Source organism: Mytilus edulis, chromosome 9, assembly GCF_963676685.1.
Source record: "Mytilus edulis chromosome 9, xbMytEdul2.2, whole genome shotgun sequence".
Classification (NCBI taxonomy): Eukaryota; Metazoa; Mollusca; class Bivalvia; order Mytilida; family Mytilidae; genus Mytilus; species Mytilus edulis.
In genome coordinates, this window is record NC_092352.1 from 15,617,661 (window position 1) to 15,761,839 (window position 144,179).

The 144,179-nt window shown below is 31.6% G+C and overlaps 3 protein-coding genes across 3 annotated transcripts; 1 reads left to right on the top strand and 2 right to left on the bottom strand.

The window, feature by feature from the left end:
- The first annotated feature begins 2,520 nt into the window (after positions 1–2,520).
- LOC139489840 (KRAB-A domain-containing protein 2-like) lies at positions 2,521–4,009 on the top strand. The gene is made up of 2 exons (XM_071276686.1): positions 2,521–2,696; positions 3,205–4,009. The coding sequence occupies exons 1-2, from the start codon at positions 2,521–2,523 to the stop codon at positions 4,007–4,009; spliced, it is 981 nt and encodes a 326-aa protein (XP_071132787.1).
- A 4,895-nt stretch (positions 4,010–8,904) lies between these two features.
- On the bottom strand, positions 8,905–51,563 carry LOC139487696 (glutamate receptor ionotropic, NMDA 2B-like). Its single transcript, XM_071272683.1, has 17 exons — positions 51,298–51,563; positions 28,016–28,485; positions 25,035–25,243; positions 23,170–23,301; positions 22,023–22,162; positions 20,017–20,197; positions 18,806–18,947; positions 18,220–18,458; positions 16,883–17,030; positions 14,449–14,635; positions 13,894–14,019; positions 12,701–12,921; positions 12,357–12,520; positions 11,718–11,905; positions 10,478–10,713; positions 9,841–10,004; positions 8,905–9,428 (listed from the first exon to the last, which is right to left on the bottom strand). The coding sequence occupies exons 2-17, from the start codon at positions 28,424–28,426 to the stop codon at positions 9,116–9,118; spliced, it is 3,201 nt and encodes a 1,066-aa protein (XP_071128784.1). The 5' UTR covers positions 28,427–28,485; positions 51,298–51,563; the 3' UTR covers positions 8,905–9,115.
- A 33,734-nt stretch (positions 51,564–85,297) lies between these two features.
- Positions 85,298–140,738, bottom strand: LOC139487697 (glutamate receptor ionotropic, NMDA 2B-like). The gene is made up of 17 exons (XM_071272684.1): positions 140,320–140,738; positions 124,220–124,776; positions 122,401–122,603; positions 114,530–114,658; positions 114,003–114,151; positions 113,219–113,411; positions 111,747–111,900; positions 110,957–111,192; positions 96,960–97,107; positions 95,576–95,762; positions 94,543–94,668; positions 91,753–91,973; positions 90,769–90,929; positions 89,759–89,940; positions 89,093–89,328; positions 87,479–87,642; positions 85,298–86,768 (listed from the first exon to the last, which is right to left on the bottom strand). Exons 2-17 carry the CDS (start codon positions 124,631–124,633, stop codon positions 86,393–86,395), a joined length of 3,279 nt encoding a protein of 1,092 aa, XP_071128785.1. The 5' UTR covers positions 124,634–124,776; positions 140,320–140,738; the 3' UTR covers positions 85,298–86,392.
- Between the last annotated feature and the right edge of the window lie 3,441 nt (positions 140,739–144,179).

Sequence of the window (144,179 nt, forward strand, 5' to 3'; positions counted from 1 at the left end):
CTATATATTTCACAAGTGTATAACACGGAGAAGCTCTGAAGGTTCATTACTCCCATTTTGTTTGGGTGTGAACCATCGATGTTTACAGCAATATCAAAGAATAAGGTGAAGATGGTAGAAAGAACTATGGGCGTCATGTGGCAAATATTACATGCATATCGGACAATGAGTTGTCAATCTGTATGAAAAGATTTCCAATACAACTATATTATTGAGAAGGAATGTTTACATGCTATACTCTCGTACTAGTATTACAGGGTTCTTGTGGCGTTCACCAATAGACACACATCGTTTTAACGATGTTTAAAAAAAGACAGAACCAATTTAATGTCATATTTCCCTATTTTTTAAATATAACTAAATTCTTATATCTGACAAGAATACCCCTATTCAGCGAACAAGTAATTTATTCTTTTTTCTGTTATTGAATACCAAGAAAGAAAATAAATCCCGAAATTAATTTGAAACTTTGATACTCAAAAGTTTCCCAGCAAAATATTCACATCCCCTGGGGATAATTAGTGTTCGTCCAGTGGCATATATAACAATTGTGATGACGAACTCCTTCCTTTGTTTGAGAACAATCTTATTGAAATATAAATCTGTGATTTTCCTAGGTCCACAGCTTCAATGAACATGATGAACCAAAGCAAAAGTTATACATCGACCTGTATTTAAATCAAATTGGTTCTCTTCTTCTTTTGGTATACAACTGTAGTCTATCGACATTCGATGATTACATACTGTTGGCATACGTGGACTAGTCTATTTTCAACACTTTTACCCCTATTTATTCAAAATATATGTTTTTTTTCTTATGTTCAATGTATACACGTATATATTTTAAATTGCGCTATAGTTCCGTAACTTTCTATCCAGTCGTATAAACGAATCGTCGGCAAGTGCGTACATTTTTTTAAATCAATATTTCTGGTCTGTTCCAATCTGTCCTTCACTATTGACAATGACTATATATTACATTTTCCCAAATTCACTCTTGGAAAAAATATTTAAATAGATTTTAATTTCATCAAATCTTATTTTTTGGGTATTATTTATATTTTTATGAATTATATTCTTTACACTAGAAATGTTATTTATAAACAAGCGTTTGAGTTTAGTAATGACAAGTAAGACAGAGTTGTATATTATACATCTGATAGTTCAAAATGGAAAGTTATAAGTTATCAGCCGTGTACACTGATCAATACCTGCAGAAGTGAAACGATGCATGAACTTGCAAGCCCGACAGGAAATCGCTTGAATACCTGGACGTGTCACCTCACACCCCTCACAATACCTTTGGAAGTAATACCTTTAGCCATGCTGGTGATCAGATGAGGGAAGATCAAAATATATTTGAAAAAAGTTTATTACTTTAAAGAATTATGAACAAATTTGATTTTCGAAAACAATTTTCACGGAACACTTAATAATGATTTCAACTTTGACTTTTCACCTAATTCCAATATCAACAGTTTAAAAACAACAGACCATGGTATTTAAAAAAAAAGTAAGAATATTTTCCGTATCAAGTTAGTTAGTCGGATTAAACAACCGTACGATTGACAAGATATCGACACGCAATTACGACTACATCGGTTACTGTAGTTTTGTTTCTTTGTGGTTTATAGACATATCGTTTTTATTCATCGGGAAAGAAGACAAGATGGCGGATCTCGGAGAATTGATACTCTAAATTTAAAATCGATGGTGATCGCTTATCTAGCGGAATAAAACTTTAATATCTATGAATTTGAGCATTTTTATACAGAATGAACATAATATCAATTTTTGATTTTTTTGCGAAGTTTCCCTTTAATCTTCATTTCCTAATTCGATAAAGGATAAAAAAAAAATAAAAAAATTAATAGGCATGCAACATTAATAAATCCGTTGTAATTTGTTTGAAGGTCTCATTTGCACCTAAATTCGGTACACCATTAAAAGATTTGCTTCGTCGTTAAAATAATTATCGACGAACGAATAAAATAATTTAAACAAATGAAGTTACATCATAGTATACCGTTGGGAATAGTTCATGTGAGTCAATATCCATAAATCAAATTGCCATTTAAAATGTTCTTCAATATAAAGGTATATTCCATTTTATCGAAGAAAAAGTTTCACCACTTTAACTGATGCAAACATTTTAAAAGAATCAATTATTGATATATATATATATATATATGTTACAGTAAATAGGTGAAATTAGGAATTACATGTATTTACTAAAATTCAGGAATTACATGTAATTCCTAATGCACTTAGTAAATACAAGTAATTCCTGAAACTGCCCAGTTATTACCAGTAATTCCTAATTTTTAAATGCATTTTTACAGCTATTTACTAACTGTTAAAACAATGTAGTAATATGGTCAGCTGGTCAAAAGTTTAGGTTATTCTGAATAAAAGGTCAGTGAGTACTATTTAAAAGTGATCATTCTATAATATATTTTGATGTTAAACTAAAACATATATGCAGATATATAGTGACAAGGTTAAACATATTTGTTGAAAATGGCTAATGAGAAAGAAAAAATATTTACAGAGGAGTTATTAAAAATGTACAATGAAAAATGTGATAGGGTTTTAATGCCAAAGGAGAAACTTAACATCATAATTAGCAGATTCAACATTTTATGTGAAAGTGAAACAATAAAAAGGACAAGAGATGATTACAATCTGCTCTCAAGGTAAGTGATTTTTTTTCATGACATTTCTGTGTAGCCCCTAAAACACTAAATACACATATCAATGTATTTTAATCCTTTAGAGAAGGACCATTTAATTTAAAGGGGGTGTATGTTTTCTTGCCAGGTTTTAATATAACTTATATCATTGTTTTATATTGGCATTTTTTCCTATTGAAGGTCGGTGGTTCAAATCAAATTTATAATCTACTGCATGGGTACTTCCCATTTAAATGTATGAAGTAGCTTGTAACTTGGCGTAAATGATCTCCGGATATTGGCGCAATTGATACAATTGGAAAACAAAATTTGGCGCAAATAATATCTCTGAAAAACAGGAATTGGCGCAAAATGACTGCTGCTGTGTTTTTTTGTCCTCATTGTCGAAGGCAACAACGGTTGATTATCATAATAATTACATCTACTTAATTTTAACTTTGATGCATAGGTGTTACATTAGCACTCATCCCACATCTCCTTACTTTTATACTTGTATTACAATTTCTTGCAGGTATGAAGTGCTGCAGATTGCAGGTCTGGAAAAACTGATAAGAAAGAGAAAAACAGAAGAAGATCCTATTCTGTACTTCGTCTCACTTGAAGAGACATTTGATGTTATTAAGAAATCCCACAGTGCACTCAACCATGCTGGTAGAGATAAGATGCAGAAGAAACTGAACAAAAAAAATGCAAACGTGACACTTAGCGCCATAAATCTATACAAATCTATGTGTGAAGAATGTCAGCTTCGACGGAAAAATCCAGCAAAAGGGGTCGTAGTGAAACCTATTTTGTCAAAAGAGTTTAACTCTCGAGGGCAAGTTGATCTCATTGATATGCAGAGTATGCCTGATGGAGACTTTAAATTTATTATGAACTATCAAGATCATTTAACAAAATTTGGTGTAATTGAAAGTCTGTCGTCAAAAAGAGCTGCTGAAGTTGCATATAAACTTCTTACAAATGTATTTCTTGTATTTGGAGCTCCTCACATTTTGCAGAGTGACAATGGCAGGGAATTTACAGCTAACATCATTCTCGAACTGAAGCAGTTATGGCCTGAATTGGTAATAGTACATGGAAAACCACGTCATCCTCAATCCCAAGGCAGTGTAGAAAGGTCCAATGGTGATGTACATGACATGCTAGTGAGTTGGATGAGAGACAACAAAACTACAAAATGGGCAACTGGAATTAAATTTGTGCAGTTTCAGAAAAATCGCCATAATCACTCTGGAATCAAACGTTCACCCTACGAGGCAATGTTTGGTTGTCCACCAAAGGTTGGCCTAGCATCTTCTCCAATACCAACTTAATTGCTACAGACTCTGCAGCAAGAAGAGGATTTGAATTTTGAGATGACAACCAGACATCATGGTCTAGTTTCTCAAAGCAGTAATGAGGATTTGGTTGCTCAAGATTATCAGCTTGTAACATCAGTTAATCAAATCAGTGCTATACCCGTGGTGAATAGTTCATTACCTGATAGTCAACCAACCTCTGAAATATCTGACACGTCTGATAGGCAACCAATCTTCGAAACACAGGATAGCCAACAGAGCTCCTATTTCGAAGCTGCACTACTTGACATCATAGTACCTCAAAGTAACTCTGTAGATGATGAAACTCTGAATGAGGTGCAATGTTTACAATATGAACGTGAATGCAACAAATGCTCTGCATTTTTTCAGACTGATTCAATATTACAGATCTGTTGCGACATATGTGTCCGTTCGGAATGCATTCAACGGGAACGTCATGCCAGTGGCTCAAACTTGTCAAAGCAAGCCGAAAAGATGGTTGCCCGAAGCAATCAAATTTTGAGACCTGTACAAGTTGGTGATAACGTTACTGTTCCCATTCCTAGTGTCGATAGGGGGCGTGGAGATCCGAGAAATCTTTTGTGCATAGTTTTGGAACATGATCAGACAAATGACCAATTCAAACTCGGCTCAAAGGATGGAATTTTAAATGGATCTTACTCGAGGAATCAATTTACTTTTTCACCAATTCATTCGTTAGCTTTGCAAGATGCAAATACCCTTGTAGAGTTAAGTGTAAGGGAAGCAGCACGGCAACAGTCAATCGGGGATGGACAGGGATTCCTAAAGTGTGCATGTAAGACAGGTTGTGTAAGAAAGACCTGCAAATGTGTCAAATCTAACGTTTTATGCAACTCTAGATGTCATAACAGTTTGTCATGCCATAACAAGTAACTTTCATTCATTATATAAATAGGTATTAGTTCTATATGTTCTATGTTAAATGATGAAATGTGTATTTTTGGTTCATATAATTTGTGTATAAAACATTGTCATGTCATGGGTTTCACCAATAATTTGCATGTTTCAAAATAAATTAAATATTATTATCAGCTAGTTTTCAAAATTATAACACAGCCATTCTCTTGTTACAATTCACAAACTATAAGTTAACACATGCAATATTAAATGACATTTGATTCATTTACCCTAAAGTAAGCCATAATCTCGCCTATCTTTTTTACTTTCGTATTTGATTTCTCGATTTATGTCTTAAATTTGACAGTCAGTAAATAGCTGAAAAAATAACAAAAAAAATCAGTGATTACCTGTAATACCTGAAACAATCAGTAAATACATGTAATAACTAAATTGGCTAGGAATTACAGGTATTTACTGAACTGTTCAGTGATTACTTGTAATTCCTAATTTCACCTATTTACTGTAACATATATATATATATATATAAGTATATTTGAAATAAAACTGCTAAATGTGATAACATCAGTTTTTCTCTTTCTGAGAGGCAAACTATCACATCGGATACGATTAGTATACACAATTGTATATATTACAATTGGGTGGCTTCTCAAGAGCGCATGCCCACTGTAGTCGACTTCCCTAAGAGACCACAATGACTGTGTCCATATTTTCGTTCAGACTAAACGTATATTCTCACTAAAACAATTTTACTGTTAACACAAATTACAGTGTCTTTGGTTGCATCATGGATTTGCATTTTACTTACTAAAATTCCTTTGTAAAACGAAGTTTTTATTGACAATCCGTTTCTATATATGCTTGCATAAGTAATTAGTAATTTGTAGTTCAGTGTTTCTGTTGTCCGTTGTTTTCCTCTCATAGTGATGTGTTTCCCTCGATTTTAGTTTGTTACCTGATTTGTTTTTGTTTCATATGACCTCTAACGGTATACTACTGTTGTCTTTATTTGCTATACTGAATATTTCTATCATTCTGTATTAGTTCATATCAGTCCAGGCTCAAATATGTGTTTTGCCTGATGTGATCACATTTAAAGTTTGATTTAGTGTTTAATGTAAAGTATGATTATGAGATATAAACAAATATACATGTGCTACGTATATTAACTTAAAAACTCGACAGTGAATTACACAAAAAATAGTTTTACATGCATGACTAACCATCAAAGTTCAGAAGGTTTCTGTCATACATGTATTTTAGTTGCCTATAACCACATACCTTTTTATAGAATACGTTTCTTCGTTTTGTCACAATGATAATTAAACATGCATTGCCATTAATGTTTCTCCTTGTGACTCACACTTTTTTAAAATTCTATATTAAAGCTTTCGGGTTTGTATTACCTTAGCCGTATTTGACACAATGTTTTGGAATTTCGGGTACTAAATGCTCTTCAACTTTGTACTTGTTTGGCTTTATAACTTTTTTGATATAAGAGCGTCACTGATGAGTCTTATGTAGACGAAACAAGCGTCTGGCGTACTAAATTATCATCTTCGTACCTTTGATAACTATTATTAGACAAAGTTAATTCAAATACTGTTTTGTGCAAGTCATTTCGTGGAAACACTAACAAGCTAATAGCTACTCCCCATTTCAGTGACATTATTGTGAATCATTTTTGATACTTTCATTACGAACACTTGCTTTTACCCTCCAGATTTATTTAATCACCTTTGTTCACAACATTAATGAAATAACAAAACAGTTTGTATAAGTAACAGTCTTACACAATTAATGAATAAATTTCAAGACATGAATGTAATATTTTGTATGAAAAACGAATGTATCAAAACAAATTCTTTTAACAGTGTAGCAAACTTATTTCTACTACTTGTTTGAGAGGAGATACTTGTGGTCTTTGTGATATCGACGACGAATTGATATCAGTTCGTCATGGAATACAATAGTTGACCTGGCTGTACTAAAATAAGTGCAGTAAAACTGTAGTTTTTCATAGCCATTGCATTTTTCACGTCTAAATTGAATGCAAAGTTGTGTTAACCACGTAGCCATGTATTCCCTAAAGGAATGGATTATACATAGCTAAAATTATTCTTAGAGTCCTGTGGGAAATTATTTAAATACAGCCTGTCAGGGAACGCGTTAGAATTTACATTTACGCTTGCTTTAAGAAAGATATGCTCTTAATAGGCAATTAGGAAGTGTTTGCCAACAAACATGCTGAATTTCCAATCAAATATGTAATTATAATCATTAAACTTAAAAGTCTGTGTATTATTAAATGAATTAAGAAAGTAAACATGTAATTCCCATTTGGGAAAACTAAATAATTTTGCTATAAATTTCGACCTTCATATGGTCGTATTTCATCTTTTTTTCTTTAATAGTTTCGTCATTCATTATTCAAGTTTTGTTTAATGTACTCAGAAACAGGAATCTTTAGCAATTTGTAGTTCTATAGAATATTCTACAGGTATATTCATTATACTCTATTAAGTTGTGTATTTTATTGAACTTTGACAGCCTAAATTCAATCTGAAGAATATCTTTTATTCGTTTTGATTTCATTTGACCTCCGATGAAGATAAACGAGGTGAAGGGGTAAAAACGTTCAGCTTCCTAATTGTTTACTTTCCATGTTTTTATCTCAACATTCAAGCAGCGCCTGTATATGAGGTATATATTTCACAGTTGATACGATTCCAGAGATTGCATTTCCTATCATGATGTTTTATAGAGGTTGTCGCTACCTACACGGATGATGTTAACCCAATAGTTCAAAGTGATGAAGTTGAAATCATCCCTTATATTTTTTGCCGATGCCGTCATGAGTTTGTTGATCGTTATGTGATATCCGTTTTAAAGATGACGACACGTTTTTATTTTCGTAACCATGATCACGTCCTAAATCCGAAACATGACCAACGGAATTTATCTACCGGTTTGTACTTTTTACACGAGCAACACGGTGTGTGTCACATATGAAGCATTATCTGCTCAGCCTTCCGGAGCACCTGGTATCCTGATATCAACCCGTTTTTTTGTAGGGTTCGTGTTCCTAAGTTTCTTGTTTTCTATGTAGTGTTTGTATACTGTTTTTTATGTTGTTGTTTTTTTTGCTTTCATTATTCAATTTATTTGTATATCAATTATCTTTCATCAGTATGATTGCAATAATCGTTAGTCTTTTATCATTCTATCTGTGTGTGTAGTACCGTGATTCTTGACGATCCCCTACCTATTACACTTGCGTTATTAATGATTTCTATAGACTTTTATTTACCTATAACATATTGAAATATCTCCGATTTCATCTCCACGTTTATCTAAAAACCAGCGATAATTACATTTCAATCATATAAACCAACGATGCAATCTGGTATGTACACAGTGAATAAAAGGAGAAAGGGGACAACAACATATATCATGTTTATCAAATCAAATGTCTAGAGGGTACATACTGTCTTCCAGTCTTCAACGATAAAACCGTATGTAGAGCTGAACATTGTTCCCATGTCCACATCAGTAAAATTAATTCAGGATTAAATTTAAAAACAACAGCATACATACATACATGATACAGGAACTGTTTATCATGATATTACTGATAGGCTCGCAAACATGTTCAAATATATTTACGGTAGATAATGTTGAATGCAGGGCATGGTATAATTTTCTTTTCTGGTTTTGGCACACGTACAATGTTTGTTCGTTTTATGTTGAATTGTCTTGTTTTTAGTTTCTCTGAGAATTTAATAGTATGCTGTTGGTATGGTCTGTTGTACTGTTTAATATATTTGGTAATTAGCATTTTCATCACATGTTAATCAAACTAAACGAAACCTATTTGAATTGATATTTTGTCTATACTCACACTTTATGAGTTCGCTTTTCACTTAGTTATTGATGGTTCCTCTGAATACTTTAAACACAAATGCCTATGAAATTGATTCTCAGAAAAATCGAGAATAAGAAGAACGCAAGACATTTCATTATTTTATTTTTGTGAAAATGTTAAAAAATAGATGATATGTTTTATACACTTATTTACAAATGATATTGCATCAATTAACACAGATCAATAAAATAAAGGCACAGCTTCATCAACAATAGTCATGTGACATCAAATTATAAACAAAACAGACATTTGCATAATGAAATTTATACATCGTTGTTGCATATATCACAAAATACTTATACTTCTCCTTCACCAAAAGTATATGCTCCATTCCTTGACGATGGAGATTCTTTAGTTAAATTATCTCCTTCAGATGCATTAGTTTTTGTACTATGATTTTCCTGAGTCAACTTACTGTCGTCACCACCTATTGCATTATTATAACTAGGTGATCGCCTTAAGGTAGAATCCCGTCTTCTTTGACGCATGTCGCCATTAGATGTCTCCGCTACCTTTGGTTTGTTTTCTATAGTTTCGTCTTCGACTTTAGAATCCTGATGACCAATACTTTCAAGTTTATATTTCAATGCTGGCGCTTGTTTGATTGCCCTTCATGAAATTAAAATAAAAACACTATGTCAGATTAATATTTTACATGTGCCTGTAGAAAATGTACGTTTTATAATTTTCTTTTCAAGGTGTACTTGTTTCTCTATTCACGAAAATTGCAATCGAGCGAAGACAGTAACAAAGACTTGTTATATCTTATATATCGCTTCAATATCGAATTAGTTTGACACATTACTTTCAGTTTTTTTCTAAAACTCATTTGCGCTTTTGAATTATGCTTTTATCATCCTTATTCAAAAGCTCGATATTTTGTTCCCAAAAATATTAGAATAATTAAACAGCTGAAAAAATTGAAATCAGTGAAAAAAAATTACAGATATGGTACTACTTTTAAAATCCGTCTTTTAGCTATTGAAAATTATTATCACCTACAACTGTACAGTTTACTCACCCGATTTCTCTACTTAATTTCTGTATCTTTAATAAAGCAAGATCTAATTCGTGCTTTGCTTTCCATAGCTGTGTCTCACACAGAGGATCTTTACATTTATGTTTCTTGTGTAAGTCTATAGCTTCCATTATTGTCTGTTCGAACGTCAATGATTTGCCCAAACTCTGAAGAAAAATAAGGCGTTTTTGATATTTCAAATCAAACATTCATATCAACTGGTTCTGAAACTTCCTGTTTAATGAACTCCTGCCAGTAGAATTCTTATACTTTCACAATAATCACCCCAATATTCTTATCAATTTGTGATATCTTATCTAAAAAAAAAAAAAAAATCACTTATGTGACCAAAATGGTTAAACTTCCACTTTTTTTAAAAAATAAAAAATGAATTCAAAACTATTAAAAGAAGAAGGAGGTAAGTATAAGAAGAAGATGATGTGGTATAATTGCTTACTCCAGAGTTTGTTTTGTTGATATTACAAATCTGTTACCTGTTTGTAAAATATAAAAAAAAAACCGTTCAAACCGGCAATCATTGTTCAAATCAATGCCGGAATTTCCTACTTCAATGTGACTCATAATCCAAACATTTCACAATAGCCTTTTATGGCGCTATCTTTATAAATGAAATACTCACTAGACTCACTAAGGCACAGCATCCACATTTGTCATACTCCTTCAAACATTTACGCCCAAACCGGAAGTACAAGTGTTCTAATATTAGGAGCAAACCTCCTAGAACGATACCAGCAGCTAACAGTATGAAAGCACTTGTAAAGTTGAGTATCCCTAACTCATCACTAGATCTTTTCTGATTCAATTTGGAATGACATGCTCCTGCAAGCCAAAACTTCCGAAGTCTTTCTAGTTCTCCTGAATATACAAAAGATAGGAAACAATGATATAAAATGCGATTGAATGACCAAAGACTATAAACATGTTCGCCAAAAATGTCGTCATCACGATTACAATAAAAAGTGAAGCTATTTCTTAAAACCATAGAAAATCTTTTATTTAGATATAAACTGGATTAATTTTTAAAATACAATATTTATTATTTTTGAACTGTATCTCCGATTCTAAATATTACGTCTAGTGGAATAAAAAAGAATTATCTCCCTATTTGTAACACATCCTAAATCGATATTCAAATTAACAAAATGTTAGAAATTTTGAAAGGAGGCAAATTTTTTCCTAAAACTCTGATCAGATTACTGTAATTTCCCCCCTGCTTACCTTTGTAAGTAATTGTTCTTAAATTTATTGTTTTGCAGGTAATAGACCAGTGTTTTAGTTTGATAACGATCTATCATTACGACTTATACTCCTGATTGACTTCATATTATCATTTTTAAACAATTTGCACATGATTATTCACAATATATATATATAGTATGATTAAGCATACAAATTTAGAGTGGGGAAGCGAAAATGAATTTTAAACTAAAAAAAAAAGACTTCAAGGGGAGAAGTGATGATTGTCCATTTCGCCCTTTTAGACGCACACCCGTAACTTAATCGATTTATGAATTTCGAACAGCGGTATACTACTGTTGTTTTTATTTAGTATGTCATTCTAGCTTCATGCACGATATGTTTCTATAGTCGTAACTTCTTATTTGTATTCTGGTTGTATATTTTGTTACAGGTTTGATCAAAGTAAGCCAGAACGAATGGAAAACATTATCACCCTTTTAACCCATCTATTATGTAAGGTTATCAAACTATTTACTTTTTTATATTTGTTAAATAAAAAGATAGTTTTTTGCATATATGTGTATTTCTGTTATTTTGTTGTAGAACATGTAAGTGTCTCTACGAAATTAAAACAGTGAACAAGAAATTATATATTTCGAAGACTTATATATGACCCTTACCGTCTTCTTGTAGGTCAAGTATAATGTTGTTAACTTCAGTTACTAGATCAGTGTCAGTCTCTAGTGGAAATCCTATTCCGTAACCTGTCATAGCGTAGGACTGTCCTACTGTTCTTAAGTCACAATCCGGATCAATACCTACTTGATATTCCAATGGGGTTGCATCATAAATAAAAGCGTTGATGTCCCTATTAAATGAGAAACCAGCCTTTGATAAAGGTTAATCAAGCAAATATGGACATGTAACTGATAGAGAATTTCATTCTTTTTCTTTTATGCAAAATTAAACATTGTTCTATATAGCTGTACACTAGAATAAAGCATAAACATTATGTATTTGTATTTACATTTATTTGATTGTGAAATTACAGATACAATTAATAAGTCAATCATTAAACGAAATCAACAAATATTTTCGTCTAGTACACGATGAAATAAAGATATACGGTATTGTCCATGATATTTGGTTTGACTATGTGGAAGAGGTTGTTTGCCAATATACTTATGTGCATATATTGAGTTGACAGTACTTAATCGATCCTATTTTATATGATTGTATCTTAGTTTTGCTAAAGCGATGGCATAATAAATCCAAAAATAGTAATATACGCAACAAGTTATATAACTGTAGCAACTTACTGTCTTTTCAGTGCTGCTATAGCCTCGGGAACTGATGGCTGCATGTATTGGTACATATATTTGTACATTCCTGGTCTTGTTTCACGTAGATTTTCTTCTGTGCTTCCATTTGGAACAGTAGCAAATTTAAATGGACGAGGTTTATGCTTATACGGATTTGTTAGCTGTTAAAAAATGAAATAAAATAAAAAAAATGGTTTTATTACTACCCTTCATAGATAACTCTTCTCTTTTTATAATTAATGATAATCTTGTATTAAATATTATATTTCAAACTGACTAAAGTACACAAGAGATAACATGTCCTAAATTAAGTATTAGAAGCTATCATAAAGGCCACTTACTCGCCAGTCTTGTATCCCTGATAAATCATAGTAGCTTTCTTTTGTTATCATGAAGGCTGCAAGGTTAGCTGTATAGCTGGCAAGGAAAACCAATGCAAACAATGCCCATACATTTCCAAGAAAACGGCTTGATACACCACGTGGGTTATCAGCTGAAACGGCTGCACCAAACAACATAGCCCAAATCAACCAGAAAGAACGGAAAAGAGAAAACTTGTGTTCTATACAAAAAAAAAGAAAGTTTAATTTATAGAATATAAATGACATTTTACTGTAAGTTTATTTTGGTAAACCATATTTTTTTTGTATTTGTGGTGTATGAGCTCTTTTTAATTGATAAATAATTAAATGCACATGGAATCACACTTTAATAGAAAATCTCGATATTTCTGATAAAAGTATAACATGTGACCAACTAGGACAGCTATGTACATGTTGTATCATAATTTTAGTAATTGAAATAATGTTTTCATTGAACTACCAGACTTTGATGCATATACGCGCATATCAAACAATCAGATCACCACCATGATGTAACGAAAATAAACAATAGGAAAGGAAATGTCACGGACACATTAATTTTGGTATGGATATTGCCATGTACATATGTGTATGTATGTCTTATTTGTGCACTTTTTTGTGAAGTGCATCGTAGATCGAGTGGTTAAAGTAGTTCATGTTATCATGTTCATCGACAATTTGCCTGTCATGCTTTATGTCGTACGTTCGAACCCCAATCACAGCAATGCGTGTTAGAATCCGATCTTAATTAACTAGGAATACCAGTTTTCCTGCAAAGTTTCGACGATTCTCTCTGTGTTCTCCGGCTTCCACTACCAATAAAAATAAAGCCACCTTGATGGAGCCATTTGTGTTGAAAGTATGACGAATGTAACAGATATAGTTACAACAGGTCAATCATAATAATAATAATTCATCTTTCATAAGATTTCGGCGGTGTGTGATATAAAGGATTATCAATCGAGGACAAATGACATTCAATGGTTCATTCCCTGACCTAACAATGACAAGAAAAAATGTGGTCGTTTACTTTATCTTTGTGTAGCTTGTATAAATACATTTATATTTATTCACACAAAAAATACATGACATTATATGAGGGTTTCAGTTAAAAGTCATTTAAAGAGTTTATTGAAAGTTGACCTTTAACCTCAAATTTACCTCGTAGTTACCTCGCATTGGTGTTTTGCCTTGATCCAAACCAGCTGGACTTAACCATTCAAATATAAAGATAGAAGCACCAATAGAATGAACACTGAATACTAAAATAAGACACCAAGCTGGATAATCGTATGGCTCTGAAATTATTTAAAAAAAACTGTTCTCAATATAATTATGAAATACTATTATAATTCATTTTACAAATCAGTTCGTGCATTTCCACTGTTATTTAAAGCAAAATACTTATCTAAGATACCTGGGACGTTTAAGGTTTCAATTTTCTCACAATGAAAATACTAAATCGTTGTGCAATGCAGAAGTTGATGATGGACTAAAATATGATTATGACATAACGAGCAAAATTTTGGAAAAATTTTCTATGAGGTGAATATGCCTATATCACAGAGGTTGAATAATACGAGTCCTTCATAATAGGCGTCATATTATTGCAAAAAGTGTTTTGTTTTACTTTTGTAATTTCTTTTGGTATTTGAAAGTTAAACTTGTGATCATCGCGAGGATTTTAATCTCATTTTATAATCATGAATGTTAATCAATACAAGTACCTAACACAGCAGTGGCAGATATCGCTCCTTTAGTTAATGATACAATGATTGTGGTTCCAGTTTCCAGGAAAGGCATGGAAAACATGGCGGCTTCACTTCGTCTTGGTGTAATTTGCATCGAAGTGACAACCATATCTGCGTCTCCGTTCATCAATAGTTCGATTAGACCATTCCATTCTCCTGTTACCTTGAATAAACAGAAAGTGAAAGCATTTTAGAATTTTGAATGTCATTACTGCGTTACTACTGTTATCTAATATTAACAGTTTAAACAAGAAAAGTATGGTACGCTTTTTTTTTTTATATGTTTTAGATTTTGATTTTGCCATTTGATTTTTGACTTACCGTTTTGAATTTTACTCGAAGTTTAGTATTTTCGTTCCTTTTTAAGAGTAAAACACAAATCATTTCAATTGAGATCTGCTCTCAGTAATGAGTACCAGTATAACAAATGTACACAGAGAGTAAGTTTAAAAGGTGGTTTAAAGATAAAACTTTATAAAAGTAAGGAGCCTTCCTCTTTTGTGCAATTTTGTCAGATTTTACGAACTTCCCCTTTTTAGATTTCCCTTGAACTTCGGTATTTTCAAATGTTTTTTTTGTCATTAGATAATGAACTATTGACACCTGGACTGGAGTAAACAAAGTCAGCTTACCAAAAAAACAGACGATGGTAAAACGTAAGCTTCTACAATATTACGTACGTAAACTTTAATAAAAGAGGGATGACAGATACCAGAGGGACAGTCAAACTCATAAAGGGTTACTGCTCACAAGGAAGCTATTAAACCAAGAGTTCCAAATGGTGAAGTTGAAATCATCCCTTCGTAAATTTGACGGACGCCATCACGAGTTGGTTGACCGTTATGGAATAACCGTTTCACAAATGATATCGGATATGTTCCTTACGTCGTAACTACAATTCCCTTCCCTTTCATGAATGTGACCTACCGAATTAGACTATTTACCAGATTTGTAATCACATAAGCAACACGACGAGTGCCACATGTGGAGCAGGATCTGCTTACCCTTCCGGAGCACCTGAGATCACCCCTAGTTTTTGGTGGGGTTCGTGTTGTTTATTCTTTAGTTTTCTATGTTGTGTCATGTGTACTATTGTTTTTCTGTTTGTCTTTTTCATTTTTAGCCATGGCGTTGTCAGTTTGTTTTAGATTTATGAGTTTGACTGTCCCTTTGGTATCTTTCGTCCCTCTCTCATAAATGTTTCGCATAGAAAGGACGGAAGCCCCGAAATATGTCGAAATAATTATTTTCGTTCATGACATAGTATTATGTTTTACTAAAACAAGAAATAATGCATGAAAAAGGATAACAACAATTACTGGCCTAAAGAGCAGACCACAGCAGTCACCAACAACCCACTCTTCCTTAAAAGATATGCTGACAGGTAATGTGGTATGCTTGTCAATAAGAAAAACTATCCACTATAGCAATGAGCAACACCCCGTACTAGTAAGTTGTTAAAGGTCCATGGAAGATGAGATTTGAAATATTCAAAGAGAAAATCAACGGCTTAATATGTGCTTAACGCGAAATAGACAAAAAAAAACAACCCCAATTATTGTAGACAGTAAATAATGACCAACAATGGATAACAAACAGAAAAATGATGTGCCTGTTTAAAATAAATTAAAGTATTGAAAGAGGCATTATATCATAAGTTACAGGTGTGTTGATAACCCCCTACGGACGCAAAGAGGGTTAGTAAAATTTATAAGGGGTGAGTACAGAACGGTCTGTAGTGAACCGTATATACCACACAATTTTCTTGTCAAGTTTTGTAAATAAAATAATCAATGAAATACAATACTATTTATACATTACGTTACTATTAATAGTGAATCGTGAAGTCATGATACACATATGAATTTTGCCTATCCCCACGTATCCATAGGGGTCACATCTTGACGGCGTTCAACCAATTACAACGTCACTAATTAAACCGAAGTGCGATCTTATCATTTACTTATCAAGTGCATCAGTAAAATAAAATAAAATATATTAAAATAACTAATAAAATCCAGAATCATACTCACTGCTGTATAAATAAAATCCTGGATTCTGCTAAAAATTTAAAACAATTTGGATGCCCGCTTATATTAATCTTCATATGTAATGTCTACTAGAAGATATTGGAACACCAATTTGTACTAGACGGACGATGAGATTATTAAATTCTAATGTTTTGCATTGACTATTTACTTGAAAACATTTACACAAATATTCACACATTGTTGTCAATAATGGAATTCGATGCGACTGTCATACAAGTGCGCAGTTAAGCTAGTTATTGCTGAAAAAATATTGTACCAAATCATTCTTTGATGTACTCTAGCATTTGATTTTGCCATTTGAGAAGGGTCTTGTTTGGTTTTTTTTAACTTTATTCAAATATTGTATTAATATATTATACCATATCTTGAATTCCGAACGTCCTATCTGGAACTTCAAACAAGTTAAAATCGAATTTCATTTTGTCACTCAGAACCAGTAACAAATCTATGCTTAGACCTGTGCAACAGTTTACAACTGTCCCGTTCTCGTATGTTGTATCGTTTCCACTAAAAAAAACATTCAAGAACATTCATAAAAGTAGATAAATATTAAAGAAAAAGAAATGATATTTCCATAAATAAGTCACGTGTTTCTTGATATGTTCAGAAACCTTAAAATAAGAAACGTTGGAAGCTTAACACTAATTGTACTATTTTAAAACAGTCAGAATTGGACTAGGATAAACTTTGTCAACTTTAGTTTTAGTAACTTTACTATTTGATAAAACAGTTAACACACATACTTGACAGTATTATAAAAAAACAGGTGATTTTATTTATTATGCATTACATAATTTTGTTCTTTGCTACAATAGGCTATGAGCTAGCTATGAATAATATTGAGTACTCTTAGATATGTTCTTTATGTCTTTAGCCATATTGAAAATTGTGTTTTGTGCTTTGTGTCAGTGTGACGAATCCTTCATTTTGCAACTTATTTTAACAGTGTTTGCCTGTGTTCTGATGTTATACTACAGGATAGTGGTGAATTGAGCCATTTGGAATAAATTAACTCACCAAATTATGTTTGTAGCAAACTGAGGAAGGAGACCCTTTGATTCAGTTTTTTTCACTGTCGAGCATGTCTGCGTGTTTGTTGTTTTGTACATGAGAGATAGGCAAAAGTTAACAAAGTTTTAAGGTTTTGGTTCATTATTGTGTAAATAAATTAGGCCGCAAGTTGTCTGGTTTGAATTGTTTTACATTTATCATTTCGAAGACATTTATAACTGACAATGCGGTATGGTATGACAAACAGACAAACAATAGTACAGAAGACACAACATAGAAAACTAAAGACAAAGCAACACGAACCATATCAAAAATTGGGGGTGATCTTAGGTGCTCCGGAAGGGAAAGCAGATCCTGCTCCACATGTGGCACCCGTCGTGTTGCTTATATTATTACAAATCCGGTAAATGGTCTAATTCGGTAGGTCACATTCGTGAAAACGGAAGGGTATTGTAGTTACGACATAAGGAACATATCCGATATCATCTGAGTAAGTTATATTTACATTAGTATATCGAAAATCAGATCAAATTCTACAGGAATAACAACTGTTGAATAAGACACATATATTAAATGTTCAGACTGGTTTATATAATGAAAATTATCTGATCAGTTATTTGATTTGAAATATCTGTCAGATAGGATCATCCGAAATGATACTGAATAGAAATCACCTATAACTCACTGTTCAGTAGCGTTGTAAACCACTCTACATTTTGTAGCAGGATAATTACATTTCCCCGTAAGAGCATCTGTTGGTCTGTACATCACATATGGTGCTTCATTCAAAGTTGCAATATTGAAAAACCGGCGAGCTGGTCGGCCGAGTGGAGGAAACGGTTGATTTCCAGGCCATGTGATACTGTTCAATTCTATTGACGGCTTTATTTCTGATCCGACTCTTTTCGGAAACCAATCACCGACCTAAAATTATCAACGAAGGACGTTGTTTATTGATTATCAATCACAATTTGAAAACATTAAAATGTCAAATCAAAAGTTTTTGATTTTTTTTAGTGGAAATGCCAAAATGCTAGAAAATTAAATTGACTGACTATCCCCTTAATAATATTTGATAGTAAATAAAAGGAACAATGAAAATAACTCTCATTTATTTATGTGTGGTTGAAGATACACGTTGGGTTTTTTTCTCGATAAAAAAGAAAGTTGGAAGAGGGGATGATCTGTTTACTATATATTTTTGTTGTACATTTTAAGGTCATGTAGTGATTTTAACTAGTTAAAAGTAGTGAATTTATCAGTTTTCTTACCTTTATCCATTTTTTTGTTACTCTCGTTCTTTCCGTTTTCTTCTGTGTGTTGAGTATATTTAAGGATGTGTATTGATTCAATCCATTTTCGGTGAACTCAACAGAGGAACGTAAATCCTTCAGTCTTATTTTAAGCATTTCACTGAAATGAAGCAGTAATAGAGCAATATAAATATGTATCTATCTGAATTTGTTAGACGTGTTGATCAAATACAAAGTCTGTCATTATGAAGAAATGCAGTAATATCTATCATTTATATGTCAATAATAAATTTAGGAGATAAATGTATTGTGTTTTAAGCTTGACCTTCGTAAAACATGATTTTACTGTCGCTAAAATCAGTTTACCTAGTTACGCGTCTAATGCAGCATATTAAAATAAATACCATTTAATAAATATCAGGCTTGAAATGAAATAAATGAAAAAGTCCGCGAAACTGTAGCATTGTCCTCAGCTTCTAAACAATGTGACGTCATATGTATACTCACAATGTCAAACATAAACATAGACGTATTTATACCTTTCGTACGCTTCAGAATGGTTCCAACGTTGACAAATAAAAAAAATTTGAGGCTCAGAATGTGACTCTCATGTTTATTTTGAGAGAAATTACATACAAAAAATGGGGTTTCTAAATGGTGGCTTTCTTAGGTAAGTACTGGTAAAACGTTTAATTTACCCCTTCAAAATATTTGTCAACGTCCAATGAAAATTATCGTTACAAACGAATTGCATTTGAATACTTATCGAACAATTCATTTGTGATGATGACCGCAAAACTTATATAGTGCCAGTTTCCGTGTTTCTTACTTATAACAATACTGGAGCTGTTTATGTGAACACACCCCTGTTTATGTAAACTATGACAATACACTCACGTAACGAATTAATTGAGATATGAAAACGCAATATGTTGAGTCAGAGTAGTATGCTACAGCTGAGAAAGTCGTGACGTCACGATTGTCATATATTCTAATTAAAAGTCCATTTAGAAACAACAGATCGAGATATGAGACAGACTTTATAGTTTTGGTAGCATATTTGTGCTCACTTGTGTATCATATATGCTAGCACTCAAAGTTTCATGGATTCAAAACAGTTGTTAAAAACATAATTATTCGCCATTGCACTTTTGTGCTCTAGATGAATAACTTTTTATGTTTCTCAGATATTTTAAAAATTTCTAATCAATTTTTTGAAATATAAATACTCATAAATTTCTTGTCCATCCTGCCAACTAGATGAATTATTTAAATCTGGAAACAAGTCCAAAGAATTTTGACGAGACAACTTTGCCATTGCCATAGTCCACACTCTTACAGAATCATATATTGCATCTTTGATGACTTTAACTACTCTAGGAGGTGGATATTCCTCTTCATCTGATAATCCTGAAATTGAGACAAATTGTATAGTACTGCCATACATATATATGTATTTGTATAACACATTATCTAAAGGCAACAGTAGTATACAGCTTTTAGAAAGTCATAAATCGATTAAGAGAAAATAAATCCGGATCACAAAATGAAACTGTGGGAAACACATCCACTGTACGAGGAAATCAACGAAATAAAAGAATTGCTGAAGTGCAACAACAAACAAGCGACAATGCAACATACACGAAGTGACAGTCTTAAAAACTCAGAAAAAAACCCAAAGGGACAGCTAAACTCATAGATAGAAAATAAACTGACAACGCCATGGCTAAAAAAGAAAAGGACAAACAGACAAAAAATAGTACACAAGACACAACATAAAAAACTAAAGACTAAGCAACACGAACCCAACCTTAACCTGGGGGTGATCTCAGGTGATCCGGAAAGGTAAGCACCACATGGTGCACCTGGCGTGTTGCTCATTATAAATTAAGGTTTTGCTCTTCTTTTTACCTCAGGAATAGATAATCTTAGCTGTATTTGGTAAAACGTTTAGGAATTTTGGTCCTCAGTGCTCTTCAACTTCGTACTTTATTTGGCCTTTTTATTTTTTTTGGGATTCGAGCGTCACTGATGAGGCTTTTGAAGACGAAACACGCGTCTGGCGTAAATACTAAGTTTAATCCTGGTATCTATGATGAGTTTATCTACTGGTCTCGCAATACCATTGCAAACAAAGTATAAATCAACAGTGGCATCACGAGTGGCTGTTAATAAAACTCATACAAGATGCCGGGATTGCAATTTAGTGTGTTACTATTTTTTTTACGTAAGACTCATCTGTGGCAGTAAAATAAAAAATAAAAAATTCTGAAACCAAAATAACGATTAACGAAGTTGGAGAATAATATTGTGTATTATTGTTTATTTTAGTTTTGCTTTTTTGTGTATTGTCAGTTAGTTTTCTATTTATGAGTTTGAATATCCCTTCGGTATCTTTCTTTTCCCTTTTATAAATACTAGTAGTTCAAAGGTTACACGTGTTAAAAAGATAGCTCATTTTTACTGACCGACCCCATGTTTGACGGTAAATATTCATATGAAGTTAACCGAGTTAGCTGAACATGTCGCTAAATGGTAACCAATTGCTGACAGTTACTGGTTCTTGACCAGAAACTTCAATAAAATATTACGCAGTTTTCGTTTATCAAGCAGAAATTCTCAAACTCTTAAATAAATAGTAAATGATATTATAAATATGCAGATGGATTACACTACTATAAACAATTTTACTTCAAAAGAAAAGCAAAACTATTAGTTATAACATTAACGGTACCATTATTTGCACCAGATGCACATTTTTTAAATGATGCTCATAGCCAAAATATCTGAAAATCCAAAACTTTTAAAAGAAATGAAGAGCCAATATACCAAAGGACAAAAAGTATCGCCAAACCGGGAAAGGCATCAGACATTTGCACGAGGGTTTCTTGAATATTGTCTTATTGTAACAGTATCAACCAGAAGTTTGTAAGAGATAATGCTATAAACACAATATTTGTATTTTCATGCCAGTACTATGAACTATGAACAAGTACTGGTTTCTGTGCTGGTGATACTTTAGGGGACAAACAGTTCACCAGCCATATGTATTGGCCGAATGTTAGTAATAACATTAACGGTATTAATCTTTTACAAATGTTATGTTATTAATCTCAAGAAAATCTATAATCGTATATCCAATGATAACGAAACTTTAGTTCCTTTGGATGTGTTATGTGCGCAACATTTCCGCTACCATATAGGGTACATACTGTTTGTTAAAAAAATATCCTACCAAGTACTCCTAAAGGATAAGCATTGTCTGCCAAATATGTCACCAGTCCCATCGCAGATGTTGTTAAAATCCACTGGTAGTCTTTTGTCGTCAAACCAATACTGGTTGCAGCTTCCATTAATGCTTTTGCATATTTAGTTCTAGAAATATAACAAAACCGTAAGAAACGTTGGAAAAAAATAGCCTAGAATTTTAGTCCATCTTAGTTATGTATTTGTACAAAGCATATCCACGTTAAAAACTAAAAAAGTTAAATAGTTAACTGTTATTTTCTAATGGTAACGAGGCCGGTATAAGGTACTGGTACATGATGTTTTTAAACTAACAAATGTACAGATTTCAATAAAATATGATAAATTAGAAATAAAAAAAAATTAACTGAATATTTAATATAAAGACTGTGAGTTATTTATATGTAAGAATTTGAATGTCTTATGATTTTCAACAACAACAAAAAAACTCATCTGAGAATAAAGCTTAATTTGAATATAAAAAAATGTAAAATAACGATGCAAAGATGTTTTGACAGATAACAATTATCACAGTTGACGGTTCTTGTGTTAGGTCCGTTTGCACACTTTAAAAGGTAGGCAGAAAAATGGAGATGGCTTTTTAGCTTACTTTATAGTATAACTGTTAGTGATGGTGTCTATAAATATCTACCCAGTTAAACATACTGAATTTTATCATCCTACTACAGGGGATGTCATAAAAGGAATATGACTAAAGATGGGTTAGCGTAATTAAGATTTATCTTGGTGAAACATATAAAAAAAAATGAAAAGGTAAATAAATTCTTTATTTAACTGCAATATCGTTTGCAGCTACTATGACCCATTAATTAAAATAGGAGCATCTAAAAAATGAGCTTGGAAGGAAATTATGAAAAATGCATTACAACTCTTCAGATAAATATATGATATCATTGCATTTTGTAACATTTTGTATAAAAATTTGAATGAATTTTCTTTTCGTAAATGATTTGTCTTACATTTTTCATCTATTGCTATTGTATTTTTCTCAGTTTGTACAATTTTCTTGTCATATCGTATAATTACATTAAACATTTATCTAATGGTTATTAAGAGTTGAGCCTATCAATTATGGTGGTAAAATCATGCAAGTGTTTACCATTTAATTTACTCACTCTGTGTGCATTAAAAATATTCTGTTTTCCCTTGGAACTTTCTGTTGCAAACATCTTTTCAATAATGGCTGGTATATATCTGAATCTTTTCCCTCTCCTATATCGCATACAATAGTCTCTAAAAGTTTAAATCTGAAAATAGATAAAACTGTTGTTGCTTGTATGCTTAACAACTCTAAAAAGTCACAAGCCTACCAAATATTTTTGATTTTCAAAAAATTACCTTTCATCGTTACATCATATCCATAGGTTATTCATTAAACATTGGTAAAGAGACAATTGGTGGAACAATGGTGTCGATAACATGCTGACTGCAGAAGTTGAAGATACAAATTGGCCAATCAAAACTCGTTATAGCAGACAACGCAATAGCAAAACACAAAAAGGACAGTCAACCTACTCGTGATAGCACCTGTTTAACATTCAAAGGGATATCTTCATTTTTACCAGTTGGAACCTTTTATTCGATTGAGATATATTCACTTTTGCAGGCGCGTCCGTAATGTTTCTAAATAGAAATTCGGGAGCTAATATCATCTCTTTAGTCGTAAAGTTTTGTTTTACGCCTAATTTCGTTGTCTTTTGTAGACGAAACGCGCGTCTGGCGTATAAACAAAATTTAGTCCTGGTATCTATGATGAGTTTATTTAGTATGTATTTCTATCCATGCTGCATACTTAACTGTATATGTGCTTTCTATTATTTCAAGTTCAATGGTTGATGTGAATTTGATGACCTAGTTTATATAGCGGAACGTGTAGATACAAAAACCCTAGATTCTCCTTATGACGACTACAGCTAGCTGCTTCATAGGAAGTTGACTAAAATAGTACTACAGCTGGTTCCCGTAGGAATACCAATTGTTTGTTGAAAACACGGCCTCCTAACGTAACAAATATGTTGTTAATAAAGATTAATCATCTTGAGAATGTCAGTTTCAGAGATTGTTTTTGTTAGAATCAAAATATATTTTGCAAAGTACGATTCATACCTTTATAAACCAAGGTATTTGGATCTACGTTGGCCTTTTGTTTTAATGAAATAAAGTTTGACTAATTATTACAAGTTTAGAGTAAGGGATACTGGTGTAAAGGATATAGACATCATACAATGTTAGACTAGCAATCTCCTTATCCTTACGGAGCACCTGAGATCAACCCAGCTTTTGGTGTGATTGGTGTTGCTCAAACTTTAGTTTTCTATGTTGTGTTTTGTGTATTATGTCTGTGCATTTTTTTTTCTTATTTAGCCATGACGTTGTCAGTTTGTTTTTGACTGTAGAGTTTGAATGTCCCGTTGGTATTTTTCGTCTCTTTTTGAAAGACGAAGGAGAATAGGTTTGCATGTAATCTTACATCTTTTCTACACTAGACTGAAAACAATACGTTATCAATTGCACGCGTTCTATCCATATAATATCTACATTCGTGAAAAACCTCCCTGAGAGCAGACGATATAAAGTAACTCGGTTTTGTTTCGTGATAAAATTATTTTTGATATTTTCAAAGAAGTTTTATTGAATTATTCGGCAGACCAAGCAGTATTTCGCTGTTTGTGAGGAAACTAATGTAATCGTAGTATGCCTTTTAAAAGTGTTTAAGTTGATATTCCAAATGAACATAATTTAAAAGTATGACTGTTCGTTTTCTCAGCTTTTGTAAGTATCGTTGCGTTTTCTTTTGGGCCTGATTTGCAAAGGATATAAAACTAAACCATATTTTCGTATTAATCAAAAGATGTTTAAATTTGAAGATGTTTGGTTGAATATCAAAATACCATAATAATGTTATAAGTGTCCATAACAATGCACCTTCTCATTGACTTATAATTCACGCCTCTTTCTATTCACATAACAATATACGTACTCTGGTTTAATGGGTATGTGTTTTTTGGCCTGTTCGTTCTTCTCAGTCACCAAGTCATTCACGGCACTAATAAAATCAAAGTGATTTGTATGTGTACTGGAAACAACCGTGAAGTGCGTCCAATTAAAAAACTCCATCAACTGTAGCATAGCCTTTGCTTGGTGATACACTGTCGGTGCAAACTGTAAAATTCTCTGATCTTTGATTTTCTGTAATAATTTTATTCAAATATAATAGGGATTAAGAACACTGCTTATGATTTCATTGAATGACATAATTTTCGTTATATACAATCTTTTTCTGTGGTGTTTTTTGTTAAAATTTATTTCTGAGTAATAGAAAAATCTGTGCAATATTATCTACGGCGCAAGAGTAGTTTACCAATAAATATACACATTGAGCGAGTTAAATCAACTTCAATATGCAAGAATATGGTGTACGACATGGTAAGCATTCCAATTCATACACCAGCAAAACATTGGTGACTAGTAACTTTTGAAATTATTATTCTACCATACAAGAGAGGATATTACAACTATGTGACATATAACGATTTTCAGTGATATGCCCATTTACGTTTTTTTGTACATTTAATGTTTGCATAAACTATTTTATATCTAATGGTAAGATCCAATCGAGTACAAATAATCTGCTAAAAGGAATATTCGGCTTTGTATAGGCATTGCATTTTTATTTTTTGCAAAATGAATTAAAGACGAAAACTAATTAATTACGTTTCTGTTGTTGAACAACCATTGTTTATCTAACCTATAACATCGTAGATTCGATTCGATAACTTTATGATTATCAATCAAAACTGTCATAGATACTCAACTATTGTTCAACACTACATTAATTAAATTCTACAAATTAAAAATAGTTTGAAAATCTTAATAATATCCAAGAACACTGTTTAGTTTTGTAATTGAATTTTTACATTACATTTAAGTCTTTTTCACTTATTTTTGCTGCTGTAGAATCAGATGTGCCACTAAGTGGTGGTTCCTGACGCTTGTTGTAAGAGATTAACCTTTCATTTTTGTGAAACCTGGATATGTAACTTTCAACATATGAAGTTGGAACTATAAACAATGCATACTTCTTTCGAATTAACGTTTGAATTAGGTATAAGAATTTTCTTATTTGGCTTCGTGCTTCACTGACGCGTCATTAATTGTATAAATGTGGTTCTGATCAATACGATTGATGACGTTAATATTATTAACGTATCTTTTATTTAACCTTTCAGCACAAGTCTGATTTTTTTTTAAAGAAATTGAAACATATTCGTAACAATTCCCTTTAGATATACTCAAACCACTGTTAAATTTCAATTTTTTAAAAGGTAAAAATTGACAAAAGTTCAGTTAGCAAAGCTTCTAATTTTTCACTTGGATTTTCAATTAAAAAAAATCTTTCTTTTAACTTAAACATCTTCTGAATACAATATACTTATGTCTGTTATATGCCATAAATTATAACATTTTATGATAATGAGCTTTTGTGGAAGGACGTGCACAGAACATTACTTAATATATATATATATATATATAGCAAAAGTAAATAAACACGGTGTACAGAATGTATATAATAATATTTTTAAATTTGCAAACTACATTTCACATCAAATAATAACAGTTCGTTAAAATATTGTCACTAGCGCTTTCATGCCTTCTGGCAATCTTCAGGCGACGTTTTAACAATGTCCTTGACGACACTGCCGTTGGTAACGTTTATTACGTTACAATAACGATAAGGGGAGATAAATCAAACGTGTTTAAGTAGATCCGTTTAATTTTGGCTGAAAGTCCTTTATAAAGTGTGCTTCCTGTTATTATTTGATGTGAAATGTAGTTTGCAAATTTAAAAATATTATTATATATATATATATATATATTACATCTTCATGCCTTATATATCATGTACTGTAGTACGCCGCTAGATTAAAACTGACGTGGAAAGGTAACACATGGCCAGCGAAAGCTCTTTTTTTGAGAGCCCAGGTGGTCGTGTGGTCTAGCGGGAGGGACGGCTGCAGTGCAGGCGATTTGGTGTCACGATATAACAGTAGCATGGGTTTGAAACCCGGCGAGGGAAGAACAAAAATTTGCAAAAGCAAATTTACAGATCTAACATTGTTGGGTTGATGTTTAGACGAGTTGTATATATATAGCAAATTTACAGATCTAACATTGTTGGGTTGATGTTTAGACGAGTTGTATATATATATATATATACAACTCGTCTAAACATCAACCCAACAATGTTAGATCTGTAAATTTGCTTTCGCAAATTTTTGGTTCTTCCCTCGCCGGGATTCGAACCCATGCTACTGTGATATCGTGACACCAAATCGCCTGCACTGCAGCCGTCCCGCTAGACCACACGACCACCTGGGCTTTACAAAAATAAAGCTTTCAGTGGCCGTGTGTTACCTTTCCTCGTCAGTTTTAATCTAGCGGCGTACTACAGTACATGATATATAAGGCATGGAAATGTTATTGTTACAGATCAGCTCAATTATCTATAGTAAAGGATCCTACAAATTAATGTAAGATACAGTCACAGAAAATAATTATATTTATAAGTACGTCTGAGTCAGTGACAACTCTACACCAGATTAATCCATCGGATCGCCATCAATGATGGTGATACATGGCTGTGTACATTATGTATATACAACTCGTCTAAACATCAACCCAACAATGTTAGATCTGTAAATTTGCTTTCGCTTTTTTTCTTGCTTTTGCCGGGATTCGAACCCATGCTACTGTGATATCGTGACACCAAATCGCCTGCACTGCAGCCGTCCCACTAGACCACTATATATATCCTCAATTGCAGTAAGCAGGGACAAGTAAACTTTAAAGTATCTGGGGGTGGGGGATCACAAAAATACTGATCTACGAGGAAAATTCAAAAAGGAAAGTCCCAAATCAATAGTGTATAAATAATTACTAATATAAATAAAAAATAATTACCTCTAGCGCTCCCGAATATTTGGGGTCCCATGATAAAACTGGCAATCCTAAATCCTCCAAGACAGTTGTAACATAATCAGTTGACGATACAGAGGTTTCTCCGCCTATCTGGAGGTATATTACGGAATTGATACCTCCTTGCAAAAGGGTATCATTAAACAGTTGCAAAATTTCAGATGGTGACTCATTATTCAAAGGCAAGTACACTATTTTAATGTCGTATTGTCTTAGTAACATAAAAGTTGTTCTGGTTCTCATCAATGTAGAAATTTCAGTTGTTATTGTTCTTTCATATTTACTTAGTTTTTTCGCCAATATAGGTATGGTTACTTTAGGCCGTTGGCCATGTGCTGTATAGTGTAAACAAAAAGTCCATATGAATCCCCAAACAGTCGTGGTTGGAATAAACATATTGATGCATAGAAGGCGAAAAGGTTACAATTAACTCTCTCGTCAACAGCTATCTTTATCTATAAATAAAAAAATATGACATTATTGTTCTTAAGGAATCATAACGACAATGTCATTATAAAATCACCAATGGTCAGAAAGCTGATAATGAAGGGAGATCGTGTAAATGACAGCTGCCAATACTGGTACTTCATTGTTACGTATACAGTAAGTTAGATTCGCCTGAAATTATGAAGAATGTCCTTTTCATTTCAGAATACAAATTCTCAAACTCTCTATTTACAAGCGTGTGAAATATAATAATTACTCATTTTTCTTGCATCTGTTATTCTATATCTGCGCATATCCTTGAAGCTGATTATGATTGAATGATACGTCACATTCAATATCATGAAAAAACTCAAAACTTTTGTAACTATTGAAATACAATCCAAACATAGAGTAATGGATACTCATCAATGAAGAATGCTTTTTCGATCAAAACTGTAATTCTACATGATAATCAAATTATTAAACGACGATCATCGTCTCTTTTAATTGGTTTTAAGTAAGGTATTTATGAAACCGCAATATCAAAGGTAACGATTTATGGTGAGCATATGGTTAAAAAGTTAACAAAAAATTCGAACCCCAATGCAATTCAAAATGGGTGAAGTCCGTACAAACTGCCCCAAACAAATGGAAAACCCTGGTCATATACCTTAGTTTTCAAACATTTGGAATGTTTACTATAGTAAATAAATCAGCTTTTTTTAGCATGTGTTTACTTGTTTCTTTTTGTGTGACGACCAATTGAAAAGCAAATGTCTGCAAATATATATATGTTATCTCTACATTTTATTGAAGCACACTATCGTTATCAAAACCTGTCCAAATATTAGTTTCCTTTCGTGAAATCAGGGGTTAACAGAAATTTAATCCGTTGTTGAAAATGCATACACCATGAGGAGCAACCGAAGAATGTATGAATCTTCAACACCGATGTAAAGTTGCGTACACCCCTGATTGCACCAACTCGATTTTATACCGGGATAAAATTGAAAATTTCTAATGAAGAACTTCCGCTATAAATTTTTAAATATTATTATTATTATATTATTAAATAATTTTGCACCTTGTGTGAGAAGTTTTCATTTAAATACTAGAAACTATCAAGTATACTTCAAAGGAACAGATAAAACTAACCAAAAGGTACCAAACTTTCATGCCTCATCAATACTCATATGTTTCTGCAATGTTTAAATCTAACAATCGTACTAAACTCTAGTAAAGTTGTAAATGAACTATAAAAAAATGCATTTTAAATTTGTCATCAACACCCAATTCTCCAAATGACAAAAACAAAACTTGCAAGGCTTTTAAGACATAAGGTTATTAAACATTTCGATGCATCGGGATGTTTGAAATCTTTCCCTTTTTTCAATACAAAGTATGCAGGTATTATGATAATTTTACGGTTTAAAATTTTTTATATGATTACCAATGATCCATAACGATGAACATTTTATTATGTAGTTAGTCTGTCAACAAGCAGTCAAATCATATTTCGGTTTTAATATTCCTTGTAAGGTCAATCCCAAGTCAAGAGCCTGTAATTCAGTGGTTGTCGTTTGTTTATGTATTACATATTTGTTTTTCGTTCATTTTTTTGCATAAATAGGGCCGTTCGTTTTTTCGTTTGAATTGTTTTACATTGTCTTATCGGGGCCTATTATAGCTGACTATGCGGTATGGGCTTTGCTCATTGTTGAAGGCCGTACGGTGACCTATAGTTGTTAATGTCTGTGTAATTTTGGTCTTTTGTGGATAGTTGTCTCATTGGCAATCATACCACATCTTCTTTTTTATATTATCAACAATATAACCTGTAGTTTGTTCAAGATATTTATAATAACTTATGTAGCTTGGTTGTGAAACTAAATTTACTAGTACACAACAGAGTTTTAAACTCATATCGAATAGAATTTCCCCAAAACACTACTTTTTCTTTTCATTTTTTAGTTCTCTTTAAAAATGTTAATTGTAATTTATATGCATGTTTAGTGTCAGATTTTGAAAAATAGTGGAATAATAAGTGTAACTTACTGTTCCGACTTTTCTATCTCATCGTTCAAATCACAAAACAGTACACTGTAATTCAATGCTCGTTTTAAGCGTCGAGCTGAACTATATAAATTTTTACATTAATATTTTGAAATGTTGGGTTAATTTCCCCTAAAATCAAATTTGAATATCACTTTCCAATCAATATATTCGTAATTTTCACTTTATCATATTTCGATTTATTCATTTTGATGATGTTTTATTTTCTTTATATTTAGACCTTCTGAAAATTTGGGAAATCAAATACTGTCAAGACATTGCGACTGAAACCAGAGCAAATATTCAATCGTCTCACTTTGTACCTTGGGATCTTGTCACAGGAATCTTTCCGTAGAGTATCTATATTAGGGACGACGGGAATCTAATCCATTGTGTATATTATATTGTGTGTCCTAACTTTTCTACCTATTTATACATCAAAAGTTACAAATGTTTAGGTTTTAATATTCCTGGTAAGGTCAATCAAGGGCTTCGAACGCGCGAAAATTATTAAGACTAGTGTTATTTTTATTTAAATTGCCTGACCGGTTTGTCTTTATTGATTCTTTATTGCAATTTGACTGTCATAAAAGTTACGGTTTAGCTAGCTATAAAACATCTTTAATCCACCATATTCTACATAAGTAAATGCATTTACCAAGTTAGGAATTTGACAGTTGTTTTACGTTCGTTTGATGTGTTTTGCTTTTGCTTTTGCTTTTTTTCCTGTAATGAATTGGAAGCACGTTGAAAACAACGCAAAGCAATAAATATCTGTGCACAACATTTCGGATTTTGGGATATATAAACTTGCGTTTTTTCATACGACATACTTTATTGTTTATAGAATGGTTGAAACGAACACCCCTTAGCCTTACTTGATATATATTTTTTTTTCGAATTTTACGTTTTTAAAGCACTTCGACCAAAATTTTTCTACGAACGTCAGTGATGAGTCGGTATAGACGAAACGGGCGTCAGGTGAACAAAATTATAAGCCTGGTATTTTTCATTAGGTTTATTTAATGAATGAAAGATGACATGAAACATTCTGATAACAAAGCATGGCATAAACAAAACATAACTTTAAGGGATCAATTTGTTCAACCTTGAAAAACCGCCTACACTATATAAAATCAATTGAAAATGATTTGCCTGTCTCACAATAATGTTGCAATTACAATAATATTCAAAGTTTTATTAATAGTCAGATTTTTCTCCGCGCGCTATATTTAATCTAAAATGGCAGTATAACTAGCAGTTTAATACATTTAAACTAATAACACCAGTCTAGTTTTTAGTTGCAGCTGTATAATTCTTTTTTTATTCTTTTTTCGATAAGGCATATTCCTATACATTACAAGAATGTCTTTATTTCAATTAAAATCTATTAATTTTTGTTTCCTTGTCGTGACTCTTCTTAATAAAATTCAACAATTCTAATCACGTGTTCGAACTAAAATTGATTCTTTAAAACCATCAGTACCAGTATTCGTTGTCTATAAAATGATGATGCAGAGCTTTAATGCATGTAAATCTCTCATTATGGAGTCTGTTGTAATCGTGTTAAATGTAACTAAAATAAGTGCATATTAAGTATACATTGGTTTTGGGCATTCTGTTTGCACGTGTTATCATGTAATATCATGATAATAAATCGCGAATTAATGTCAATAAATATCTGCATAATGGATAAAAGATCTTCAACGACAAGTTCAAATCAATACATTTGTCAAATATAAAAAATAATAACGAAATAATTGAATAATAGCATAACTATAATGCATGTCTTGATTGATAGACACATCATCATAATCAATAAACAAAGTATAAACTCAAATTCGGAGAATGATTTTCAATTCCATTAGGAAGGAAGGGTTGGTATATATTTTTATTGTTACATTTCTTTCGTGACAGTTTGACGTTTTGTGTATATAGTTAAAAAAAATAATACATAAAACCAGTCATTATACAAATGTCTAACCCAGCTGTCTATGACTACATTCAGACAAATCCTAGACTTCATTATATTCATCATTCAAAATGGCATTTGCGTTGTCAGATTAAACGACAGGTCCTACCATTTATTTATGAGTCGTTTTAAACTGAATTTACTTAAATTAGATATAACCGATGTCTATACAAGACATTACACAAAATAGTCTAAAAGCATAACTGTTTTGGACGAACAGAGACATTTACAAATATGCTTATATTTACATTGAATTAGGTAAAGTAGTATGACCAATTTTCTCTGTATGTTTTTAGATTTTTTTTACAATTTTCCATTTATTAATTAAAATCAAACTGCTATCAAGAGCTACACATTTCTGTTGTCGACAATTTGGACACATTATTTCAAATATACCGTGCCTTATTAAATGTTTTATTAGAGTTCATCGGGTATCAATAAAAAATAATATGTACTTTATATTTGATATGTACGTTTTTACCATTTATTATTTTATTTAGGTTTGGATATGTACAAATATATTTCTGCTTAATAAATTATTTGTTGATCAAATTTGTTTAACTATAATCTATCAAAATTGCTGTTTGAGTCATCTTCAAGCATTTCCAACTACAAGTAACAAATGCAATGTTACTTAAAAGTGTATGAATATATGAGTTTAGAATGTAAGGGTAATCATAGAATATACTTACAATGTAATGGTGTCCATAAAATTTACTTATGACTTGTTGTTACATGCATCTTTATTTTATTTATATGTTGTTTTAATATTATCATTGTCTGTATTTGGATCACGCCTCTATTTGCTCTTTCCAATAAATATTGAATTGAATTGAATTAAAAGTACGCATATGCAATTGTGATATTGTACTTTTATTTGTTAGTGAAAGTCGTTTAAAGCAAAATAGCAAAATAACTACAATGAAAATTCTAAACGGAAAGTCCAACTGTGCAATAACTATAAAGTGGCTGTTACTGTTTTATCTATAAGAAACATTATAGTCGTATAGCAACTGTCTCAGAATAGCTATTAAACTATTTATGTTTTCTTCTTTTCGGCTATTTTTTTGGGGGGGAGGGGGGAGGTAAATGATATACGTTTCTAATTAAATACTCAATTAACTTAAACATGGTTACATGGAAGATATCGTAAAATTCAGTAATAGGATATTTAAGAGATGTCATTCAATTTTAAACAATTGTATCTATCTTTATACAACGCGTGTAAGCAACAAAGTTATATCTATTTAAGTATGCAATTTTGCCAATTTGCATTTGTGTGATGCTATGTGATGCTATTATCGAATCTTTAGACCTATGGATAAACAAACCAGGAATAAAACTTAAAACTTAGATTTGGGTATTTAAATGCACCATTCTGTGTATACTTATATATTTATGTTCTGGAATTTAAACAAATGAAGAAGAAAAAACGTTAGATGAAAAGAGGGGATGCTTTAAGGGTCACATTTGGTCTTAAAATTGATGTATTACAAAATCAGTTCATTTTTGAAGATATTCAATTAAGAAATCATTTTGGACATTGCTGCTTCAGAATAACTTAGAACAACATGTACACTTAAGGTTCATGTGGACCCTTTGGCTAAAATCGCTGCATTTTCTCCTCAAAATTTACTCAGAATACAGACAAACATGTACATCTGGAAAAGTTTAAAGGCATAGCATGCCTTAGATGAATAGATTTCAAATATGTTTCATGATTTAGAAAAATAAAATCTTAACAGGATTTTGCAGTTCATTTCTTTTTTATTCCTCCAGAAGGTGCCAAAATAAACTAAGTTGGGAAAGAGGTTTGAGAACTTCCCCACAGGTAATAATTGAAGTGAGCTGTATTAATTGACATGGACAATAGATGGACAATAGATACCTGACAATAATTGGTGATTTAAACTGTGTACCTGAGTGAATCAAATCAAGCGAAACTCAACTGTTTGTTTATTTTATCATCTTCTGCAGGAACGAAAAAAAGTGCACTGCAAAATCCAGTTAACTTTTCAATTTTCTAAAACATACAATGCATTGAATTTTATTTATTTAGGGCATGCCATACCTAAACAAAATTCCAGATGCGCATGTTTGTCTGTACTCAGAGTAAATTTTGAGCTGAAAATGCCGCCATTTTAGCCATAGGGTCCACGTGAACCTTAAACGAAATGAAACAGTACATAATGGTGCTTTGAACGAAGTTTCCCCTTGGTATATGTACAAATTAGCCCATCTGTATTATGAACCTGGTGCCTTTTGTTAGCTATTATTCGTGTGTTTCTTTGTCAATTGTGTTCTCCTATTTATTTGTATTGTAGTCCTGTAATGTTGTGTTGTCATTCTAATGTTATATTTAACATGGCCATAAAAGAGGGAGGTTTGGCATGCCACAAAACCAGGTTCAACCCAACATTTTTTTCTTTTAAAAATGTCCTGTACCAAGTCAGGAATATGGTCATTGTTATATTATAGTTCGTTTCTGTGTGTGTTACATTTTAACGTTGTGTTTCTTTTGTGTCGTTTGTTTCCTCTTATATTTGAGTGTGAATTCATATTATTATAAGACGTGTCACGGTACTTTTCTATCCCAAATTCATGTATTTTGTTTTGATGTTATATTTGTTATTCTCATCGGATTTTGTCTAATGCTTATTTCGTTTCTGTGTGTGTTACATTTTAATGTTGTGTCGTCATTCTCTTATATTTAATGCGTTTCCCTCGGTTTTGGTTTGTGACCCGGATTTGGTTTTTTTTCTATCGATTTATGAGTTTTGAACATCGGTATACTACTGTTGCCTTTATTTATGCATTGCATTTGTTGTTTTGATACTATTGCAGTTTGAAAAGTTCGTACTTAAGGAAGGGTATCATAACCCACAAGGAGTGAATTTAACTCATCAAATCGGTACAAATACAACAATGTTTAACAAAACATCAAAACAGACATAGTCCACAAACTCCACATCTAAAAGTACGCACAATTATAAAAAGCAAGTCAAATTTCATTTAACTGTCGACAATAAGTTGTAATTTCAAATCTTTATTTTTTAGAAAATATCAATCATCGTATGTGGTTTTCCCATTATACAATGTTTGCTGTAGGTTTCCATTTACTATTTTATTTTATGATAATAAAAGACGATGTTGAATTCGTTTCACTAGAACAATTCTTGCCAAAAATAGCACTTAAAATTCCAAGGACTTGCAAAAAGGTATGCTTTTGAATTCCTTGTAATACTATTATTTATATTGGGAGACAGTTAAATGGTATAGAAATAAGCAATGATGTAACGTGTCGACAATTAGTGATAATTTACGTCATTTGCCAGATATTCGTTAAAACACCCAAGTTTTCACTTCTATAATTATAACAATTCAGGATAGATACGCATTCAAGATATTTATACGGAATGTTATCCCAAATGTCAACTAATAAATACATATTTGAATAACAAGAAAAACCTTTTAAATATAAGATCAATGCAGTTACGAGATTACCTTTGTCAGAGAATGTTTTTATGTACTGGCACAGACAAAGTTCAATCTACCATCAAGCTGTTTGTGATATGAAAACAACAAACAGAACATATTTCGAAAACCAATCCGGTTTCTTTTGCCTCAATATGGCCTTAAATTTTAACTCCATAAAATAATAGCAACAAATCCATATATTGGTTCTTTAACTTATTCTTATCAAAAGACCCAATTCAATGTAAAACAGATGTCTTCATTATAACATTAACAGTATGCTAATTTTCCTGTGCCATATGCTCATTTCGATAATTGATACCACTTCAGTGATGCTCGTGGCCAATATTTTTAAAATTCCAAGACCTTTAACAAACCAAAAAGGACCAACATTATATCAAACGGACAAGAAATCAGAGCCATGCATGAGTAAGATCTATTACTTAATCAAGAATATTTTTTGAATGCTTTTTATAAAGATTATATGATGGGCTGAAAAGTCAGCCCATGTTAGCAATTTTGTCAAACTCGACAATTTTAAGAATATTTCTGATTTTTTTAAAGAAAAGACATTCAAACGATTATTTTTATCAAACATATCGACACATGACTACTGTTTTTCAATGTAAAATACTGAAATGAATCATGCTTATAAACAAGCTTAGTGAAAATGGTAAACTTAAATTAAGACTGTCTCACAATTTTGAAAAAAAGTTGTCATTGACGAAGATCATCTTGACGAAGGTCATCTGCTGTGCCGAAATATTTGTCAAAACTATTTCATTTCATCTTGTTCGTATATTATTATCTTTTATCAGTATTGTTGCACAAATCGTAAGACTTTTATTTATATGAAAGGACTAGACCCTTAAAGACATGTTAACTAAATTACTATTGGTTTTTCTATTGAGATATATTGTATAGTTATATTGTTTTTTTATGCATAATGTTAGCGGCTTGTACAAGCTTCAGCTTCATATCTATTTGTTATTTGATGATTATCTGGTAATCATTTAGATAATATAAATAGACAGCATATTAACTAACACAGCAACCAAGAACTGGTGTTGCAGTAAACGGACGATTAATCCTAATTAAATAACACTGTACTGGAACTTATTGAACTCCCCGTTAACCATCTATTAAAGAATACTCCAAACACTCATTTCCTTATTAAGCTGTCAAAATTAACTTGAAGAATAGTATTTGTTACAAAAATACAATAGATCATAATGTTACTTCAATAAAACAGATACAAGGATAGTTTTTTAAACAAAACAAATTTGAATGCAATGATTACTAAGTAGTTCAAAAGTATTATATTATAAGTGGAATTTACAATAGTTCTAAACATGCTATTTGATGACTCTCTGTGATAGGGTTCGAACATGCTAAATTTTGTTCGAGACTCTTGTTGAGAAAGTCTGTATTCAGTAAATGGGGGATATACTTTAAAAGCAATTTCGTAATTGTTGCATATTATTGTTCTTAAATGATGACAATCTACTAAATGTATATTTAAACTTAATAGCAGGATATTTTATTGAAACCGATTAACTGAATTATTCGAGCTGTGTTTCATCAAATAAACCTTTGAAAACAATATTTGTTAGGAAGCGACATTTACTCTTCAACTTGAATTAAGAAACAAAAGTACTATGCATTTCTCTATAATTCTACATTGATTTCTGTTATGTGATTGCTATTATAACAAAGACAAAAACTACTATAAATTATGCGTTTTTTGAAAAAAAATGATCTAACAACATTTCTAGAGGAAACGCTTTGTAGGAAGTCCATATATCTTAAAGAATCGTTATAGAGAAATGAATTTTACTACACATCTCATGGGAAATATTCATTTATCAATATTGAAAAATATTTTTTAAAACAGTTTTCATTGTATGAATATATATATATATATATATCATTAATAAATTGCCGAACCGATATATCACTCCTGGAAGAAAGTTCCCATATAAATCCTGGAATAAAACCAGAAACAAATACAGAAATAAACAAACAAACAAGTGTTGTGACAATCAAAGTCTTAAAAATATCCCCTAACGAACATAATTATTTTATGTAACACTAATGGCTAATTATTTAAGGTTTAATAAAATCAAGAACTACTAAAAAGGTTCGTTCATGATACTAAGTATCGGTTGCAAAATTGGTCTATAAAAATCCTTCGAATATCAAAACTTGAAGAACAGCAAGATGTTTACACACAATAAAAAAAAAACCCGTTGTCAGATGTTATCTGTTGTTGAAATTCTATATTTTCTTGTCCTCATTAGTAATTTGGTGTTGATGAAAGATAATTAATAGTCTCTGTTAATTTTATTTAAAACTTGTTTTGAAATCTAGGCAAAAGAGGCGGAAGATAACAGAGGAACATTCAAACTCATAAGTCGAAAATTAACTGACAACGTCATGTCTAAAAAAGAAAACGCAAACAGACAAACAATAGTACATAAAACACAACATAGGAAACTTAAAACTGAGCAACACGAACCCCACCAAAATTTGGAGGGTTCTCATGTGCACCGGAAGGGTAAGCAGAACCTGCTTCACATGTGGCACCCGTCGTGTTGCTCATTTTAGTACATACCCGTTAATAATTCTAATTCGGAAGGTCACTTTCGGAAAAGGGGACGAGATTATAGTTACTACATTAGGAATATATTTGTTATCTTTAAAAAAGATATTCTATAACGGTCAACCAACTCGTGATGGCGTACGTAAAACTTACGAAGGGATATCTTCAACTTCACAGGGTGGAATTTTGGTTTAATAGTTTCCTTTTGAGCATCAACCCTCTATCAAGGAAATCATGATCGCACCAACAAGACATAGACTATTTAATCAACTGGAATATAGCTATTCCGTATGCAGGCGCTGCTGTAATGTTGCTACATGTACATAGAAATGGAAAGTTCACAATTGAGAAGCTGAAATCCTCTCTTTTGTCGTAAAGTTTGTTTTCAACCGACACGCACTGTCAATTTGTAGACTTAAGTCAAGATATGAGGCAGACTGTGAGAGAACATCATCTGTATAGTGGAAAGTAAAGTTAATGGATACTTCCAACTTCTTTTTGGTTTTCCTAAGAAGTTCCTGTGTGATGTTAGTCTAATGTGAATAAAGAAACAAGTCGGCAAGGTGTGAGGCGCAATTTGTTTCCATGGGAATGCAGATTTAGTGTTGAAAAACACGTCCTTCAAACGTAGCAAATATGTTGTCAATAAAAAAAATCAAGCATCTTGATAATCAGAATGATTTTTTACAAAGAAGGATTTTCTTCTCCCTAAGACAATATACTTATATCAACGTTTAACATTCTTTTTTATGAAACAATCAAACAATTTAGAACTAGACATACAATGTTGAAGGTTGTATATAGATATGTAATGTGTTTTAAGTGGAAGGGGAGGGGAGGGGAGTGGTCTGGGTTACTGTCGTAATAACGTTTACCCAACTACTTCTTTTATTTATTTAAGTATCAAACTTAAACTTCTGACTATTTTGAATTGATTTTGGTTTTGTAAAAAAAGCCTAATGGTCTTACCAACTTTTTTTTGTGATATTATTTGATTTTCCTTTTACAACTTTAGATCTTTAGATCTCAATATTGGGATGGTTATAAATTACGACCAACGTTTTCCAAATAGTTCGGACCAATATAAGTACTTGTATATTGACATTTATAGCTTTAAGAAAGCTTGGTTCACTGAATACGAGAATATTTCAATACCGTTACTTGAAACTTCATTTCCTTTTTCTTGATTGTGTAATAATTCTGATGTTTACTTTTATTGTACTTTGATAGTGTACATTGTCTAGCAAGAACATTCGTGAAACGTTTACATTTACGTTTGGTCAAAACTGCACATCCAAATGTGTTAAACACAAAATTGCATTATGATTCACAAAATGTGAATGTAAGTTTCATATAATCATGTCGTTTTAGTCCATAATATCACATACGATGTCATTATGGTGTTATTTGCAAGTGAATATAATAATGTCACATAAAAAATTACGCATTTTGCATATCTTTTTTGAAACAACCATTATTCACGAAATTAAGCAACGTTTAAGTTGCTAAAACGCACAAACTGTATTTGTATATGAAATAGTGTGTCAAAATAAGTTTTAAATAAGGCTCTTTGCAACAATATGTATTGGCAAATCGCAGTTTTTTTTAATTAGTTTTAATTTATAACCTGATGAAAATAGAATACAACATCAATTACCCGTTTATGCCCGCGTCACACTGTCCCGATTTTTACGCCGATGGCAACACGATAATGGAAATTTTCAAAATCGGGGCTGATCGTATCCAGATCGGGCTATTCGTAGTGCCATCTTTAACCATCTTTAACCATCGGCCACTTTTTCTAGCCTTCGGGGACAACTTCGGGAAGGGTTCTAAATTTTTTAACATGTTAAAAAATCCCCGAAGGTGCGCCCGATGTTGAGGGTTCGTATTGAGTTCGTATCACCATCCTCAATATCGTAATGTCACCGGGAATGCATCTTTGCACATCGTATTGCATTCGTGTTTCAATCGTTTCCATCGGGCAGTTTTGACATTACGATGTCTACACGAATGAATCACGAAGGTACCCGAAGGTCTTACGATGGCAACACGACTTCGTGAAGACCTCGTAATCCCGTCGTGTTGCCATCGAAAAAAGTACGAAGGCGACAAGATGGAACTACGACGGCAATAAATCCAGCTAAATGCAAGTTAATTTTCGCGCTAAAATACATTTAAAGTGCCATGCGTGATATGCACTGGTCAGTCCAATACGACAGTTAAGAAAGACGTTCACAAAACATGGAGCTCATATCATATGATTCTATGAGAACAAGAAAGGCGACAGCGTTGTTTCTATTAATTCAAATGGAACAAGAAGAGCAGCTATTACAGGCTCAGGATTTACGTTTACAAGTAAAATATTATTTTTTGTCAATTTTTTATATCAAGTAACATAATTAAAGGTGACAAAGAGTTTTTAATTTATATTAGATAATGTCGGAACATATTCAATTTCTTCTATTCACAACAACAACACGAAAAGACAAAAACGTTAGTTATGATAAGAGCGATATGTTCAGGCCTTTTCCATCTGGATTGTTTCATATCATTACATGCTGGGGTTCCTTTAAATAAACGCGCCTCGTACACCAACACTGCAGGTACACGTATATAGGGAAACCAACTTTTTATTCATTATTCTGATTTTTTATGTATCGTCTGTGTTGTTGTCACACAAATGTTTACTCCATAACCATTTTGTTTTCTATAGGTCATATTTTGCCGCCTTTGTTGCTTTCCCCACATCCTTCCTTTTGTCTATATTATTGTGATATTCTCCTGGAAAGAGCTCTTTTTGAATAAAAGGGATCAACGAACCCATTACCTTACCTTCAAGATAGATCAGTAAACATGGGCATACTTATGGGTGATTATTCAGACTAGTGCACACATTTTACAGTTCAAACAAGGCAATGCCGAGCGTGGTATCCCCTCGTATGTAACATATTGGGGACAAATATGGACACTATATTTGTATATGACACATGCAGAAAATGGTAAATTGAATATGCATATTTGATACATAAACTATTTTTTTAGAAATCAACCAAAACATTTAGTAACTGGAAATACCTTTAATATTGTCTTTAGAACCAGCAGGTAAAAAAATGAGCAACCAATTTCCTGTGTATTATGCTATTTCAAGGAGAAAAAACAAGTCCATCTGCATGACCTTGACCTTTGGCCTTGAACGTAAAAAATGTCAGATCATTACAAGGAGGAACAATATACCAAATGTGGTTAAAAATTTTTGAAGCATATTGGTTTTAGAGTGTCCACAAGGGTGATATTGCCTTGTATTACAACTGTCACTGTGACCTTGACCTTTGAACTTTAAAGTTAATAGCGCTTAAGATATTCTTAACGAGTAACACCAAACCAAGTTTTGAGCATTTTGGTTCTAGAGTGTCCATAACAATTTTATCTACACGCAACTTACATGTAGTAGGCGAGGGGATAATAAACTAAGTTTTATAAGAATTCGACAAAAAGATCGATTGCCCGCCATGCATGGCAGACTTGTACAGAAACGATATGTTGTCGAAATTCTGTTCGTATTTTTTAGACATCGTATGGCCATCGCGCCATCATCGTAATCCATCGTGTAGCCTTCGTAATCCATCGTGTAGCCTGCGTGATCCATCGTGTAGGCTACGGCTGAGATATGAAGCTTAAATACCCGTCTTCGGTTAACCTTCGTATGTCCATCTTTTGCTATCGTATACAATTTCGGCACCATCGTATAGACTTCGTTATTCATCGTACTTGCTTCGGTCACTTTTTGGTATTTTAACGAGATCGGGACAAACTTCGTACGAACTTACAATTTTAGCATTCGGTTGTCCATCGTATATACAAATCGGGACAGTGTGACGCGGGCATTACCATTTCACCCCTCTGAACGAGTTATATGTATTGGATAATGCGAAGAATCCTGATTTAGAAATTATACTCAATGAAAATGAAAAATAATAAATATACATAACCGATCTTGCAGACTTATTTTCAACAATGTAAACGTTCAGACAAGAATTAAAAAAGGCTACTTGTCCCGTATAACCGCATAGATTGCAAATTGACCTTATTATTACCAAACCAAAGTTTAGAAGGACTTTGATTTAAATATCAATATAAAACAAGAAGTGTTTTATAGCCTTACTGCTAATTCGCCTTGTCATGTTAGGGATTTGTTTGGTTATGTTTAGAGATTTAAACAAGTCATGCGAAGAGGGAAATCATGTTTAATTTCCTGTGGAACTTACAAATGAAATCGTATTGTCTGTCTTGCAAATTAAATGAAACCGATTACTTGAGAACTGTCAAAGCGTGTTCTTCCAGGGGACCTTCCTTGGCGATAAGATTTCCTATGTTCGATTGGATTTTTGAAGTATTTATTTAGACAGCTTTAGACGTAGAGTAAATTGTGGGTAACATCAAATGTCATGAAATATCGATACTAGAATGTATAACTTAATGTTATAAAAGGCGAATTCCCAATGGGTTCACAGTTTTGATGTTAGATTTTTTGTTGATTAAGATCAAGTTGAAGATAGTTCGTCCATATCATATTTAGGACAATCAACTTCATTGGGAAATTACAACCATTTCATTTAGATAAAATTATTTGGAAAACCCCGAGTTGAAAAAAGGAACCCAACAGTGAACAAAAGGAGATAGAGTATACGTTTATCGATTAGGTAGCCACCAAAACACACTATAGAAAAACAAGAAATGAAAGGTACAAAAGAGGTACCAAAGACAAAGGGACAGCCAAACATAAATAAAGTCGGAGAAACCCGTTAAACCATGGAAGAAACCCTTTGAAAAGACAACACACAAACGATCATTAATTTAGATAAGTGTATATTCATGGTCAAAATCTAAAACGTTAACAGAGAATCCAAGTCTTCTTGCTGAGTTAAAAAAAAAGCACCAAACATGTGTAAACATGTTTCTTATAGTCTCATATACATCATTGACATCTATCCTTTGGTCTTCCTTTCATTCGTGAAAGTGTAGATGTAAACAATCATCATGTTCTTTATAGTTGTTTTTTTTTATGTTGATGGTTGTAACTCACTGATGTGAATTATTTTTTTCTTCTTTTATTATTCTTAACATAACTGTAATTACTTACGTTAATAAGAATCTACATCAGTAGACATTAACAAATCAGGTAGGGTTTGTAGTGTTCGCTGATGGATATTATAATAAAATAGTTCCTGTGCATACGAGACTTTCAAAGATGATGATACATGATTATGACGATTTCATATATTTGGGTATAATGAAATGTATAAAAGAAATACAGTACCCTAAGGTCAGAACATTCCCTTAATATTAATTTATAAAAGATTGCTTCTTTGACCAATTAATCTGTAACAGTGGTTAATATTGAATAATACAATATTTCTTTTTTCTTTTAAGTTGAGTATCTTATTTGAAAAGAACAGTTTGTCTATGAACGCTACTTTGAATTTCACTTTTTTCATATTGTTCTAAAAATTAGTAGAACAATAAAGAAAAAAAGAATAAAAAAGAAGGATACTTCTATTTCTAAAAATACCATTTGTCCATCTCAGTGATATACCTTTATACAATCTTTGATAAGAAAAAGTCAATTCATTTATCAATCATGCATAAGTTAACATTGCTATCTGATCTGTTAGTTTAAACATCATTCTTTACATTGTACCAGTACATTAACCGACTGACTCTGACTTTCTCTAAGAAGCTAGGTCATACTGAATAGATAATTGGTTAAAACAGTATTTCATATCGCTAATGACCAACCCCTTAGAAATCCATGCATTAATAAAACTAGTGTATGATTTGATGAGACAAACAGATAAACGCAAGCAATGTCAATATACAAACTACTGTAACATCTTGTTTCTAGTTATAGGAAATCGTTTGAAGTATATAAAGATCTATAAACAAACTGATCCATTTTCATTTGTGTAGTTTTGCGTTATTCTATCATAAAGAAAATATCAATCTTCCCTCTTGTTATTTCATAAATATACCAATGCCCTCATATTAATGTAAATAGGAGTTGAGCTTGAAGGACTAACATAAATATATGCATATGGCCCGAGAACACAGTTATTTCGTAGTCAGTGCATTTCTTTTAGACAATAAATTTAAATTAAAAAAAAAACACCTGCTCTATCTCAAAAAGATTTTTATAGTGTAGTGTATTACAAGTAGGACAAATAATATCAAAATTATAGAAATTTCTACCATCTCTAACTCAAAATATTGACAATTATATGTTAAGGGGGTCAAAAATTCAGTTTGACAGCTTCAGACGTAATCAAACTTGAAATGTTTTAACTGGACCAAATCACTATTTAACACAAAGATTCAGCACCCAACTTTTTATAACATGTAATTTCATGCCCCTACTTAATATTTCATGCATTAGATACCAATAAATAAAAGTGTATCAAATAAAAAATGAAAGTTATACACTGTTCACAATAGGGAATAAATATTCAGACAACGAAAACCAAAGGACGATAACTGTGTCCTTAGACGATATTGTCGAAAAATAAATAATTATTTTTTTCAAGCTTTATAAAAGAAAGAAAAGATAACCTTATTTCTATGCACCTCCAAAATATTAAACAAAATGGAAAGGGTTTTATTTGCCTCTGTTTAGTAGTATTTCAGTATTAGAAATTGAAATGTGAAGCCTGTATCAACGAGACAGAAAACCAATACCGTAAGGATACGAGTTTCATTTTGGGTATGATATTTTTATTTGAATTAAGCTGCATATTAGACACGCTATCGAAGTAGTTTCCCGTTGTCTATAAACATTGCGGTTGAAAATTGTAAAATCAAATCAAATCATGTTATTGGTGTAAAATCCAAATATTGGATTGTTACCAAGACAAACATGACAATCATTACAAACATATAATATCTAAATTTAAACAACATTCATATTCTTATAAGACTATATATTCAAATGTTTTGGAGGAGGTGATACCTTTGCAAATTTGAAAGTACAAGTACAAACAATCATATTAATGCAATTGTTATAAAATATATCATTACCATTACTATAAGAAAATATAAAATAGTCACATATTTTTTTTTTACTTCCACTAGTTTTTCTTATCAGCTAGGCTTGTATGAGGTTGAGAATTATATTTAAGCAAGACAAAAGTATATCCGTTCATAAACATCCGTTTCTATTTAAGTTTCGAAGGCGCACATATCGTCAACAGAGCCTGAAATTATCTCAGCAATACCTACACCAAACCGTTCGTAAAGGTTAACACTTATATTAAGTTTCCCTCGATCTGCTGTTCTATACAATAATTACATTGCACTTTACATGCTATATTATCTCCTCAGATAAAAGAGTCACTTTATATTGGTGGAGTGGTATTTGCAACAGGTGAAATAGTTCGACTTAATTAGAATGTATGGAAGTCGTGAACAATGTAAATTTATAATGAATGCGGGAATTTCTCGCTACATTGAAGACCTGTTGGTGACCTTCTGCTGTTGTTTTTTTCTATGGTCGGGTTGTTGTCTCTTTGGCACATTCCCCATTTCCATTCTCAATTTTATATTTTAAGTGAAGTTATTTGCTCTAACTTATAATAATTTTGTGTAAAAATTATTAAACAATTATCTTGTTTCAAATAAACTAAATTGTAATGAGCTGTTTTCTAATGAAAAATCTAAAAGAGAGGCGGAGATACCAATAAACTGACAACGCTATGGCAAAGATAAATAAACAACGAAAAAAAGATCCACACAATAACGCAATATAGAAAAAACCCATAATATCTATCTAAATGGATTACACGACTTCTATTACAGTTTACGAGAACAATTTTTTTATCGGCGAATTGGGTTTGGGCGTTGGTGGCCATCTTCATGATCTTGCATAGACGATAGACACAAAAGTAATACATATGGTTCATGAACAATTGTACAGATAAATAATGAAGTTATCTCTCATTTCATCAAGAATTTTAAGGCGTAATCAAAAGAATATTTATAAATTTTTACAGCAAGACTTAATTTTTGATTTTTGGTTACCAAATGTATGCATGCCCAACTGGAACATTTGATGAATTCCATAAAATTGACCAAGCGTATTTTAGAATATTTCTTACAGATTTGTATTTATGCATGAACGATTCTCAAAAAATATATAAACAAACTGATTAGGTAAAGGTAATTCCACAAGATGTTGACGCTTTGCTTCCAAAAAGTTTGTTTTACATTTTAAGCACCACTAAATAGTTTAATATTTCATGCTAAGCGTGCTTACTTCTTAACAAGGAGATGGTTAAAATGTGAAACATGGAGTAGGTCATGTGGCAGCAAGCCAACAGATAATGAACCAAAATTAACCATTAAGTATATGCACAGAAGATATCTGTAACCTTTAAAATTTATAATGAATTTAAAAATTACGATAAACTTACTAATGGTAAAAAGGAAAAGGTCCTTTTGTAATTAAAAAGGAAACAAGGTAAAGACGTATAAATCGTATTAATCCTGATGTTCATTGAAATTGAATACTGCATATGTGATGTGTTATACTGCATGTCTTATTATGAGTTTATGAGTTTTCATTTGCTTATTTATTCAATACAGATGGTTTACACTAATTAGTACGATCACTTTGGATAATAAACTCATCAAGGCAGATTATACAAACCAGATTACAAATGATCAACATGCGTGTTTAATTCCGTACATCCTATGGTGAAATATTATTAAATTAATAGATAAATGATGAAATGTTTGTTAGTCCAGAAAAAGATATCTGAACAAAATTGATATTGGTTGCCTTAAACGATTTATGTACTCAATCAGTGCATATTAAAATAATTAAAATTAAAATACATGATTATTCATTAAAATGGCTTCGATCGCGAAATGTACAGTATTTCAAACAAAAAATAATTTAACTGCTAGTCGTAATTATGTGTCAGAGCAGTGGAATATAAAACGAAATCTGATGCTGTAAAAATATTTCATTTCGACGAGTGCACTTTTCCACAGAGTTCATACATAGATGGTATGTGCGTAAAGAGAATGATGTAAGTTAAAGTCATAAGAAACCTCAGATTAAAAAAAATAATGCATATGTTTTTTGATAACCCAATGGATAGTTTTCATTATAAAACTTATGTATATATACTTTTTTCGGAAGAAAATTCTTTAATTTATTCATATTAAGAAGAAGTTTACTTTATTTTAATTGCTTCCTTCCTTCCAGGAAGCAATTTCCCGACATATTTTCCGTATGCAAAGTAACCTCAGTGTGACCCATCTTGATCGCAATACGCATGGATGTCCTTAAAATAAACTATTATCTGAATTTACATGTTAAACACGTGCTCAATTTCCATGCTTTTTTGTTGATTTTTTGTTGATTGTTGACAGACAGGTGACAATCGTTAAACTTCGGCTTCAAAACACGAACTTTAATTGCCTGCCATATTTTCACAACAACACTTCAACCGATTGAAAAAACAACTGACGATTACACGAAATTAATGCGAAAAAAATGAAAAATTCTTGAACAGAAGACTAAGGTTATGATGTTTGTGTGCATTGCTTCAAGAATTGGAAGAACATTATTTTTAACCGGTCACTCGTTTCTTATGACTTTAATAAGTTAATATTAAATTGAAAAATCAGTCTGGTTCACCGGTAATTTCACATTTAGTGAAAAAAGGTTAACATTAATGTGATACTTTTACGATTTTCAATAGGACAAAAACCACAAATACCTTAGTAGAAGCAAGGATTTGTATAGTACTATACAAAGCCTTGGTAGAAGGTATCATAATCTCCGGAAATTGTGTTGACATGGTTATTTGCAATACTTTTTTTTTTTATAAAAGATAAATTTTTGAACATTTTTCATGCAGGCATAAATGTTTTGTATATTAAATCCATTATAATTTTGATTTGTACATGAAGAATTTTATTAAAATTTGAAATTAAAACAAAACAAATTTTGAAGGAACAGCAATTAAGATAGATTACAAGTGCTATTATATCTCTCTATATATATAAATATAAGCAGAGATGTTTTTTGATACTAGTAACAGTCATGGGTAACCTTATCTAAGAATATGTATACTTTTCAGCAGTCATACCTATAGCTATGGTTAATATTTTTTCAACTAAAAAAATCTTTTAAAGATTTAAAACTAACCGCCAGCCATCATTATATATACATTAAACAAACAAAAAAAAAATAAGATTTTGACACTCTTATCTGATGTAAACTGTTAACTTCACAAAGTGGAAAGACTTAACAAATCTGCCATGTAAATAAAATATGGTTATTGATATCAAATCAAATATAAGCGCGTGGTACCAAACTCCAAACGATTGATACGTGTTTCTGGTATATCCTTTATCAGTGACAGCATATATACCCGAATAAACAGTTGGTAAAGGCCAATGATGATTTATAATCACTAAGAGCACCACAACAACGAACGCATAAACCCTCTATGGTCAATTTGTTTCCGTGTGGTGAAATAAAATAAACGGTACCAACTTTTCTGCACCAGATGCACATTTCGACATCAAGCAAGCAATTACATACTTTACAAAATGATAATTTTAAAATGTATATATCAATTTAATTCAAAGTACTGGTTACCCTACGCAGCTAGCAAAATCTTAGCATACCATATAGACGGAATTAAAGAAGAAATCTCACAAATCATAGGCAACCAAAACCATAAAAGTGTGAAATATATCTTGTCTTCTTTGCTCTAAGAAGACAAAAGCGTCATAATCTATATACGATTCACATTTCTCCAGGTATAAATTATGTTCGACTTTTAGTCAATTCAAAAACAACTTAAAGCAGCAAGAGTCACATGTTTTGTTTATTTGTTGTTTTAAAGGATGATAAGATAAGAGAAGGGATGTGATATATAAATACAGAATGCTAAAAACTAGGTATAATGTATACATCAAATGGAAAGAATTATTGTTGCTTTTCTTCTTCCAGAGTTAAGTGTACTTGTGTGTCACTTTTTATAAATGGGTATTTTACTTTTTGTTTTCATTTTAAACAAATGAAATGCAGTTTTATTCACCGCTGCACATATTTTTTTTAGCTAATTATCACTTAGTTCGGGTTTTTTTTATGTGAAAACACTAATAGCATTGTCCGTAACGAACGTGTTGTAATTAGATTTGTAATGGTGGAAGATGAATGATGATGATGCTATCAAATATAAACGGTTAAGCAATATATCAGCTGATTTCAAAATAGATTGTCTGACATTGTTTTTTCATTCAGGTATGACCTGTTCGGCATAGCCAGCTGTTGTGAAGACAACATAAACTGACAGAAAATCTAATCATGTGTGTCACTTGTAATTAACTATGTCGTCTACTGTATCGTTATGCAATTCAACCTAACTCCTGCATCCTTCTGCCCCTTAATGTTATAGATTGAAATAAACAATTAATTTCCCCATAGGCGACAATGGTAGCCTTTTTCGAGATACAGACGTTAGAAAGTTGATTTTCTTAACGAAACCTTGCTAGAATCAAAGAAAAGTTATTATGACAGTATTTTTTGGTCCAAAAAATATAGGTTCGCGTTGCTTTTCTTAGCGTATTTTGTACTTATCTCCCATGCCTATCAATTTTGCCCTTAAAAATACGTGTCTTGTCCTAGCGTTGAAAAGTCATCTCAGTGCCTTTAGGGCTACGGAATAATTTTTATTTTGCCTTTTGTATAAAGCAGAGTGCACGAAGTCTCTAATAATAAAAAACAACGGGCGCACATATCGACCAATCAGGATAAGTCATACTCTTAATTCTGAATACCATGTTATGCTCATAAAATGGCTGCGCCCATAAAATCTAATGGTGTATTGTAACCTATATGCTTTTTTTATTATTATGTAAATACATTTTTGTTGCTGTATGTAAGTGATACTGTTGGATCGTCGAAACTGTTTTCTGAAGCATTAAGTTCCCCCGCACAGACACAGTGTTCGCAATCATCGAATTAATACTATGTTTGATACTTATTTCAAGTCATAAGCAACATTATGTGCTGACAAATAGCTTAGGAAGCAAACTATTTCTGTCAATTATCAGTCTCTATTGGCGCAACGTTTTCTTATCATTTACATTGTATACAATGATCAAAATCAATTAAGATAAACCAAGGCATAAACATGGCAGTTAATTATCAAATAAAATGCCTATCCTAAAATTGCGTGTGAAACTTTTGCACAACATACTAATAATAAAATAATTTGTAAAAAAAATCTATTTTATGTGTGTTTAGGAATTTTTATTTGAAAATATTATTTCAATAAAAAAAAACGAAAATTAAAAAAATAGCAAGTTTTTACTCGTGATCTCTTTCTTTTTTGAGAGTATTTCGAGAGATTACAATTGAAGTTATAACTTCCTTTAATTCTTCAGGATCAATTAAAATATCGAAAACATATTAGTTACTACTATAGACTGAAGAAACACAATTGATGTATAGGCATTTTATCGGTAATGTCTACTAATAAAAAAATAACGTATATGTTAGGTTTATCTCTTACATTTGAGTTATAAGCAAATAAAGAAAAAAAATGAAAGAGAAAAAAAAAAGAAATAATAAATTCAAATTAAATAAGTTCAATCAATTACTTAATTTTGTATATACTAGTATTCAAAGAAATATTGATTGTAATACCAAATTAAATTACTTACCTAAATTAAGAAATCATACTTCAACAGAAGTAGCTAGTTCCATTCGAGCTTCGCTATGTTGATCAATGCCTCAATAATTATGAATATCCAGGAAAATGTGTACTTAATTTTACCGGGGGTGTCTCCCTGCCAAGTTGTTAATCAGATGCATCCGTATACAATGCATAGTACAACATGCAGTAGTTCCATGTCTAATTATAACAGACACGTAGTTACGCATCGTTTACAAGAAAATTGCGCGAAAATATGCTAAACAATATAATAGTGTAATTTACGGTAAATGGTTCTGACCTTTACGATATTGGAATTTATAAACTATGTTATTTGGGAGTTTATTTCGTTGATTATTACATTTATAGATGGCCAGTTGTTTTTCAAATGATTTTCATACGATTCGACATGATACTAAATGGTACATTAGAAAATCGAACATTGACACTAGAAAGAATAGCCATGTGTCATCAAGAATTAGAATGTTATTAAGTTATTTAACAATAATGTGTTCTGTAAAATATATTTTCCATGAATACAGACATATTATATTTGTCATAACTGAGAAATGAACAATACAAAATACGCTCAGGTTTCAAAATATTGTCGGTGAATAAAATTGTTACTATACTAAAGTCAGTAGAAAAAAAATAAAAACTTGTAAATGTTTACATTAGAAACCTCGTTCCAAAACATTAATATTGAATGTTTATTTACAATATTAAATAAATGAATTAACTACTGATTGCAAATCTATGATAATTGGTTTATTATACAAACGAACGAACAAAATTTCCTTAAAAATAAGATGCCAATGATACTGGCAATTGACAAAATTCCATCATCATAAATGCTATAAACGTTCAGTAGCAACTATTACATGCATATAAATATATTCAGGAAGATAAGTTGTTTTACATAGGAGATTTATAAAATCTTATCCCATAATATGATATGGGTCATTTTAATGTAGAGCCGGTTCATCAAATCAGATTAACAACTTTTTGACTAAAACTATTTTGAATACTAGTATACAAAGTCAGTTCCGGTTTCTGAATCGTTACAGTAACGACACGATCAGTAACTATACAATTCTGTAAAGGAGGCTATAAAAGAACCAGTACCCCTCATTTTGTTATCATGCGAGTCTTTGATCTATAGATATATAAAGGGAACTTCTCTGCAGTTAACGAACACAATTTGAAAAGCAGGTACCTATATAGGGCAAAAAAAGATGTTATACCTTTAGTAATGATGGTCAGTACTGTCAGAAGCAATATTAGAAAAGATTTTGAAATTTATAGATAAAGCCAGCGCCATTTTGGAGTTATTCTGAAAGACGTATCTATGTAATGTCTGTTTTCTTTTAGTGTTAAAACATCTGACTTAGTGTGTGGATATTATATAAAGCAGGATTCACATTCACAGCACATTAGTATGTTCACGTCCTGATATGCATATACATTTAACATGTTCTACTTATCTATACACCAATTTAACCACTATCATTAGTTCTATCATGTACTTTATGCCTCTTCGCCATACTTTTCTTATAAATATGTTATATTTGAATTATATAAACGGTGTGCATAAAAAAAACAACTAAACAACTCTTTCGGGGGTCCATAGTTACATTGTAGTATATTGCTAAACTGAATTTCAACGCTATCCAAAATAACTATTCTTTCCGATGGCACTTACAAATCAACCCTTCACCCCTATCGTGCCAACTTGCAAAACCTAAACATACTGTTTGGTGGTTTTAATAGTTTCTCACCCTGCAATATGCTGGCAATAATTGTCACTGGACGTTAAGCAATCTCTTATAACCAAGTAATCTAAACCGCTTAACTTATGGAAGGGAAGTAACTCGTATCACTTGTAGAGTCAGATTGGTTTTATAGAATGTCTACTTTCCATTTACTTAACGATTTCAAATACCTTGTACCGCGGTTAACAATAATAACATTACAATACCAGCGGTTTCTCCATCATACGTGATTAAAACAACGTTGCAAACGAATAACGTTTAGTCATAATATATAATTGTGTTTTTGTTATTTTATTCGCCTTTGTCAGATAAGTGTAATAACGTATTCAGAGATAGGACAAATGACCACTAAATGACAAGTATAAAAGAAGTTTAACAACTATTTACCAATTATATGGTTCTGCTGAACCCAAAAGAAGGTTATTGATGGTTCCATAAAAATGGAAATTGTTTTTGTGTTGAAGCTTCCTATTGCTTATTTTTATAACTCATTTTTTTTGGAGGCAATTTACAAGAAAGTTGTAATTAAACTTGACGCATCCAGGAATATTGAACAGGATTATAACTCATATCTTCACGTACTATTCTTTAATTGGATTTTGGGGTTAGAGGTAAAATTGATATATACAACGCGTCAATGTGCCAAAAATCAATAAAACATGGTCAAGAGGGTCTATAAAATCCATAGAACACAGTAAGGAGGGTCTATAAAATAAGACGGTTTTCTAAGACGTTGTTTCTCCAGGGATCAGGGTTAAACTGTTTTCACATAAACACGAATACATCATTCCTATTGATAATGTAAAACTACAGGAGCCTATAATCATCTGCCAAAAAGAGAAATTCTTTGTCTTGTATCTAATTATCGGTCTTGGTAACTGTACATAATCATAATCATTACATTTGGTTATGCTTAGAGTAATAATAGGTAGGTACCCCATACTGAACAAAAATATTTCCTTGATTAAGATATTGAAACATCCCCACTAATTCTCAGATAATCAAATATGTCACATGGTTGTTGGTCATGGCACTATTTCATTTTAATGTTAAAACATAATATACACACCATACGAGACATTTGTAATATACATATATTTGAATGTAAATATAAAATTCAAACGTGTTTGCGAAAATAGGCAATACATGTATTCTTTTCAAAAATTCATCTAGAGATGATGATAATGCCCACAACTCCAAAATATGAAAATTTCCAATGCCATAACTGTTGTTTTTATTTATATTTTTAGTATACGACGGTCAGTTGTTTTCTCTTTTAATTGTTTCTAGTCTCTTCTGAACATTGTAAAGATTACTTTACGGTATGACATTCGATCATGGTAAAGCTTCACGACCTTGCCATATGGTCTGTTGTGGACAAAATTGTCTCATTGGCAAATTTGCAACATTTGTTTTATATTGACTTCGGAGGCTGTTAATGGAGTAACAGTTTTAGCACTGTTATTTTGTATCATATCAAGCATAGAAATTTAACCTTAATACTTAAACAGTAAAGGAAGGGAAATGTTTCTTTACACAACAGGATTTTTACATTTACTAAAACAAAACAAAAACGTATTTATCTACTTTAAATATGTATCTTTAGTTCCATTTTTTTTAAATAAACAAGTGCACACTCTCAACTGCCTTTATAACACGAACTTTAGCTTATAATCATTGGGTTTTTTTTTCTTCTTTCTGATGTTGCATATGTACTGCTAGAAAAAGGATGAAAGATAGATGTACTTTAGGCGTCACAGGTATTAGTAAGAGTCAATTTAGAATGATTTATATAAGAAATATTTCATTAAGTGTATCTTAACAAAGCCATTTTCTTCATCAAAGTAAAATTTTGATACACGGAATGTCACTTTAAATTCTCTTGATATAGATCATCAAAGTAAGAACTGCATGAATATTTTCCTTATAAATAAATCGCCTATATATTTCAAAAGAATCAATCAGTTGAGATATCCTTACGATTTCAGGAAATAAGAAACTGACTTTTAACGTACTCTCGAACTTAGGCAGTCTGCAAAGAAAATCATCCTAAAAGTAATTGTGATGCAATACGCGTGTCTGATGATAAAACCAAACGTCAATACACTGTTCGTGTAATTAGTTCTGTGTTTCTACTATTGTTGAAAGGTTGCTCATGAAATAGAATACTCTGAATGCATGAATTGTATTTGTCTGTTGTTTTTGTCTAACATGTTATATTCGTTTGCTATATAATTAGAACAACTATTTTATTTCCTCATATATTTTTATGACAGTTTACAAAAATACATATATTGCGTAAAAAAGTTAGTTTTACAAAAGTTAATTACTAAATAATTTTTCAAATAGATGGAGCTCTTGTTTTTTTTTGCGCTAAAAATAACACAACCAGGGAAGGAATCCATGCAGAGGTGAATAATTTGTCCCAGCTGACTTATCTATAAATAATGTTCTCACTTGGTTCATTGGTTGATTGTTTTTTGTTTAACCTTCAGTGGCAAATATTTCATACAAACTCAGGATGACTAATTAGCAATCAAAATGTAAATTCTGCAAAGATGAAGTGCAGGACATTTGGAATATCAATTGAAAAAAAAGCGTATGTTGTAATAGGACATTTATTTGACTAACTAAATACCAATCAAAAATTTGAAGCAAGAGAATTCGCACGTACAAAGAGTGCTGCATTTTCCCTACACCAGTATCGTATTGTATGTATCGTCCCCACGTCTGTGTTATACATCATATGTATACATGTGCAAAGAAAACGAACGACCCCTTAGCTTGGATTTGTAATATCCTATGGAAAAACTACATGCCACATATCTTTTTATACTCAATCCATCCCTTAGGTCGTAGACTGAAGTTAAAGGGAACACTTCATATCAAATAAGACCTGACCGTGACTATATCAAAATATGGTCGTTACGTCTAAATGAATAAAGTTTTTGGGTCGAATTCATTTATGTTCGTTTTGCCTATAAACTATATCGTCCTTTTATTCTTTTGGGACAAACAACAACCATGAATCCGTTTATTTCTTAACTGCTATCGAACGCAATTTTGAATAACATAGCTTCATATAAAGAACCCGACGTTGCATAATATAATAGATAATTTGTTTATTATCTTCAGATATCTATAGGTACCAGTCTTGTATTACAACTCCAGTTTCCGGTGCATGTCAAAACATGGAGGGAAACAAAATAGTCTATTTTTTTTCTGAATTTTTTCTGGACTCATTTTTTTTCTGTTTAATTATACTTTTGGTTTATGCTGTATTGAAACATATATATAGATTTAAAAAAAAATCTTGCATCTTTTTGGGAACATCAATCCAGGAAAGTGGAAGGATATCATGTTTACTGGAAGTGGTGCGGCCTAGTAAAAACAGCAAACAGAAAGTAGAAAAAAAATGTTTTGACTTCAGGATTACGTAACTTTTTATTCTTCGTGGCATGACCCACTTTTTTTTCGATTAATTCACAATTTCATATAAGTACATACATGATATGAACATGAAATTTTTTTTCTATGTAGCATTTTTTTTTCAAAGATCAGCTGTTTAACATGTAAGCCTATGCAGCAGTCAATTACAAGACTGCAACCTATATGATATATCTCGATGTTTCTTAATACTAGTATACTGTTGACATTTTATCTGACGGAAAGTAATCTTTTAAATCATACATATACACCAATTTTATGACGAATAAAACGATTTCCATTTCCAATTTTAATGTTCCTTTCTATTGATGACAATGATGAAATGAAGACATATTGGTGGCCTTCGGGTGTTGTCTGCTCTATGGTCGAGTTGTTGTCTCTTTGACACATTCCCCATTTCCATTCTCAATTTTATCCTATTCATTTCATTGCATTCCAAAGTTTTACTTTAATAAATGAACCGAAGATAATTTTTATAATAGATTGGTCTAAAACTTCCTACGTATCATAAGTTTTGCCATATATTTATGAACTAAAAATAGAAAAGAGTATCTCAGACCCATCTTTTATGTTGAAATGTCTGTAACAAAATTTGAGATGATACGTAAATGGGACAGCAAACAAACGATACAAACAAAGAAAAAGTTCTGAAAGTAAAGATATGCTTCAATGGTAGACAGGTCTCAATAAAATATGCCAAGATCTATATCGTCCGAGTCTAAAAATGATCATGTTTCAACATGATCATGTTTCAACAACCCAAGGACCCAAGGTATTCTTTCGATACGAAGGCATTCTTCTGATACGGTATTACATTGTCCGATTTCGATATGCGTTTTTACAATGTGTACGCTCCCTACCTAATCCAAATTATAGGTCGATGCACCTATATTTACTTCATCATGACAATTTTAATGTTTTTTTACGGCATGAAATTTAATGTAACCTTTTATAGCCACTTTTGTGTTCCTATCCACATAGACTAGTACATGTTTGAATATTATGCAACGATATGGTTCAACATGGTTTATTTTCAGATTGTCTCTAACTTATGATGGTTTGATTTACAATCCTCTCGAATCATAAAATATAATACAGCAAGAAGAAAAGTTAGCATGGCGCCATGTGTTGACATTTTTGCGCCTGTCCCAAGTCAGGAGCCTCTGGCCTTTGTTAGTCTTGTATTATTTTGATTTTAGTTTCTTGTGTACAATTTGGAAATTAGTAAGGCGTTCATTCTCACTGAACTAGTATATATTTGTTTAGGGGCCAGCTGAAGGACGCCTCCGGGTGCGGGAATTTCCCGCTACATTGAAGACCTGTTGGTGACCTTCTGCTGTTGTTTTTTTTCTATGGTCGGGTTGTTGTCTCTTTGGCACATTCCCATTTCCATTCTCAATTTTATTGCTAATTTGGTTTAAGATGATAAAACTAACGAACAATATATATTGATAAATATGTCAAAATATCAATTAATAAAGTAAACATAAACATCTCATCTAAGAAATATTGACATGTAAATATGAATTAAAATAACCAATCACGAACGCTGTTATTTCCTCTTAATACATCTTGTGGCAAGTACATGTTCATTAATTAACCTGATAGGTGCCAAACAAATCATTTTGAAAGCGAAAATAATTTGCACTGAAAATGCTTTTAAAACATTAAGTTTTCTTTTAGCTAGAAATAACATTCATGTGTTAATAATAATATGAGTATCTACATATTATACTTGTACTTTTATTATGAGTATCCACATATTATACTTGTACTTTTATTCTAAATACGTAAATACTATCAACATGATGGATTTATTTGCATCGAAGGGACATCATTATTCTGGTAAGATTTTGAGGTATTGTTTCATGAAATAAGTGCAAATATGATTTTGTACGTATTACAAGGTAATCTACAGTCGACCATTTTCAAGGTCGTTTGCCTTCCATCATTATACAAACGGCCCGTCGATTTTATTATGTTCAAATTTGAAGATATACTCAATCAATCAATAATTTAAAGATAAAAGGTACGATGACGCTACAAGAAGTCATACGATCGCTTTGGACCAAATGAACATTTAGCCTCCCAATAACCCAAATATTTTGCACCAGTTCCTTTATATCTATCTTACATTCAAGATGAGATAAGCGAACTAACAAAAAAAATTCAGCAGGACATTGTCATTTAACCATGACTTCAATTAGAAAGTTATGAACCAACTGAAGTATCTAAAATTACAAAACTGTAGGTGTTTACGGATAACCGCTTACTGTAAAATGAGGGAAAAACTCTCATAAGATGACAATTGATAGCTTGGGTCAAAACTTAAATCTAGTGAATTTTGCGAAAAAAATGGTAGATGAACAAAATGAATAAATAAGCAAAACAAAAACAAAATGTCTTTCAGCACAGACCTAATTATTTGATTTATATCATTTCAATACTTTTTCAAGATTGCAAGATCTAATCTCTTGACTTTTATCGACAAATATAAATTGATTTATCTTCACATAAAAAGGAGAGTATTTATTTATCTTTCATGGTCATTTCTAAGATACAATATCACATTTAAATGAAGCGTTGATTCTCTGATTCTCCTATAGCTTACACCTGTCTCCGCAACTTACAAAATACCAATAAATAGTGATACGGAAGTCTATAAAGATACAATTTTGTTTCAAAAAGATTAAAACATGACCATCAGATTTTATTATTTAAAACGTCCACCTCTAACTACACCTTAGCGATATAATTGTAAAAAAATATATAAATGCTGACTGTTGCCCTTAAAGTTGTCTATGAATGCTTACATACACATCATAGAAATCTGATGGATAGTTGTCTCATTAGCATTCATATCATATATTTATGTTTTCATTTGAAAAAGAAAACAAGCTCAATACTCGAGACGCGAGTTATGTTTACAAATAAGACTCCCCAGTGACGTTTGTATTAAAACATTTAGAAGGTCAAAAACAATTCCAGTGTTTATGAGCATTGACAACAAAACATTTTCGAAATAGTTGTGCCGATTCATGTTTACTTGTTGATCAATTGAATAAACTTGTGATAACAGAATATCATTTCAACATCTTTAATTATCGATATTTACACTGATTTTGATTTTGATGAATCAAAAACATATAATTGAATATGTATTGTTTTACAATTCAAAACATTTTGTTAAAAGTTTGAACTCATAAGTTGGCATTGCGAAATATCATGCTTTTAAAACTCATTCAGCATATTCATGACGTCCTTACACTCAGTCTGTTCAATCCATACTGATTGATACTTAAGTCTGGGAGAACTTGCTTTAAATATATATTAGTTGTTACTGGCTTTGGAATAGCTTTGAAATACTAAGGCTTTTCTACATCAGGAAAAGATTACATTAGCTGTATTTGGCAAAACTTTTAGGAATTTTTGGTCCTCAAGGCTCATCAAGTTTGTACTTTATTTGGCCTTTTTAACATTTTTTATTCGAGCGTCACTGATGAGGCTTTTGTAAACGAAACGCACGCGTCTGGCGTAGATATACAATTTCAATCCTGGTATCTATATATGATGAGTTTATTTACAACCACTGGGTCGATGCCACTACTGGTGGAGATTTATTTCCTCGAAGGTATCACAAGCCTAGTAGTCAGCACTTCTGTTTTGACATGAATTATCATTGATATGTTCATCATTATAAAATAACTGTGAACAAAATTTTGATTTTTTGAAATACTTAGGCTTTTCTATCTCAGGAATAGATTACCTTTGCTGTATTTGGCAAAGCTTTTACGAATTTTTGGTCCTCAATACTCTTCAACTTTGAACTTTATTTGGCCTTTTTAAAAAAATTTTATTCGAGCGTCACTGATGAGTCTTTAGTAGACGAAACGCGCGTCTGGCGTTAATATGAAATTTCAATCCAGGTATCTATGATGAGTTTATTTTCAGTAGTTGGGAGTACTCTTGAGTCGGTACTATGTTTCTTTCGTCTTTATGTTAGTTGTTTTGGGGCTTTGTTTTTATCTGATGATTCGATTCATTCCCCATTTATCCTTACAGTTTGTTCTTTGTGTGCTTTTACGCCATTACCAAAGGTTAGGGGTTGAGTGCCTCCAAAATATGCTGCATGTGCCTGTCACAAGTTTAAAACCTGTGATTCAATGGTTGTCGTTAGTTGCTGTTTGTTACATATAATTATCGTTTATTGGTTATAAAATAGACCTTTACTTTTTTCGTTTGAACTGTTAACTATTGGCAATTTTATCACATCTCTTTCTTTTTATTGAAATACATAGAGCCAACGAAGATACAAGCTGAGCTATTCAGTTCCAAAATGCTATATATAAATATATACCTCTTAAATTTTTTTAAAACAATGTTAAGATACTTATTTAAAATGAGGTGTTATATTATTTATTGGGAATGGTTGTATAATTATTCACGTTGCAAAGATTTGAACTTTGAAAATAAATAAATCATAGCCGAATTAACCATCAAGTACTCAATAGAGCAATTGTTATACGTAAACTGTTCGTTCTCACAAGTTGTTTATATAAAATGTTTATTCGTCAGACTTTTCTTATTTACTGTTCCTTTGAGAAGCCAGTAAAAACATCAAACATCTGCAACGAAAATCTCTTGGATAATTTAATAATTGGGCATCAGTTCATTTCTTAACTTTGAAGTTTAATTCTATTATCAAGTACTTGTCTTTTAATTCCTATCCTTAGTCAAATTGTTAAGCTTTATCGAGTAGTTCGAAATGTCGTATGTTCCATTCAATTAGTTAAAATGTTACCTTTGCATTTTTCTCTTGCTAATGTTTGCAATCAATTATTTATGATGTGCATATAAATAAGATCCATTATCACTGTATCTCAAAAGTTTCAATATGTTACATTCGTTTTTGAAGACTTAAATCGGTTAATGAACAGAATGTTCCTTATTATAAATATTTTCTAAAAGTCGTTCATACAGTGACTTGTACCGATACCTACACTAAACAAATAGATTGACCGTATCAAAATGTCGAGATCTGCCGAATTGATAACCTTGTAAAAGTTGGCTGAGGTAAAAAATGTAAATTCAGTAATTGGTTTTATAAATTTTCTATTCGGAATTTGCGGTGAAACCAACAAGTGTTCTATTAGTGTTGGAATTTTTTACGTGGTATTCCATTTTTTTTTTTAAAACAGTCGTTTGTAGCCTCCTCTCAAGCTGGCGAAGGTTAAAGAGTTACATTACCTCTGGTCATGTTCCTCTCCCCATTGGATAGATTATCGACGAACTCAAACCTTTTCTAATTATTTTAGCTGATAAAATACACTCTGGTTTCCTTGGACACCAAGGACACGGTAAAACGACTTTAATATAGGCCAGGTTGATTTAAAGTAGCGGAGACACAATTTTCAAATCGTTATCCTATAATATAAAAGCTATATACACGACAGGAAATCGCTCGAAAACCTGTAAATGTAAAGGAGAAAATACAGGAAATTCTAAATACCCTTAACGAAATACAGTGTTACGATCAAACATGCAATTGATGAATTGAAGTGGAAAAAAGCATTTTGAACACTTTGGAGTAACCCAAGGAAAAAACAACTTCAAACTGCCAGTAGTGATATCCGTGCAGGCTTAGGTGTTCGTGGCAGTTGTTCTTCTAAATAAAGTATCCAATCATCCATATTTTTAAACGTTACTGTTTCTGTGTAAAATACTGCAGAATTAAGACAAAATACCTCTCACAATTTGCAGATCGCTCAATTATCTGCCATGCGCCAAAATCTAGATAGATATTGTATAACAGCATGTGCTTATTAAGTAGAAGATGTAAACGCCGGTACCGTAGATTTTCGAAAATATCTATAAGTAGTAAAAACCCGACACCCGGTGTTTGATGCTCTGTAATTAGGATATGAGTTATCTGTTTTTAATTTAAAGGGATTTGTTGATCCAGTTCCATTTGTCCACTGAGATTTTTTATCATCAAGCTACTGACTTATATACAAAACTGAACCTCTCCTTTTACACAGATGAAAACATTTTTCATTCTGATCCCAAGCATGATCATCATAATTTTAATAAAGAAACGACAGCATTAAGGGAAAACGGTACTATTTATTTTGCCATAAGCGACAGTACTAACATTTTCTAAATTTACCACTTTTAATAATAAAAACCTGGATAAAACAGTAATGTGTGGTGTTAGTATACTTTATTTCTCTATTTTAAAAATTGAAGCCAAATAGTATCATGACCAATTTCCAACGGAGCTTGTTTATGTTATCCATGCCCACCGTCATTTTACACCAAATTTATGAAATTTTGGAAGCCTTTTCGAATAATTCTCTAGAGATATTTTAATAGGTTTTAAAAATTTAAAATTTTATATTGTAAATTTACACACTGCAGTTATTCATAGATAAATAAAAATAATATATTGTACCCTTATATCCAATCACAGCGCTCTTAAGTTGACTTCCTTCACCTGTCTTGGTACACAAAAAGCCAACTGGGAAAATGTAATAGTACCGTTTTCCCTTTAGATGTTAGCAGGATCAACACATCTCCGCTGATACAGGAAGGAAGCAAAATCAGATGTGTATATTTGTATATGCGCTTATAACTTTATAACTTTCTTTTTGAACTATAGGTAAACTACTGTTGCCTTTATATACAATGTATTTCAGATGTTCACTACTGTTAAAAAAACCCACATGAAATAGTGTTTATCAATTTTGAAGTCCGACACAACAAAAGATGTAGGGTCAAATATCCCGGAATTTGTTACTCATCAGGTTCATTTAAAAATAAGTCTTCCAATCTTTACTAAACAATTTGGAATGATACTTATATATCTCATCCACTGTTTCGGTTCATATACATTCTTGTCATTCAAATATTTGGCTTTGAGTGTTTATGATAAAGATAAATTCAGAAAAACGCTCCGAACACATGATATTTTTATAGTGTTGTTTTCAATTTTGTTTGTTATGTAATCCTCGTCTTAAGCATGTTTTACATAATCGATCTAGATCTGTTATTTTAAGTTTGAAAAAAATTATCCGTCGAATCTCCTGATATATCGTTAAAGACTTCTAGTATTGCTCATAAAGATTTGTTTGCCACATGGAAGCAGCTCGTTATAAGCATTACATTTGAATGGATTTCAATATAAAGTATGCTGTTTCAAGTTAAAAATGATTAAAATATTGCTGGATATATTATTTGAAGCGAACTGTATTTAAGTCTTTTGAAACCCCATTAAATAAAATAGTAGAAGTCTTAAAGTGTCCGTTATCCCACAACTGTTTGAGATGATTTTAAGAAATGTACGGAATATACTGATTCAGACGCGTTTAATTTAACTTCGTCGCTGAAAATTTACCAAAACCAGCGCTGCCTACGTAGAAATGAATATAACCGGACCAATTTTGCCAGACAACCGAACCACATGTATTTATTCCTCAAAAACAATTGGTTAAGTTAAAGGGTTTTAATATAATATTCAAAGAGTAGTTCACGTTGTCATTTAATTCAGATAACACTAAAAGCAACACATTCCTAGATACCTACTTGTACATTTTTCTGTTTTCCAAATAAAAGTAAGATTTCGTTGTGCTTTTATCAAACCAATATATAGTACCGTAAATGAAGACATACCAGCTATATTTTTGACCAGACATATTGGTAAAGATTGTAGATTAACAATGATTAACGATGATAGGATTCCTGACCGAATTGTCTGAAGTTTTACAAACTAATAAAGCTTCCTTAATTATCATTGCATGTCAAAAGGTAGTGAGGAATGACAGTAGAGAATTATCTTAAAGACAAACTTATCAGACTTCCTATTCAAATCATTAAGACGACATTATATACAAACGTTCCTATTTCCAACTTTGAAGTTTGATATGTAGATTCTTGTGAACGACTCCAGTGACATGTTATTGCAAAAAAAAAAACGACCAAGAGATAAACAATAGTTTTCAAAAACAATATATAGAAAACAAGCACAAACTCTTAACAAGCTACAAGGAAATCAGGATATGAAATGGAAGCTTTTAAATATAGAATCAACTGGGTATATAATTCATATGCTTCTTGAACTATGCTACACTTAAATGGAAAGTTTACAATATGTTCAAAAATTTTAGTGACACTCATAAATAATATTCCTAGAGGAAGTCAAGATATGCGGCACACTTAATTGCATCTGTTGAATCCTTTATTTCAAGTTCGATAGGATAAATGCGTTAAACCAAACCACTTCGCGAGGACACTATTTATATAGCAGAACGTGAAGTTAAAATATAATGCAAGCTTCATTTTGCTCTTCCGATGAAACACACGAACAAAACACACATAGCATGATAAATTGAATTCATGAGAATAAAAAAGTATTGTGAATGATAAAAAGTGTGGCAGACATTACTCGTTATTTTACCCAATGCTAAACTACAAAGCTTTTAGATAAATGCAAAAATCTTCTTTTCATATCTTATGTCCATTACGATAATTTAATTAGACTTGAGTAGAAAAGAATTAATAAAGCCTCCTAAGTGTCAAATAATGCACGAGTCCCTGTTTGTTTTGATATTTCTATGGTAATGGCCATGGTTTGTAATATACACAAAATCAACACTTGGAGACGATGATTTATCAATCAGTTAATATGCAGAATGGTATATGTGAAGAGATGAATAATAAAGATTTATATGGGATCTTTTATACCAGAGATTGTCTGACTTAGTGCATTGAGGACGTGTTTTTGTCAGTAAACCCTTCTAGCTAGAAAGATAGTACGTGGTTTTACTTATTTAATTCAAAACCGTGCAAAATTAACAAACACAAATACGATTATCATTGATGAAACTGATCACTATTCCAGATATTAAGAGCACCAATATACTAAGGAGCGAATCAAAATAATCAGCCAAAGACCAAAGAACAAATATGAAGAGATAAACAATATTGAGCAGTGAAAGAGTGTCGTTGGAAACACTGTGAACCTGTTTAGTGGTATTAACCATATATGGATTCAAAAAAACTCTGAGGAACTTCTTCATAGTGTAAAATTTCGATCTTTCTCTGAAATAAGTTATATCATAAATTTAGATTCTTCAACCCTGTATACCACCATTCCAAATGTGAAATTGAAAATTGTATAAAAGAAATAGTCCACAATGCTTTTCAACATAAAAAAGATTAACATACTCTATAATATTTTGGCATACCAAACGGCATATTTTGTTAATAGTGAAAAAAACCCATAAAACATATTACACAGAGGACCATATGCTGTAGTTTCTTATTGACAACATATTTGTTGAATTTTGAGGTACACTCAACAAATTTTCGGCATTCCTATGTGAACGTAATGTGCACTCCTTCTTCTCAACCTCTTCTAATTTTATATGAATCAATTGAAATTCTATAAATATTATGCTTTTCCACTAATAGATATAAAAAAAGGTACAGGTTGAGATCCAAAGAACATATTTTAACCACCGACATATTCACTCATATCATTGATAGTCTCGGTTGAATTGACATGTTGTAACATACCGCTTGTTGATTTCTTACTAGATGTATTTTTATGTCTTTGGTTTATCACACATTTGATGTGTACCATTTTTCATTGTTGATCTCTTACTGTATTTGTATATCTTTCAAGTGGGCTTGTCGTGCCCTTGATCCTTTAGGTTCTTTTATTTACGTCTACAATTGCATGGTATCATCTTTTTCAACCATGATTGACAGACTCATCACAAAAGAAGTATTCCATTTTATTTTGCACGGTATTTCATTTCTGTAGGGTTATGCAAGTGCGGAATAATTTTTTTTGCAATTTACCAGGATCTAATTTGGTTCTCAGAGTACCAATTACTAGTTTGTTAATTCTGGAAGAAATGAAATATGGAACACCACCTGTACTGTATGAAAAAAGCATTACAATTATTGCACTTTTGAAATCTGTAGAGAAGTGTTTATCGTGTTAACATCGACTTGCACTTTTTACAAAATATTTCTGAACTGGAAAATTGAACCTGTATAAGCAAGGTGTTTTAATATTCAAAGTCTAAGCTAAAGTTAAACATTAATTAGTCGAATGTATATAACCCGGCGCATTTTTACGCCTGTCCAAAGTTAGGGACGACATCAAAAGTTCAATGAAGGATAAAAAACTTAATTCACATAGTTTTTTTCACTGACCCTCATATGTTTTAGAGTGTCTATCTTCACTGAACTACATATTTTTATTCAAGGGCCAGCTGAGGCCCACCGTTGGGTGCAGAATTTTCTCGCTGCGTTGAAGACCCGTAAGTGGCTTCCTGTTGTAATCTGCTCTTTGGTCGGTCGGGTTATTGTCTCTTTCACATATTCCCCATTTCTAATCTCAATTTTATGCATTCTTTAAAAAAAAAACTTTTTAAAAATAATTGCATTCGATTGTTTTATAAATCTAAACTACTTGATTCATACAAGATGTCATCTATACTGAAACTTTTTTCTGTAACAATACAAAACATTTGAAGTATAATATGATAACAAAGATTATTTACATTGGCCTACGTTTATCTAAACATTTCTTTCTTTTTTTCTGACAAGTTCGTATTCGAATAATGTGTTTTGCAGCATATAGGTAATATAGTTCAAATGTATGAATGATCTTATTTCATTCTACAAGTTGTACAAACATACACTATTGAAAGCAGGTTAATTTCTTCTGTCAGACTGTGTCTTGTTATCACTGCAAATAAAATTGATAAATCAGACAATGCTTATTTATTGAAATTTATTTGACTTTCAGTATCATTTTGAAAAGGTGGACTGTTGTACATTGTAATAGTTAAGATAATAAAATAAGGCACATATATTGCCGTAATATATTTGGAAATATGAGTAGTAAGCTATACCTCAGGGTCCAAACTGAAGCACATTTGTTTGCTTATTTGGTTATTTTGCCAGGTTGTTATATAGCTATTGACAAAACTGACAATACGACTATTTTCATAAACAAATAACGATGCACATAGATGATTTGATTCAAATTATAAGAAGCCTGTTTTATGTTCAAAATTCTATAGGGAAATACCAAATAAAGAGAACGTTTAAACGCTCATGAACATTTTATGCACAAACAATTGTGATATGGCTATTGATTGTTCTTCATCAATTGCTGCTTAATTTGATAAATTTTATTTGATACATACAAACCCCTTAGATTGTGTAGTATCTCAAATATGGAATTAAACAAATCAGCATGTCATACTATCTCATTCCTAATGAAAAACAGATAATAAATCCAGAGAGGTTGCTTGTGTATAAAATAGATTTCGAAATGTTCCGGTGATGTAATTAAGATCCCCCTGGATTTCAAAACTTTCAATAATAATTTCATTCAAATGTTGAGATTCTCTTTATTTTGATTGCCGCTTGAATTGATAAATTAAAAACACTATTATGAATTAAGTTATATGATGAAAATATCTTCAAAATTTAATCCGTTTTAGAACCTTCTATCAGAAGGTCACGAGGATTTGGTGGAATGATCTTCCAATTTGATTCTAAAGATTGCTTTAGTAATTACTTTTTCATCTAACAGAATATAGCATGCAATGACAATGACCATGTGATCGAAAAAGGTATTAACCACACAATGAACACAACATATCGTTTTGTGCTCTTCTATCAATGTCCTTGCGGTTTGCTAGTTTGTTTTCTAGGTCTATGGATATTCTTGGACCTATATACACATTAAATCTTTATAACATCTGTTTTTATATTCTGATATAATATTGCAACTTTACATTTTGTACGTATTATAACATTCAAAAGAGATGATTTCAGCTTTCCAATTGTGAACTTTCCATTTCTAAGTAGCAACATTCCAGCAGCACCTGCATACGGGGTATATATCTCCCAATTGATACGATATTCCCGTGCTTGCATTTCCTATCATGATTTTCTTGATAGAGGTTTGCTGCTCACAAGGAAGCTATTAAACCAAGAGTTCCAAATGGTGAAGTTGAAATCATCCCTTCGTAAATTTTACGGACGCCATCACGAGATGGTTGACCGTTATGGAATAACCGTTTCACAAATGATATCGGATATGTTCCTTACGTCGTAACTACAATCCCCTTCCCTTTCATGAATATGACCTACCGAATTAGACTATTTACCGGATTTGTAATCACTTAAGCAACACGACGGGTGCCACATGTGGAGCAGGATCTGCTTACCCTTCCAGAGCACCTGAGATCACCCCTAGTTTTTGGTGGGGTTCGTGTTGTTTATTCTTTAGTTTTCTATGTTGTGTCGTGTGTACTATTGTTTTTCTGTTTGTCTTTTTTATTTTTAGCCATGGCGTTGTCAGTTTGTTTTAGATTTATGAGTTTGACTGTCCCTTTGGTATCTTTCGTCCCTCTTTTTAAAGAACTAAAGCCCGTGCTACTATGAATAATTCTCTGAAATAGTAAGGGTTGCTCTAATATCAGTTCAAATCTCTCAAATTCGTGGGAACCACATAAATCCCAAACCGAGTAAGACAAAACTATGATGCAACCACATAGTAAGTATTAAAAATGCGAAAGACATCAAACGGAAAAGTATAGCTCATTATATAATCGGAGAAAGGTCGATTTAAGTCATGAAAAAAGCACGAAAGAAACAAAAAGCAGTCTACAATAGTTATCAAAGGTACAAGGCTTATAATTTTGATATGCCAGACGCGCGTTTCGTCTACATATATGCATCCGCTCAATAAAATTAAAAAGCCAAACAGGTATAAGTTGAAGAGCATTGCGGATCCAAAATTCCCCAAAAAAGTTGTGCCAAATACGACTAAGGTAATCTATGCCTGGGATAAGAGAATCCTTAGTATTTCGAATAGTTTTAACTTTTGCAAACAGTTAATTTATTTAAAATGACCATATAATTGATATTCATGTCAACACCGAAGTGCTGGCTTCTGGACTCGTGATAACATCGGTGACGAAACGTCCACCAGCAGCGGCATCGACCCAGTGGTGTAAATAGTTATCAAAGGTACCAGGCTTATAACTTTGATAGACTACAGACAAAAGTGAAGACTGAACATTGAAAACAATCCAACAAACGGTGTGACATCATGTGCTCTGGCAGGTTAAGCATATCCATCTCCCCATATGACACCTGTCCTGTTGTTTATGGTAAGTACATATTTCAAGTGAGAGGTTTAGCTAGCTATAAATACCCTTTTTTCGATCCTCCATTTTCTACATGAGAAAATGCCTGTTCAAAGTCAATAATATGACGATTGTTATCCATTCTTTTAGTGTATTTTGAGCAGCTTTTGATTTTGCCATTTGCTTATCGTTTTTGATTTTTCTCAAAGTTCGGTATTTTTGTTATTTTGCTTTTTGGGATAAATGATTTTAACATAGTAACCGAATTTGGAATTATTTAAGCAAGAAGAAAGTGATTTATATCGTATGTTTTCTAGTACTGGGTGAAGCCATTTCCTACTTATTTGGTTTTTTTATACCCAAATATGCCCAAATTGATATCTTTGCATAACAAATTATAGAGAAAATAATAAATATTTTTCGGGTATGAAATGGCTAATACCTTGATTTCAATTACAGTATGAGGCAGTTATGTTAATAATTCAAAAAAATATAAATAGTTCTGCCTGACAGAGGAGTTATTTATAAACATATGACGGTAGTTATTTGATAGATTTATAATACCTTTTAATTACCAAATTATAATTCCGTTTGATTACCAAATTAATGGCCCTATAATAATTTTTCTAAATAATTCCTCTATAATTGATTGTTATTAAAAAACTAGCCAACCCCAAACTTATGCAATATATATATACGATCTTCAACTTCGAACTTTTTGACTTTCTTATTTGATAGTCACAGATGTAGAAGAAACGCCTGTCGGACGCACATAACTGTAATTCAGGTATCTATGATGAGTTTATTGCGTTGTTTCATTGGAAAGTATTTTCCAACAATACTCTCTTCTTTGCTTGTGTGCTTATTGTAACTGGAAATCTTAAACACATACATTGGCTCGCGCCAAAAATCATTGTATATGCTTTTTATTTTTGAAAAAAGACCAAGAATGATTATTGACTAAATCCTAAGATCTTAAAAATTGCCTACCCAAGAAAAACTCAGATGTTCAATGAAATAATGAATAGTTTTAAGCAAAATAGATGAATTGGAAGGCTTAAACAATTTGACAACTCCATATCATTATTAGATTATTTTTTGTGTGTAAGAATGATACGCCTGTCATGAGATAGTTGTTATGAAATATATTGAAATATCTTATTCTTATATCTCTGTCTTGATCAATGAATTTTTAATAAATGATCTGGCGATATAACATGAACCCTGACATTATGTGTCTGCAATCACAGAGAGTTAACAAGGTTATACAAGGTTTATTTACTTTAGATTAGACTTTTTGTACATCATGTCGATCTTTCTACTTGATAATATATATTTTTCATTTCCGGGGAAAATACTGTCTTTAATTAATTCATGTTTTAATTATCTAAATATCTGAACGTTTTCTATACTAGTTTGATTAATGATCACAAAACTTCTCGTATGTTATCACATTGCAAATGAATAAAATGAAATTTCATTATCTAAATAGACTGTGTTAGGAAGTTCTTATATAGATATTAAAAAAGCATAATAAGAACAGAATACGAAATAACCCAAAAACCAAGTGTATGAGACAATCATATAGACTAAGATGTCATACAAAAATCTTTGTAAGCGTTGCGACATAATAAAATTCTTTCTAAATAAAGGCAACAGTAGTATACCGCTGTTCAATATAAAATTGAGAATGGAAATGGGAAATGTGTCAAAGAGACAACAACCCGACCATAGAAAAAACAACAGCAGAAGGTCACTAACAGGTCTTCAATGTAGCGAGACATTCCCGCACTCAAACTCATAAATCCATGGACAAAAAACAAAATCGGGGAAACGAACTCAAACTGAGGGAAACGCAATAAATATAAGAGTAGAACAACGACACAACACTATAATGTAACACACACAGAAACGGACCAAGCATCAGACAAAATCCCACGAGAATAACAAATATAACATCAAAACCAAATACATGAATTTGGGATAGACAAGTACCGTGATACGTCTTATCGCAATGTGAATTTACACTCAAAAATGAGAGAAAACAAACGACGCAACGTTAAAATGTAACACACACAGAAACGAACTATAATATTACAATGGCCATATTCCTGACTTGGTACAGGACATTTTTAAAGGAAAAAATGGTGAGTTGAACCTGGTTTTGTGGCATGCCAAACCTCCCTCTCTTATAGCCATGTGAAATATAACATTAAAATGACAACTCAACACCACAGGACTACAATATAAATAAATTGGAGACCACAATTGACAAAGAAACACACGATCAACAGCCAACAAAAGGCAACAAGTTCAAAATTTTGTTACGCCAGAAGTGCATTTTGTCCGTACAAGATCTACTAGTGACGCAAAAATACAAAAGTTTGAAAGTCGAAACGCACAAAGTCGAACAGCATCGAAGACCAAAAGATCAAAAAAGTTGTGCCAAAAACGTCCAGGATTTTCTGTTAGTTACCAGAACATCCCTATTATTTAGAATAATATATACTTTTGCAAACAGTAAATTTATAAAATTACTATACAAAAGATGTACATGATAAAACTGATATATTAACTAATTACAGGAAACAACTGAAATACATTACAAAACCAGACATTTGCAACACAAAATGTAGACACATCCGAATAAGTTTAAACCTTAACGCCAAGTGACGTCATATTTGAAATTGTAAAAAAATGACAAAAAAATGACGTCATTTGAATTTGTAAAACAGATCATCAAAAAATGAAAAATGACGTCACATTAGAATGAATAAGAAAACACATTTTTTTGGAAACTACAAGGTCACTCAAATTAATTCTGGAATTAAAGGATATCCATCGACAGCAAATTAATATGGCGAAAATAACTTTTGATGTCTCTCTAAATATATATGTAGGTAAAAAACATTCTTCCCATATATTTTAAGTATGTTATCAAAGGTGAATTTGATTTTGCTGGTACATGAAAATGTAATTGCGATAGAAAAAATGAAACTCACTATATCGATGTAACTGTTCAGGTTAACTAAATAAATTTGAGTTACTGAATTCTTTAATCGTTACAAAACAAAATCATTTATTTCTATGATTTTCCCTTAAACATGTGAATTGTTGTTTTCATGCCACTACTAATGTGAAGACACCTAGCCTGGTAATACCTTTGAAACATAAAATACAACATTTAAGATATTGACATATAAACTATTGTACTGCAACATATATGAATTTCGATAATATCTCTTCAACGATGCCACAAGTCAAAACTTTGGAAAATTCAAAACCTATTATGAATGTTGAAATTCTGATATAAACACAAAGGGAGAAAATAATAACCTTGGAAAAAAAACCTTGAATAACATTGAAAAAAAACCTTGAATAACATTGAAAAAAATGTTCTTATGGACCCTTATTCTATCTGTAAACAATGTTAATGATAACTGTTTTAACTTCATAAAAACTCTCTATAGTATTCCAAGGAAAAATGACATATGGTGAAACCTGATGGAAAAATCATTAAAACTTTCCTAAATAAGATGTGTCCATCTTCATTTAATAAGCTATAATTGCACAAAGTATCTATATATAGAAGCTAAATAATAGAAGTTAAACACGCATGCCATAAACCAGATACCCTCTTAGTACAGCACTGCGTTTCACACGTGGGGAATATTTAAAATCTGTCGGAAATAGATGTATAGAAATGTGCATGATAGTTTAAATAATGTTGTATGACATAAACTAGTTACCCTCTATGAGTTTCAGACGGAGTGAAACGGTTGCAAGGTTCAGACGGAGTGAAATGGTTACAAGGTTCAGACGGAGTGAAACGGTTACAAGGTTCAGACGGAGTGAAACGGTTACAAGGTTGCTTAACAAGTTCGAACAAGTAGATCTTTAACCACAAACTGCAAACTGAAATGATATTAAACCACTAATTAAAACAAATTTAGCATATTAATAAAAATTAGAAAGACGACTAACGTTTGCAATGATTCTTTGGAATTAAACTCTCAAACGTGATACTTAAATCCAACAAAGCAAACTATTCTGCAGGTGTTATCGAACTTTCTACGACATTTCTAATCAACAAAAACAATATGGAACAAGCTCTGTCGTAATTGCAAATAACAGTATAGAAAAGCAAGGCTGGTGAAAAAATTTCGTCGTTTAAACAAGTTTACAAATCACTAATACTTAAATTTAGTTGTGGAAGAGATAAGATTAAAAGAGGGACGAAAGATACCAGAGGGACAGTCAAACTTATAGATAGAAAATAAACTGACAACGCCAAGGCTAAAAATAAAAAAAACAAATAGCCAAATAATAGTACAGAAGACACAACATAGAAAACTAAAGACTAAGCAAAACGAGCCCCACCAAAAACTTGGGGTGATCTCAGGTGCTCCGGAAGGGTAAGCAGCTCCTGCACCCGTCGTGTTGCTTATGTTATTACAAATACGGTAAATAGTATAGTTCGGTAGGTCACATTCGTCAAAAGGGGAAGGGTATTGAAGTTACGACATAAGGAACATATCCGATAGCATCTGTGAAACGGTTATTTCATAACGGTCAACCAACTCGTGATGGCGTCCGTAACATTAACGAAGGGATGGTTTCAACTTCACCATTTGGAACTCTTGATTTAATAACTTCCTTGTGAGTAGCAATCCTCTATCAAGGAAATCATGATAGGAAATACAAGCCGGGGAATACGGTTCTTTTTTTGTCGTAAAGTTTTGCTTTCAACTTACACTCATTGTCAATTTCTAGATGTAAGTCAAGATATGAGGCAGACTTAGCTGTATCTGAAGTATTCTTTATCTCCAGTTCGATGAGATAGATTTGTTCAACATAGTTACCAAATTTTGTATTATTTAGTGAGAGAACATCAGCTATATAGCGGAGCGTAAAGTTAAAGGATAATGCTAACTTCTTATCTTTCTTCCTAAGAAGTTCCTAAGTGAAATCAGCCTCATAATAATAAAGAAACCAGTCAGCAAGAAGAGAGAGTCTTAGATTGTATGTACTCTAAAAGATCTTTGGAATTTTTTAGTATTCACATCTGATTTACCCCACCTCTAGAAAATGCAGTTTCACAATAACTTTGGAGCCCGGCTATGATTGCTGATAAAATATATGTTAATAATTTAGAAATAGGTTTCGTGGAGCACTTGAAAGACCCAGCAATATACCGTTGTAAGTAGAGACACTTATGTAGTTTAGGTATCAAATACAGTGATGGAAGATGCAGTTCTTCATCTTTGGTTGAAATGCCAAAGGAACATAGAATGACTATCCAGGATTTCCTCTTTCGTAATCGTCTTGAGGGTAAATGTTGAGTTTCCAAGTAAACTGTCAATACCTAATTCATTTATCAAGCAGTTTACGTAATGATATTAACACACAAAAACGATATTGTTTGAGGCTTTATCTGCGGGGACAACAACATATTTGTCATGAAGGTAAGTGTTTTGCAACATTTGGGTCTTTAAAAATTGACGTAGCGTGGGTATTGATAGACCCATTTAGTTTCTTAATTCGAATTTGTATTTTTAATGGATGGATTTGGGCTCACGATATTTCAGACTTTTGGATAACAAATATCGTAGAGAAGTGTAATTAACAATGTTGAGGTTTCCAGTATCAACGTGGCCAGACGGATAATAAGTGAATTATAAACTAGCACAGGTGCAATCAGGAGGTTTAGACTTGAAGTCTTCAATGTTGAGATCCTGCAAAACGTGTTTGTAATTGAATATTTTAGTTGCAATTGGTTTGGTATAGGTGTAAGAAATTATTGGTATAGACTGATCTTTAAAATAAGGAGGTATTTTCGACTGAACTCATTTATGATGAAGGATATTGCCTAAATTAACGCCATCGAGACCTTTATTGGCAAAGGAAAGTTTAAGAAAAGATCTTTTCTATTTTTCATCTTTTCCAGTGCAAGCTTGTTAGAAAAGTCTGTGAATTGCAATATCCGAAATGATAGCTGTAAGTTTGTATTGGTTTGAATGAGGGTTTGTAACAGTGGTATCCAAACATTAATTTTCACAGTAAACGGCACAATTCTGATATAAAGTTTTCATATATATCAATAAAAAAATTGTATATTGTTTCAAATTATAACCATGCGTTCTTAAAAGGTTTATTCGTTTGGATTTCATGCTATGCGGGTTTGTTTCACTTCAGTTTTCTATAACTTATAGATTTGGTTTATACTGAACATGTAGTCTTAGATGTATGATCTTTTTTATAAGTTGTTTGTGCCTTTGATAAACAAACTAATCATAGATACCAGGATAAAATTTTGTATTTACGCCCGATGTGGGTTTCGTGTGCAAAAGACTTATCAGAGACGTTCGAATCCAAATAAAGTACGAAGTTGAAGAGCATTGAGGACCAAATTTTCCTGAAAGTTTTGCCAAATACAGCTAAGGTAACCTGTTCCTGAGGTAGAAAGCCATTGTATTTCAACAATTCAAAAGTTTTGAAAACAGTTAATTTATAAATATGAACATATCAATGATAATTCATGTCAGCACAAAAGTGCTGACTACTGGGCTGGTGATACCCTCGGGAAATTAAAACTCCACCAGCAGTGGCATCGACTCAGTGCCCAGAACTACCTGTCAGTAACTGCGATTACTCTCAGTTTTGTTGTTGGGATATATAACTTTCCGCCAACGCTTACGCTGTGTTTTTGTTAATGTATTTCTATTTGACTGTATCCATCTGATGAGTTGAGCCCTTTTCAACTGATAAATTATGTATGACGGTGTTTGACAAAAACTTAGTCAGAAATTAACCCGATAAAATTCAGTTGTTATATTTCGCTTATCTACGATCAGTTCATAACTCCTCACAAGAAGGAGAGATCGATTACGGGGGGACTGAATTATTCGGGTTAGTCAGGAATATGCCAGTTAAATCCCCTTGTTTCGTTGATTAAGAGCGATTGGTTTTGTCTGTTTTTGAATTTGCCTTGAAGTCCGATGTATATATTATACTTTTTCAAAATCAATCATCTCATACTCCTATTATGTTTGTAAAACTTGCAACAATGTCAATAAAGAAAGCACTCTAAGGTTCATGTGCTGGTATATCCAGATGGAAGTTAAAATATAACGTCATGATTAGGTTATTTCAAAATAATCTGTGAGCAAATTGTACACTGCGAGCTATATAGTCGAGAGAGGGTTTTTAAAAAAAAGTGAGTTTGGACGATATGTTCTAATAGTTATCAAAGGTACCAGGATTATAATTTAGTACGCCAGACGCGCGTTTCGTCTACATAAGACTCATCAGTGACGCTCATATCAAAATATTTATAAAGCCAAACAAGTACGAAGTTGAAGAGCATTGAGGATCCAAAATTCCAAAAAGTTGTGCCAAATACGGCTAAGGTAATCTATTCCTGGGATAAGAAAATCCTTAGTATTTCGAAAATTCAAAGTTTTATATTCAGGAAATTTATAAAAATGACCACATAATTGATATTCATGTCAACACCGAAGTGCTGACTACTGGGCTGGTGATACCCTCGGGGACGAAACGTCCACCAGCAGTGTCATCGACCCAGTGGTGTAAATAGTTATCAAAGGTACCAGGATTATAATTTAGTACGCCAGACGCGCGTTTAGTCTACATAAGACTCATCAGTGACGCTCATATCAAAATATTTATAAAGTTTGATTTACAGCAATTACAAAAATCAACTTAACTGTTAAATCAGAACTGTACGTATGAAACTATTGTTACTCCAAAATGTTTACAACCGTCACAGCCAGCGATTCGGGACTTAATTTATTTAAATGGTACATTTATGTTGTGAATATCTTTAGTAATGTAATGGATAAACAAAAGAAGAGAAGGAGTTATGGGTATGCGTTAATAAACGAACAACTTAGGATTAAAAAAAAAAATTAAGAAAAGGACACTTAGTTTGCAAAGTACGGTCTTTAACAATAGTAGACATGGATCTTTAAAAATTTCAAGTTGTAAATCATCCGAGTCGATGCAAGTTGCATGTATAAAGTTTAAAACCGAGCAAAGATCTGTCAACAACATTGATCATTTCCTTATATCAAAAAGCATGAAGATTGGACATAAGTCAAGTTGAATGTTATTGGTTTGTTGCTTTTATTTAAACCCAACTATGGTTTTGATGCTAACAATAGACGATAATGTTAATATTCAAACCTAATATAATTTTCGAGCTTGTAAGCTAGTGATAAAAGGATATTATGTATCACAAATTCAAAACGATTTAATATATCTGCAATTAGTGTACTCTTGCACCACACAATTTACCTTATATATATATATATTGATACCCTTCATTCATTTATTTCAGCTCTGGCCAAATGAGTTTAACATGTTTAAGTTCTGTAATTACATTAGCCGTAAATTCCCTTCCAATATCACTTTGCAGTATATGTGGAGATCCCATAAGTAGAAAAAAGTGGTCCTGGTAGAGCATGATCCACTTGTATTCTCCATCTGGAAATGACTGGTAGTCAACAAGGTCTACTTGACAACGGGAATTAAAGTCTGTAGAAGTAATAGGACGAACAACTAATTTTGTGGTTGCAGTACGACTTTTCCTCAAAATATACTGTTCACACATCTGAATGAAAATTCTGATAATTTCTCTGCTGATATTGGCAAATTGTTTTATTAACTCCTTGTATGTCTTGTGGATGCCTCCATGGCCAATTCCAGAATGTGCAGTTCTAATTAATGGATAAAGTTCATCTACTGTACAATAGTAAAAAAAAAATGTCGCCTTTGCGAATGAGTTTTTCAATGCCTGCTACACTCAAAATATCATATTGCCTTAAGAAATATCTTTGAAGAGCAGTCTTTTTGGAACTTAATTTTGCTTTCTTTACATTCCCAATAGTCTCTCTGTATCTTTCACGTGTAAATAATGAATTATTAGAAGATTTATTATTGTCATCACACAATTTAATTATTTCATCATTAAATTTCTTTTCTATACTGTTTTCCATCTCTGCACTTTAGTTTTGACTACTTAAATGAACAGTTTTGCTCATATACTTGATATGTTAAATGTACTCACATATTGAGAGTTTATAACTTTAGGCAAAGTAATGAATTATATGTTAAAAGGGAAACAATTTGTTGTGAACTTCAAATAGGCCAATGTAAAATAATGATTTGTACAAGTTATTATCTTTTTCTCCACAAAATTTGTACAGGTTATTACTTGTACAATTATATTTTTACAAGTAATAACCTGTATGATGGCATATGATAACCTGTACAAAATAATAACATGTACACGACATATATATGAATCATTCTATAGAACAAGTTTTGTAAAAACTTCATTTGAAACCGTCAATAAACTCAGTATATATACCAGGCCTAACATTCAGTACTCTAGATGCGTGTTGTCTACAATAGACTCATCAGTAGAGCTCGAATGAAAATATTGAAAGTTCACTCACATAAAGTACAAAGTTGAAGAGCAATGAGGACCACCAATTTCGAAATGTTTTAAAAGATACATCTATGTAAATATAATCCTGCGTTAGAAATTACTTAACTAGTGTTCGAAAAATTCTTTTTTAAACACTTGATTTATAATTATGACCATATCAATATTAATTCATCACATGCGTATTGAGTACTGGATTGCGTGATCCTCGCGCAGGAAACCTTAACCAACAATGGCATCGATACATAGGATGTAAATAAAGTCATCATAGATACCGAACATGCACAAAATGTTGTACACGACACGCGAATCGTCTACAAAAGACATATACGTGTCCAGGTCGGTTTAACAGAGGTTGATTTCGACAAGGAGGTAGTCTTTATAATAATAATAAAAGAAAAAAGGCTTAAATTTTCAGGATACACCGATAATCAAAGTGACAACTTAAACAATTAACTGTATTAAAAAAAACTTCAAGTTAAATAAAAATAAAATGGAAAGTCCACAAAACCTGAAAAGACCATACTATGTAAATCACTGGAATGCATGGAAAACGTAAGTAATTTTTTTGTCTTGGTTAAGATATTTTTCGATGAAAATTGTGGGTTAGACTTTGTTTTATAGCTATATGAACATCCTACTTGAATGCCAGTGGTTTGAAATTCAGTTATATTAACAAAATTATGTTAGCAACACAAACAGACATTATATTTTACTTGACAATAATTAACCCAACGGCCAAGATTGTGTAGACATACATCATAGTAACAAACACAACTGACTTATAAATCCAAAGAAACATACAAATACATCCGACAAAAACGCAAACAAAACAAGTAAGTTAAATAAAATAAAAATAAGATTATGCAAAAGCAAAACAAAGCTAAATAAAATCCCACAACTTTAGACCCAACCGCATTGAGAACCCACAAAGTCAACACCGCGAAATCTGGAGAATAAAAATCGATCCACGGCAAAAGCCCTATGACCCAAAGAAACAAACTGTACAAATACAAATAACGAAAAAACGGTAAATACAATGATACACAACGTCAACACCTATAATCTATCACTCAAGACCATCCTTTTTTGTTTGTGTCAAGTTGACACTGAATATTTATCTTTTACGTTTCGGTACTTTCCGATAAACTTTATTAGAAAAGGAGACGTTCTTTGACATTGATATTTCGCTCAGACGACAATGACCTTTTTCAAAGTCTGAGTAGCAGCTGCAATATCTTTTATATCGTACTATGATAGAAGAGTACACTTCACATGCGGGTTATGTTGGTATATTGTTAATAAGGTGAGGGAAGTTGAAATTGTCTCGTTTGTCATTGACACTGCTATTGAGATGACCGCTTGGGTCAACGTTAATGTAAGAATATGAGGCTGGGGAAGCTTAGTCAGTGGTTTCATTAATTTCTAGAACAGGAGGTCATATTAATGGAACTTTATATTGTTAATGGAGAGAACATCATCATTATGCTTAGATCTTGTGGATGGTTTATATGTTTCCAAAGAAACTGCGAATCATATTAAAATAAGATTTCTAGCTTGGCAAATATATTTCACTGAAGACTGTATGTTAACCTCTTTTTTTTCTTTTTTTGTTTTGTTTGTTATTGTCTATTGAAGTGTTTCTAGTTTCTTTGTGTTCATATTCGAATAACTTAATTTTGGATGTAACGCATCTTCTGATTGGCTTACGTTATTTTGTTATCAGCCCATTGACATAATTTAGTAATGTGACCGTGACGTCATCAACGTTTTTTCATGGGTTTTTACGGTTTCAAATGGAATTTAGAATTAAATTATAAGAAATTACTGTAATATTTTGTCTTTCTATTCGAAATAACAGAAAAAATGTGGTGCACACTGTTAAATAACCCGCTACGCGCGTTATTCAGTGTGCACCAACTTTTTTTTTATCTTATTTCTTCATAGACAGAAAAAATGTTACAGTCATTCCTTAAATTTTTGCTTGTTCATACCATTGTAAAAATGAAGTCTCTTCAAGTAACATTATGAAATTCAAAAGGCTATTTTTTAGGATGTGAATTATCTTCACTTTTGTAATTTCAAAATATAAATACCAACCTAAGTGATACATACATGTATGTAGTTCATTTTTGATCTTTTTCAAAATTTGGTAATATGTTTTTGATATTTTCGTAATAGAATTGGATAGTTAGATATCGTGTTTTAACAACACTGGCACTTTTGGTTAAAGCATGAAGAAAAATCAATAATAGTTACATCATATTGCATTATATAGTTCGTCTGGAAACCGTGTAATCTGTACTATTTCAAAATCGTTTTTCTTAAGTGAAAGGCGTCAACTTTGCTATCTGATATGCGCTGTCATATCTATATTCTGAGAGCTGTGTGATTCAAATAAATTTCTAAATAGACAATACTAAAACACATTAAAAACAAAAGAAATGCTTTCATCGTGGCAAGGAAGAAAAAACAAAAAAAAGTAATTATGTTATTATGTTTTAAAATAATGGTAACGAGTATTACTTTTTCAAGCATGTGACGCAACCGGCCTCACTAGCTTTTGAGTTTATGCGATTCCCTTAGTGTTTGTTTGTTTCCTTGATCTGTAATACGTTCATTTGCTCGAAAAATAATAGGAGAAAAATAGTGTCTAGTATAGCCAATATAGATTGCTATTTTGAAACGATTCAAACGAGAATTGCTATTGGAATTGCTACCAGAATTGCAAAAAGTCTTTAATTCAGTGTCATTATTGTTTGATCTGTTCTTTTGTTTGATATTTACTATATCGGTATTGTCTGTACTGATATTTTTATTGATAATTCTTGTATTTTCTTTTTGTATGTACACTGATCAAGACGAACCTGACCTCGCTCATATTTTGAGTCTAGTCTATTCTCTTAGTTTGTACATGCCTTGACAAAGGCGAATTACCGTCTGACTTCGTTTGTCCCTTCGTCCGTCGAAAGGCCTTGGGTTAAAAACTTTTCTCAACGATTTTGTGGCTTTAATGGAATGGAAAGATTTAATATATCTGATATGCAGCTTACTACTGTTAAGTTGTAGCGAGTAAGACATTTTTACATCCGTCAGGAAGTCACTTTCACAATGCGAATCGTTTTAACATTTGGCCTACAGCTTTATAATTTTCAGTTGTAGCAGGTAAGCAATGTTTAAAATGAACTGTTTCTCACTACAAGTTTTCAGATATTTTGAAATTTACAGCATTCATTATTGTACAACGAACATTGGAATCAAAATATTCTTGACTCTACTGATAAGTAGTTTTATGTTTTGTATGCAGGTCGATTACGTTCAGTTGAAATGAGTAAGCAATATTTACAGCCGCCATGCAGACACATTCTGTTTGTCAATATTTTGAAACTCTGCTTGTATAAGGATGATTTTCGTCACATGTTTTTGTCTTAAATGAAAGGGAATGATCAGTGACATGTTACTTCAATAAATTGCAAACTGCGACGTAGGTCTAGATCTGGAATTGACCTTTTTTATATTTGATTTGACCATTGAAAATTGATTAATGATCTATTGGATGAATGCCATGGACTACCCAGTTTAATTCTAGAAAATTACAATTCCTTAGCATCGTGCCTCGCCTAAATTTACTTTCAGAAATTTACTTTCATGAAGACTTTACTTTGTTTTTTCGTTCTCCTTTCTCTATCATTACAGACTATCCGCTTCCAGTCATTTAACACTACTCCTTTGTTGGAAGTCGAGCTCTTAATATAAATTCAGATAAATGTATGTGACAATCAAGATTTTATTTTTCAGATGAAAACCGATTGTAATGGTGGTTTTTTTTTCATCTGCTAGATTCTTGCTTTTGCTCCGGTATTTCTGATCCAATGGTATATATTTCATGACTTTAAGGAAACCTTAAATATCTACTCTTGAAGAAAACGTTTGACTGCATATGGGATATATATTTCCCAACTTATTCGATATTTAAGAGCTTGCAGCTCCTACTCAGACTTTGTAATACGTCATCAGTGTCTGAGTAGAAAGTTGATGAAACAGCGGTATGTCAAAGAACGTCTCGTTCTTGTTCTAAAAAAGTTCATCGGAAGGTACCAAGACCTTGTTGATAAATATTCCGTATTAACTTCTCAAATAATACACGATGGTCTTGATGTATAGATTCTTCGTACTGATGTTGTTTATCATCTTAACAACGTGTTTTTTTTAGTTCTTTCATTTGTCTTTGTTCTATTATTAATATTACTTTTACTGTTGAATGGTTTCATGTGATATCCGTTTCACGTGGCTCGGTACTTATACATCTTGTCAATGTGTTTGTATTAGCTTTCATTTTTTTGTGGTTTGTTTTGTATTTGCGACTTTTTGTATTTCTTTTGTTCTTATAACGTGACTCTATACTTTAAAAGATCCCGTCAGTATGATATTGTTCTATTATATGTCATTATGATATATTTCTATTATGCATTACAATATACGTTGAACCACAAACGTCAAAATCATTCAATCACGTAGTGGAATTAACTATTTTTGGATTCTTATAAATTCTATATATAACTTTTGGACTAGTTTAAATCTCGGTCTATTTCTTAAATTTATTCTTACATACTCTTGATTTTTTAACCCTGTATGCTAACATTCCCATGAAAATTTTAAAATTGTGTGTACGCACATTGAACGACAAATGTATGTGACGTATAAAATTTTCTGACGTCAGACACTCAATAAATGTGTTCGTAGATAGTAGATGTTTTTGTGTTCTGTTAAATTGTTCCTTTTAGAATTGTTAAACGATGATGACTGATGTACCCATATTTTGACTATAATATGTATTGTGTCTGTTTATTTAACGCATCAATGTAAAAATATCGGAAATTGATGAGACTGTCATTAAAGTGAGAGGGTTAGCGCTATAGAACCAGGTTTAATCCACCATTTTCTACATTTGAAAATGCCTGTACCAAGTCAGGAATATGACAGTTTTTGTCCATTCGTTTTTGATGCGTTTTGTTATTTGATTTTGCCATGTGATTATGGACTTTCCCAATTGATCTTCCTCTAAGTTCAGTATTTTTGTGATTTTACTTTTGACTCATGAGGAATTCCTACATGACTGAGATGATAATAACCATTATTATTTATTGGTACACATGGCATATGTATCTTTTGGAATATATGTGTAACATTTGACCATCATAAGGTTTGATTTCGTTAAGGAATAGATCACCTTTGTTCTATTTGGCAAAAACCTTTCGGAATTTTTGGTCCTGTATGCTGCTTAACTCGGCACTTTATTTGGCCTTTCTAACTTTTTGAATACAACCGTACTAGATTAGTCGTTTGTTAACGAAACACGCTTCTGCCATTCAAAATTGTGATACTGGAATCTATGATGAGTTTATTTGCTGCTTAGGTAGCATATTTGCTCCTCCCCTTCTCTAAAAGACACTTGGTATATATCATTATAATTTATATTTTGTTTCACAGCTTGGTGTTTCACATAGTACAAAGGTTTTTAAAACTATTGATTAGCTATTTCATCGGTCTGTACTTACATAAGCAATAGGTGTAACCGGTACTACTCACTCTTCTGGAGCATTCTTAATTACTACTGTCTTTTGGTTGTTATATTTAAAAAAGAAGACGTAGTATGATTGCCAATGAAACAACTCTTCACAAGAGACCAAATGACACAGACATTGACAACTGTAGATCACCATACGTCCTTCAACAATGAGCAAAGCACTTTCTTCTTGCTTAATCTTTGGTGTTGTGTTTTGTGTACTGTTGTTTGTTCTTTCATCGTTTTTCTGGTGTTATCTTTATTTGCCATGGCATTGTCAGTTTGTTTTCGACTTATTAGTTTGAATATCCCTTAATTATCTTTTTCCTCTCTTTCAAAAGACGTCAGTTAATAAAAAAAAAACAGTTATCAGTGAGCAGTTACCGCATAACTAACCTTCCAAAAAGAATTGTCGTTCATCTGAAGACGTTAGAATGCCAAGGTTACACTACATTAGGGATGAATGAATTATCATTGCATTGCTATCATTATAATCATTATCATTGTTTATTATTCTATTTCAAATAACAACAATACAAAACTCATATTTAATATATTTGTAATGAAAGAAAAGATAGTTTAACAATGAAAATCTCGTTTATTTTATTTGTTTTATTTACATAAGCTCAATTTTTCGTCAATGACATCGGAACTTAAGAAAGTGAAGTAAATATATAATTCAGCTGTGTCAATGTGATAATGGCCATATGAAACTGTGAAAGAGAATTCTACCATGTCAACTATGATGAGTATCACATGAAATACATACATAAGTAATGCTTAAAGGTTGCTTTTCATACTGGTTGCTTATGGTGACATTAAGGAATATGTTAATTAACCAGCTTGGACTAAACTAGAAAATAAATTTTAAGATACAAAGATAGAATAACAATTTACAAAATAATAACAAGTGTGGTGGTATCAAAACAAACAAAAGATCAGAGTACCTATTTTAATTCATGTTGATTGACGTAAGCTGTAGCTTCTTCTGTATTTCCTATTAACTTTGATAAACACTAGTCCAAATAAAAGTTAACATTGTGTATAATGACCACTCTCTGTAAAATGGGCACAGATGTCCATTAACCACGTGACATCCGTTGATAAAAAAACTGAGTTTTGAGTAATCGCAGGTTCTTTCGACAGTTTGTATTGCTTATTATTTTATATTTGACAATTATTTTCAAATGAACCTGCACCAGAATATAGAATCATTTTCATAACAGTGCGGACAATCGGAATACATATTTTGGTAATAATACTATATCATTTACCTTTAACTTGTTTGTCATCTGCTATCGATAACAGTGATGTTACGCTCACTCAGTCTGTCAGAGGCCTTCAAGTGGGAATTTAAATAGAATAATGGAGTAAAGTACATGCAGGTGCAGGAGAGGAAAATAAGGAAAATTTAATTTTTCAACACACAAGTTTAAGTTCTCTACTAGTTATTTAGGCATTTATAACCTTTGGAGACCCCACAGTTAAAATGTCTATAACACAAACGATATGACAACTGGGCGTGGCAGACGAACATTCACCTTATCTGACCCAGTCAATTGATAACCTGAGCGCCATAAATTAAAATGTCCACGCTGTTATGAAAATGATTCTATATGCATTAAAATGAAAGCATAATAACCTATTTACACCGTTAAATTTACCGACATATATCACGTGATAGAATCATCTGGGTTCTGTGTTGGAAGTCTTACATAATAGTGACCATTATCGTGTTTGGCTACTTGTGATTGGCTGTTTTCAGGAAGATCAATCATTACAGCATTCGTATAACTAGAGGAACGTTTTAATGATCGCCTGTTCCAACGAGGATTGTCAATATTCGTTAATTGTACTTTAATCGATTCATCAGAACCATGTCTAATATGTCTTTGTTTAAAAGCTTCATTAGCTGAACTAGGAGAATGTTCCTCTTTCGCTTTGTTTTCAATATCATTATGAATTTGTACATGTCTGTTTAATGATAACGCAGGTACCCCATTAAGCTTATGGTTCTCTCGACATGAACCTTTTACTGTTGTCACAGTTCTGTAAAAAAGAAACATGAGTCAGACATTATCACCAGTTATCATACAATCATCGGACTTTAAAAACTAACTTAATTTGCATAGGAATCGTTTCCGGTATTTTTTCTACATCTCCTTCCCTCAATTCATTTTTTCCTTCTTTTTTTAATCATCTTTGTTCGAATATATCCAAGTGGAATAACGAGTTAAGAACATCGGTAATTTACTGTCGCCTTTTATTTGACTTTAACCAGTCTTATATAATTAGATTTTGTTATTATATTGCTAATGGTTTCATCATGCATCTTTTCTCAGAACGTTTTTCAGTTTAAAACAAATTCAGTTTTTAAAATTTGTAATTATTATCGACTCTTCATAATGCCTTAAAAAATTCCCGATTGTGTCACTTCAAATAAGAAATATTTTAGAGAAGCGTTCTTTTTTATGTACAGATTTTTTTCTTTTCATCTGAAAATTATTTAGAATTTTTATTCAAACATAGATGCCCTTCCTATCGGCAGTGTTTTAGGGGACAACCATTTTGATTTTCCTGAAGCAAGGAGCTTTTTTTATGGATTAATTTTTCATTTTTATCTGATGTTACAGAAATAATTTTTTTCGCGCCTTTTTCCATCAATCTGAACCCCCACTCTCGATAATCAAATGGTTCTCCCTTTCTGATCACTAGTTCCGTTTCCTTCTATTATCATTTTAAGTTTCTAAAAGTCTTACCGTAGTTGGTTTTGTAACTTCTGAATTTTTAACAATGATAAATCTAGCTCGTGCTTTGTTTTCCATATCTGAAGTTCACACACAGCGTTTTTACATTTGTGCTTTCTGTGTATATCTAATGCCTCCCTGACTGACTGTTCAAAGTTCAATGATTTTCCCATACTCTAAAATTGCCATTATAATAATGATATACTTATATTACATAAAAAAGTGTATAGTCGTAGTAAAATACTAGAGAAGATCACAAATTGATTAAAATCGAAGATTGTAAAATTAATAAATTATTAAAAAAATTCCTGTTTTGAAAGTTTTTAATATGTTTACCCCTATTCTAAATCAGGATCTCATTAGTGCTTTTCAATTACTGTTCATGTTTCTTGTTCTGTTGCAAATTTGGTTACGTAAGTGGACATTTTTTGTTTTTTCGTTGAATTTATACATCAGAGTGAATAAAACAAAAACCAATGTGCTTGGCAAAAAACGCATCAAATACAGAAACATACATGTAGCTATCATGATGGTGTATGAAATAAAATTCAAATGCGTAAACTAGGTGTCTAGCTATTAACTGACTCGTCAAATTCACAAGTTTATGCTCTGTGACGAACGACATGTTTAGCTTGTAACACGGTGTTGCGCTTGTTTAATTTTGATGACGTACGTGTTCTCGTGACGTCTATAGGTTACTTTTCGTTGGTGTGGTGTGTTGCCTCATTTGACATTAAAACCGCAATATGTTTCTTCTTATTCATGGAATAATACAGAATACAGAAAATGATAAAGATAATAATAAAAAAACCAATTCAGATGTCGGTATTATTGATAATTCATTTTCAAAAGATTATTTGGCTTACTAGTCGTTAATAACGTGATTTGTTACCCAAAACAATGCAAAATAGTCTATATATCGAGAACTAGATTGACGATCTTGTTGATGATAAATTATATCATGGGAATTGAATTTTCCAACCCATCTATACTATTTGTAAAACTAGACAATACTAATAACATTACCAAATAGACATAAAAGTAGAAAAAGGATGGTTATAACGGGGAAAAAAAGAAAAGAATTGGTTTTCCAACTAATCCTAAATATATTATCATTAAGGATGATTATATACTACAGTTGACATACTACCTTTAAGGTTAACGGTCATATGGATTAATTTGGTACGGAAAACGTAGACATATGGGTCACGGAGCTTTGTTTTATCTACTAGTTGCGCATTATTATCAGATGATGTATAGATAATAAATTAAATAACATGTTTTGTGTAAAATAAAAAGAAAACTTAACGATAAATAAGATATGAGACCATAGCTCTTGTAATCTACTTAATCTTTCTATAAAAAAAGTGCACCTTACTCGTTCGTTTGTTTTTCTTATTTTCGAATTTGCTGTACATTCTTTATAAAATTGAATTTTTTAATTGTTTGGATTGAAATAATAAGATAAACCTTTGATTTTCTGTCCAAAAATCTGCACATTTCAGAAAGATGTAGACTGTCTTCAAAATCTTTGATGGCGGAAGTTCCTCGATCTTCCATGATTAGACAATTAAAGAAAAAAATGAAATCATATTCCATCGATATTTCATGTACATGCATACTTACCAAGCTTATTAGTGCACAACATCCACTTTTATCATAACGTCGCAGACAACTTCTACCAAATTTAAAATATATATGCTCTAGAAGAAGGAGTAAACTTCCAAGAAGCATACCACCAGCTAGTAATATAAAGGCGCTGGTGAAGTTTAAGATACCAATATTTTGACTGTGTTGACCTCGCTTTTGCTTCCTATGGCAAGCACCTGCTAACCAGAATTTCCTTAACCGTTCCAATTCCCCTAAAACAAAACAAAAAACACTTTATTACAAGTTATATAAAAAAGAATATGTGGTATGATTGTCAATGAGACAACTCTTCATAAGAGATATATAAAAGGTCCTACCTTAATTAGGAAAACTCAAAGTCAAAACTTCGAAAGTAAATTATAAAGCAAATAGCTTAAATAATTGTACGTTTACATAGGCTGTCTAAATTGTAGTTCTTGATTTTAGCGTCTTCACAATAAATGTAAGATAACGATACACTGAATGAATTCAGTAATATTGCATTTAAATCAAGTTACAAGCAACTTTTGTCACATTTGCATATTTCCTAAGATTTAGTTCGCTTTTCTATTTACTAACTTTGAAATTTGCCTTTTTTTTTCTTGTGTTTTTGTTTTGACAATATGTTATCAGAACAACGCATACTATGTTTAGAATTGTTACCATTTTCCTGTAATTCTAATATTATTTCATTGATCTCAGCCATCAGATCTGATCCTTTGGGAACACCTATTCCATATCCTGTCATAGCATATCTCTCCCCTACTGTGATTAAATTACAATCTTTGTCTATACCAACTTGGTACTCTAATGGTGTAGCATCATATATGAAAGCGTCAATCTTCCTATGGTGAAATTAAATCTCAAAGTAATTACAGATAAAAAGGATGTATTGCAGTTGTGAAAAAATGAGCAATCTTATAAGAATTTCTGATATAATCAGTTTTATATTTATGAACTTTAGCTTGGCCAACGCAAAATTATCAATAATATTAGCAGCAGAATAATTGATTATTAAAATATTACTTAATTTTACTATCAAGATAAAATGCAGAACTTCAATTAAACTAATAAAACTTTGATAAATCATACGAAAGTTTGAGTTTCAATTTTATGAAAATGTGGAAAGATTTTTTTGGTTGAAACTGTAATAATTAACGTTCTACAATTATTGTTGAGTCTTTGTGTCTTGTATTTCATGCAATATCTGTATCTCTCCATTCACTATTTGCATTATGTTCCTCGAATTTCATACGGCAACATTGCATTAAGTGACCTTTTCTGCCATTGCTACGGAAAAGGTATAAAACAATATACTGGAGGGAAATAAAGAACTAAAAGATGAAGGCGACAGACAAAAGAAGGCAGACACACAGACAGACAGACTGAAGAAGACAGACAATAACATACCTAAAAGTAAACAGAGTAAAAGACCAACATAAAAAAATCAGACACAAAAACATAAGATTGAGAAGCACAAGCCAAACAAAGTGATTTGATATTTGTATGAGGGTATTCTAAATTCCTTCTATAATTGAATGTTTCTTATCCTTTTTTCTTCTTTTAAGTTGCATTCTCCTTTTGTATATTGTTCTTCCAATGATTTACGTCGAATGTCACATTGATAGTGTCTATTCAATACAAAAGAAACAAAGATATCCACAAGAACTTACTGTGCTTTCAAAGACTCTATGCCCTCGGCTACTGTGGGTTTATTATATGTTTTCATGTATGTGAACATCTGTTTGTGATTCTGTCTCAAGTTCTCTTCTGTACTACCATTTGGTACTGTAGCGAACTTAAAGGGAGGCTTCAAGGAATTAGGATTTCTTAGCTGCAATGGTAAAATACAGGTTATCAATTACTTCAGCTGCTTTTATTATGACTAAATTACACGAATAATATATCTACATAAGAATTTCACGATGCAATCTCAGATCTGTTTCAACTCTTATTGTTCGAAAGTATATGCGTTTTGTGTGTTTCTTTGTTTGATTGTTAATGTGTTTTTGTTTGTTTGCTTTTGCTTTTGCTTTTGCATTTGTTTTTGTTTTATGTTTTTTTTCTTTTTTTTAGGGGGGGGGGGGGGGGGCGGTGGTTCGTGTTTACATTACATGAATAATATAATCAATTATTAAATAATAAGCGACATCATTTTACAGATATAATCTATTCCTCGGAAAACTATTAAACATTTATTAATAAAGGCCAAATTTACATCAGAATAGTGCCAAATTATAAAAAAAATTATGTGACAAGCTTTAATGTATAAATGGAAGAGAGAAAGTGGTGTAAAAATAAGGTTAAAATGTATGAAAGAAATTTAGCATGAAGCTTAAAACAGTTGCAACTGCCTCAGGCAAATTTCACCTTGTAAAATATTTGTTTTGTAGTCTGAATGTTTAAAGTATTTAACTTGACAAACTTTTGATTTCAATTGATTTGCATTAAAACGCATTCAGCTACATACATTGATGAATTCTATATTGCAACAAAATGTCAGTTAACAATGCTAAAGTATTATTTTGAAATATCAGATACTGAATTTGGTAATGAAAGTATTTAGCTTATATGCACGACTGAAATATCTCCCATCTCATTTCGTAAGAACAAGTTGGCAGGAATCTTTTCAAGTAACAAACAAACAAACAATTTACCCGCCAATCCGTGATACCAGATAACTTATAATACTCGTCTTTTGTTATCATGAAGGCAGCAAGATTAGCAGTATAACTTGCAAGGAAAACCAGCGCAAACAAAGCCCACACATTAGTCATGAATCTACTGGCCACTCCTCGGGGATTATCTGTTGAAACCGAGGCTCCGAACAACATAGACCAAATCAACCAAAAAGACCGGAATAAAGAAAATTTGTGATCTGAAAATACAAAGTATACATTATAAGGAGACACATTTATGATAAAAAAAAAATATGCATTAAGGTCTGCAATATAAAATTGAAAATATATAGTCATAAACTAATAAAAAAAAATATATATATTCATGCGACGTTTCAAGTTAAAAACTGACGTCTTATTATTGTCTAAAGGTATACTAAATGGCCGGTGCAGCGAAAATTCGTGCAATTTCGGCTTGCGAAGTCCCTTTTATTTTATTTTTACAACTAAACGAGTGTCCATCAAGAAATATTAACTTCATATTTTTTCCGACTCCCACAACAATCTTCAAATCATATTTTATCTATTTTTATGAGAGCTATTCATATATATTTGAAGAAGACTTTTAACCTAAATAATGGAACTATATAATATCCTTGTGTTTAAGTATTACATCGATATTTGTCTGAACACTTAAATCAAAATTCGAATAGTCTATCATTTGATGAATTAGAAACAGCAATATAATTTAGCTCAACTTGAAGCTTTATACAATAATTAGAGGATCTTTGACAATAGTCTGACACATGAATAAGGTTTGTACAAATATGATGCCATCAAGAAATGACATTATAACCTTTTATGCCAAACGATAGAATGACTTCAATTTCTTAATACTATTTATCCTCGAAATTGGAAAAATATTTGATTATTATTGTACCAAACATTTGGTTTAGTATTCAATTACATTAATTGCAATCATTTTATTTTAAGTGTTGCTAGCTGATAGCACCAGTGCTTTGGTTTATTCGATGGCTCCGTTTTTCACTATGATAAACTTGTTAAAATTTTATTCTAAAACTGCAATTAATCTATAATGCATCAATAACGATATATAATTCGTATGAAGTTGTATCAGACATTAATATGAATTATGGAAGTAACAAATTACTTTTTGATTGTTGCAGCTAAAATTGGAACTATAGCTTAACAGTTGATCTCGAAATGCATCCACGAGTCTTTATAAAACAAAATTAAGTCAACAAATATTTGATAATCATTTTGTGTTATGTAACTTACTCTTCACAAACAAAGCATTATCTGAGCACAATGTGTGAACAGCTATGCACGAGAACAGTTTGAGGAGCCATCAATAAACATGGATGTTCTAGAGTATAAAAACAAAAGGGTTTCTACTTTAAGTGGTTAAGTTCATATTTATAAATTAACTCTTCACAAAACTTAATTTTAAAATATTAAGGCTTTTCTACCTCAGGAATAGATTACCTTAGCTGTATTTCACAAAACTTTTAGGACTTTTTGGTCCTCAATACTCTTCAACTTCGTACTTTATTTGGCCTTTTTAACATTTTTTTATTTATAAGTCACTGATGAGTCTTTGTAGTCGAAACGCGCGTCTGGCGCAAATATAAAATTTCAATCCTGGTATCTGTGATGAGTTTATATATGTTCATATATAGAATTATTATAAGTAAATTAATGCGATAAAACAGAATGTAAATTTCAGTAAACACAAAACGCTTTCAATTTAGTTCTTGACTCGTTTATACAAAAAAAAAACACTTCCATTCCCTCAAAGATCGATCTGTCATTGTCGTGACTCACTGTTAAGTATATTTTGTTATTTAAATAACATGAAGCTTCGATCGTTGATCATTAAACGACCTAAGATAAAAAAAAAATTTTGATATCAAACGCATTATCATAATTTTGTACTCTTCAACCTTAAAGAGGGGTAAGCTATGGGATATGAAAAAAAATAATATATGATTTTTGTTTGTCCAATCATTAATGAAAGTGAAATAATAATTCGCTTTTAGCTATCAGTTTGGTTAAATTTTGTCAAAATAAGTTAAGAAATATCGCTGATAAATTATTCACTTGCAAGTGAATAATTAGACCTCATTAAACGCATATTCATATAATGTTCAGTTTAACTGCAGAGCAAGGGATTGGTTTTGCATGTATTAAGCGCGTTTCGTCACCAAAAGGAAAAGAATGTCAACATTGGAAGTGAAACAAATGTGAACTTTTTCGTTGACCACCCATTAAAAAACATATTCTTATGCAGATAAAAACGATGATAAACTCATGTTTTGTTTACTTATGCCTTAGTATTAAACAGACCTAGAAAAAATCAATTGCAAGAGGTTGCAATCTATATATATTTATATTTATGCTTGTATCGGGTTTTGTAACTGTCGGCAGTCTTCGGAGGTTATCTCGAGTGAAAAATACATGGCGTCTAGACTAAAATCACCTTAGAATGTAGATATATATTATCAACTCTATGCATTGTTAATTGATTTATTTACGTTTTATGATGTTATAGACCAAATTTGAAAGTTTGAATCAAAGCGGTTATTATGAGTTTGGCAGTCAACATTGCTATCAAACAGAAAAGAAAAGACGTAAAGTTATAACGTTTGAAAAGTTTAAAATAGTTATTTCTTTTTTCTATCTTTCTCATCATTTTGTTATGTGTTTTAACAGTCAATATGGTATGCCTAATTTTTAATAAATAACTTGCTTTTATCATTAGAAACCCCGTTCAATTATACCCGACACTACAATTTACCTCAAAGTTACCTCGCAAGCTTGTACGTCCTCTATTAAGGCCACTTGGACTTAACCATTCGTAAATGAAGATTGATGCTCCTGTAGCATGTACGCTGAACACCAATATTAGGCACCATGACGGGTAATCATACGGTTCTGCAAATGAACAAGCTTAGTTTTGAATATGATTTTTTTCAATATTTTTCTGTTCATAGACATCGTACAGAAAACTAGATATCATTTTCGTGCAATACAACATATTTGAGAATGGGTCATATAGCATAATGCTGAACTGAACACATTTTATAGAAAACGACCTTCAAACAAATTTGCATTTTTTTCATAATTTTCAAACGAATATCAAAATTGATTTTAAATAAGTATTGTATTTATCAAAATGAAATTTACACTTACATTTTTTCACTAGTTTTGTTTTGTGATGTTCAGGATCCTCAACTCTCACAATAAACAGAACAGTTAAAAAGAGAGTTGTGGATTATACATCAATGACATCATTGCAGTATTTTCAAAACACAATAAAACGGTTTCCGCATTTCTACAAAGCTTATTGTTTATAAAAGTATATTATTAAATAATATAAAATTTCAATGCTGGTATCTCTGATAAGTTTATTTACAACCACTGGGTCGATGCCACTGATGGGGAGTTTTTATTTCCGAGGGTATCACCAGCCCAGTAGTCAGCACTTATGTGTTGACTTGCTTTATCATTGAAATGTTCAAATTATAAATTAACTGTTTACAAAACTTTGAATTTTTGAAATACTAAGGCTTTTCTATCTCCAGAATAGATTACCTTAGCTGTATTTGGCAAAACTTTTAGGAGCTTTTGGTCCTCAATGCTCATCAACTTCGTACTTCATTTGGCCCTTTTAACATATTTTTTTTATATGAGCGTCACTGATGAGTCTTTTGAAGACGAAACGCACGTCTGGCGCAAATATCAAATTGTAAGTTTTATAACTTTTTTTGAAAGCACACATATATAAGAGGAGGAATTGTTTTCTACCACACACACTAAATACAAGTTATGACTATTATACCTAGGAAAGCAGTGGGTGATATAGCACCCTTTCGAATGGATACAATGATTGTAATTCCTGTCTCAAGGAATGGTATAGAAAATTCTATATGTTCATTTCGTGCTGGTGTTATTTTTAAAGATGTCAGCACCATATCTGCTTTCCGATCCTTCACCTCTTTAATCAGACCGTTCCACTCACCAGTTACCTATAATATAAGCAAATGTTATGTTAAGAATGTTTAGATTTTCAAATTTCAATAATTATATTCTAGACGAAAATTTTAAACAGCAAAGGTTATTTTTTTAATTAAGAAATCATTACTCCTTGTATTCTTTGAAAAAATTAGTCGACTTTTAAAGTCAACAGATTCATTTTATATTTCTGACTATCATTTTCAAGTCTTTTATAACTAAAGCAATTCATACTTAAGGTCAAAATTTGATTATGTAGTTTTACTTCAAAATGTTATTTATTTTCATGTTGATGGGTTTCTTTCTTATTGACAAACAGCAATAGAACTATCAAAATGTAAAACATAATATCACACTGCATGGTAAATTAAAAAAAAGGAATAACCATACAACAAAAGTTTTCAACCAATGGAACGAGTGAAAAAACTAAACGGTGATATTCTTGAGTTGGTACAGGCAGAACAAAATGTGGGTTTAACCAGAATTTATAGCTGGCTTGCAAATATGTATAGTCACGATTTTTATTAACTTTTATTTTAACATTTGTCACAAATGCCACTAACTTGTACTATTATCCTTTTATGTAACAAATTCCCCAAGCCTCCGCACTTTATATAATGTAATAAAAAGGAATTGTTCACAAGAGAAATGCCATTTTGATACCAATTAAATTTGTTCCTCTAAGCTTAAAGAAGCACTTGTCAGCATGTAGTGAAAACTATCCCCATCTGTACCCTTGTCTTTACGCTGTTAAAGAGCTTAATTTCTTAGCACATTGACAATACAAAACGATGTGTTCTCCTTAAACTTAATTGATTACGCTTCATTTTGTACCAATGAGTTTTGTAATCCGTATCGTCTAACGTTTAAAACTACTTCAACCAATTTCTTTAAAATCGTTACTAATTTGACGTAAAATCTTATTGAAACAAATCAATTTCACAAATTAGGTATCACATTTATCAACTTTGAGCAACACTATTAATTGTTTGAAAACCATTATCGTTTTGTAGGCTAGAATTGTATAGTTTGTGTCTTTGAATATTATAGGCACTTCTGGCAAGACAATTTCATTCTTCAGTCGCTTTAATAGAATGAAAACTTTTGAATCGATCTTTTATTTGAGGTCATGCATTTAAACTTCCTGTTTCAGCAGATTCCAATGAATAAAAGAGTTTTTTTTCAATAACAATACTTTAACAATAAACTACCTGGTCAGGAAGGCCCCATGTTTGATCTGGGACTTCGTAAAAATCGTAATCAAATTTCATCTCTGTGCTGAGAATCTTCAATAGGTCAACACATAACCCGGCGCAGCATCGCAAAACTGTGTCGTTTGCTAAGGTACTATCGTTTCCGCTGAAAAAGAATAACACAATATCAATCATGTCAGTGGTTTCAGTACAAAATGAAGTATTAACATGATCTAAACATGGTCTGTAGAAGTTCTCTACATATACCCATATCCTTTTTTCTTACTTTAAATGTATAATATGAGGCAGGCATTACCTGTGAATGTGGACGAAGTCTGTATGATTTTTTTTTTAATTCAAACATGTTAAAATAAACGGAAATACCGTAACGTATCCGATTTTGGTTCTGTTGTTAGGGATTTAGTTGTGACGTTATTTAAGTCATGACGTCATATTCAATGTAAACAAAGAAACGCTTTCATCAGGTAACGTTTTTTCATATCAAACAATTATTAAAAATGAATTAGTATTGAGTTCCAATCCTATATTTTACAATAATGATAAATATATATTGTATTCAAAGTCTCATGCAAACAAGACCGGAAAAAGGGAGTAAATTTCTGCGCAAATGCGGGGATTTAAAAAAGTCTGAAAAAAAGATAACGATTTTGAATTCATTATTATATAGAAAAATTCGGGAAATTTTCACGATTTTTTTTTATTGATATTCTACCGTACTATGGGACTTCGTCCCCATATAATTATTGATAACCAAGTTAATTGTGACGATCATTTTCTTCTCTGCAAAACTGCGTGGTCGTATTTTTTTTTTCCATTTCAATGGTTCTGATATTTGACTTAGACATTACGCACGATATTGCGTCTCAAATGGTAACGTCATTTTTTTTCGTTTTACGGCGATTAATGATTATTGGGGATATTTTTTTTGTTGCGCTTGATTTTTTGTTTTGCTCATCTATATGGATACTTCTTAATGCTTGGTTGAACAGAATATGCATGAAATATTTCCACTTAATGTAACGTAAGCAACAAATAACAAAATATATCGTATTTGGGTATAAGTTTATATGAAATGAGAAGATATAAACGATATGCGTGCCAATGAGACAACTCTCTACCAGAGACTAATTGACATAAAACATAATAAAATGAAATGTTTCCCCATTTAGATCCGAAACAAGAAGAAGATAAATAATTTGCTTTAATTAAAAACCTTTGTCGGAAATAAACAGTTAAACGGGTCTTGCTTATAAAATTCACTTTACTTTCTTTAATAACGGAACAACTAGATTAAGAAATGAAACGATTGTCAGAATTTTGTTTTAATTATCTTCATCTCATATATTTACATGCTTTGTATGATATGCAGAGGTAAATAGCCACGATTCAGGTCCAATTTAATTTTCACTTTTTAGTTCTAAACATATGAATCTTATTGCAGAGAAATAAAAAAAAATCGCGGGTTTTGCGCTTCCCAAATTTGAAAATGTCAAAAAGACAATTTTTTATCCTCTCGTAATACACAATTTTTTCATAACTTAAGAGCCTCATCTAAACGAACAAACCAAGTCATCGGATGTAATTTTTTATCCTCTCGTAATACACAATTTTTTCATAACTTAAGAGCCTCATCTAAACGAACAAACCAAGTCATCGGATGTTTTTTTTTTATACTTTGTGGTCTTGTTGATAGTATCTGACTATCAAGAAAATTCTATCTGAGGAAATATATACAGATGATTCACCATAAATAGCTTCCCGAACGATAACGTTGAAAACGTATGAAAATCGTTAAGTGGACAAACCTGCAAGACATTTCATTTCTTTGAAAGTCGTTTGACCACGCAAATTATCAAAAGGTATGTAGCTGTTTTGTAGAGGTTAAGTAAACTTACTGAAAAGCACTATTTAGCATGCAACAAATCTGAATTTTCAATAAATTACGCCGCAAATGACAGTTTATTTGTAAAAAGCAGCGAAATCCGACATTAGACATCTTGCAAGACATTTTCAAGAAGCCGTTGCATTTTTATATGTGGTGTGAGTGCTGCAAAAATTCGATTTTAATAAGTTCTATCTATGTACTTTTGTGAGCATAATTTAGACTAACGAAATTCCATATAATTTCATATTTTGAAACCTTTAATTTTGATAACTTAATGTTTTCCTAAATCTGACCACAATGAACACTATTTGTTTTTGCCAAAATATAGCGTTGGTCGTTATAGGAACCCATGTTCAGTAATATTGTAATACTTTATATATACAATCTTATTATTTACCTGTCTAGTCTAAATTTTTATATTACTTAACTGTTATGATTTTATAGAAAAGCTGTTTATTAGTGTGGACTGGTTGAGTTATACGGTATTGACGCAATAACGTGCGTAACGTCTAAACAAACAAAACCACACCGAGTATTGACTAAAATAACGATAATACAATACGTGTGATTAAAAACAATATAACACCATTTTGTTTTTTAAATCAGTTTTTGTTAAAGTAAGAGTAATAGAAATTGAGGTGGTGTGTGAATTTGACTCTGCCTAAAAAATATAAATGCCTTGATATTGTTTATTATTTGTCTTTCATAAACAAATGAACTACTTTCTAATATCCATCAAATCGTCTTTCGATGAAAAAACTACAAGCAGTTGAAATATTTCAATATACTGCATCATGATAATAGTCTTCAATATTGACGAGTAGCACTGAATAACATTTTGATTTTATAGAGACATGAAAACAAAAAAATTGATGTAAAGCATTTAAGATCCTTTTACATTAATAATATGATAGTTCCAGTAGATTTAAACAACTTTCCATAAAACAAATGTGTTTAGCTTTATCTGTTTTAATTGGAATATGTACATGATTTACATGCAAATATCATATTGTTCATCAGAATGAGTAGTTTTGCATTTCAGTTTTTGGTAAATCGTGTAAGCATCAAATTACCTGCTAGGCAGTTCTTTAGTCGCAATAACTTTATATTTTTAATGTGTCAATGAAACAGCATGGGATACAAAGAAAATTATTCAAATAGATAAACAATGAACCTTTAAACAAATCTTAGTGCTTTTATACGCAAGTGACAAATCCAATTTGATAGTTATTAAAATGAACATTCAAGACATGATAACGATATCAAAAGTGTTAAAAAACCTATTTATTTATTACGCAATTTTGGCATATCAATTAATATCTCATGAAAGATACCCCTGACAATCTGTAAATTACAAACAAAATTTATGGGCCCTGAAAACCTTAATCAATAATTCAGTTATCAGTTGAAATTAATGCATTTATCTTAAATTTCTCTGCTCCATATTTTCCAGACATTGGATCTAGAGATAGTGATTTTATGTGAATAAAATTGCCAGCCTAACCATAAATTGTGTTGGGAGATTCGGATCTTTTTAAGATGTCATCATCTACTAACAGAATTTATATGTTTTCTTCTTTTTCAAAGAAAAAAACAACAAGAAAAACTATGATTTTCAAACGTCTATTTTTGTGATTTCATTTTTGTTTAAAATGATCTTCAATATGTATTAATAGTTTTGTATACGTCAATAATCGAGCAGTTAGATTATTATTTTTGTCTCTGTGTATTAGTTATCTTTATTCCTTTTCCGAATAATTAGGTAAATGACAAAATTAACAAGATTTTTCTATTACAGGATATTCTTAAAATTGTTATTATGTTCATGCAAAATAAATTGTACGGATTTTAACACAAAGCCTTTCGGAAATCAAAATCCTGATACGTAAATCCAGCAATGTTAGTAGTTTGTCTAAGATCAAACATTATATTACCTCCTTTACATTTATTGAAATATGATTGGTTAAAAGCAATCGCGTGGAGACCGTGTATATTCCATATTGTATTAGAAGGCCGGGCTTATTTAAATACACAGTAACTACTTGTGTCACATCCATTTATAAATACAACACGGTGTTATTGACAAATCTTAAAGGTTTCAAAAGACCAAAAAATTGATGAAGAACACTTTTAAAACGCATTTAAAACTAATAAGTTATTATTATTGGCATTTGTTCTTGTACAGATCAATGGTAGTAGGTTCTTCATACTAACAAAATTGAAGACCTGATCACGTTGATAGGCCACTAATCTTAATACATATGTTAAGATAGGCGGTTAGATAAATGCTTTACATAGTGTGTGTGTGATCTAATACGATATATATGAAGTAAGTAAATTTCATATGGAATTTACTGACCCCATATACACTGGGGTAAAGCTGATGACCGTAACTGCATTCACGGTCATCCCAAGATGTCGGATGAAAAAATAGGTCAGTATCTGTATTGTCTGTAACAGTGTTTCTATATCATTTTCTTTACAAAGGAGACATTGATACGATGTAAATTTATAAAAGACTTACACGGAAATCACAAATTACTTCCGAGAAATGTGCATTAAACAGGAAATTCGATCAAAAAAAATCGCTAAGATGACCGTAAATCACAATCAAGATGACCGTAACAGAATCAGCAATTCATAACAAGGGTGACCGTAATTGGTTAATAGATGACCGTAATTTGTATAGAATGACCGTAATTTCTAAAAGATGACCGTAACTTTTTAAGGATGATCGTCAATTCTAAGAAATATCCGTATTTGTAAAACTACTTTTTTTGTATCATATGATTAATGGTGTTGATATAAAACGTATTTATATAAGAGTATTATCCTACAGGTAGGAGAAAATAAGACGTGCTTTCAATACAAAGTTCACCATTTTATCTTTTTTACGGTAGAGGTTATAATTTTTAAAATGAACATACAACAAAACATGCACATGAAAAAGTGGGGGAAACATGCAACAAAAGCGCGATTAAATGACACCTTACAAGTGTAATAAAAAAAAGTGTGCTGCACAGCCTCTAATTAAAAGCCAAAAGATTTTTTTTTATTTCTGGAATTCCTTGTAATGACATATAATAAATGCACCTTTTTTTTAAAATGCCAATGGATGTACACCCATTGATATTATATCGTCTTTGATTTGTCTTCTATTTTGTCTTGCAAGTAAAATAACAGAACCTGTTTTTAAAATACTACGACCAAACTAGTGAAGGCGAGCTCAAGCAAAATAGATCCTTAAAATAGTCTTGTGCGTATAGCGTATCACAAGGGGCAGGGGCGGATTAAGCCATTTCCAAAAAAGGGGGGTCCCGACCCAGGGTAAAGGAGGTTCAAACTATGTGTCCCCATTCAAATGCACTGATCGGTAAATAAAAAAGGGGTTCCAACCCCCGGAACCCCCCCCCCCCCCCCCTTGGATCCACCACTGATGGGAACCTTGTCAATTTGTATATACAGTAATGTTATTCATATATAAAGACAAACTAAGATTTTAATCTGCTTCCTCTGGAACCATACACACAGGCTCGATTACCGGATATTCATATGTTTGATTAGTGTTTTTATGCTCCAATCATGGGCATTATTTTTTCTGGTCTGTGCGTCCGTTCGTTTGTTCGTCCGTTCGTCTACTCGTTCGTCCGTCTGTCCCAACTCAGGTTAAAGTTTTTGGTGGAGGAGGTTTTTGATGACGTTGAAGTCCAATCAACTTGAAACTTAGTACACACTAGAACACACCCGTGATATCGCGGGTCCGTGACTGAACTAAAGTATATAACTATGCGCAAGCCTTATTTTAGTATTAGTATTGTCATCTGATAAAGTCATGCCGATTATAAGATACACAGTTTTCTCTGCTTTCAAATCTTTCTGTTTGAACCCGTCGAACTGTAACTTATCAATTATTGGTAATATTAGTTATTTGGAAAACAAAAGGTCCTGGAATGGAGTATTTTTTAATCCTATATTAGTTATAAATAAAGTTGAATTCTTTGATTCGCTGTTTTACGTCATGCCCGCTAACAAATTGAAAACTGTACCTATACGCCTTATTTTTAGTCCAGATTTTTAGTATTCGTATTGTTACCTTAGAAAGTTTTACTGATTAGAATACTACAATAGGTAACAATTTGACAATTTAGTAGTGTTAACCCTGTGATTATGACCCCTGTATATAGCATATTAATCCTGAATACACCGTTTGTTGGTACGCCTGTCAGATGCAGAACGCACAGATAAGGTAATAGGTAACAGGTGAATATACTATTGGTATCGGTATCGGACTCGACCCGGAACTTCTTAATTCTTGGCAATATTAATTACGTGGAAAACAAAAGGGCCTGGAGTGGTGTAATTTTTAATCTACACCTTTGTACTATATTAGTTATATATAAAGTTGAATTCTTTGATTCGTCGTTTTTACATGATGACGGCTGACAAATTGGACCTCGTAATTTTAGTATTATAGATGTTTTCTATGATATGATCTTTCTAATCATAATGCCAAATTACAGTTTTTTTCCCATTTTAACTGTCCACTGAACATAGAAAATTATAGTGTAGATGAGACATGTACTAGAGACACCTCAGAGGGACACATTCTTGTTTCTTCAACTTTTCGTAGTATCTCTGTCAATTTGTATTAAAATTTTAAAGTCGTTATCAATAAATGTTTCATTGTTTACGAGAAATTTGCAATTTACTATCATTGTCATGAACTCAAAATACGGGAAATAGTTAAAAATAAATTGATGAAACATGTTGATATCCGCTAACTAAGCCCCTATTGAGACAAACACAACAAAAAGCTATGAATACAAAGACTAATATTCTTAGAATTGAGGGTCATCATTTAAAAGTTACGATCATCCTTTATAAATTACAGTCAATCTTTACAAGTTTTGACAACTTACGGTCAACTGTTTACCAATCACGGTCATCCTTGTTTTATGTTACGGTCATCTTAAAAATATTTTGATAATGATTTACGGACATCTTAGCGATTTTTTCAAATTAAATTTCCCGTTTCCTGAACATTTTTCGGTAGTAATTTGTAATTTCTGAGTGAATCTTTTATAAATTTATATCGTATCAATGTATAATTTGTAAAGAAAATGATATAGAAACACTGTAACAGACAATACAGATACTGACCTAATTTTTCATCCGACATCTTGGGATGACCGTGAATGCAGTTACGGTCATCAGCTTTACCCCAGTGATATATATCGTATTCGGTCACTAACACACTATTTAACACATAATACAAATACCGTATAGCAAGCCATAGAAACAATACCAAATATTAATTCTTTACTAGGCTAGTAAAAGATTTCAATCACCACACCATAAGAGTTGTCCATGAATAATTGTGAGTGGCCTTTAATTTCTAATTTCCGTGTGCAGATGCGAGTTCAAGTGGCCAAAACGAAGAAGAAAATTTTGAGTCTAGGCATAAAAAAGATTTAAAAGCTTGCCAAAATTAGCTATGCGTCCCCTTTTCTCAAATAATCACAGAAACTACGTCTGGTTGAGAGTATAAACAAAAGAAGAAAAAAGTAAAGATTTCATAACCGTTATCGAAGACAAATTGATCCTCGAAAGACTTCTTACGAATTGTTAAATGACTCTTTTAAAACATCTTCTATACTCAAGTTGAACGAGTGTATCCCTCGTCTAGGGAAGATGCTCTCAGCATACAAAGTTAAAAAAGAAAAGAGAAATATTTGCTGCAAAATATTTTCTGTGCAAATTTTTCTCAACGGTAGGTAGTTTTTTTTTATGCATTTTTGTTTTGTAGGGCATGCAGTTTTTTCTTGGTATTTTACTTTTATTACAAATATAGAACGCATTTAAAGGAGAGTAAACGTAAATAATGTCGTTTTATTTAGCTTGTATTCATTATGTAGTAATATCATACGGATGGGAATCTATTTTAATTTTATATTTTATCAAAAATTTCTTTAAAAAATCAATTTTTCTTTCTTTCGAATATTTTAATCGACTTTTCATCATGGTTAAGTATATAAAAAAAAAGTTTGCAACAACGGAATCTTGATTACATGTCATTTAGTGTTGTTATTTTAGTGGCATATTTAACCTTGCCATGAATCGCGAAGTTCGGCTAGCCACAAAACCATGTTCAACCGCCATTTTTTCTTAAAACGTCCTGTACCAAGTCAGAAATATGGCAGTTGTTATCTTATAGTTCGTTTCTATGTATGTTGCATTGTCGTTTATTTTTTGTTGTCCTTAATCGTTTCTGTTGTTTCGTTGTTTTCCTCTTATAGTCGATGTGTTTCCTTCGGTTTTAGTTTGTAACCCGGATTTGTTTTCTCTTAATCGATTCATTACTTTTGATCAGCGGTTTACTACTGTTGCCTTTATTTACAAGCTCTGTGTAATGAATATTTTTACTGTATTTTTGGAACCAGCATGTACTATTAGGATTGTATTTTTCGCAATATCCCACGATGCCTAATTTGGATAGTCACAATGATGGTTCCCTAGGACCAGCTTTAAGGTCTAAATTAATTTTCACGAAATGATCGTTTTTTTAATTAAATATTCTTACAACAGAGTTGGCATTATTCATATCCAAACTTGAGAATTTTTCAACAATACTATGAATTGCATCATTCACAAATCTAATGATGTTTATCAATACTTGGGTCAAGGTTCGTCATATTTATATGACAATTTCTTGGATTATGAAGAGGGATTTGATTGATGTCTCAATTATTGTCAATAAACAAAAAGACAAAACTTCTTCCCAAATTCTAATCTAGATAAATAAAGGTTAGGAAATTCTGTCGCTATGGAAGTGATATTTCTGATTTAGGATACTAGCTATGATTTGAGTTTTGACATTGCATGATTTCATATTGTGATTATCACAGCATCAAATATTATGTAAGCAGTATATTGCCTGAAACTAAGAGTCAATAATGCTATGAGTCTTTGTCTGTTCTTAAACAAAACATGTATAGTAAAATTATGAGTGTCATAGTTTAATAATAGCCAAGATTTGCAAAAGAATATTTATCTTTGGATCTTCCAGCACAGTTTAAGAATAATAAAACTGTATAATTGTAAGCAGTTGTTCTCTTTCAGTTATACTTGCTGTAAGACTTTTTTCTTTCTCAATAAGACTGTCACAACTCATTATATTTTCAATTGAAGATAATGTTTTGACCTACGTTTTACTGATGTCAACAAAAAAGAGGGAGACGTTGTATGATTGCAAATGAGACTACTATCCACAATGACCAAAGGATAAATATATAAACCATTACAGGTTAGCCTCGATTATTAAGATCTATGTAGGCCCCTGTTGTCATATTTTTCTATTTGGTAATTGTCTCATTGAATACGAACTGTCACAATTTTCAGCTTTCACTGATCTTCTAAGTATTGATGTAACAAACACTTTACAAGGAAGTACAGTTGTTTGGTTTCAACAAATAGAAAATGACTTATAGTAAGCTAAGAACGATTTATATAACCTTATAATAATGCAACGTATGATATAGTACCGGAGTCAGAATAATCATTTGTTATTTATTCCCAAACAGTATTAGCCGTAAAAGTCATTCAGTAACAAAACAGTTGGTTTTTGTTTGTGAATTTTTTGTGAATGGTTATACCAAAAGTATAATATTCATACAAAGCTGTTAGTATAAACCAGTAACAAAATTCCAAATAGTTGTCACATTAACCAATTATGAATTTTAATGGATGGACAAACAACTTCCTAACAAGTGTGACATTTAAGCAGCTTTAACACCAGATTTAATACACAATTTTTGGTACCGAATCAGAAATATAACAGTGTATGATTATTGACTGGGTATTAGTGGAATAGTAAATTCATTGTCCCCGGGGTGAAAATGTTGCCCTGAGGCGAAGCCGATGGCAATATTTGTATCGCAGGGGACAATAACTTACTTTTCCACTAAATACTTAAAAAAGGTATTTTCAACATTATCCAATCCCGTAGCTGTATTTGAAACTCCGCGAAATATAATGAGGCTTGCGGTCAAATAGTTTCACCAGGTCATATAGTTTGAAACTATTGACCGGTCCAATAGTTCAACGCATGCAACTTAAAAGTGAAAATATTGTGTACCTTTTTATATAGAAAATGATAACTAAGGTATGATGATTATTTTCTATTTCTTCCGTTGGTTGATATGTCAAGATTTATGAACTTCCCTTTGTATAAAATTACATTGGAGTTCGTTATTTTTGTTAATACCTTTATTCTTAAGTATCACGTGCTATTAAATACCTCCATGGCATTTGAAATTTCGGTAGAATTTAACAACTTCCCATGAAACACATGTGTTAAGCTATATCATCTTAATTTTAATATCCACATGATTAACATGCAAATTTCAAATTGTTCATGAGAAGGCGGAGATTTGAACATTAAGATTCTGGTTAATTGTGTACGCATCCAATTAACTGCATGATAATTCTTAAGACGCAAGATATTTATGATTTTGAGTGATCAATGAAACAACACCAGATATAGAGAAAATTATTCAAATTAAAAAACTACGAAACTTTAAAAAAAAATATTTTCTATGTCAGTGATAAATCCAATTTCATAAGTTTTCAAAATGGATATTTCAGAAATGCAAACGAACTATCACAACTTTCAGCTTTCACATATGTCTGCTAAATATTTGATGTAACAACCATTTTACAAGGAAGTACGGTTGTTCGGTTTCAACAAACAAAAAGTTACTTATAGTACTCTAAGAAAGATTTATATTTCGTGTTGTTTATTCTTTAGTTTTCTATGTTGTGTCATGTTTACTTTTGTTTTTCTCTTTGTCTTTTTCATTTTTAGCCATGGCGTTGTCGTCAGTTTGTTTTAGATTTATGAGTTTGACTGTCCCTTTGGTATCTTTCGTCCACTCTTTTATATAACCTTATAATAATGTAAAGTATGATATTTCACTGGAGTAAAAATAGTTATTTGTTAGTTATTGATAAACTGTATATAGCAATAAAAGACGTTCGATGACAGAACAGTTGGTTTTTGTTTTGGTATGCTTATATCAAAAAGGAAGATTTTGCGTAATTGCCAATGAGACAACTCTCGATCAAATACCAAATGACTACAGATATCTGTGAAAAGTAACTGTACGGCATGCAACAATGAGCAAAATCCATACAGCAAAATCAGCTATAAAAGGTCCCAAAATAATAAATGTAAAAAAAAATCAAACGAGAAAACTAACGGTATGATTGATGTTACAAAAAAAATTAACGAAATACATTTTATGATATTCAGCAACAAACGACGACTAGTCCTGGTATCTATGATGAGTTTATGTTAAGGCTCCTGACTTGGGACAGGCACATACAGAATATTGCTGGATTAGTCATATTAGCGGGCACCCAACTATCCCATAAAATAGGACAGTGGTGTAACACTATAACATATGAACAAAATAAAAAAATCAATTGAAAAGGACTGAACTCATCAGATCGATAAAAAGCAGAAAAACAAGTTACAAAAACTCAAACCGGAGAAGGCAGAGCATTTATGCATCTCTGTAACTAATTAGAGGCTCTAGAGAGCCTGTGTCGCTCACCTTGGTCCATGTGAATATTAAACAAAGGAAGCAGATGGATTCATGACAAAATTGTGTTTTGGTGATGGTGATGTGTTTGTACTTGTACTTTACTGAAAATTCTTGCTGCTTACAATTATCTTTATCTATAATGAACTTGGCCCAGTAGTTTCAGTGGAAAAATGTTGGTAAAAAGTTTACAAATTTTATGCAAATTGTTAAAAATTGACTATAAAGGACAACTCCTTAGGGGATCAATTGACCATTTTGGTCATGTTGACTTAATTTTAGGTCTTACTTTGCTGAATATTATTGCTGTTTACAGTTTATCCCTATCTTTAAAAATATTCAAGATAATAACAAAAAACGGCAAATTTTCCTTAAAATTACCAATTCAGGGGCAGCAACCCAACAACCTGGTGTCCGATCCATCTGAAAATTTCAGGGCAGATAGATCTTGACCTGATTAATAAATTAATTGCATGTCGGATTTGCTCTAAATGCTTTGGTTTTTGAGTTATAAGCCAAAAACTGCATTTGACCCCTATGTTCTATTTTTAGCCGTGGAAGCCATCTTGGTTGAATGGCCGGGTCACCGGACACATTTTATAAATTCGATACCCCAAAGATGATTGTGGCCAAGTTAGGATTAATTTGGCCCAGTAGTTTCAGAGGAGAAGATTTTTGTGAAAGATTACTAAGATTTACGAAAAATGATTAAAAATTGACTATAAAGGGCAATAACTTCTTAAGGGGTCAACTGACTATTTCGGTCAAGTTGACTTATTTGTAAATCTTACTTTGCTGAACATTATTGCAGTTTACAGTTTATCTCTATCTATAATAATATTCAAGATAATAACCAAAAACAGCAAAATTCCCTTAAAATTAACAATTCAGGGGCAGCAACCCAACAACAGGTTGTCCGATTTATCTGAAAATTTCAGGGCAATTTTATCCCCTGTCAGATTTGCTCTAAATGCTTTGGTTTTTGAGTTATAAGCCAAAAACTGCATTTTACCCCTATGTTCTATTTTTAGCCATGGCGGCCATCTTGGTTGGCCGTGTCACCGGACACATTTTTTAAACTAGATACCCCAATAATGATTGTGGCCAAGTTTGGTTTAATTTGGCCCAGTAGTTTAAGAGGAGAAGATTTTTGTAAAAGATTACTAAGATTTACGAAAAATGGTTAAAAATTTACTATAAAGTAAATAAAATTGAGAATGGAAATGGGGAATGTGTCAAAGAGACAACAACCCGACCATAGAAAAAAACATAACAGGCAATTACTCCTAGGTCAAATGACCATTTCGGTCATGTTGACTTATTTGTAAATCTTACTTTGTTGAACATTATTGCAGTTTACAGTTTATCTCTATCTATAATAATATTCAAGATAATAATCAAAAACATCAAAATTTCCTTAAAATTACTAATACAGGGGCAGCCACCCAACAACGGGTTGTCCGATTCATCTGAAAATTTCAGGACAGCTAGATCTTGACCTGATAAACAATTTAACCCCCATGTCAGATTTGCTCGAAATGCTTTGGTTTTTACGTTATAAGCCAAAAACTGCATTTTACCCCTATGTTCTATTTTTAGCCATTCGGCCATCTTGGTTGGTTGGCCGGGTCACCGGACACATTTTTTAAACTAGATATCCCAATAATGATTGTGGCCAAGTTTGATTTGGCCCAGTAGTTTTAGAGGAGAAGATTTTTTGTAAAATTAAACAGACGACGCTGGACGACGACGGACGACGGACGCAAAGTGATGAGAAAAGCTCACTTGGCCCTTTGGGCCAGGTAAGCTAAAAAGACATCAAGTACATATCTGAGAATACTAGCAGTTACTGACAGCTATTTGAAAGGCAATAATATTAGCAACCAAAAGAAATGCATCTACGTTTTTGATGTATTAATTACTTAACGATGAAGAAGAGTTCGTTGGTTTCAACAAACAGAGAATGACTTATAGTAATATGAGAAAGGATTGTATAAACTTATAGTAATGTACTGTATGATCTATTACCAGAGTGTTAAGTATTATTAGTTATTGATTAACAGCATATAGCAGTACAAATTATTCATTTACAGAAAGATTGGTGTTTTGCTTGTGATGTTTCTTGTGAATGGTAATACCAGATATAACATTTAAACAAGACTGGTGGTATTGCAAAAGGCAAACTGTTCGAAGTAATAACATGCCAATTATTGGCACAATTACCAATTATGTATTTTTGGGATGTTCATCTTATTTTATCAATATAGAGTAACTGTTTTACAATTGTCATCCAAGTTGAATGTTAAGCTATTAGACTAGGTTAATTCCATCATTTTCATCGGTGCTTAAAACATTGTTTTCTATTCGTTCCGTTGATAAATTCTTACATTTGATTTTATAAAGTTTTATTGACTTTCCGTTTTTGAATTTACCTTTGAGTTCAGTGATTTTCTTATATCTTATAATAATTTGTCATGTATTATCATTTTATTTAGATAAGTACTTACTGTAGTATAGGGTTATATACCAAACGACATGGCACTTCATGATGTCCACATTTCTTTTCTGAATTTAGTGATCGGTACTTAACATATGGTTCTTCTTTAAGAGTGACGATTCTGAAATGACGACGATCCGGTTTCCCCTTGGGTGGTGATTTACTATCACCAGGCCATGTTATATCATTCATTTCGATATCCATTTCAGTTCTACTTCCAGACTGTTTTGGAACCCAGTTACCTACCTAATATAATAAATTAATTTACCATATTAACAACTTATTAAACCTCTAGTTATGTTTCAGTTAAAACTGTCTATCAAAAAAGCATGCAGTTAGTCAAAATGTAATATAATTCAATAGAATATGGTGATTGTTTGTTCTAATGAAAAGTAATACTTCAGAGATTCAAGAAAGTCCTTAGAATTATTCTATGCAAAAAATAACATAATCATTATTTAGTTTTAAGTATTAACCATTATATATTTTTTCATCATAGCTTGTGACATAACCCATTTACCTTAACTTTAACTTTTGATGGGATTTTCATGGATTATATAGCTATAAGGAAGTATATATTTTTCTCGGTAAAAATGGACAATGGGTGGTTGTTTTGCATTTTGTTTACCTAAATAAAATACTTTTTATTTATAAATGTATATTTATATTTTATTTTTTTTTCATTTTCATTTTTTTAATTTTTTGTTCAGAGTTTATGAAAACAAACAATATAAATATGAACTTCAATTCATGTTATTGTGTTTGAGATTGTCTTCTGTAGTAATCCGTTTATGTATTACCTGTCTCCAAACTTTGTCTGTTCTCAAGTTCGTTGTTTTACTTTGAGTGTTGTAAATTACTAACTTTATAAACTGGTTTAACCCGAATGGATTAAATCTAACCGGTGGTATATCTGTACTGATCAAACTAACATCTCTTATATTTTTCATGTGCCTGAAATAAAAGCAAAATAATTGTTTCTAAATTATGCGAAGTGCAAAGTGATTTTGTTTTACAAACAACGTGGAAAAGATGGTGTTAACATGCACACCAATTAAATTGTTCGTTTGGCACATAGCATTTTTGTTTTATTTCAATATATTAACCCTCTAACGTCCAACGCATCGTTTCTTATACCTCCTTCTATAGGGAATATAACCCAATATACGCCAGTGTTTGCCTGTCGAATATTTTTTTTTTTATCCACAGTATAATTGCATAGGTATCAAATATCAGTTTTGACATTTTCGACTTTCCATATTGCCTTTGTTTGAACCTTAAACAATAAACGTTTCAATTAAGGTAGAAACATATGGCAATCATTGTAGCATTAGTTTATCAAAACCACATATGACCCATTGCACTGCTGCGAAGGGACCGTCGCATTTCTGGGAAGACCATTACATTTAAGCGAATAACTTTAACTTTTGTTTTATTGTGTCTCGTAATCTCTTGTTCATCTTCTTCAACTAGGAAAGGACAACAACATTCTAAGATAACTGTGACAGACTATCATAAAATTGCTTCTCAAGCTTTTTCTCGAAACTTGAAAGGTCTTTAATTTGAATAAGCCAATAAGAGACGAGCTTAGGAAAGATGCAGTTTTGTGAATAAAATCACAAGGTAAAATAGTTCAAAAAATAGAAATTAGTACGTAACAAAGCCAAAACAATATCGCTATGAACAAACGACATGACAAGATATTAAGTAGAGTCGGCTGCGAAATATATGTTTAAAATCTCCTGCTTAAAAGAAACCAAGACAGATTCATTTTGATTTGTTTCGGAAAATGAGCAAAACACAAGAGCTATAGTGAAAAACAGTATTATCATTCTACACGCTGATTTTTGAGCCGACTTAAATTTTTAATTTTTGATAGTGACAATAGGGCCTTCTTTCCAACGTATCATATATGATATCATAGCTCTTGGCCTTAATTGCCATTAAGGGGTTCAGAACGTTTGTTGAAGTATTTTCTCATCTTCATATAATGCCCCTTCAAATTTCAATATAAAGCGATACAACAAAGATTTGATAAAAATAAGTGAAGGATGGTATTGAACACCTGGCTCGGTAATAATTCTCGAAAATACATAAACTCAAATATTTTCATAAGATCAATACAAATATCAAAACTGATGCAATCATGCGTTTTGATCTACAATAGATAAATGGTTTAAATAATTGTTTTGTTATACATACAAGGCTTAATATCAATTGAAAATATGTTGAAATAAATTAGGATAAGCGGACATTTTCATACAATATTTACCTGAAAAGTGCTAATCCATCATTCCAGAAGTTTAAATGTGACTGGTTACATGACATTTTAGGTGTAATTGTAAAATTCTTAATATAAGGCGCCATGTTTTTCAGTGCCAGTCCCCATACGTAAATGGATGTTTTCAATGCTATGTCTAACACAGATTCTAATGTTTGACCGTCAACACCATAATGTTTGAATCCTTAAAAATAAAATAAAAAAGAGAAATATTCAGTAAACTTGAGCTAGTCTCATAATTTGATAGATTATCAAAAAATGCAGTATATCCTATTTTGAAACGACTCGTATTACTTCACCTGGCAATATAACGAAACCACAGACGTGAAAGTTATAAAATAAACAACGCTTAATTATCTATTCTTGTTTCTCAAAGGACACAAATACCTTTATTTATTATATTTATATATATAGGAATATATATGCATGTAGGGCATCTCGAAATGTAATAACAACCAAACACATGTTGTTATTTCATATAAACACTTAAGCACTTTTATTGATATGGAATTTTCAAACATTCTCATCTTTATCATTATTGAACATAATCATTGTAAAAATTTGCCTTATATGTATTTATCTACACCACTGACATAATGCTAAAACATATAAAATTTTCTAGTTTTTCTTTGATTAATTTCATATCACTTTTTCTTTTTATTCCATTTTGACATTGCCGCAACATAAAGACATATCTAAGATTCCAAAAGGATACGATTACTCAGTATGCATTGCTTTACCGTAAATTTATATTGATTTTCTACAAAAGACATACCAAGAAGTCCGAGCGGATACGATGGTGCGGCACGCCTTGCTTTTGACACAATGTTACCAATACTGGAAGATGATATTATCCACATATACTCTTTACTTGTCAGTCCTAATTCAGTAGCACAATCAAATAAGTTCTTTGCCTCTGCAGAACTAAAATAGAATGACACACATATAAAAATTTATAACATCAGGATACTTCTAAAATAATAGAAGGACAAATCCGTGGTACAAGCAAATGAGCTGTCAGCATTGTTAAGATTGGTAAGGAAAGGAAAATGGCCATTGTTATATTATAGTTCGTTTCTGTGTATGTTACATTTTAATGTTGTGTCGTAGTTCTCCTCATTTATTTGATGCGTTTCCCTCAGTTTTTGTTTGTAACCCGGATTTTTTTTTCTCGAATTTCGAACAGCGGTATACTACTGTTACCTTTATTCAAATACTGAAATGTAAGCTTCTCGCATGAACTATATTTCGAAGTTAAACTATTTTTGGTTTATCACAAAATAAATTACTATTGCATAGTACCTTGAATGTAATAAAAATACTCTATTTTCTTTTACATTATGGTCTACCAAGTCACTCCTCATTTGGACCTTCATTTTTTCTTCATCATGTGACGAGGTATCTATAAGAATCTTTGACAATAGTTGTAACCTGAAACAATACAAAAGTTCATCCATATGTAATACACATTGTAATTGATTTGAATGTTACGTATATTTGTAACTGCAAAAAATGAAAAAAATAGTCAAATCATTTGTAATATATATGCATTGCAAAGAGATATATCAATGATATATAGTTACAATTGATTACTATAGTAGATACATTTGTTTTATATATTTACAATTGATTTGATTAGTAGATATAATTGTAATATATATTTACAATTGATTTCTTTAGAAGACGTATCTGTAGTATCTATTTACAATCTATTTCTAAAGTAGATATATTTAAAAGATAAATTTACAACTGATTTATATAGTGAATATATATACAATAAGAATATTTGGTATGATTGCCAATGAGCCAACTATTCACAAGACACGAAATGACAGAGAAATTAACAACTATATGTCACCACACGGCCTTCGACGATGAGTAATACTCATACCTAATTTTCGGCTATAAAAGGCCCCGAAATTACAAATATTAATAAGGCAACAGCGGTATACCGTTGTTCAAAAATCATTAATTCATTAAGCGAAAACAAATCTGGTTTACAAACTAGAACAGATGAATGGAAATACATCAACTATAAGAACTAAAATAACTGAACAACAAAAACACTGAACTGCAACAAAAACAAACGCCAATATACATAGAAACGGACTATTTGATAACAACTGCCATATTTCTGATTGTCAAACAATTCAAATGAAGAAAACTAACGACCTGATTTATGTACTAAATGATGAATGAAAAATAAATATAATACACAGCAACAAACAACAACAACTGAATTACAGGGTCATACAGAATGTGTCGGAGTTAATCTAGTTTGACTGCGCTAACCCTCCATCTAACCCGGGTCAGTGGCGTAACAGTACTACATAAAAACGTAAAGTCAATTGTGTCGAAATGTTTCAATCGAAAGGACGAAGTAGAGTAAATAAGCCTCTATAATCATTGTAATGGACCTTAGTCCTTAGCCTTTTAAATTTGTATTATTTCTATGTGACCAACTTAAGACCACTAATTCATATCTTGATATATCTTATGCATTTGCTAATAGAAGGATTTAATAGTTATTCACATGAATTCACCGAACTGTGCACTTTAAATGGAAATCACAATACTGTTGCCTTTAGAGTGTGTAAACATCTTAAAGTCTTGTACTTTAATCTATCTTAAAGCATCAGTTAAGTTGGAACAACAATTACAGCAAAATCCATTATTTTATTCTAGAAGATGTTCCTAGTAAAGACATGAAAGAAATGATCATTTATATTGCTTACTTACATCATCATTTGACTTAATATTTACTGGGAAAAAGCTAACGTTTATCCCAAAGGAATATATATAAATTGTAGAGTCTGGTTAGTATATATAGAAATAAGCATTGGTAATACAAACAGATGATGGACATTTTCAGAATTGAATCTTTCTAAGGCGATCAATTTTGTGTAAAAAAATATATAGTATTTCTATCCCAAAAAAGAACATGAATCTAAAAGGAGAATTATTATTGAAGTATACTAATACAAATACTTAATCTTTTAACCACAAAAAGAGATTATCGAAACAACAAATTTTCGCAGGCTGGCTGATGTCCTCTTGAACTGAATGGCGTAGGTCTATGGCCATTACTGGTTTTCTTTTAAAGATTACTGATCTAAATCAATACGTCAATGGAAATACAACTTATATCAGAGACGAAATATGCCTCTTTCTTCCTTAATTTACATTTTCTACATTAGGAAATGCTTGTATCAAGTCAGGATATGACAGTTGTTTTCTTTGTCAATTGGTTTGATGTGTTTGAACTTTTGAATTTTGACATTCGTAAAGGAACTTTCCCTTTAAAATGTTCCTTGGAGTTCGGAATTTCGCTTAAACCTATTCAATTTTAAAAAAGTTGAAGAATGAATTTATCACTTACAAAGAACCAAATATCAACAATGAATAACAACTCATTTTGACACAGCAGTCGCATGACTTCAATGAGGTGAGAGGAAGCGCTTCTGCATAAACATGTATTGATACCAATACCTGCCATGCAAATCTTTTAACTTCGAAAAACACGTTTAGAAAATTACTGAAATCTAAGGTATATTAAACCAGGGGAAGTCCACAAACACTAACAAAATCAAACGTTATCACAGGTACGAGTGTCATATTCATAACTTGGTACAGGCATTTCCAATTGACACTAGTTTGAAATTACCACATTTTTTGATAATAGAATATACCAGTATAATGTTGCAGAAACTAATATCAGCAGAAGTTAGCAAAAGTTAGTGGATATGTGTAGATAAAGTATTTTCGGCTGATGAAAAATTATAAATAGACATGACAATAAATAAAGGCAACAGTAGTATACCGCTGTTCAAAACAAACTTATAAATCTATGGACAAAAAACAAAATTGGGGCAACAAACTAAAACTGAGGGAAACGCATTAAATATAAGAGGAGAACAACGCCACAACATTTAAAATGTAACATACACAGAAACGGACTAAACATTATACAAAATCCGATGAGAATAATAAATATAACATCAAAACCAGAGGATTTGCAATACATGAGACTTATTTGTATATCCCAGATAATGCAAGGAATAAAAAAGAATTCAAATCGCATTTTGCCTCAATAAGGTTCATGGATGCATGGTTTATAGGTAAGATGAATAAGATGTTTTATAAAGTTTCATTTATTTAAACAGTTTCATATACTGAAATGCTAATATTTCATTTTTTTCAAAAATAAAGTAATGTTCATTTGAACGTTCCTGATAAAGGTAAATCCATAAAAATCGCTTTGGACGCATGAAATAATAATTTGTTTTCTGTTCTTTTTGAAGTGTATCTATGATTGTTTATTTGAAGAACCAATTCCCTATATAGACAACTTTTAGGAAATCTCTTACATTATTATCAGACATTTGCAAAATTCAATAGATTTGATTGACACATTAATTTTGGCTATTCTTTCAGACAATATTTTGTATTTGAATAAGAAGTATATCATTTTAGCCATCATTACTACGATGGTAATATCTACTACTCCTAATACATTAGACTAACGCGTATTTTAGGTTAATAAAACTGACGTTTTTTTGTGCACTTTTGGGAATTTGAACTTTAGAAAGTTTGTTATTATTGAAATTAATCGTTGTCAGCTGTTAGACATATGCCTGCATAATTGTAGTTTTATTGAGTTACGTTATAAGCAATATAAAGGCGCGAATGCCTGGACGTCAATGAATAATAGTTACAATGCACTGATAAACTAAACCAGAGACAAATAAAGGGACATTGACGTAAAGGTACAAAGAATGGATCATAAAGTTGTTTTACAAATGTAACAACGAGAAAAGATGTCTTTCGATAAAAGTACAAAACATAGTTAATTGAAGATCAATTACACCAAGCGATATTCAAATGAATAATGGTAATGGCCTAGGTGAATACGTAATAAATTTTTGAGGAGGAGTTCGTGGTGTGTAACATTCAAATCGTCATTTGTGGAAAACAAATTATTGTCACTCAAAAACAGATTGACCTCAATATGTATGACCACCTATGTCTAGTTATGTTTTAAAAAAAATGAATATTAGTTTGTTAAAGATATGAACGATGTCGATATAATTACAACTGCAGCACATTACAGATAACAATTCTAGTATAAGCTTTGATTGATATCAAGTAGAAAAAGTATATGTTATTTCCTTTACATAGAATATGAATAAGTTTGTTTGGAGGTTCGTTTTGCTGCAAGGTCTAATTTTATACATAAATTGTAAAACGTAGATGCAAAACTGTTAATTTATCCATAACCGTTCCTTCGAATAAAACATAAGTTATGACATAACATTTTTTTCAGGACGATTTTTTTTTAATTGCATATGTCAAATAACATCAGTTGAGATTATATTTACTTGAAATAAATTAATTGCCGATAAGGGAATAGTTTCGGAAGCCACATGAATATAGGCAAAAGTAGTTTATAGCAGATTTAGCTAACCCTAACAACACATGTCGTCTCGTTCTTTTGGAGATCATGTGATTCATGATAGGTTTGTTATTTTGATTTGTCTCTTCCTAATCGATATATACAAGTTTTGAACATCGGTAAAGAAACTCATCATAAATACCAGGATTGAACTTTTATATTTGCGCCAGACGCGCGTTTTGTCTTCAAATGAATCATCAGTGACGCTTGCATAAAAAAAAAAATTAAAAAGGCCAAAAAAGTACGAAGTTAAATTACTGTCGCTTTAATATACCGATGTTTACGAGGAAGACAGCAACAAAGCTACTTGTGGTTTCCAACGTTCGTATTTGACATTTTAGAGGGGGAAAATATACTTATCCAAAGATTAATCTTTATCCTTGAAATTATGTATGTATGATTATAATATAATCTATCAATGTATCAGAGAGTTGTGATACTATTCTACGAAAGGAAATTTCAAATACTCTAGTATCATAATTTTGCTGTTGGAAGTCGAGCAAAAAGGCAATTATTCAGAATAGTCTTTGAAACCAGCAACATATGTATTACCATTTCTTAAAACACATTAATGTAATGGACATGTATTATGTTAAACTTTTCAATATTGAAATGAATCGAATTAGCTACTTAGGATTTATTGAATAGGCATAAAAAATACATTTATATTCCATGTTTAAAGTATAATAATTTTAATTATAATATTGTTTGGAACAAAGCAAGATTTGAACATCCAAAAATATCAATCCTAAAACTTTTATTTATAAAGTTCTACCAAATATTCAATCAGAGCCGTAATCATTCAAATACAGAGTCAATTAAAGGATTTTGATTGCAATCAAGTAAAAGTTACTTTCAGTTTGTAAATATAAAAAAGAAGATGTGGTATGATTGCCAATGCGACAACTATCCACAAAAGACCAAAATGACACAGACATTAACAACTATAGGTCACCGTACGGCCTTCAACAATGAGCAAAGCCCATACCGCATAATCAGCTATAATAGGCCCCGATAAGACAATGTAAAACAATTCAAATGAGAAAACTAACGGCCTTATTTATGTAAAAAATGAACGAAAAACAATTATGTAACACATAAACAAACGACAACCACTGAATAACAGGCTCCTGGCTTGGGACAGGCACATACATAAATAATGTGGCGGGGTTAAACATGTTAGCGGGATCCAAACCCTCCCCCTAACCTGGGACAGTGGTATAACAATACAACTATAAAAATCAGTTGAAAAAGGCTTAACTCATCAGATGGACAAAAATACAAGTGGATGTGGCCGGGTACTTATACATCCCGACACAAAAAGACCATTGTCTTAAGTATCGGTATTCGTTCTCAATGAAAACAACTTTTGTAAACTTTAAATAATGCAATCGATCCAATTATTTGAATTTTTGACATGAAGAAACATTGGATAACTAATCTCTCAAAGCTATTGCATCAAATATACCAGACCTTAAATGTAATGTACCATAAATAGGTAAAAACACAAAAATACTGAACTCCGGGGAAAATATTAAAAGAGGAAAGTTGCTTATCAAATAATAAAATCAAAATCAAAAGCTCAAACACTACAAACCAATGGATAACTGACATTCCTGACTTGGTACATGCATTTTCTTCTTTAAAAAATACACGCATTTCGTCTACATAAGACTGATCAGAGATGCTCAAACTAATAGAGCTATATTGCCGAATCATTAACGAAGTAAAGGAGGACTTAAAACCTAATTATTCATAAATAGTTCAAAACGTGGCCCCTTTTATTACTAGTGTTTTACTGAGCATTTGTATGAAAAATTGATAAGTAAATTGAATATGCTGCTGTGAATGTAAAAATACGGCTTATCCTTATGATTTTGAAATATGAGAAGACTATGATTTTGAAATATGAGAAGACTATAATTTTATATTTTGTTGTAATTAAGCGTAAACTTTAACTTTCATTTAAGTTTCCTTGATAGAATTTTAAAATAACTTGTTATATTGCCCCTTAAAAAAGTTCTCTAGATTAAACCTCTTTTCACAAAAGTGTGAACACAATTTTAAAAGTATGATTTCGTTTTACAAAATACAACATGTGTTTAAGGAATAACCGTTAGTTTAGTTCCACATTTTTAAAAGGAAAAAAAAATACAAATAAAAAAAAAATACATTAAAAGCACCAAACCATAAGGGCCTGTACGAAACTGTCGCATTTGCCATCTTCCAATAATTTGCAAACATAAAATAACGAGACAAAATTTATTAAATTAGGAATGCAAATATCCTGCAGATGTGTTGTTACACGTTCTCAGTTGTTGAAATATTTAAAATAAAAAAAAAAATAAAAAAAAAAAAAAAAAAAAAAAATTAAAATGTCAATTAATTTAAAGGAAAAATTAATCATGTTCAGCAATATGTCAATTACTTAAAAGCCTAACTCAGTGTTTGTTCTCAAATTTGCAATGTCTCAATTGTGTATTTTAGATATATCTAAAAACATCTAAATTTCAATATTGATACCCATGTGTCATCGACGAAGTAAACAGCAATTAAAAAATATATTTATTTTATCTCTCTTTCAGATTAATATTAAATTCCTTTAATGAAACAAAAAAGCATAAAAACAAATAATGTAGTTTTATTTTGTTGATTCTCATTGAGCTGCCTTCATTCCTCGATATTGTTGTTGCTGGTAGGTTTTTGTTGTCACTGTAGTTGTTGTGTCAAATGCCTACTTTTACAGTTTCGTTGTCGTGATCTTTGATTTTAAGATACCAGGGTGCTTGTCTGATCTGTTTATTTGTCGATCGAGCCTGATACTTAGCGTGACATTTTGAATATACTTGATTCGCATGCGGTATGCTACTGTCGTCTACACACCCGGTCGGACTCCTTATGGAGTTTATTCGATTCCCTCAGTATTTTTTCTCACTTGTTTTGATACTTAAACGGATTTTTTTGTATCTTCGAGACATCGATAGATTACTGTTTTAAACTATTTGATACGACGAATATTGTTTATAAGGTTAACTAAAATTTCTGTTTTTGATTTTATAACCGCAATACATTTTGCATACAAATGCCTTATATTTAAGATGGCTAACAAAAAATGAAACAATACAACAGAGAAAAAAAAAGACCGAACTTAAGCCTATAACGTTATACGAAATACTGGTATACTGTATTGTTTATTTTTCATGATTTTGACAAAACTTGAAAAATTAGATGTTATTTGAATTACGTTACACATGAAATTTACGTGAAACTTACATGAACGAACCACGTTTGATGTGAAATTCACGTGTGAGATAACCATGAAATAAAATTCACGTGAAAATGACGCGAGTTCAATATCCCTGCGTATATTATATGAGCAAAACTGTGCGAAATTAAGGTTAAATTATTTTGGATCTGATGTAATTTATAACAAACCTTTCTGAAATTGTCCGTTCAAAAATTTTCAAATTATAAAGAAACTCAGGTTTCAAATCCCACCAATAAAATTTACATTTGATGTTCAACTCTTATTTCAAGGTCGTTTTTGGACATACAGCTCTTTATTTGTTTCGGTTATTATACATTCTTGGTTTTCCAATACTTTACGTTGATGGATTATTATGGATTTATATCCAGAAAAAGTGCTGCAAACGCAGAAAAATTATGAAATGGTGTTTCTTATAGAGAGAAGCAAAAATATTCCACTACCTAACATACCTACCTTGATAGACGTGTTATATGGCCATTTTCGTTGTGTTCTTTCACCAATAACTCGATGGAATTGAAGAAATCTAAATACTGTACAGTTGTCGTTGAGATGATCGTAAACGATGTCCAGTTGTATCGTAGTAATAAATTAACCATAGCGTGACTCTCGTGAGATATCGTCGGTGCCATCTGTAGGATGTGGGTGTTCTTTGCTTCCTACAATAATGATGTAAAAATGTAAATACATTTTATTGTATTTTGTAATAACTTAACTTTGTATGTTATGCGTTTGATTGGCTGACAGTGTTCTGTTTAGCAGCTTATAGATATAATTTTGTCATAGTACCATGACGTCATCAACATTTTTTCAAGTTTTAGTCTGGTTTCAAATGCAATTTTGAATTAAATTATAATATTTTTACAGTCTATTCGAAATATCATAGAAAATGTGGAACACACTTTAAAATAACCCGCTACGCGTGTGCATCACATTTTGGATGTTATTTCTTCATAGACAGAAAACATATTGCAATCATTCCTTAAAAATAAATTACTATTTACCTGATTAGATTATTTACTGGATTTGTAATAACATAAGCAACACGACGGGTACCACATGTCGAGCAGGATCTGCTTATCTTTCCGGAGCACTAGAGATCACCCCCTGTTTTTGGTGGGGTTCGTGTTGCTTAGTCTTTGGTTTTCTATGTTGTGTCTTCTGTACTATTACTTGTCTGCTTGGTTTTGGTTATTTTTAGCCATGCCGTTGTCAGTTTATTTTCAATCTAAAAGTTTGACTGTCCCTCTGGGATCTTTCGTCTCTTTTTTAAATATTTAAAGATACTTTAAAGTGATCAAATGGTATTAAAGCAGTATTTTCTTTAGTCCACATAAATTGCAGAAGTATGTATTAATATAAGGAGAACTGGAGCTCCGATTCCCTTTATTTAACTACTTCCATCAAACGTGAACGTAAAACCATTGCACTAAAACTTTTAAAGTACTTACTTGAAGAGGGTAAAGATCAGTTATCAGAATTCTGTGGCTAAATTACTTGCAACAAGAGTAAACGGAAGATCAGTCTCGTGAATAGTTTCTTACATGAACGGGAGCTTGTGTTCCAAAGACTTAGTTACTAATCTTGTGAACAGCAGAAAATAGTCTCATAGTTACTCAATTATATGTAAAGTAAACGGTAGATCAGTCCAAGGATTTGTATAGCGAGTCTCACTATACAAATCCTTGATCAGTCCTATTACTGAAATGAACTACAGATCAGAGTAAGAGGACTTTAAACATATAAACTAAAGACTCAATTACTAGATAACCTTATCTGTATTTGGCAAAACTTTTAGGAATTTTGGTTCCTCAATGCTCTCCAATTCATACGTCATTTGGTCTTTTTAACATTTTTTTATTCGAGCGTCACTTTTGTAGACGAAACGCGCGTCTGGCGTAAATATAAAATTTTAATCCAGGTACTAGTATCTATGATGAGTTTATTTTCTAACTTTTAGAAAGAATTAACTGCTGACCATAGAAAAACAGTGAAGCATTTACATGAAGAGTTAGTTGTAGATTAGCTCCAGTATTTAATTTTAAAAGTGATAAAAGTTCCGAAGCTTCATGACAAAATCATCACAGGGAAGGTGAACGGAAGTTAGATCTCTGAATTACGTACCTTGAAAGTGAACGTAGGAGCTAAAAAAAAAAAGAAGCTAAATGATACATTTTCAAACCAATCAGTTTAACGACAAATGAGTGAACAGAAGACCAGATCAGCGACCTACCTGAGAGTGAACGACAGGTCAATCAAAGGAAACATTACTAACCTGCAACGCTAATGATAGATCTGGGTCCCATGATATAAATGGATATCCAAGATCCTGTGTTAAACTCATGACGTAGTCTCCAGCTGAAAAACCTTTATCTGGGTTTATATTCAAAAACATAACTGTATTTATCTTTTTTGGAAAAATGTCTTCACAAAATATTTTCAATATTTCGTCTGGATTTTCATTATATAGAAATTTGCTTACAACTTTGAAGTCATATATGCCTCTTAGATTCTTGCCCAACATATAACTTTCTTTTGTAACTTTCTGAGAAATTTTATTATATTGACGACTATATGGAACTATAACTAAAAATTCAACGTCTATTAAACTATGTGACGTCACAGGAAATAATCCAAATATGGTCAAAACGGTTGTTGTGAAGATGTTACATAAATAATGTATGTTCATGTTGTCAGCAGTCTGCTTATGTACGAATCTCGTACTTCTGACCTCGTATAAACGTGATCAACTTTATTATCATAGTGCATAGTCTGTAAGCAATCTGTCACCACGCTGTGATGTACATCATGAAGCTGTTGTCACAACAGTATCTGAAAGAAAATTGATATTATAATAGATATTAATATAAATTATCAAAAACAACATTATTGATAATTGTCGGGTTATTTTAAACAATCAATCTTTAGTAAAAAAAAAGAAAAAGAAACACTTTCTTTTAAAAATGAAATCATGAGATAAATTTGTTCTAATAATAGAGAGTTCCAAGTGTTTTTTTAAGTTACTGTATCATTATAAGTAATTTAACAGGATGTGTCTCCATCTAAATTAGCAATAAAGAAAGGGTGGAGATACCAAAGAAAAAACCAAATACCATCGCGCAAAGAAAAAAAGGCGACCCAATTATCAAAAAGACAAACAACCAAACATGCCATCACCGGATCACAGGAAAGTAACGACTGAACAAAACGAACCCCAAGCAAAAGCATAGGTGACCTCAAGTGATCTAGGTGAGTGAAAAATTTACTATGACAGAAGTAAAATCCGTATCTTATTTTGTAGGCTCAATAAGTTAAATCTGACTATTTCTATTGAATAGTAAAAAATCAACAAATCAAACATAAGGTTTTACTCCGATACTTGATAAAGAAATTGTTTAATTTGTTGATTAAAAGGGATCATCTGGTATTGGGAAATGTATTCATATCGCATGAATCACGTTAAGGCAATCAAACTCTATGCATATAAGTTACATATCTATATCGGTAACATGCAACAGATTTCCACAAAAAAAAACCAAAAAAAAAAACCTTTACAATCGAAAATTAAATTAATCTCATTAATATCATATCAGGTATAGAATCCCTAATTTATGCCTTGTCAATACGAACATACAAGAAAGTAGTACAAATTTTAAACAAAACAATTCCAACGCATAGGTATAACTTTGTCAATAAGTAAAATATTAGGATTATTTTGGTATCAAATGAAAACTCAAGGATTTGGAATCACTATATAACCCGTTTTGAAACTTATTTTTTTTTTACTAATATAGTTTAAGAAATTATGATAGGAGGGCACATTTTTCCTGTTGTTCAGATTAGAAGTACCTGTTTTTGTACTACGAAACTTCCGGTAACACTGAGCTTTAATAAATGAATTATTTGTTTTAGGTCTGTATTTGTTTCAGCATATTTCCGGATAAGGTATTTTTCAAATGAATTGAAGTCCACATTATTTGAATTTAAGACAAAGTAGCCATTAGTGCTTGACTTGCACATAGAATGCAACGGGGCTATGAATTAGTGGTTTTATTCCATGAGGCTATAACAGACTTCTTTTCCATACCTAAATACATACGTCTTCCACCACTATATACGCTGGTTTTAAAGGTTTTTAAGCTAGAATTAATGTAATAAGAGTTTCATTAAGTTTAAGGGCATGCTTCGAAATCAGTTAATTGTTTCAACCCTGGATCAGCCTCTGCTACGAAAATGTGATTACTTAGGCACACTTATTCAATTTGTTCTTTACATTATTACATAATTAATATGACTTGCTTCTGGACTTATTTCTCTGCCTTCTATAAAATATTTAAGTTACAAAGTTAATTGTAAATCCAGAAATGATCATAGTGTTATATAAATATTTTGCCTGTTAGAGATTAAGCATCGATTTTTACGATAATACAAGTAATTATAGTCTGAGTAAAGAGTTCTTCTAAAACCCTTATCTTACGCCTCGTTTATACAATTTGTCATATTGATATTTTATAGCAAAAGATGTAATTCAATTTATTGGATAGAAAAACTTCAAACTAACTCATCAAATACCATGACATAATGTTTAACTCAATTTTTGTTGATTTCCATTTTGACGTCACTTTTATACCGTTATTTCTCCTTTATATGATTAAACTCGTCTGTATTTGATCAATCAGTACCAATTGGTAAAGTTGAAACCATAACATAGATGTAAAAGATTAATTTGCTGACATTGTGCCGCTCAATTTGCTCTTCTGTACTACAAAATTAAGAACAAGATTTGTTTAACAAAAACCAATTTAAACAACCATGCTCTTAATAAATCGCTAAAAATAACACTCTTAAAGATATTTGCGGGTTTTTTTCTCTATTAGGCATATTCATTAAACAATTATTATGATTATAGGCAGGCAAACTTACTGAACTAGAGTTTATTACTATATGGATAAAACAGTTACAGTCTCTGTCTAGAAGATATTTGATTAGAAGTTAGGTTCGTTTAAAAAACGAAATGATCGTAAATCTTCAGCATAGCGATGATGATACACTCCAAATTCAATCACAATTTTTATAACAAAGGCAATTGCTCTTGAATGATCATTTTCAATTCAATTATTAGTGATTTTAATCTGAATTATATGATCCAAGTGAACACACAATTAAATGATATGGAATTGGTCTAGCAATACTTTCATTACCCGGAAACAAAAATGTAACAAAAGAAAGAAATGATCAAATGACGAGATAGATAAAAGTATGAGTATCCTTACCGTGTGAGATTTATAAAATTGAATGATGTATTTGTTAAAGATCAATTATATCTATGTTATTACTGTAAAACATCTTCTTCAAACCATATGGAAAAATGAATTCGTCCTAGTTTAAGTTTATTTACTATAGTGATCATCAATCATATGAGAGAATGCTGCAATCAAACTTGTCAGAGTTGTCGTTTCAAACGAAAATGTTTTAAGTACCCACTAAATTGATTGAGTGTATTGAAGAGTTCTTCTATGGTATCTATTAACCTTCAAAGCCTTGAAAATGAAGATTGATAATTATTTTAATTGATATATCATATAACCTTGAATGATCACAATCCCTGAAAGTCTGATATTATCTTGCAATCGTCTTGAAATACGTAAGGTTTCTAATCTCTTGTTCAATTGGAGATTGTTCTTCATGACATTTTCAGAGCTAGATCTAAGCAATACTGATGATTTTGAAGGACAATTCTCTACAAATATGTTTAACAGGCTGTCCACTCGACATATATGCAAAAATGTGAGAAATAAACACTTCTGATTACGTAAAATATCAAAGAGATATAGTACAATTTGAATGCATACATTGAATTTACATTTAATCTTTGTTCACTATGAATCAAATGGTTCTTGCAGCACAACATGCATTCTGCCGATTCATATGAGACTAAGTAATCATTCTCCGAACCTCCAAATAATACATGCGTTCTAATGAAACCGTAAAAGCAATACTAATGTCTCCCTCTTATTTTAATGGTTTTATATCATAATAGATTTTTTAAGTTTCTTTAGTAAATATTCATGCCGCCATTTCATCAAAACATAATCTGTTGTTTCAGTGGAAGCAACATCAATATCTGCTATACACTCACACATTTCAAATGCAATGAAAGTCAACCATTTCGACAGTTAACTAAACGATACTATTGATTTTTTTACAGGAAAAGCGCTGATTTTCAGTTACAGAAAAAGTGCTGATTTTTTAGGGTGGGCAAACTCTACAATTTTATAACACCTTTAATTCAATAACTTTTTTTTTTGAGAAACAAAGCATCAAACAAAAAAGTTATAACGATGTTCAAACTTAACAAACCCTTACGAATTAACCTATCAATTCTGTAAGAATGTTATATATCTCTCACGGGTAAAATCTTGATATAACATTGTAAAACAATTAACACTACTTCAGACTACGTTTACACATTAGACTACATCAGTTCTAAATGATAAATATATCAAACCTATTCCCAAAAGCTTTACAAATAATTATTAAGTAATCAAAGCAAAATATATTTTATAGATAACTGCAGAAGAATAATTTATGAGATCCAAACAGGTACAAGTTATTTCTTTACTCTCTGCCTTTTGGGGCTGTCTTCCGATTCTTGAGTGTTTTTACTTCCGACTGTGGAAAAAAAAGAATAACTATTGGCTGATAAGTACAGTGTTATATACACTCTGGTTTTTAAAAGAAATGTTCTAAATGAAAAAAAATAAGAATACTTTATAAATGTCATGAGTACAAAGCACTTTTCTAGAATTACCTTCATCAGGAACTCTCAATTCCAGCATTATTTAAAAGTCAAGGATGTATCAGAACAGAAACATTTGCAGAGCTATATGACCAAAGAGTACCTAAAAATAATAGCCGAATGTATCTATGGTCAACTGAGTGGGTTGAAAGCTTAGTTTATTAGTGATTTCTAAATTTATAAACGGGCGATTTTAGACTAATTAAGAAAACTTATTTCCGAGATGTCCGTTACAGCCTGAACTAAGGCATACTTTGATGACATACTTACCTAAGTATATCTCAACATAAAATAAACAACTAAAGGATTGCATCCTGGTTAACTCATGTTTTACTGCTCCACGTCGGAAATTTTATTTTTTTATTATCATTTCTTTATTTATCTTCTTCGTATAAAACCATTATAAATAAGGATATTTGATATGAATGCCATTGGTGCAACTATCCAACAGAGTCATAATGAAGCGTATTTAAGCGTATTTAAGCAACTGTTGGCTTTAACAATTCACAAAGCCTACATCGTATATTGCAGCCATAAAAGCTATCGGACTGCAAAATGTAAAAGAGTTCATACAAAAACTCACCGTCGTGATGTATGAAACCCCAATAAATGGAAAATAAAGACGACAAACAACAACCTAGAAAAGCACTGAGATACAGACTGTAGAAATAAATAAAATATAGTAGGGTTACACATTTTCTAATAGCTGAATAACACCACCCTCCCTTTTTTCACATGGGGAAGTGGGTTTAAAGCACAACATAAAACACAAACTGTAAAAAATGGTTGGATATTAAATTCTCTGTATGTAAATATTTACCATAAAAATAAGTAAGACATCGCAAATTGTCCCGTTTAGATTTTACAAATAATTAATTGTAGGGATACTTAATGGCGTAGAGGGTTTTTTTTTCAATGTCAAAACAATGAATGTCTAACCAATCGCACAAATCTATTTCTTATATTGGTGTTTTAGTAATGAATTTAAACAGAATTCAGAAATTCTGAAGAGGCTGTTTATCAATTCAAATTTGTTTCTTCCTATATTTTTTTTCAAAAGAAAAGAATAGATTCAACAAGTCTATGCTTAATATAAATGCTGAGCGCAAACAATCCAGCAACTGTTAAGATTACATACAGTCATAAAAATGTGGTTACTTTTATATGCATTGGTTATTTTTCAGTATTTCCTTCGGAAATTGTCTCATTGAACTGAGATATGCAGTCTCATTTGAACAGCGGTATGCTACTGCTGCATTCATATGCTACACATGTTTCATTGTCATATAGTGGTGTACCACTAAATAGACCATACGCCCGAAGAAGCCTGAATCACTCGTCTGGTCAAATATTCATTAATTTGATATTACCATAACAGTAACTGTCTGTACAATATTTCCATAAATATGTATAAATTTTGTATCGCTGATAATCTGTCTATGTGTTCTTAGAAAAAGCAAAAATGCTTAATCGCAATTTAGAACAATTATTCAATTTGAGATTTTGTAGGTCCTATACAGTTGATCATGTTTGATGTTTCCAGTTTCAGTCTACAACAGTTTTTAATTTGATAGGTTATCATGTTAAATAAAATTCGTCAAAAATAATCAATTAAGGGTAACAGCTCATGTAGGGAACACCTATTAGTTTTAGTTATTACACGATTTTGTAAAACGTGTATTGCTTATATTTTGTGCCATTTACATTTCTGTATGGCTATTTTAGATAATAAAAAAATGCTACAAATAGTCAACTCTGTCATTCTTGTTAAAAATCCTTTAAGGGGTAATTTTTTGTAGAACGTGAATTACGTATTATTTTAATGCAACGTTTTACTTTTTGACATCGAATATAATTTTCAACTTACTGTATAATCAGAAGGATATTGAAGCTACACATTTATATATGAAAACGCAATCTTTATTTGTCCATGGACAAACCGAATTTATATTAAAATTTTGTTAAATATTTTCCTATACTTTCAAATACTAAAAAAAGGGGATGGATCATGATGCTCTTAAAGGTCTGGGTAGGTTGGGTTCATTGTTGCTTTTGGTTCCCTTCTAGACATCAAGATTACATTTAAACACTACCTTACCAGACGTCCAACACTGATAGACGTAAATCTATTTCAGTCAGGATTTCTTAACAGGAATAACTGTGCAACTTAATATTTTACTAACAATTCTGTAGAAGGAAAAAAGGGACTAAAAGAAGAGAGTAAAAACATGTGAAAGTAAGGAAGTAGTCGATTCCATACATTGCTTGCATGTCTTATCCGTCAGTGATATATATTATATTGATAATAGTATGAATAATCAAAATATTTCATAACACCAAGCACCCCAGAGAAAAAGACGAATAAAGAAATACAAACATAAACAGCACAACACAACACACCCGAACGTTGTCACTAATCACAAATTCATCTCTAGCCTGAAAGTGTAGAATTTTTAACAGAAATTTGTTGAAATCATAACTTGTTGTATAGTTTTGAATTATTCACCTTCTAACAGATTGTCCAAAGACTTAAACAAGTATACCCCTTACATAGTTTATGGTACTTCTTTTAAAAAAAAACAATGAAAAGGGTTTGATTTAATTTACGTTGAGAGAATGTATCAGCTTGTTGTTACCTATTATGGTAAGTTGCATATTCTCTTAACAGCATAATGAAATTTACGAAATTGGATAATATTTTGAAAAAATTGAAGGCGTGAGAAAATAAGACTTATTTCATTTTGTGGGGTTGTATTGATATTTTTGTTTAAAAAAAATACCGACAGATCAATATATACTTTTATTTGAGATGTGCTATGGCTTTTAACAGGATATATATTACTTGATTACCCCAGTGTTCTAGTTTAAGTTTTAGTTGTGGCGTCAGTTTTATTTTATCGTATTACAATTTACCAACTATAACTTAAACATTATAAGGATCAAACTTGTTGAGTTGTTTCAGAAGATAATTTTAATAGTTTTACGACAAACGACGGACGACGACGGACGCCAAGTGATGACAAAAGACGGGGATGCTTTTATAGATCCATATTTTAAATGAATTATACAATTTGTTATTGCTCTAAAAGCAATTATTTCAGGCGAAAATGTTATTACGCGTTCCTCGTTTTATTCCCCACGAGAACATACACTGTTATTTTAAGAAATCGTATCTATAAAACGGCTGAATAAAACTAATGGGTCTATCTTAAATTGTTATTCTTGCTCTTTATCATCAGGCAAGGAGTACATGTTTCGTATTTATTGATAATTTGAAATAACTCCACCGAATTTAGTATACGACCAGACATTCCATTGAAATAATTTAACACTATTCAACAGCAATTTTGAATCTGCTCATAAACTTTACATATCGCATTCTTTTTCCTATTCAGAATGTCTTAGAAAAATAACGAAAAATAATTTTCTTTCATATGAAGAGTTAGTTTTGCCAATTTATATTGCTATCTAAAATCATAACATTTTATTCTCTAGAGCTAGCATCTATTGATTCTCATATCAGCAAAAGAATTGAGATTTGAAAAGTACTAAAGCAACATCGTCATAATAACATAGTCAACAAATCCCTAGACATACTGACGAAGAAACAACTTATTCTGAGCTTAAACAACACAAATTCTGGAGTAAAAGTTGATGCTCCGATTGTTTATTTTACTCGTTGCGTTACACGAGAAGCAACGTAAAAAATAATAAAGCAACCGTTTAAAAACAGTAAATACTAAAAGGAAGATGTGGTATGAAAGCCAAAACAACTAAAGGACAAAGACGTGAAAAATTACCGGTCCTACACATGCGTCAAGTGTGCATAAAACTGATGTTAAAGTCATATGAAACGAGTTACTGGTGAAAAATAATGTTTATCCAATTCTTCAACCAATAGATGTATATATCATAAACTAAGTCTTCCGTGCACGATTGTATCATATTTTACGCAAACATTACCATATAATCGTCATTGTTTTTCTCTCTGTCTGTTATGAAATGAAAATATGGCAGCTCATTACTTGTCGTGTTTTGAAGACGAAGTTTATCGATTTTCACCTTATAGTAAAAAAATAAACAAAAAGGTATGGATATTGAGCACGTGTACAATCAGATAATAGATTATTTCAGTGACAAATCAATGCGTATTGCGATCACCGGATTTTTACGAGGAGGGTCACGCTAAGGTCACTTTGCATACGGAAAATATGTCGGCGAATGGCTTCCTTGAAGCAAGCAATTAAAAAAAGTAAACTTCTTCTAAATGTGGACAAATTAAAGACTTTTTTCAGAAAAAAAAGTATATGTACAGAAGTTTAATAATGAATACTGTCCATTTTGTTATAAAAATCATTTTTTTAATTTGAGGTTTCATATGTCTTTCAGACGAGCATGAAGTTATGATGTGAAGGTCAGTCCGTTAGTCATAGATTTAAATTCTTATGTGAAAGCTGGTTGTTGTGAATGTGACTTTGTCTTCATGTCCGTAATGTCGAAAAACAGTGTTAACGTTGTTTCCCGTATTTTAGACGTTGTGTGATAGCTACGTGAGAGGGAGAGATGTTTTGCCGGATGAACAAGATGACCGAATGTTTGTACTGTCGGAGTGTATGCTGTGTCTTTTGTATTTTATGTAACGTCTGTATAATACATGTAGTGTGAATAAATCGTGACTGTCATTTTCTACAAAGATGGCGTTAACTTATAAATTGTGAACGCTCGGAATTCTACGTTTACAACTCTGGTAGACAAAAGGAAGAAGCTGTATTTAGATAATGAAAGATGTATCGATAGTTTCTACTTTAATCCCCATCTCTTGCGGCCATATAAATTGAATCAATTCAGAACATTATAGATCAATAATATAGAGATGATCACCAATATAATATATATAATGAATTGGAACGGGCAAAATAGGTTTCCTTTCTAGCACCATAATTTATTTTTATATTGCCACCTATAAATGAAAAGAATGCTGTCAGCAAAAATAAACAGGCCTTCTGATTCCCTGTTTGTCTTTAGAAATTATTTATCTTTTGTTTGCAATTATGACACAATCGCTAAATTTAAATAAAAACATACGATTATCCTGATTTCTAAAAAGATTAAGACCTCCCCGAAAACATGTTGCTAGTGAATTAAGACATAGATACATCGTATCGGTTACCTATACTCGTGATGGTGATCGTTAAACTAAAAAGTAGTGTCAATTTCAGTCTTTCTTTCAAATAACTCTGTTGGAGCAGATATTGTCTACGATAAGGAGCATATCCCTGTTAACGGAGTCCGTAAAGTGTGAACATGCACGATTTAAGTAAAATATGTAAATGCCTTTCAACGTAGGAAAGGGTTCAAGATGAAAATGACAAGTTTATGAAACATCACCTTTTTGTTGTTCCTTCACTAAATCATATACCTGACAGAAGGTATTTCAATTCATTTATACTGTTATTTTGTAATTTTGTAAATAAACAATGCCTTACATTCCCCCATGATAAAAGAATGAATATGATAAAACGGGAAGCTAACAATAGGATAATATGTTTTATGCAAAAAAGAAGATCATTAATACAGTACACAATGTAAGTAGGTGTCATAGAGCGAGTAAATTTGCAGATAATAAGGAGACGTTTATATGAAGCTATTCCCCGATGTAATGAGTTCTGTAACCCCCGTGATAAATCATTACAACTCAATTTCCTTTAGATATCACCATAATAATTAAGTGGAGTTTTTTCAATCAACTGTGAAAAAGGTATTACATTAGTATAAATATCAGAGTACTCAGCCGAAAGTATTGGATATGGAAGTTGTACAAAGAACTGACGAGAAACCTTATATGTTGCAATTACGTACTGATAACAGACAACAGTTCTATGTAATGTTATAATATTCATCGTTGTCTGATCAACAGACTAAGGTTTTGGATCTAGTAGAAAATACTTGATTTTTTCGAGGGCGGGAAATAGTGCAACGTTTAATTATTATGTACTTTTATTAAGTTAGACTAGTTTTTTTTTTGGGGGGGGGGACATTTATCCAGTTAAAATGCATTGTTCATCCAAGTTGAAATTACACACGCAGTGCCGTTACGAAACAAAATATGAATTCGAATTAAAACAAAATATTACTGAATAAAAGAAATTGCAACATCAGTAAACCAAACCCAATAATTATAGATAACAAATATCAAATAATATTTCGCCATGTCTCTAAAACGATAGTCCTATAGGTTTTGTTGCTAACCTCCTATATTAATTATTATGACATTATTATTTGTTTCGAAATAATGTATGATGCAGCATGACTTTTTTCACTAAAAAAAAGAAGCAAGTTGAATAGCTATAGGCATCTCGAAAACTTTCAAATCGTCCCAGGTTAGAAGATCATAGATGAGTTTTTCGTATATATGTTGTGTACAAGTTGTAATGTTGTACAATACATTCATCATAGATACCAGGACTAAATTTTGTATATACGCCAGACGCGTTTCGTCTACAAAAGACTCATCAGTGACAATTATAATTTGTACAGATTTTTTGTTTTATGAACAGCTTAACACAAATGGATGATGCAAGCACACAGTCTTTTGTTTCGCATATTTCTGTCAAATTTCCACAACTACATGATACAGTCTAATACTGAACATTGATGCACACACGTTATAAGAACGCAAAAAGACTTTTTATGGATATGATTTTGGTATACGGTGAAAAATAAACTTTAGATTTAAACCATTCAGGTATCCTCATTATCAGTTAATAGCACTTAGTGTTAGAGTGGTGTTTGTACATTTGATTTTAAGACATTAAACTGGTACAATTTAGAAGATAAACTTTTATCACCTGGTGCAAGAAGGTGTGTGTCAAAAAACTTATAACTTGTACAAAAACCATGTACAAATTATAATTTGTACAAACTTACATCTTGTACACAACATATATATGGTAACACACATTCAATCTTCATTTTATTTAAAAATTATGAAATATAGCTGGCTTTTGGATTTGTAAATAATTTGATTTGTATTATCAAATGAATGATGTTACTGGATATATTGATTGTTTTCTATCATTCGGACTGTTGCCAAAATATTTATTATTTCAAAATTTAATTTCTTTTTTCGAAACCATTTGAATACACTAAATAGAGATTATTGGCAACAAACTGAAGATAAAATTTCACGTCTGGGAAACATAATGATATTTGTGAATAAATGAATTTAGAAATTCTCTCTTGAAAGGTAAATTATATAATTCAGTTTTAACAAATTTTAAATTGCATAAAGAAAGCTATTTTGAAAATTGTCTCGTTCGAAAAAGGAATCTAATACGCAGGAAAGATTTAGTTCAATAAATTGATTTGGAAACACAAATTCAATTAATGTAGGTTTATATTTGGAGAAAAACTATTATAAAATAAAAATAAATCACTTTCGGTAATCTCCGAAGTGTGCGTTTGGGATTTTTTATTCGCTTCACATGCTATTTGATAGATAGTTTGTAAGCTTCAAACCTTGAAATTATGCTGTTAAAACAAACATTAATGTATATGCCATTAATCTATAAAAATATCAATTTCTCAAGCATTAAGCCGCAATATCGTGCACTTTCCTAATGTAAATGATAATAGTCAATGTTTAAGTTGAATATCAGTTTTCTAATAGGTACTGCCAATAGGACACCAATCTGAAAAATGTATGGTAAAAAAAAATTAAATAAACAGAACTCAATAAGAAGGAGTTTTTATCTGTTTCGTTATAATACAAACAGACGTTTTATAAAAAAAAATAACATTATCCGACGTTAACTGAACTATCTTATTTAAACCATTTAGCATACTTGAGATTAAAGAATGTATTGATTGGTACTCTGGATGGGTTTTACAGAATATAGTATAATGGGCACAAAACAGAATAAAAAACGAAATGCATCTTTGTTATGTATAAGCTCCGATTCATTGTTATGTTATGGCATTACTTTTGTTCCTTTTTTTTTTTGTTCCTTTCATCGGCTTTCGAACAATTTTAGTAGGTTTTGGATTTTCAAATATTTTGGCCTAGAGCATCATTGAAGAGACATTGGTTGACAAAATGAGCATATTGTGCAGTTAAATAAGTACCGTTAACGTTATTTCTAGTCAGATAGATGCATTTTTCCGTTATTGCTTCCAAGTAGAACATCATGATATATTCGACGAGCTTGTCGGCTTTTTTCACGAAAACTGAACTACGGAGAATGGAAAGTTGCTGTATAATTCATCATAATTATATTCACACATAAAGTTTGCGAGGTAAATAAATATTTGATTGATTGAGACTATCCAATGTGATCTTGAACAAAACATCGTGTTCCCATCAGAACATCGTATCAGCCTCGGACTACGTAACGCGCAGTTTGTATAACGTTTCTGTGCACTCGGGAAAGAGGACTTTTTTTTATCTTTCTAATATGTGTACAATATACTACCGAGAAAATGACAAAAATTTAGCGTGAAATATTGTTTATGGTATATTTGTCAACGCTTAATCCTCCAGTAACCTGGCACAACGTGCGAAAAATCAAAATCAAAATCACCTGGAAAGCGCTTCAATCCGAATCGCGAAACGTCTAACAAAAGACAATCGACAAAACATACTGATTTAAGAGTACCAACAGTTATTGAAATCTGTTTAAAACTCATTCGACTGATAAATAAATAACGTCTTCAATGGCCAAAGGTTAGCATGCTCATTGAGATGTGAGATGTAACCGCAAACTCGTCACGGTAGAACGAACCAACTGAGAAATAAACGAAAGGAGTACGAAAGGACAATCGTGAATATTAAATGAAACATTGATTGAGACCAATGTCTCGTTGAAATAAAACGATAGTCATAAACTATCCCTGACTAGATAAAGGAACAAACAAGTATTGCTAAAAATGTGTACCAAGTGATGTAGTATTTGGTGTTTTTGGATTTTTGCGATAAGTTGCAACTCATGACGCATATGAAGAAACAAATCTACTACTATAAAAAGGTTAATTCCGATTTACAAGTATTTGCAAATATAAAATAACAAAATACCAAACTCAAATGAAAATTCAAAACAATAAGTCCCTCACCAAATACCATTCCAAATTCAAGAGCCCACACAAATCAAAGAAATGGAAACAGCTGTCATGTTCCCGCATTGGTATAAGCATTTTATTATGTATGAAATGGGGGATTTAACCTGGTTTTATAAATGTAGCTAGCTTAACCTCTCACTTGTGTGACAGTCGCATAAAATGTTATTATATTGACACCAATGTGTGAAAAAACCCAGACGTAATAGGTCAACATGTAAAAAAAAATGGAGTAAAGCAGTCAGAATCGTGTTATAACCTTAATCTCTATGAATACAAAGAATTATGTCAACACAGAAAAACAAAATGACATATAGACAAAGCGCATAACCAAAAATGAAAGACGGGAATACAAAATATGACCACAGCAAATAACACAATGGCGGGATGTATAAGTACAAAGCCACGCCAAAAAGATATTATCAAAAATGGGCTACACAGTAAAGGTAACTTTTTAACAAATACAACTAGAAGAACACTATAACACATAAATAAAATGATAAACTACATCAGTACCAAGAATCCGTTTACTTAGAGACCACCGTGCATTATTTGGGAAGTTGATATACAATCAAAGATCTGTCATTGACACCAAATTGCGTCAAAACACAACACACTGTTTTAACATACGAAACTACTGAAGCGGATTCTGACATAGGACAATCCCAAAAATATGTGGCGCCACTTGACTTGTTAAATTTTGTTCCTATACATGTTTGGTTATATCTGGGTCATTTGTTGTTCATTTTTTGTTTGTATTTGTTTGTACCTATACCAAGTTTGGCTATATCTGGATCATATTCTGTTCATTGTTGTTTGTAGACATATAAAAGAAGATGATGTATGAGTGCCAATGAGATCAAACTCCATCCAAAATGTGGCGCCAGTTGGCTTGTTAACCCCACCAAATGTTGTTCAACGTTAAAACAACGTAATTTAAGACAAATGCACAAACCACTATACCGAACACTTATGATTTGAACAACACGCTCCCTACAAATCTCGGGTATGAACTCAGAAATAAGTGCCAAACTTCTCGTCGATGAAAAATACGCTCCACATATGTTTTATAAACACGGTTCTTGGGTTTGAAGAAATTAATGCATGCCATAAACGTCCTTTTTCTTTAGATAAAAAAGTTACAAATAAAAAGAATGTAGGTGATCCTTGTAATATCAAGTCTTACAAAAAATCTATTTCTATTATATGGGCAGTAGGATACAGAAATTGGAAGAGCAACTCAACTAAATTATCAGATTTTCAGATGATAATTTCATATTTTTTCTTCTAATCTGATCTAATCGAGGGGTCATTTTGTTCCATAAATGCTCGTTATGTGGAACTATCCTGAGAAGATGTGCCAACTAATAAAAAAACTTGAAAATACTAAAGTATTTTTCCCTGTAAGATATCATATCACAACTGAGATAATTACATTTGTATTAGTCTATCGACTCTTTCTATGAGCAGCTCTGTTTACACTTGCTGTTATGTAACCCTTGTCTTTGCTAAATTTGCTCAAATTTGACTACCGATTGGAAAGTAAACAACGTGTCTAGATGCAATTTGACGTTGCTAATATTTGATTTCCACGACAACAGAATAAGCAATACGTTTCTACCATGCTGACAATGCACATTTTGTGTTGACTATCGTTAATTCATACAATCTTATGGAAAAGTGCAATACTCTGCATGTTCGAAACTCCATTTATTAATCCATTTAACCTAAACCGGACGACAAAAGAAGCTCATTTCAAAACATGTTTCATATAAAAGTTAACGTATATCCAGTTAAGAAAAGATAATAAAAAAATTAGCAGAATATAAAGAAATGTGTATTATTCAATAGCGCAATAGTGTTTGAATTTGTTAAAAATTTTGATAAAATGTAGTTTGTGAGAATCCATAATGTTTTACTGCATGTATACAGTGTCGACTAACATATGTGTTCATTTATGTTGCCATTTTCATGTATTTACTGAAATAATATATTTTACAGATGTGACAAAAAGTATCAATTGGATATTGTGTAAGACTGTACAAAATCTATGAACGTTTCAACTCTTTTAACAATTTTTGTTTCTTCAATTAGATAAAAAAAATAAATCATACTATTTTTATTGTATTTCAGTATTATATCTTTTCAGAATAGGAAACATATGTTAAAATAAATAATAACTAATTACTTTTGTTCAGTATGATTATTGGAAGTTAAGTCGGTTTAAATACAACAGAAACAAAACATGTTGATACAACTGAATTTTTAAAAAAACAAATGTTTTCAGGGTTTTTTTTCTTCTAATACTCCAACAATTCTGTGAGAAAAAAAATGTTTTTCGGACATTTAAATTTGCATTACTGAGTTGTCAATGGAAACGGCAAAAGTAAAACTCTCGCGATCATTGCATGGTTTACAGAACTATTTTTAAATAAACATTAAATTAAATAAAACAGCATACTTACATCGGTTAGAAATGATGTCGAACTGAAGAGTAAACCACACAGCTCTAAAGTCGAACAAATGTCAGTAAGAAGAATGCACCTTTCAATGTTTGTCAAATCCAAATTTCAATGCTCAAATGAATTTTTGTTAATCATTAATTCTGAAAGCAAGTCTCAGAATATCAGACACAATTTAGGCACTATATGTACTTGTGTCCACATCAATTAGATCACATAAAAGCTTGTAAAGTTCCTATATACGGTTCAATAACCATTTAATATCCTTTTATAAAGTAGAATAGAGTTTTTTTTCTTTAGTTTAACAAGTTATTGTTTTTCCTTCTTTTTCTTAAGATGGTTTGCAGTGGGAATAATTATAATGTAACTCTAAATACGTTATCAAAGATGCGTAGTTGTTCCTATATCGATCTGACAACTATATTCAACATCTGTTGATGCAGTCTAAACTATATAAATCACACCGTTGGTTAGTCAGTTATTATCAATACAGAGCTTAAGTGGTGTTATTGTTTTCGTCTCAATGACCACGGATAAGACTTGGACTTTGTAAAGGTCTTTCCTGGTAAAAGATATATATCTCAGACTTTCCTGGTAAAAAAAAATTATTTAGACAGACAGAGATTTGTATGTCTTATCCGTGAAATCTCATACATGTCTATCAAATAATCTTCATTTTTTTACTTTTATACCTAGCCACCTTTTCAGAAATCAGCATGATTATTGTTTAAGTCTAATTTTGGAAGTATAAAATATAATTGTGTGTTCAAAGTATTAACAAGCATGTCGTAAAGAATAAAGAAAGAAGTGCGATATTTAATTCCTCAATAAGAATTACATATACAAGATGTTTAACCAAAATAACTAAAGTGAAAAATATCAAGTATGAACGGTAATAACTATCCTTTCCTAGATATTTCAGTTTTACACGTTACATTTACGACAAAAGGAACAATTTTCGTTCCCTATTGTTAATTTTCCTTTTTTGAACGGGGATGTTCCTTTATCACCATGAATCTTTCGGTGTTTATACAACTCGGTCGCAACGCCCGTGTCTGTTGTGACATTTTGGATTTCAATGAACGTAATCTTTCTATGGTGTGATGTTATACTATTGTTTCAGAAAAGGGAGAAGGTGTGATACCATTAAAAGTTATCAAATGTACCAGGATTAAAAAGTGAACGCCAGACGCGCGTTTCGCCTACATAAGACTCATCAGTGACGCTCAGATCAAAAAAGTTATAAAGCCAAACAAGTTCAAAGTTGAAGAGCATTGAGGACCCAAAATTCCAAAAAGTTGTGCCAAATACGGCTAAAGTTATCTACTCCTGGGGTAAGAAAATCCTTAGTTTTTCGAAAACGTCAAAGTTTTGTAAATAGGAAATTTATAAAAATGACCACATTATTGATATTCATGTCAACGCTGAAGTGTTGACTACTGGGCTGGTGATGCCATCGGGGACGAAACGTCCAGCAGCAGTGGCATCGACCCAGTGGTGTTAATAATTATCAAAGATACCAGAATTATACGTTTCATCCCGATGCAAATGTTTGCACCTGTCCTGTGTCAGGAATCTGATGTACAATGGTTGTCGTCTGTTTATGTAGTTCATATGTGTTTCTCGTTTTTAGCTCACCTGGCCCTAAATACGGTGCGCCGAAAGGGACTCTTGTGGTTTTGTACTCAAAATTCAATTTTGTACGGACAAAAGTGACTTTTGTTCAACAAAAATAAGTTCAGTTTAACAAAATTTGTATCATACTACAAATTTAAAATTTTGTCATACAAAATTATCTATCAGCGGACAAAAGTCACTTTTGTCATACAAAATTATCTATCAGCGGACAAAAGTCACTTTTGTCATGACAAAATTCATTTTTGTTACACAGACTTGAATTTTGTTACCTAATTTGAAAATTGGGCGACAAAAGTCAATTTTGTATTCAAATTAGTTTAGTTTGGTTTCTGTGAACTGATTTGCATACAAAATCGACTTTTGTTACACAAAATTGACAAAAATGAATTGTCTCAACAAAATTGACAAAATTGACAAAATTGAATTTTGTCTCAACAAAATTGACAAAATTGACTTTTGTCTCAACAAAATTGACAAAATTGACTTTTGTCTCAACAAAATTGACAAAATTGAATTTTGTCTCAACAAAATTGATTTTTGTCTCACGAAAGTCAATTTTGTCTCACGAAAGTCAATTTTGTCTCATAAAAGTCAATTTTGTTGTTACAAAATTGAATTTTGTCGTCACAAAAATGAATTTTGTCGTCACAAAATTGACTTTTGTCTCAACAAAATTGACAAAATTGACTTTTGTCTCAACAAAATTAACAAAATTGACTTTTGTCTCAACAAAATTAACAAAATTGACTTTTGTCTCAACAAAATTGATTTTTGTCTCAACAAAATTGACAGAATTGACTTTTGTCTCAACAAAATTAACAAAATTGACTTTTGTCTCAACAAGATTGACAAAATTGAATTTTGTCTCACAAAATTGAATTTTGTCTCACAAAAGTCAATTTTGTCTAACAAAAGTTAATTTTGTCTCACAAAAGTCAATTTTGTCTCACAAAATTGAATCTTACCTCACACAATTGACTTTTGTGATTTAATTTCCATATCAGGTAACAAAAGTCAATTTTGTATGCAAATATGTTCATATTTGCATACCTTTTAGACAAAATTGACTTTTGTCATGACAAATATGAATTTTGTCTACAAAAATGAATTTTGTCATGACAAAAATGAATTTTGTCTACACAAATGAATTTTATCATCACAAAATTGAAGTTCTCACAAAACAAGTCTCTAGCACATAGTTTTGTAAGACAAAAATGATTTTGTTATGACAGAATTGAATTTTGTACAAAACAACAAGAGTCCCATAAGGCGCCCCGTAGGTTAAGCTTCCTTTCAATAACTGCAAGCATGTAATTGACAGTTTTACCTATTATGTCTGTTTGTTTTGTTTACACATCGTTACATTATAATGAATTTGATGCGACTGACACACTATTGATAGGTTTAGCTAGCTATAAAACCATGTTTTATCAACCATTTTCTACATAAGAAAATACCTGTACCAAGTCAGGAATATGACAGTCGTTATCCATTTGTTTGATTTGTTTGAGCTTTTGATTTTGCCATTTGATTAGGGACTTTCCGTTTTTAATTTTCCTTAGAGTTTAGTATTTTTGGTATTTTACTTTTGAATACGGTAAACAAAACATTATTTACTTATTTATTATTTTTCTTATTATTATATCTTATCATTAAATGTTTGATGCACATTTAATTTATTTTCTGATCGAGATTTAAAAAGGGTTTGGTTAAGATTTCGTGTATACTTTTTGAACCCTAGTAACTTATTGTATGTGCCTCTCCTTAGTCAAGAACCTCGTCAGTATTAATTTCATTTTTTATGTGCTTCGATATTTGGAGAATTGTGTGCTGTTTTGTTCACGCCACGTTGTATTATAACGAAATTTGTGACTGTCATACAAGTGAGAGGTTTATCGCTATAAAACCAGGTTCAATCCACCATTTCTACATTTAAAAATGTCTGTACCAAGTCAGGAATATGACAGTTGTTCTCCATTCGTTTGATGTGTTTTGTCGTTTGATTTTGCCATTTGATTAGGGACTTTCTGTTTTGAATTTTCCTTAGAGTTCAGTGTTTTTGTGATTTTATTTTTTGAAAGATCTTAAAAGATTGTTTCTATTAAATCATTATCAACTGTTATGGTTTCTTGATTACAGTGCTTAACACATTATATCTATACATTGACGTATCCAAGTTTTAGTCATTGGTTGCAGTCTCAATTTCGTATACCCCAACATCTCTT

Coding starts and splice junctions, on each gene's coding strand:
- LOC139489840 (XM_071276686.1), top strand. CDS start 2,521: ATGGCTAATGAGAAAGAAAAAATATTTACAGAGGAGTTATTAAAAATG. Junction 2,697..3,204: donor GATTACAATCTGCTCTCAAG/GTAAGTGATTTT, acceptor AATTTCTTGCAG/GTATGAAGTGCTGCAGATTG.
- LOC139487696 (XM_071272683.1), bottom strand. CDS start 28,426: ATGTTTATTCCAACCACGACTGTTTGGGGATTCATATGGACTTTTTGT. Junction 25,244..28,015: donor AATATTCGGGAGCGCTAGAG/GTAATTATTTTT, acceptor AAATTATTACAG/AAAATCAAAGATCAGAGAAT. Junction 20,198..22,022: donor TTATCCTTTAGGAGTACTTG/GTAGGATATTTT, acceptor TCTCAATTTCAG/GATTATCAGATGAAGAGGAA.
- LOC139487697 (XM_071272684.1), bottom strand. CDS start 124,633: ATGAACATACATTATTTATGTAACATCTTCACAACAACCGTTTTGACC. Junction 113,412..114,002: donor GTATCCGCTCGGACTTCTTG/GTATGTCTTTTG, acceptor TTTATTTTTAAG/GATTCAAACATTATGGTGTT. Junction 111,901..113,218: donor GATGGATTAGCACTTTTCAG/GTAAATATTGTA, acceptor CTTTTATTTCAG/GCACATGAAAAATATAAGAG.